Here is a 140,415-nt window from a genome sequence, read left to right on the forward strand (position 1 = left end):
TGCCAGCCAAGGGGACATTCAGATGCAGCTTAGATAACAAATTGAAGAACTAAACACTGTGGTGCACGATATGCGTATCCAGTAGCATCATAATAATCCATGATTTTCTTATTGAATAAAAATGGAATAATAATACTAAGTGAATAAATAAATAATCGTATATATTATTACGTTTTTCGTCGTATTATTAATTTTGTTCTTCTTTTGTATGAAATGCTTGCTAGAATTATTTATGTTGTGACTAACTAATTTTAACATGTGATTTTCAATGTCATTACAGGAGGGTTTATTTTCTTCCATACTCATTTATCCATCCAGTTGCCTTTCTCATTGCCCATTTCTTTACTTCATCCACCATTGCATCTTCATCAAACATTGCATCTTCATCAAACATGACACCTCCAAAACTCATTCCTGAGCAATCATTTCAGTCTATGATGGATTCCAATACTTATGGCCATCTCTTTCGTGACTACATCACTAACATTGGGTGGTCTTCCTTAGTTCTTCAACCTGACCAAACTTATTCTCCGGGTTTGGCTGCATACTTTTATGCTAATATGGAGGACACACCAGCATTCAATCATGCACATGGCTTCTACTTAGACGGGTTCACAATCCTAGTTGGTGACACACATCATATTTTTTCTGAACAACAGCTTGCCCTAACTTTGGATCTTCCATATCACGAACCAGCCGCATCATGGCATTACATCTATCATAATTCTTACCGTTCCTTTCAGTGGCAAATGTTTCACGACACTTACGGTGATGGTCTTGAGATTAAACGAGAAGGAGCTGGCCATGTACCATGGCGCGACATCATCATTCCCTTAGCAAGCATGACCATGAACATGGGGACTGCGATGTTGTTTGTACTTCTGAACATCATGGGAGATTGGCATTTTTCTACTGCCAATGAGGCTGCCTGCGTAGTATTTAGTGCACTGGCTCAAGGTCATACATTATTTAACATCTTAGGTTGTGTTATTTCCAACCTGAAATGAGCTCGCACTTTTCAGGATCAGTATATTCTTTTACCTGTAACCGCTTCCCGAATCATGAAGACACATTTCCCACAGTTTGCAGCTACTTTTCACGACTGGGTCAAGGTAGATTCTATGTGCCCAACAAATAGAATCATTTGTTCATTAAGGTTTAGGCAATGGAAGCGTCTCGCTCGGTACCTGAGGCATGTTCGTTGTTACCTGATGGATGAAAATATGAAAAACCATTTGAGGAAATCTAGAGACAAAGAATGGGCAGAAATTTGGCAGACTATTATCTTTTGGTGCGATGCTAAGGAAATGCATTTCCTTATTGAGGTTGTCAGACCTACACATCCCGCTGGATGGTAAATTTGAGCTTGTCATTGTACATATATCTAGCTAAAAATTATGTTTCGTGTGTGCTATTGAACATTTTATTGTTTCTTTTTGAATAATATATTATGTTCTCCAACCTTTATGTTCCAGCAATCTAGCCCTAATTTTGCTCACGGTTCTCAGGTAATTTCTCTCTTTATTTATTGATACTTCGAGGATTAAGCATCATTCAGTTTGGGGGTGCTTTTAAACATGTAGTAAAAATTAAGCATATTGTAAACTGTATATAGTTTTTATTTTTTTGTTAATAATTATACTTAGTGACAAAGTCTGGTTTCCTTTTCAATGATGAAAATTGTCTAGAAATCTCACATTAGTATCCGAATTAGGATTTGTTTTAAGAAACTTAAGATAATACGTATGCAATAGTTTATACATCTTTTCATGAACATTCATGCACTGAGTATTATCGATTGTACATAGCAGTAAGTTTCTGGAACCAATGGTTAGTTACTTAAACTATAAATCCTATGAGAATCTAACCAAAAGCCTTGACATGAGTGATTTGTGTGTGATGACACAGAGGAGTGGTTTTTCCGATTAGAGAAAATCACGCGTCTACTTACTTGATCACCACCCGAACCCTAGGCAAGAATTTAGGCCTTCTTTGGATCGACATAGCTAAAAATTCTTACCTGTTACAAATTTTACCGCTAGTCACTCCACTGAACCTTTCATCAAACCTTTCACTTCCACCAAAAATTCCTTGCCCATCTATTAAACCAAATAAAATAACCTACCTAAGTGATGAGTATGAGAAATAGGATGAAATGTGGAAAAATAAAGAGAAAGACTTGTCCCAAATAAAAGTCAGTTACTTGCTTCAGGAAAGAAAAATAGAATTATGTTCTTAAGCAATCGAAAAAAAAAAAAAAAAAAAAAAAATCCGGAGGCTTAAGAACAAGGTTGGAAAACTCAGTTAGAAGAAGGAAAGAAAACAAGGAATTCTCTACTATAAATATCTTAAAGACCCTATTCTCTCATACTCGTAAATTTTGATTATCCATTTCCATTTTCTTGTACACCATCACCTAAGCCCCACAATACCTAATAAAGACCTCTAGCTCAATTAGGAGTAGGGTGGTGTGATAATAAGTAGTAGACGTGATTGATCGACATCGGCTCCTCTGACTGTCATTGAGATGTGAGGAAACGTGTGCCCACTGTACACTGGAGTTAACAAAACCTGAGTGGTAAAATTTTGAGTGGAATTGTGTTTCGACACATACCTGTGAGAACCCATTTAGGTACGCTCTCCAAAGGATCCAGAAACGGCCATGCTAGTACATTTCATTGCAAAGTTCACTGTATGCATTATCATGTGTAGATGTTTTAATTATTGAATGCATATTAACTTGAGTTTCAAATAAATCAATCATCGTTCCCTGCTAAGGAGATGTATGGATATCTGAGATTAATTTAGGAAACGAGTTTTTTGTCACTGAATCGTTGTAGTATAAATGAAGTTTGTGAGTATCTTCTCTGGAAAACTCTCACGAGGCTATAACTCGTCCACTAGGGAATTCCTAGTGGTTTAAGGCCTTGTTGTATATGGTCAATGCAACCACACTCTACAAAACGAGAATTAGTTAGGACTACACATTTTGGCCACTTATTTGTTTTAATGTCTCTTCTTTGCTTGAGGACAAGCAAAGTGCTGTTTGGGGGTAGTGTGATAAGCACCCAAAACTGTAATATGAAACCCCATTGAGACATATAAATTTGGTTAATTATGTGTTTAATAATTATGAAATAAATATATTTTTGTACTTTTGCAGGTATTCGCAGTAAACATGAAAATATTGGTTAAACCTGCGTTAAAGCACGGGGAACGACGTATATATGAATTCTTCCAAATCAGCTATGTAAAGCCCAACAAATCCGTATAGAAGCATCAAACTTCCGAAGCTCTTACCTCTTGAACCAGGATTCCGAATGCAACAAGTGAGCTGCTCAGACAATCAGAGCGATGAACTCTACACATAGGCGGGAAGTTGTAAAATTGTCAAAAGCCGAACCGCCACTGGACTGCACGTGGACCCACTATACGGGCCGACAAGATTTGATGAGTCATCAATCATGAAGCATGTCAAGACAAAAATGCCAAATTATTGGTGCAAAGTTGACACCTTGCATGTAATTAATTAGATTAGGTGTTAATAGTGAAAAAAAATGCAAGGTGTCACTTTGTTTTAATGTGGTGGATAAAAAGGAAGTAAATGTGGTTTGATGTTTCACGTGGGAGGAAATGAAATTTCTCTCAAATGGAGAAGAAAACAAAACAAGGGGGGACACTCCATTTACTCCCTTGACTTATTTTCCTTTACCATGTATTATTTTAGTTCCTTAGTTTTTAGATAGTTTTAGTTTTTGGTTTTGAAAACAAAAGCTTGTAATAGTTTTAAGGAAGGAAACCTTGAGTTCCTCTTGAAAAATTCTCACTTCTTCATGCAAGTGAGTTTATAAATATATATTTTCTTCTTCTTTTAGTTCTCTCTCTTTTTACATTCCACACTTGTTTTAGTTTTAGCCTAAGGATCATGAGCTAAACCTTCCCTTTGTGGGGAGTTAATAACACTCATGTGAGGGAAAAGTCTTGTTATTTGGTTTAGTAAGTGTTAGGAAGAACAACTAGGCCTACATCCTATCCCAAAATAATAGTTAGTGTAGAGTCTAGTTAGGGATCAAGTGATGAGCTTAAAGATAAGTCATTGCTTGGTTCCACATGCTAGCATGTATGAGCTTAGAGATTAGTCATATTTGTTAGGGATCAAGTTTTCTTTTAGTAGAACTTGTCTATGAGTTCTAGGAAGATTTTAATGCACTTACTAAAATCAAATAACAAAAGTAATCTTCACATGATGAGAATTAACTCTCCACTTTTGTTTTATTAAAATTTTATTGTGTCTTAGTTGCATGATTTCGTAACTTAATGTTTTTAATTTTTGTGTAGTAAAGAAACCAAATATTTAGTATTAATATAATCATATTTAAACTTACTCACTAGTTCCCTAAAAGAGTAAAAACCAAGTTGTAAGTGGTCCTAGAATTTAGGTTGGTTCGAATCCTTACTCCAAACTATATGAACACGAAGATCGTGAGTAAGGAAAATCTTTGAATTCGCACTTTCGCCAAAGAAGAGATTCAAATCTCTAACAAAGCAAAAGGCAAAAAATTTAAATATCAGTAAGAACCCTAACTTCATATATATAGGATTCTAAAGTTTTGGTGTAAAACAAAATTCTGAATAATCTCGATTTATCCGCGAAAAACTGGAATTCTAACTGTGCACGGCATGGGGGCATGTGCCCCTCTCTCCAGGCATATTTGAAGGCATCCACCCTTTGTGAACAAATCTACCAGTACTTATGTCTTGGCGTACCCGCCTGATATCAAGGCATACTCACCTTATGAGGGCGTACACCCCTTGTGTAGACTTAACTAGATAGTACCGAATTCAATGTCACATGGTGAGGGACCACACCCAACAATCTCCCCTTCCCAAGCCATGAGGGGGGATACCTCCATACATTCCCAAATCAATAGGAGGAGTGTGCTACCATTCTGGCGGTAGCACAATAAACATCAAACTTGCCCCTCGGTAAAACTTTGGTTATCATATCCGACCTATTCTTGTCAGTATGGATCTTCTCAATGCATAATTGCTTCTCTTCGAGAACTTCTCTAATCCAATGATAACGCACATGTATGTGCTTGGATCTAGAATAAAAGCTCAGATTATTGCTCAAATGGATGCATGACACTCTGACTGTCACAAAGAACTACAAATTGTTTCTGCTTTAGCCCTAGTTCATTGAAGAACCTCTTTATCCATAACATCTCTTTGCAACACTCAGTGGCTGCAATATACTCGGCTTTTGTAGTAAAGAGGGCAACACACTTTTGCAAATTCGATTGCCAAGAAACTGCTCCCCCTACAAATATAAACAAATAACTGGAAGTGGACTTCATCGAGTCAACATCACCTGCCATGTATGCAGCTGTGTAGCCTTCAAGTAAAGTCTTACTCCCACCAAAACACAAACACGTCTTAGAAGTTCCATTGAGATATCTCAATATTCACTTAACACCTTCCGAATGCTCTTTACCCTGATTTGACAGAAATCGGCTTACAACACCAATGACGAAAGCAATATCCGCTCTTGTACACACCATTGCATACATCAAGCTGCCCACTGTAGATGCATAAGGAATCTTTTGCATTTTTTTCCTCTCATGCTCACCTTTCAGACACTTATCTTTGGTCATACGGAATTGGCCACCAAGTGGACAACTCACTGCTTCGCTTGATCCATGTTGAATCTTTTCAACACCTTCTCAATATAGCTTTCTTGAAAAAGCCACAACTTCCCACTCTTTCTGTCATGAGTGATCCACATACCAAATATCTGCTTTGCTTGACCCAAATCCTTCATCTCAAAGGACTTACTCAAGTCTTTCTTCAACTTGGATATCTTGTTGATATTTTGGCCAACAATCAACATATCGTCCATATATAACAAGAGCACTATGAAATCCCTATCTGGAAACTTCTGAACAAACACATAGTGATCGGATGCAGACTTCTTGTAGCCTTGCTTCACCATGAAGGACTCAAACTTTATGTACCACTGTCTCAGTGCCTACTTCAAACCATACAAACTCTTTTTTAGTTTGCATACCAAATGCTTTTTGCCTTTGACCTTAAAACCCTATGGTTGGTCCATGTAGACATCTTCCTCAAGATCACTGTAGGGGGGATTTTCTGTCACTGAATAGATGACACGTGTATGGGAAATAACCTAAGACTATAGATGTCCAGAATGAGACGAGGACCATCAAATCAGTTCTGTGAATAAGTGATCTCGTGCTTAGCACGAGTATTTAGTGGACATGTGCCAGGCACATGACTGACCGCCTTCAAACATAACAGTTATCTCGGTCGTTAGGAACTGATATAGATAGTTCCTGAACAGAAGGAAACTAAAGATGGTGATCTTTGATGATAAGGAAGGAATCATCATGACATATCTTATCTCTCATATTCTTAAAGCCGATTATCGATTTTCTTCTCTTTAAGCCAAGAGTCGGGTCAACTGGATCTGCGACTCCATGATTCTCTTCTCATTAGCCTCTTTCACCCAGATCAGCTTACCGGTAGCCATGGCATCAGTGGATGTATCGGCAGAGGCCGCAAAGTTGGGTTCTTTCATAGCCAAAAAGTTATTCACTTACTGAAGAAGAATATAGGATATGTAAGAAACACAATGAAAGAAACCGAACACTGAACAGAGAAGAAAGTCTTACCTTGGTAAGGTGAATAGCAGATCGGCAAAAGGACAGGTCCAAGGTCCCAGCTATGTTGGTTTCAGCCTTGTCAACAAGAAGTCGTACAACTTCCAGAATTCTAAGTGCGATATCAACATCTTTAACAGAGTGCTTGTTGGTAACAGGTAGTTCATTAGTTCATCTCTAACACCTCGTCTCCACAATCATCTCCCTCTCAGGGGAATCTAGAGATCTTGGCGAAAAGGGAATGTCGTCACTCACCCCCTCCTATCACTGAATCGAGGAGGAGGGAGAGTGACAATTACAGCAGTGGTTTCAGCAATACCCTTCCCTTTGCGATTATCAGGGAGGGAAGGGTCAACATTCAGAAGGACATTATCACCAGTTTGTTTAGAACCTGTAAAAGGATCTGGAACTGATGGGGATGAAACTACATTCTTACAAGGCTTAACATGTGGGGGAATACTAGCAGGAACCTTAAAAGGTGTTTCTTCATTCACGATAAGAGGACGAAATCTCATTTTCTTACTAGATGGGGCAATATCAGAAACAGAATCAGCTCTCTTCAATTTGGAACAGGTGGACGCACACATTTCCTTTTTAAAATTGCTGGCCACTAGAAGTTCATGAGGTAGTTCAGGGCCCTTCCCACCAGTGATCACACAATCATCACTGACCGCAGGCTCCTAAACTAAACCCGGTGCCACAGCATCACTAGAGGTGGCAACAGAGCTCTTCTCCTTGTGGTTTCCTCTTCTTCTGGTACTCAAATAGGATTCATCCTGAACTGGAGGAGGAAAAAGTCCAGCATCCTAATCCATAGAAGGAGGAAGTGTTATGCACCTAGAATTCACAGTATTTATCCCAAAAGGGGTAAAGTCATGGACAAGTTGCATCAATTCATCAGTACACATGTTGAAATATTCAAAAAGACGGGTGGGATAAGGAACTATCACCCAAGGCATCCTCTGTTCCTTGGGGATCTTCTTGATAATGTCCACCGTAGCAGCATCAGTTGCAGTTAGTTGATTCCAGGGGGAAAAGTCATCTAAGGAATAGTAGCAAAGAAGTTAAGGCGAAAGACTCTTATATCAAGTTATAAAGTACCTGAGTAAGAAGACTTACTGGTTAGAGCATGAGTTTATTTTCTGGGAACAGGAATTCCCATAGGCTCACTATCATCATCAGAGGGGCAAACGTCCCACACATCACCCAACACACGAAGGTAGTGATTAGCCTAGCCTTTGTCACTCTGCTTCCCCTTGAAAAAGACAATCGGTGAGTTCTTGTCTCTGGTCATGAGGTAATAGTATGATTGGTCTTAAATACGTCGGACCTCATAAAAGTAACCAAACACCCAACGGTTTAAAGCAAATCCATGTCTCTTGGCAAGAAGGGCAGAATACATGACAACTCTGTAAAACAGGGGTGCTGCCTGACCAAGAGCAAGATTGAAGTGAATCAGACACTCTCTTAGCAATGGGTGGAGGGGAAGAGTGAGTCCAGCTCTAAGCTAACCAATGGTGATGAGCGCCACCTCCTTGTGGGCTAACTCATCATATAACCTCCCCCACTCCAGGCCGATATCTTCAGGGATGTGAAATTTCTCGCGGATCAGTTCCAAGGAGGAAAGATCTCAGAAGTTTACAAGTGACCAGTTGGGATTCATGATTGAAAAAGAGGAAAAGTTTCAAGCTTTGGTTAAACCCTAACGGGAGATCAAAAGGTTCAATATGCAGAAAAAGGTAGCAGAAGAGATAATGAAACTTCTCTCACCAGATCCTTTATATACAAATAAGATGGACGGTTGGGATGACCCAAGCGGTGTGTCTTTTCGGGATGGAACTGCCATCATTACCTTTTTTGGGAAACGGCGTGTCTATTCGAGCCGTCTTTTTAGAAGCCTTAATTAGTTGGGTACGTCAGCAGTTCCAACAATAGTTTTGGAAAAGGATTCTCGCGCCAAAAACAGCGTCGCTTCAAGCGCCCACATGCTAGATGGCACGATAGGGGGCATCTGTAGGGGGATTTCCCGTCACTGAACAAATGACATTTGTATGGGAAATAACCTAAGACTATAAATGTCCAGAATAAGACGAGGACCATCAGATCCGTTTTGTGAATAAGTGATTTTGTGCTTAGCACGAGTATTTAGTGAACATGTGCCATGCACATGACTGACCGCCTTCAAACATAACAGTTACCCCAGTCGTTAAGAACTGATATAGACAGTTCCTGAACAGAAAGAAACTGAATATGGCGATCTTTGATGATAAGGAAGGAATCGTGATGACATATCTTAGGAGTTACATTTTAAATATAATCTTCCCATACACGATGGGACATTAAGATCAACAAGGGAACTTACCTCTCATAAGATATGGTATAGATTCAGACTTCCATAAGAAAAGGAATCCTAATAGGAAGGTAGAGTCCAAAGATGGAAGGGAACTCACAAGCGGTGAGGACATCCCTAATCCTAGGACTCTCATAGCCCTTCCTATATAAACCATAGGAATTCGCTCTTAGGAACTATGCAAAATAGGGTTTGATTCTCCAATTGAACAAAGGAGATATGTAGGCAGCCGTCAGACGGTTCAACCCTGAACTCACCATCATCTCATCCCTTCTCTATTCAGCAAAGGATTCCAGATCACAAGGCACAGAGGAAGATCAGGGGATACTCAGAATTTTCCTTACAATCACCATGAAGAAAAGTTGTCTTGACATCTAGTTGCTCAACCTCTAGGTTTATACTTGCAGCCAAATCCAATACCAACCTGATAGAAGTCATTTTAACTACATGAGAGAAAATTTCATCAAAGTTAATACCTTTCCTTTCACCAAATCCCTTCACAACAAGGCGAGTTTTGTACCTTAGGTGTGGATTATTCTCTTCATGCTTGACTTTGAAAATCCACTTATTCTTGAGAACTTTTCTTCCTTTTGGTTTCTCAACTAAGTGATAAGTGTGATTCTTATGCAAAGAACTCATCTCATCTTGCATGGCCTTCTGATGTTAGCACTTTGATGGTTTTATGTGTATGAATGTTTCAAAACCATAAGCATACTAATATTCAAAATTTACCTTACTCACGGATTTCGTGTGTATAATTCGAGTAAGGTGTTCATCCAACCTTAAAACTAGGCTGAGGTCACAACTGAAATATGTTTCAAGGGAACTAATGAGAAGGAATTTTATTTTGAACTTTTTATTTTTACTTCCTACGATAACTTAACATGCAAGACAAGGTAAAAAACGAAACTATAGTTGTTTAAATGAGAAAACTGGAGAGAGAGAAATGTAGAGGTTTAATCCTACTCATGCAAAAATCTAGCTACATGTCTTTTAGAAACATATCACTACCATCTCTAATCCGTTTTAGGTTCATAGATAAACCCAAAAAGGGACTTGAGGATCGATCCTTAGCAAGATGTACTCATCTTTGAGTCCATCTTACTAGCATGAGGAGTTGAACTGATATTTCATTTATGAAATATCATCTCAACTTCTGGATTCATTTTACTCCAGTCGGTCAAATTTAAGGGTATGAATTCACCAGAAGGTCGTGCACGCAAGTCATCCCATCGTCACTTGGGTTGCGCACGCAACCAGATCTGGAGCTCCAGGCTCTAAACTTGGTCGGTCACTGTCATTTTTTTGACAGGTTGCAAAATAACTCCTAATTACCTAAATAGTGACTTTGAACTGTAAAAACATAGCCTGGTCCTCATATGAGCATCATTAACCTTCCACCTTGGAGGGTTTTAGCTCATAATCATAGGAGTAAAATGATTATGCAAATGGGCTATGCTAAGTTAAGATAAAAATAGAAGAAGAGGAATGGAAGAATTGATTTTACTTAAAGAAAAGGTTGATTTTTATTTAGAAGAAAATAAGTGACTCCATTAACACTATTACAAAATAACTTAAGTTTTTTCTAAAAATGAAACATGCATGAATGGAATGAATGCTCTCAATTCCAAAAGCAATACATATGAGAGCATTCTCTCTTCTCCCACATGAAATCACCTCCCACTATTTACTCACATTTATTACAATCTTATCTCCAAATCAAATCATGCCAAAATTAAACACTATTTAGCATACAAGTCAAAACAATACATTTAATTACACGCAAGGTGTCAATTTGTGCCAATAATTTGGCACTTTTGTCTTGACTTGCTCCATGATTGATGACTCATCTCTTCTTGTTGGCACGCAGAGTGGGTTCACGTGCTGCATCAATTGGTGGGTCCGCAAGTCGATTTCTATAAAATCTGGCTTGAGGTAAAGCTTGTCGCACTGATCGTCTAGGCAACTTACTCGCCGAAATCGGAGTCCAGGTTCAAGAGATATGAGCTTCGAAAGTTTGATTTTTTTTTTTGCATGTAATCCCGTTCTGACTTGATTCTGTCCTGTTTGAGTCCCCGAGCTTTAGTCCGACTTTGTTGAGCTTCACATGAGCTGAATAGGAAGACTTCATATATATACACTATTCCCATGCTTTAATGCAAGTTTAACCATTATTTTCACGTTAACTGTGAAAACCTGCAAAAGTACAAAAATATAATTATTTTATGATTATTAAACACATAATTAACCAAATTGCTATGTCTCTAGGTTTAATCTTACAGTTTTAGGTGTTTATCACCTTCAACCACTTCTCTTTGTATATACTTTCAAGAGCCTCTTGATAGTACATATGTTATCCACCATCTGATAGTAAAACATACGTATGTGGTGGATACCTGGTTGAAGCTTGTCTTTCTCTCTCGGATCTTCTCACCTCATCTTTTTCTGCTCAGGAGGATGCACTTCTTCTTGCTCAGGTGGTGGTTCATGAACTTCATCTGCATCTTCTATCTCAATCGGTTTAATCTTATCATGAACAATGGAATCATCATCATGAGCCTCAAACCCATGATTCTCTGCATTCTCAATGTCTTCTACAACTCGTTCCACAGTAGGAACTTTTGGTTATAAATCAACAAGATCATCAACGAAAGCTTCTAGCTTCTCACCATTCTCAAAGTATGTTATTGTTTGGTCTTCTAAGAACACAACATCTCGACTTTGGATTATCTTCTTGTTGATCGGATCATAAAGTTTGTAACCAACCTTCTTATCCCCATAGCCCAAACAAATGCATTGCTTGGCTTTGTCATCAAGTTTTGATCTCTCATCCTTGGGAATATTAACAAATGTTCTGCACCTAAATACCCTAAAGTATCCATAATCAACATCTCTGCCTGACCATATTCTCTCTAGATAATCACTATTCAGAAGCTTCGAAGGCGATAGGTTGATCAGATGTACAGTTGTGCATAGTGTTTCTACCCAGTAACTCCTTGGTAACTTAGAGTGAGACAACATGTATCTCATCCTCTTTATAATGGTACGGTTCATCATCTCGGCTATACCATTGTGTTGCGGTGTCTTGGGAATTGTCTGCTCATGACGAATCCCATGACTCTTGCAATACTCTTCAAACAGCCCAATATACTATCCCTCATTATCTGAATGAATACACTTCACAAGCTTCCCTGTCTCTCTTTCCACCATGCTATAGAAATTCTTGAACACACCAAGAACTTCATCCTTGGTTTTCAAACTAAATGCACATATCTTTCTTGACGCATCGTCAATGAAAGTCAAGAAGTACAAAGCTCCCCCACGGGACTTCACTTTCATGGGACCACACAAGTCCGAGTGTACTAGCTCAAGGACATTCTCCTTTTGGTGAGAGGAGAATCTTAGGAAAGATACCCTATGTTGTTTTCCAACCAAACAATGAGTACATTTATTTAAATGTGTACCTTTGATGTTTGGCAAGAACTTCCATGTCTTTCTCTTCCATAAAACACAATCTCTTCTGCCATAGTTCAGTGGAAGCTTCTTCTTGTGCCGTATTTCACTCTGCTTTACACAAACTAGTTTGTGTCTTGTAAATCGAACAACACTTCTTCCTGCTAAATTGCCAATTTCTCCATAAAATCGAACTTATATGAATGGTCAACTCTATTAATATATTAGAGGCTCATATATGTTAGCACTCCCCCTCGGCGGGACACACTGGAAATACACAGATAGAAGGATTGGACATCTTCACCTGGTAAGAGTTGAACACGAGACCTCTCAGAAACCAGTAGCTCTGATATCATGTTAAATTACAAATTTCTCCATAAGCTCGAACTTATGTGAAGGGTCAATTCTATTAATATATTAGAGGCTCATATATGTCAACACTTTCCTTTGGCTACTACAATAGAATCTCTGCTCAATTTCCATACCTTGTTACCAAACGAGTTTTGAAAGCCTTCATCATCTAACTTCCCAACGAAAATTAGGCTTAGCCGAATGTCAGGTACATGTCTTACATCCTTGAGTGTCAAGGTGTAGCCAACATTAATTTCTACATGAACATCACTAATGCTTGTAATCTTCGAGAGTCGAGACTCCATTGTTACCCATCTTCACCTCACCAAAATCACCCGATTTGTAGGTAGTGAAGAAACTCTTGTGCAGTGTGATGTGATAAGACGCTCCGGTATCTATCACCCACTCTGTATCCTGACATGAGGTACTAACACAATACTCAGCACAATCTGACACAATTCTCACTAGTCCATCATCTACTAATACGGTAGTATCTTGGTTTGTGCTTCCATTCCTCTTTACCATGTCTTCATGTACATATACAATTATTCTTCTCATCCCTCTTCAGTGTTCTACACTCATATCTGAAGTGACCCTTGGTGGCATAATAGTAATATTGTCTCTCTTTCTAAATTCACCCCTAGGAGTTCTAAATTCACCCCTAGATTTGCTTTTGTCATCACCTCTAGAGTGAGGTGGTTTTCTACTCTTGTATCTCCTCCTTTTTTCTGTGACAAGGATCTCAGAGTAAAAGGAGCGCTACTTCGTGAACCGTTTCTTGTCTCCTCATTAAACAATGCACCGGTAACCATTTCATTGAAATGATTCCATCCTTAGCGGCTCTGCCAAGAGAAACTGCCAAAGTCTCCCAACTATCGGGTAGAGAGTTCAATAGTAACAAAGCCTCAACTTCATCACCCATATGAATCTTCATCAAATGCAACTAATTTGATGGTATTCTATATGTCATTAAGATGCTCAGACATTGAAGAACCTTCTTTGTACTTCGAGTTAGCAAAACTTCTTAATGAGTAACACTTTGTTTCCTGCAGACTTCCGATCCTCTCATAGAGGTCTTCCAATTTCTTCCACAGGTTAAACGCGGTAGTCTCTTAGGATACATGGTGGACTATACTATCGTCAATATACTGTTGAATGTACCCAATAGTTTTTTTGTCAAGCTTGCTCCATTCAGCCGCGACCACTACATCCGGTTTTTCTCCTTCATTCTCAATGGGTTGTGTTAAGTCCTTAAACTCAATGTCTCTCACATTACTTTTCCTACAAATGCATACCCCAACAATGAATTCTTCAATCTCTCTAAATTGGGATTCTTCTTGGCCCCCAACTCGCATTCCAAATTGTGTTTAGCCATATTCCTTGATAATCACACCTCCACTTGCTATCTTGACTCTTATCTCTTTAAAAAAACTATTCACCTTTGACCGATTTGACATGATGAATACCAGTAACAACTTGGATTTTGAGTTATCATTGACAGACTTTAATGCATTTGGACTGTACTTCCAGAATTGTCTTCTCTTGCCTAAGGGGGAGCCAAAGAAGCAGGGCCTTCAGGTTATAATGGATATTCGGTCTGCTATGTATAATCTTGATCCCATAACTGGTCGTCCTAACTACCAATCTACTGGAAATAATTTCTTTTTGACAATTTTTTCATATTTTGCACAGTATATCTTTCATTTACCGTGTTTTGGATTTACGTTTTGCATGATAGAAGATCCAAAGGACGTGTTCTTCTTCGTCCCCATTATGTTATACTATTTTTTACGGTATGTAAACTCTTGGGTTTTCTTCTGAAGTGGCTACGCCTATGTTACATCAAACGCATTGGTTACGCCATGGTAGGATTTGTTAGTTCACCTAGTGTGCACTCGCTGACTACTGGAGAACTCTTTAGTCTTTGATCTCTTTGGCCGACTCACTGTACCGCTCCTCACTCCTCAGAAGTCGAGGAAGATACAACAGTAGAAGGGGACTTCTCCAAATTACTTGTTACCAAATCAATCAGTCCCACCTCTCCATCCTCTCCTTGTTTCGCAGCAGATAAAGAAGTATTACCTTGAGTATTAATATCTTTAGTCCCTTGGATTGCGCTAGTTCCTCATCAACCGGATATCCACTTACATCCTAGTGCCTCATTAATACTTGCATTTCAGATTCAACAACGCTGACATTATGCTTGAGATCATCAAGAACACAGCCTGCGATGTACTCCCTAGCTGCTCCCCTTGTTCTTGTACATGTTGGAATATTTGTTACCTTAGTTAGGATTAGCAAGTATCTTGTAATCTTAGTAAGAGTATTATCTTCTCCTAGATATGTGGATCTAGGAGATCTCCTGTATTTTTGTATATATACCTACTATTTTATATCAATAAGATCATCAGAAATATTCAGTAAAACATCTTTGACATGGTATCAGAGCGAACAACCTTTATAGAGATTCCAAACTGTGTGAGCACCATCTGATGGAAAAGGGGAAAAACTGTACATACATCACTTTTATGTTTCAAAAAATATACCCAAGTCATCCAAGTGCAGTCATCGACAAAAGTAATAAACCATTTCATCCCGTTATGTGTAGGACGTGGGGCAAGACCCCAAACATCTGAATGAACTAAAGAAAAATGATCATCAACTCTATTATCACTAGAAGAGAAAACAGTACGATGGCTTTTCGCCATTACACAGGTTTCACAAACAAAATCAGAAAGACTACAACCATTAAATAAAGATGGAAATCATCTCCTAAGATAACTAAATGAGAGATGTCCTAGTCGTCTATGCCAAAGCCAAATCTAGCCTTTATTTTTATTAACTTTATCGTCACTCATAACATGAGCTTGGACTCTTTGATTGGACCGTTGAAAACCATCCTCCAGATAGTACAATCCTCCACTTTGTTTACTACTGCCAATCCTCTCCTTGGTAAGGGTGTTCTGAAAAATACAGTAAGTAGGAAAGAACAAGGCAACACAATTATGAGATTTGGTTAATTGGCTAACAGAGAGAAGGTTACATTTTATTGATGGAACAAATAAAACATCATGGATAGATAAAGAAGGGGACAGAGGTACAATGCCAACACCAACAACTGGAGATGACACACCATTAGCATTAGTAATTACTGATTTGGAACAACTAGAGGAGAAATGGTTAAATTTATAGCGATCGCAAGTCATAAGATCAGTAACACCAGTGTCAATTATCCAATCACTATTTCTAGTAAAAGCAATAAGAGCAGAGTTAGATATACCAGACCGGGCAACAAATCCGACAGCAGTGACTAAGTGACTCTTCGAGTTAGAAGACATGACAGCGGAATCGTTATTGGAACGCACAACAACGGAATCATTATTGGTAGGTAAGTCTGTCATTATGATATAGAACATAAATAATGAACTAGATCAATAGACAAGAATGATAAGGAAGAAGAGGGTAATAAATACAATCTGATATAGTGTAACAGATTGTATTATATGACCAGAAAAAAATCAAAACACCAAAAAAAAAAAGCTCTGATTCTTATAGTAATGGGGTAATGAAAAGGAAATCGGAGTTCGCTCTGATAATGGGGGTAAGTATTTCAAAAAGGAATTGACTGGCTTTATGCATTCGGCTGGTATTCTACATCTCTTATTCCCCTCAGCAAAATAGGGTTGCAGAACGAAAAAACAGACATCTTTTATAGGTCACTTGATCTTTATTAATTGGTGGTCATGTCTCATCTCACTTATGGGGCGAAGCTTTGACCTTTGCTGTTTACTTGATGAATCGTACACCTTCTAGTATTATCCAATTTTGGAGACCCTTAGATGTGCTTTCTGATCACTGTACGCTTCCGCCCATTGTTGAAACCCTATATCTTCGGGTGTGTGGTGTATGTTCACTTACATACACAACAACACACCAAACTTGATCCATGTGCATTGAAGTGTGTCTTTGTTGGGTATGGCTCAACTCAGAAGGGTTATAAGTGTTATCATCCATCTTCTAAAAAAAAATTTGTCTCAATGGATGTCATTTTCCATGAACACGACCTTTTGTATACAGAGATCACTGATTATTCACTTATGGGGGAGAATAGAAATGAAATAAAGAATCATGATAATATAATGGTCTTTGATTTATCAAGACCACAATCACCTAGTGATAAAAACTCAATAGAAGAAGTCGATGGAACCTCCATTGAGTGATCAAGTGAAGAGTGAAGGATGTGAAGATCAAGTCCATGATAGTACATTACCTCCTACAACGGATCTACTAATCCAATCTTTTCCAGAAGACCCATTAGAGGTATCGCCCGACTCTATTATTGTTGATTCCAATACTCATAATGTTGGTGATTCTAATATTCATGATGCTAATCTACCTAGTCTTAATTCTGAATTAGTTCAATATCATCTTCCACCTCGATCTAACCGTGGCCAACCACCAATTCAATATGAACCTGATCCTAAAGCTAAAGTGAAATATCCCATAAGCAACCATGTGTTATCTCACAAGTTGTCCAAGTCATATGCATCTTATGTATTCCAGTCAAATGCAGGAAGCTTTAGCAGATTCTAGATGGACCAAAGCTATGGCAGAAGAAATGGCAGCATTGAAAAAGAATGCCACTTGGGAACTTGTAATCTTATGAAAGGGAAAGAAGAGAGTGGGGTGCAGATGGGTATTTACAATCAACCTCAAAGCAGATGGGGCTATTGAGAGATACAAAGCTCGGCTGGTTGTGAAAGGGTATACACAATTTTATGGTGTTGATTATCAAGAAACTTTTGCACCGGTTGCTAAACTCAATACTGTGAGAGTACTTTGTCATTAGCAGCTAATAAAGATTGGCCTCTTCTTCAGTTTGATATTAAAAATGCTTTCTTGCATGGAGATCTTACTGAAGAAGTATATATGGATCCTCCCCCAGGTATACTAGAATACTCAGATACAACAATGGGTTAAAATAGTCCCCAAGAGCTTGGTTTGGCAGGTTCACCAAGTCTATGAAGAAGTTCGGCTACAAACAAAACAACTCGGATTACACTTTGTTTTTAAAACACAGAGAGGTAAAATCACTGCTTTTATTATCTATGTTGATGATATGGTGGTGACAGGTGATGATCATGAGGAGATTTCTAGCTTACAACAGTATCTGGCTTTTGAATTTGAAATGAAACAGCTCAGAGACCTTAAATATTTCCTTGGGATTGATGTGGAGATTGATAGATATTTTATCAAAGAGAAACTTGAAGCTGGAATTATTACTTTTCCATTTGTAAAGTCTGAAGACCAACTAGCGGATGTCCTTACTAAAGCAGTGGCTAGCAAGGCGTTTATTGACTCTCTTGTCAAGTTGGGCATGTGTAATATCTACACACCAACTTGAGAGAGGGTGTTGGAATATTTGTCACTTTAGTTAGGATTAGCAAGTATCTTGTAATCTTAGTAAGAGTATTATCTTCTCCTAGATATGTGGATCTAGAAGATCTTCTGTATTTTTGTATATATACCTACTGTTTTATATCAATAAGATCATTAGAAATATTCAGTAAAACATCTTTGGCAGGACAACAGTTTGGTTTGCCATCTCTGCCAGTACACATTTTGTCCCCATATCCACCAATCACATACTCACATTCAACACATTTTCACTCTTATCCTTGGCCTTGGAAACCCGAATCTTCTTTATAAACTCTTTTCATAATTACCTTGAGTAGTTGAATGCCCAAATTTTTACAAGCATTTGATATCCAAGAGTAATCAACAAAGATACTTCCGATTTCTCCTACTCCAAGTGCAAACTTCAATGCATATTCTTGCAAAATTTAGCATGCCCATTACTCCCCAACTGAAACCCTTCTTAATTAACAAAAACGATACAAAATAATTATTTGATCTTTATTTGAAAGCCATATTAAGTCAAAGTGGATGGTTACAATGAAGATTACCGACGAGTATTATGGTATTTTATTTTCCAAGAAATGGGGCTCAACCCCTTGGGTTGAATCCGGATGAGTGTAAACCCCTTCCTATTGGCCCATACCACATAACCTCCCTATTTATCGGCCCATATCACAAAAACTCCCTGCTTTCCAATATCAGCGAAATTCCAGTCCGATTTCTATTTCCTATTTTATTTTATTACCTTTTTTACCCTTTTTCCATATTCATCGTAATTTCTACCCAGAAGAACACCGATTCATCTGCTTGGACAACGATTTGACCTCTTTTGTTTCTCAATTGAGAAAAACACTGATTCATCTGCTTGACGAAAACACGATTCTCAATTGACGAAAGAAGGTTAGACGCTGAAAAGATTCACCTCTTTTCAATCTTCTTTGCGATGAATTTCTGAGTTAAATTGCTTGGATAACATGATTTGGCCATGAAAATTTAAAAGTTAAATTGCTGAACATACTGTTTTGGTGGTGATATTGACTATGTAAAAATACATTTACATATGTTCATCAATTTGATTTTGTTGTTTTTTGCAAATGAAGACATGGATGGGACTGATCTTTTTGCTATTATGTACGAGACGCAAATTATGAGTGTCCGTGTCGGGACTAATGGTATGATTTCTGATTTGAAGTGTACGATTTCTGAAAAGTGGCCAGACCTTACTCCATTGTCTATAGAACTGTCTTTTGTAAGGGATTCAAAGCGTATTGTGATAGATAATGACTCGGAGCTTCAATCCCTTGTTTGATTCAATTTGGTTAAAAGTCTTGATACATTTTTGATAACATGTACAGCATCGTCAAGAGGATTTTTTGCTTTGTGTGACGCTGGTTCTAGTTCCAAAGTCTCTCTTCAGGCTTCTTCTTGTACTTCTAGTTCTTCTATGTCTTCTGCTACATACGATGAAAAATATGTTAATGTCGCTTCTTTGCCTATTTTGACTGGTGTGGGACAGAAATTTCCTGGCGGTGCTGCCAATTTTCGTGTTGAGCTTTTACGCCATTGTCTTGTTAATAATTATAGAGTTCTTATTAAGAAGAATGATCCTGATAGAGTCACGGCTGAGTGTTATTTGAAGACTGAAACCGGATGTCTATGGAGAGTTCACACATCCAAGAAGTATAAGATGCCGAAATTCTTTGAAATAAAGACAATGGAAGCAAAGCACACATGTGGAGCTGGATTCGCTGACGTTAACAATCCTCCAGTGAATAGTAAACTTGTAAAGAGTATTGTTTTAGATATGGTGAGAGACAAGCCTTTGATTAAGCCAGGTGAAATCATTGATTATTTTCTAAGGGTATATGGTGTGAACTTGAATTATTACTTTGTGCATACCGGCATAGATCTTGCATTGAAGGAGATACATGGGGACTATGCTTTATCTTATCATCAGTTACATTAGTATGTTGGAAAGCTGAAAGAAACCAATCTAGGGAGTCATGTTGTTTTGGAAAAGGAATCAACAACAGGAAAGTTCAAGAGATTATTCGTTGCATTTGGTGCTTGTATTCACGGCTTTAACTTCTCAGCCCTATGCTTTGTTTGGATGGAACTTTCGTGAAAACAAAATACAAGGGGTGTGTCTTGTCGCCTACTTGCCAAAAATGCAAATGGGGGTATGTCTTTTGAGTTTGTGAATTTTTACATAGTAGTTCATAGTAGTTTGTAAAACTGAACAAGCATAAACTATAAAAATTTACGTTCACATCAGATGTTTAGCCTATGCATTTTAATATTTACATAATAATTTAGCATATGAAAATTTATTTTTATATATATGAGTTAAGTTTTCATAATGAGTATGGTGCGAAAACCAAATCAGTAATTGATGTTTATTTGTGTTCCAGGTATTTTTCCAGTAGCTATGGCGGTTGTACTTTCTGAAACTGATGATAATTGGGATTGGTTCTTGGAGCAACTTAGGTTGGTGGTCTCCAAAGATCGTAGGCTAACTTTTATATCTGACAGAAACCATGGTCTACTCGTGGGTGTCCCTCGCGTTTTTCCTGATTCTCATCATGGTTATTGTTTGTGGCACCTTAAAAAATAATCTTAATTCAGCTATGCCCAAAGAACCATTGCTTCCGCTTGCATACCCTTGATCTTTTTTCAGACCTTGCCTATGCTGGGACGCACCATGAGTTTGAGAAAGTGATGGCTGTTTTTCGAGATGTTTGCGGCAGTCAAGTGAAAACATTTTTGTCCACCATAGGTTATGAGCATTGGTGTAATGCTTATTTTCAAGGAAATAGATATGGCGATATGTGTTCCAATATTGCGGAAAGCTTCAACTCTTGGATCCTACTAGAACGGCACTTGCCTATCACTGCAATGGTGGACAAGATCCGTGGAAAAATTATGAAAATGATGTCTGATCGGCGGGAGTTAGCTAGGAGCTGGACTACTATCTTATGTCCATCTATGGAAACTTTATTGGCTGAGAGGATTGAGGTGGGGAGAAGTTGGGTGGTTCTCAAGTCAAGGGAGGGTATTTTTGAGGTGCATGCTACTCATACTCACTTGGTTGACTTGAATAGAAGTCACTGCTCTTGTAATTGGTGGAGAATCAAAGGATTCCCTTGTGCACACGCGACATAGCTGCCCATTTTGGCTGATGGATTGAATGTGTATACCTACTGTGATAAATTCTTCTATTCTCAGACATTCCGTGATAGTTATTCAAGAGTTATAGTACCTGTGGAGAACAGTAAATTGCCTGCTAAGATACCAAGTGTGCCTGATTTACTACCTCCGAATCTGAAAAAGAAGATGGGGAGACCAGACAAGAAACGGAAACACAGCACGGGTGCTACAAGAGGTAGGAAGAATAACAAGGGCCCTTGCTATGGCCATCGCAACCCAAGAGTGGGCTCCACTCCTACAACATGCTCTGCAATTTAGTAGATGTTTGAGATGAAATGGTGATCAGTTGGATTCATATATACTAAATCTGTCCACTCCAGGAGTTTAGTTTGTCGTCTTCCCAATTTGCACAACCTTGGACGACAACAAAAGAGCAAAACTTGTGCATGCATGATAACTCTTGGCTTTAACATAAAATGGACATATACGAAGGTAATAAATAATGAAATGGACAAGAGGCTGTTATATCGAAGGGAGGTTATAAACAAGAGCGAAGAGTGATTGAAGCTATACTACTCATTTTATCGAACCCAAGAGTGAATGAAGATATTCCTTTTGGGGTATGCCCAATGTCTAAGCAAAACTCCTCCGGTATGCAAATGTCAAGCATATAACATGAGAGAATTTACTGGTAATTAGATTTTCTTTGTTGGGTCAAAAACTGAAAAATGTTACATTGTAACAGTTGCCTGATCTGAATGAGTTTCATACAAGAACAAGCTTTCTATAAAAAACATCATTAACCTAAAGGCTCACCTGTCACCTACAATCCAAAATCACCTAACCAGTAATTTATAGCAAGCATGGTTCCAGAAACTTAATTTGCTGTTGTTAATGCTTTGTGCAGTTTGCTAAATGCATAACCTACTTTCAGTTGCACATTAAAAGATCAAGAAGCACATATTACATTTAAAAGAGCATAACGACCTAAAGAGTTGAAAAACAGATTAAACAGAATTGACAGTAAATATAAATGCATAAATAACCACATTATATATAAACGCAATCTGAAGCTAGTTGCAGAATATGAAGAACAATACTAAACAACTCCAACACATTAACAGTAACATTACATCATAATCGAACACTCCCGAGTTAGAATGGTTCTAATGTTTTAACACAAATAAACACAACGTAATCAACTAGAAATATGGAAAATCAGTTCTTCATTTCTTGCATTCTTCTTTTGGATCCCATTTTTCTTGTTAGCTTGATACGATCTCATATGTCAGGTTAACCCTCAATTGTTTCGCGGCTTCTAGCGTTATATCTTGGATAGCTTTTCCACATATTATAGCCTTCACAAACAAAATGACGAAGAAACCACAATCTGAACTGAAAATGCAAAAAAAGAAGTTTAAGATAAGAGATAAGAGATTAAAAAGACATTTAAGTTTGGGAAGTTAAGTTCTTACGATTCTCCTTGTTGTGGGTATGCTCCAACTGTGATATCTTTCATCAAATCCACATCTGGCAACCTTAGCTCCTGACGCCTACATCTAATAGCTTCCACCACCCTCTCTTGCTGCATTAAATTGAACAAAAAATTACCAAAACTATGTAAATATATATATGCAAATCTATATTTACATAGTAACTAACCTATGTAAACTTAAATTATCTATTGAACATTTGACGTAAAGCTAGACCAATATTTTCTCTCAAGCTTAGATTTTCTAAAATGAGTATCTACAGTTAAGGTACAAAATATGCCAGACAAGTAAAGTGTCTTTTCTGACATTTTTGTATTATTTCACCACTATAGAAAAATTGACATTGTGATTTGTGAGGGGTCGATTTCCCCCTTGTCGTGTTAAATATGTAAACAACTGCTTCTTCAGTCCGTTCCCTCCGGTGATTAGAGGCTCTTAAACTTGATCTTAATACTAGAAACTAGAAAGAGTCAACAACAACAACTTGCGGCATGCACCTAAGTCAAACATCATGCATGTATGCAGTGACTTTATATATGGAACGTACAGAGAACTCTGTCTGAAACAAACGAGACCACTACTAAAATTTCTAACAAAATTCCTAGGCCAGATAATCTCAAAACTACTCATTTTATCGAACCCAAGAGTGAGTGGCACTAGTGAGTGAAGTTATTCCTTTGTCTACCCAATGTCTATGCAAAACTCCTCCGGTATGCAAATGTCAAGCATATAACAGGAGAGAAATTACTGCTAATTAGATTTTATACAAGAACAAGCTTCCTGCAAAAAACATCATTAACCCAAAGGCTCACCTCTCACCGACAATCCAAAATCACCTAACCAGTAATTTATATCAAGCATGGTTCCAGAAACTTACTTTGCTGTTGTTAATGCTTCTGCAGATTGCTAAATGTATTACAATAGTCCCATTGTAAATATATTGTAAACTGACCTATGTAAATATAGATTTATATAGTAACTCGACCTATGTAAATATAGATTTACATAGTAACTTAAAATAAAATTTCACTTACCAACATTTCAAAGATCTTCTAATGAAATGTATTTCTTCTTCTCGTAGTTCCTTGGCCTTAAAGAGTCATAGTCGTCCATTCCCAATTCAAAGTATCAACATGAAGCAAAGTCCAGTTGATAACCATTTTTAATTTTCTTAACTTGGGACTATTTATGATGAAAAATAGATGAGCGACCTTGTTGTCCAACCTGTTTTAGGACATCGTGACATAGACTTTCATGCCTTGTTTCTGGTTATCTCTTAAAGCCAGCTACAACAAATAAGAACAACAACATCTTCATGCCTTGTATGCATATTCAGTTGAATTTACATATTCAACTTCAGTAATTAAATTACATGGAAGATGCTTACCCATGCAAATGATGAGAAATGGAGACACTTTGGTGGAGAAAATCTAATTAGCTTTTTTACTTCCTTAGAGAGTTGGAAGTGCACGTACCAATCAATGATCTACCATAAACAGTACGAAAAATTACTAAATTGCAATTTTTTTCATTTCAAAAGATTTGAGTAATCAAAAGATTTACCTTGTCACTGATAAAGAAGTTCAACATCAGGTGGTTCACGTGTTCCCCCTGTATTTTCAAGTGCATTTGAATGTCCATCCATGCAATTGTACTGCAATATGCATACACGATCAAAACAATTTGTGCAATTACATAGACGATAAGAAAAACTTACAAATATTTATGAAAAGTAAATTTTACTTCTGGTTTGCTTTTCTGAAAAAACTTTCCACCAACGGCAACTTCTTTTTATCAAGTAGACTCCACAGCTTGGTTGAATGTGGTTTTGACATATGCTTTCCTACGAAGGGGGGGTGGAGTCTCAAATCATCTCAGATCAATCAATCGGTTCATCATCCAATTCAAAGAACTTTAGTATTCCTTTTTTGCTTCTTAATATTTCCGAACTCATATATTGTTGATGTTTTCTTCATCCGCTCCCTTTCTTTCACTTTCTTAACCATCGAGTTAGGTTTTCCCTCACCTTTTTCCTCCTCCTCCTCATCTGACTTTGTCTCGCTGCTTTCCTCTTCTCCATCCAACTCGGATTCTTTCTTTTTAGCCAACTCAGCCAACTCTCCACATGTCTCTTTCTCAGACAACTCTTCCTTTTCAACCAACTCTTTCTCGGACAACTCGGATTCTTCCTTTTCAGCCAACTCTCCGCATGTCTCTTTCTCAAACAACTCTTCCTTTTCAGCCAACTCTTTCTCGGATTCTTCCTTTTCAGCCAAATCCACATCTCTGTTCTCTACCCCTTCAACCATATCTACATCTCTATGTTCATGATTTTCAAACATATCTTCTAGACTCTCTTCACAAACTATTCTCGTCAGTCTACCAATTTCACCTCTTAAATCTTTACTAAGTTTCCTCAACTCTTCATTCTCCCTCTTCAACTCAGCATTTTCCCTCCTCAAGCTTTCAGCTTCACTTTGGTGGTGTTTAGGGTATAATGTCTCTTTCTCTTCCTCGGCCAGTTCTAATTTTACTTTGATGTTGCAATTAGGAACATTTTCTAGCTTAAAAGTTTTTGGTACTTCATCCGCTAGTCGTTCCATCGACCACTTTGCAACCCGTGGGAAGCAAGTCTCGCGAACTGGCTCACAAAGTTTCACATGCTCACACAAAAAGTACTACACATAACATGTGAATTTGTATTAGCAACATTTTCATATAATTCTTTTTCCAACATATGACATATGACATCTGCATTGGATATGTAAATTTCAATTTTCATATGCAAATATAGATTTTCATATGTAAATTTCTATTTTCATATGTAAAATTGTAGTTTCATATATATATTTTCATACACCTGACATATGTAAATATATTTTCATACACCTGACATATGTAAAAATGTTTTCATATTTTCATACACCTAATTGCAACTAGTAATGTGGTCGGTCATCCCTAACTAACTCTCTAATTACCCGACTAACATGAATTCTGTCAAAAATAATGTTATGCTAAAAGTAAAACTAGATCTCCACCAAAAACACTGATTGACTGATCAATGATAAGTTTATAACTGGCGTTGTACAAACTAGATTTTCAGGAATACAGACCCAGTTAGGTGACAAAATTTTTAGATTTCATCTACAAATTTGAAGGACCAATCCAGAAAACATCCCTCTAAGGTTGTGATATAGACTATGAAAACATGACTATGCATATGTGAAAACAAAATTACATACGAAAACAGACATGTTATTATATTACCAACATATGACATCTGACATCTGACACATGCATATGCAAATACATATTCTCTTTTATCATGTGAGGTGATATATGCTATGAAAATATAACTAGGCATATGTCAGAAAACAAACTAAACTTACCAAAAGCTGAATAATGCATCCTAAAATTTTGAACGGACTACTGCTATCCCACTTTTGAATTTTTTCAATTAGTTATGAGTGAACTGAGGCAACCCATGACACACTCCACATAGCTTCCAAAGTCTCAACATGCTTTGGGAAGGACCAAGCTATTCCACTCGCACCACTACTTACAAATACTGTCATCACCAGAAAAATGACGAGTAGTCTCACCACATCTTCAATGTCCGTAGGGTCTGTTGAATCTATAATCTGCAGGTTCAAGATTTCTTTTACAACCGTTGTTGTTATCTTGTTAACTCCGGAGAAACGTCTCAACAGGAATGGTGATCCAGAAATAGCTTCGTCTATTCTCGTTCCTGACTGGAAAACAACAACTTTCCCCATCACCGGAAGCCCAAAAGTTACAGCCACATCAGATGGACATAAAGACACAAACTTACTTCCTATCTTAAACTTATGCCTCTCCTTGCACCAAGTCGCTAACAACTTTATAATGATGTGGCTTGGTTTCTCTAACATTCTACTATCGACCTTTCCATCGACAAAAACCATAAACAGATGACCAAAAGGAGTTTCTTTCATCTTGGTGATATGAATATCCCTAATTCTTCCCTTCAAATCTTGTACAAGCTTTAGCATTAGCAATGCAGAAGAACGAAATACCTTGTTAGAACCAGTAAATTTTACGTCCTGCTGCAATACAAATTTTGAATATGTAAATACAAATTTCGTATATAGTAAATATAAATTTCAAAAGATGACCAAAAGATGACCAAATACAAATTTCAAATATGCAAATACAAATTCACTTGTGAAAATACGAATTCATAATATATATATATATATATATATATATATATATATATATATATAAAAATGCATATTTATATCATAAATTAAGCATTTTCACCTTAGATTTCGTTTATTTACAAACAAAATTGAAAAAAAAAAATATGATTTTTACCTTCGATTTGGTCTTTTTTTTATTAGTAGTTGATTTCGATTTGGAAACTTTCGATTTTTTTGTTTTAGTGGGTGTTTCTCTCTTATTTTTCGGTTGTTTTTTCATTTTTGCAGGATAATTAGGGTTTATAGGAATAGAGAAAGCGGCGAGAAGAAAGAGAGAAGATAAGTTTGAGATCTAGGGTTTTATGTGTGGGGGGTATTTTAGTCAATTTGGGTATTTTAAAAAAATATGAAGTTTTTTTGGATTAGTACGTAATGAGAGGGTTTTTATGCTGGTCATGTATCAACTAGGGAGATTAAACCCAAAATCTATTTTATTTTCGTTGGAAAGAAACTTATTGTGTAACACTATCAGAAATGTGAACTTACTGGAGTGCCCCAGATTACCACCTACTTAATAAATTTATAAAAGATAAATGGCACATCGTAAGGAACCGGAAAGTAAAAAAGAAAGCATATATATAATTCCTTTAGAAGTCATCATTTGAACAAGGACATAATTTTTTTTTCAGTACACTTTATCAATGCATATTCTCTTGTAACAGTTAACAATGACGGTTTTGGTGCTGAGCTCTTAGAAACTTGGGTGAAAATGGCTACTGCCATGGAGAGAATTCCAAAACTATAGGGTGGAAAGCGTTTTCTGATGGAAGTGTTTGATATGTTGATGCAGCGCTATAAAGAACTAATTTCGGAGTAGTCCCGATCGAGCAATTTTAAGCGTATCAGGTGTAGGCCAGGCATGGTAGCATCTATAAGGGAGGCACTGTACAAGGTAGGCATTGTACAAGCCACACAGACAGGAGAACGAGTAAGTCAAACTGTTATATCGTTCTTGTTTGGGGACCAAGGTAGGTGGTGTTGGATATCTGTGATTTGAGTACTTACGGTCTGGTTAACACCATATGCGCTGTTCATATGGAAATAGGTAGTGTTATTTGTCATGGCAATAGAGTGCGCTGCTCATGACCATATGGAAGAGAGCATGTCAATGATTACAAGAAAGATAACATATCACAAACCTGGAGAGAGGCACACTCTAGAGATGATTCAATTGCCAGTTATATTTGTTTTTAATTAGTAGGAATACGCGGATAAAAATTTTATCGTCTAAGTTTGTATGCCCTGATTCTCTATTATTTCCCTGGTACTTGACATGGTTTGTAAATTGGTAGAGATGTATTGGAACTTGGAAGAGTGAATTTCCTCTAAACCGTTTAAAATTATATTTTCGTTTTGATCAATCCTAAAATTTTCAGTGAAGTCTGATAAATGAGAGAGAGAGATAGATTTGAGAGAATATTTACTTTATTGATTTCTAGGTCTCATACAATGATTTATATAGATATTACAAGTTCCTAAATCTTACTATACACGTGAACAAGAAAATAGAAACAAATAACAAAGATTTGTACAAACGGTGCGAGTACAGCTTAGAGCTGTCTACTGGAATGGAAGGCGCGGGCGCGCTCTAGTTGTACTAGAACAGAGGGTGTGCGCCCTCCGACTTCTATTACTCCCCCTCAAGTTGGAGAATGAATGTTAAGAACGCCTAACTTGCGAATTAACTTGAGGAAGGTGTCATTGCCGGAGGTTTAGTGAAGGTGTCAGCAACCTGAGCTGAGGAATGAACGAACGTAGGAGATAGTAACTTGGCATGTATCTTGTCGCGTAAGAAATGACAGTCCAATTCGATGTATTTCGTTCGCTCATGGAAAACTGGATTCTGAGAGATATGGAGGGCGGCTTGATTGTCGCAGAACATGGTCATCGGAGAGAGGTGAGATATGCCTTAGTCATGCAGAAGATACTTCAACCATTGAAGTTCACACGCAAGGGTAGCCATGGATCGATATTCGACTTTAGCATAAGAACGGGATACAGTGCTCTGTTTCTTTGTTTTCCAAGAGATAGGATTAGAACCAAGAAAAGTGCAATAACCACTAGCAGAACAACGAGTGACAGGGCAACCAGCCCAATCAGAGTCATAGAAGCTAGAAATGTGTAAAGAACTAGTAGTTGATAAGAGAATCCCTTTAATTTGTTGATCGAACATTAAGGTAACGGAGTATACGATGAGCAACATCTAGATGTGGAGTCCGTGGGGACTGCATGAAACGGCTGAGATAATGAACAGAATAAGTGATATCTGGTCGTGTAACTGTGAGATATAGGAGACGCCAAATCAAGCGATGATAGACAATAGGATCGATCCTGAAGTAACGTGCCATCATTGGTATTGAGGTTGATGTTTTGTTCTATAGGGAACTTAAAAATACGACCACCAGTGGTACCACAATCAGACAAAATGTCCAAAAGACATTTGCATTGTGTAAGAAATAATCCTTCTTTGGATCGAGCCACCTTAATACCCAAGAAATATTTAAGACGTCCCAAGTCCTTGATATAGAACTTGGCTTTTAAAAATTGCTTCAGGTTCTGAATGATAGATGGATTGTTGCCTGTGATCAGAATGTCGTCCATATAAACAAGAACAAATGTAGAATTAGAACCACGAATATTAGTGAACAGAGAGTAATCAGACTTAGACTGAGTGAAGCCAGCAGTGACAAGAGTGGTAGATAGTTTGGCAAACCATTGCCGAGAAGCCTGCTTGAGTCCATATAAGGACTTATTTAGGCGACATATCCTGTGCTCCCCCTGTTTGGCGAAGCCAGGAGGTAAGGTCATGTGGGCAGTTTCGTCTAAATCGCCTTGGAGAAAGGCATTGTGGACATCCAGCTGATGAAGGGACCAATGTCTGATAGCAGCAATGGAGAGAAGTAATCGAACAGTGACTAATTTAGCAACGGGTGCAAAAGTGTCATAATAGTCTCATCCTTCAATCAGATTATAACCCTTGGCAACAAGACAAGCTTTGTAACGCTCAATAGAGCCATCTGAATGATATTTAGTCTTGAAAATCCATTTACAACCAATAGGCTTATGATGAGGTGATAACGGAACAAGAGTCCATGTGTTATTCTGTTCTAAAGCTACAATTTCAACAGCCATAGTAGCTCGCCATTCTGGAATTTTGACAGCTTGAGAAAAAGATGTAGGAACAACTGAAGAAGACACTTTAGACAAAAAAGCTTTATGACAAGTAGAAAAATTAGTGTCAAAAACATAGAAAGTCATAGGATATGGAGTGGAAGACCGTGTTACCTTAGAGTCCGATTGGATGAGATTGGTCAAACGAGGGACTGTGGGTGCCTTGGTGAGAGTAGGGCAGTGATAATCTTTGATGAGAAGTGGTGGAGGGTTTCACACTCTAGTAGATCGAGGTGAGATAGGAGGGTTGAGTAGTGGTGGCTGAGGGGGTTCCAAAATTGCAGGTGATGGAGCTGCATGTGGGGAAAGATTGACTGGAGGGAAGGCGTACTCTAGTTGCACTGAATCTGAGGGCACACGCACTCTGATGTCAAGAGCCACTGAAGGGAAGGCAAGGGCGCGCTCTAGTTGTACTTGATCTGAGGGCGCACTCGCTCTGACTTCAGGAGAAGGTTGAATGTCGAAAGTTTCATTGTCTGGGATGGGTAAGGGATAAACAGGTAGGTCGGATGGTGTGGAAAATATGTGTTAATAAGGGAAAATATGTTCATGAAAAAGCACGTCATGAGATGTAATTTTTTTTTTTAAAGTAATATCGTAAACGCGATAGCCTTTTTGAGCATATGCATAACCAATGAAGATGTCAGGTTTACCTCTTTGATCAAATTTATTTTTAATGAAAGTGTTGTGAGTAAAACATAAACAACTAAAAACACGAAGATGTCCAATAGCAGGAGGTGTGGTAAACAAAATCTCATGAGAGGATTTGTCATGCAATAAAGGGCTAGGAAGTTTGTTAATGAGATAGCCTGCAGTGAGAATGCATTCACCCCAGAAAGATAATGGGAGATGAGCTTGAAAATGTAATGTTTGGGCAACATTGAGTAAGTGGCAGTGTTTTCTTTCAACAACAACGTTTTGTTGTGGGGTGGCAACGTAACTACGTTGGTGCAGTGGATAACCCCATGTTTGGAAAAAAATTGTTACATAGTGTGGGATATAAATTCGGATCCATTGTCGGATCGAAGGAATTGGATTTCATGAAAGTGGTCATCAATGTTCCCGTGGCCAAATATAAGCGACTGAATTTTATAATGGAATTGAGTATGGACCATAGAAAAAAAAAGATTGTAAATGCATTGCAGTTTCAAATTTGACAGTCATAAGATAAATCCATGTAGCACAACTAAAATTATCGACAATAGTTAAGAAAAAACGAGTATTGAAATAGGATGGTAAATGAAAATGACCCCAAATATCACAATGAATCATTTGAAAAGCTCTAATAGTTTTTATTGAACTATGGAAAAAAAAATAAACGTGTTTGCTTAGCTTGCGGACATACATGGCATGTAGCATTATTGGAACTAGAAATAAAAGGAAATTGCTTAGCTAAAATCTGCAAAGGAGTGGAAGAGAGATGTCTTAAGCGATAGGTGCCATAAATTATTGGTGGTGGAGTTGTAGGATGAGCAAACGGACGCTAGTTGAAGATGGTAGAGTCCCCATTAAGCCGTCCCAATCCAATCTTCTTCTTTGCTAACAAATCAGTCCCCAAATGTGCATTTTATTACCGTTACAATGCTTCAATTATGCCCTTCTTATGTTTAATAAACAGACAACTTATAGCTTTTGTTGCCTTTTGCAGGATACAGGCCATTTAGGACGTATATTCCTAAAACGTGCATTTTAGCGCAAAAAGGATTGCTATTGACGCTGCTTGGGAAGATTCCATCATAAGAGAAAAAGTGCCGAAAAGTCAACGGCCCAAGTCAATTGTCAAAGTCAACTCTCAAGGACTCAAAGCTAAAAGCTATGGACTCAAGGACTTAAAGCCAAATCAAGAATTCAAATATATGGGCTTAAGTCAAAAGCCCACAAAGCTTAATCTTATCCTCAAGGTGTTTCTAGATGAAGGGGCAAATATGTAATTGGTGTTCTATATAAACCAAATAGATGTAGAGAATTAACCATCCAATGTTTTAGGGTTCAAACCATTTGGTTTGATTAGGAGTAGTGTAACCTAAATTTATATTTAAGTCATTTAATTTCAAGTATTTTTATTTTCTTTTATTTGCTTTATTTCAATTTCCATTGTTGTCTTCAAGTTCAATCAAGTTTTCATTCTCTACAAGTTCTTTTCATCAAAGTTCTTTTTATTTAAGTTTTTTACAACGTATTCCAAGTTATTCAACCTTGTTTTCATTGTTAGTTCATTTCATTCACAACCTACATCCAAGTTGTGTTCATTTGACAAGTTCAAATAGAGACAACTTGGTGATTTAGATACATTTTCAAAAACCAATTTCATTCGAGTTTTAATCTATTCAATCAATAGTTTATTTGTGTTTCCACCATTTAAACATCAAGAACAAGAGTAAGAAAGACTAGAAAGTTTAGAAAGAGATTATCCAACCATCAAAACCATTCCTCCTAACAAATGATCTAAGATTAACAACAAAACCCAACTCTCCACTATATCTCAATCTTCAATAACTAGTTCTGAAAAAGGCAAGAATCATTAGTGAACGTGACAGAGATAGGGTGAGACTTGACTAGTTCACTAATGGAAAGCAAGTTAAAATGAAAGGTGGGAACAAAGAGAACGTTGTCAAGACGCAATAGAGAAGAGAGAATAACACTACCAACATGAGTGATTAAATAGTCTGTTCTATTCGGAAGTTTAAGAGTGGAATGTGTTAAACAAGTATGATAATGAGAAAACATATTTAACGATGAACATACATGATTGGTAGCACCAGAATCGATGATCCATATGGATTTTGAGAAACACGAGAGAGAAATACATGTTAGGTTGGCTTGTAAAGTGGTGCTACCTAAATCGAGCAAACTGAGAAGTTTGTTGTATTGTTCTGTGGAGAAAACAGGAGGATTGGAGTCTGTAGCAACCGAATTGGCTTGAGCAGGCTTGAGGGGATAAACGTTCAATTTATAACATGTACCAATATGATGTCCAACTCTATCACAATGAGTGTGAAACGGACGTGAGGAGAAGGGGTGTGCGCCCTCTGTTTTCCCTTAATCTGAGGGTGCGCGCCCTCTAGGCTGTTGTGAACCACTATTACTCTGCAGAGGTTTGAACGGGCTTGGTTTCGAAGAAGAATCCCAATTGGGCTTTTTAAAGTGGGCACTCAGGGCAGCAGCGTCTGGAGCAGAAGGAAGAGATAGTGCATGAATCTCTTGTTGTTTCTTTTCTTGTCAGATTAAAGAATAAATCTTGGACATATTAGGAAAAAGATCCATTAAGAAAATTTGACTGTGAGAATGGATGTAAAACGATCATTGAGGCCTTGCATGAATTTTATAGAATGACCATCTTCAATCTCTTTGGTAAAATAGATGCATGACCACAAGTACAAGCAAGCGTAGTAGACAAAGATTTAAGCAAAGTGAAGTAAACAGGTACTGGACGGTTGTCTTATTTGAGAAGAGTGACGGAATCCTTCAGTTGAAAGACCTTGGGTGCGTTAGTTTGTGAAAAATGGTCACCTAGATCTTTCCAGATTTCGGATGCAGAGTCGACATAGAGGATACTTCCACGAATATCTGGAGTAACAAAATTAAGAATCCATGAAGCAACGAGATCATCACATCATAACCACTTGGCTCTCTCTTTGGGAGTAGTGCGAGGTGTGACAGAGCCATCGACAAAACCAAACTTATTCTTTTCTTGAAGGGCTCTAGAGATAGACCGTAACCATATTAGATAATTGTCACCAGATAACAGAGGAGATACGAGAATAGCAATGGGGTTATCTGAGTGGTGTCCAAAGAAAGGATCATCGGCGCCTGGAGGAGAGTCATTATTGGTGTTTGAGGCGTCGGCCATTGAGAATTGAGAGGAGGCGGAAGCTTAAAGCGGCTAGGGTTAGGGTTTGAATCGAAATTAGACTGATACCATGATAAATTAGAGAGAGAGAGAGAGAGAGAGAGAGAGAGAGAGAGAGAGAGAGAGAGAGAGAGATTTGAGAGAATATTTACTTCATTGATTTCTAGGTCTCATACAATGGTTTTATAGAGATTACAAGTTCCTAAATCTTACTTTACACGTGAACATGAAAATAGAAACAAATAACAAAGATCTGTACAAATGGTGCGAGTACAGCTTAGAGCTGTCTACTGGAATGGAAGCGCGGGTGCTCTCTAGTTATACTAGAACAGAGGGTGTCACAGCCCGAATTTCTAAACAATTAAAAAAAATGACTATTTGAAATATAAATAGCTCAAACATCACTATATTCAATTGTCTAAAAACCCAGGCTATGACGGAGTGGATACTACACATGCCAAAACCGAAAACCCACATCATAAAGAATTTTAACAACAAAAATAATCTCCAAAAATTCTCTTTATTACTTTATAAAAAGTCTATCTTCCGTCCCAATAAAACATCCAACCACTCTAAGAATAACAGGTCTTCAACATCGTATTTTCATGTCATGCTAAAAAGTAAACCACGTTATTACATCATTCCAAAAGATCAGACCTACTAAAAGAACTAACGGACTGCTCCAGATCAAATCCAAATCAAACGCCGCGGTTCCACTGCCTTCCACCTATGTTCCCAAGAACACACCCACGTTGCCAAAACAAAGCAAACATGGGTCAGCAAAATGGAATTTGCTGGTATGAGTAGACTAACCACATATAACCATTATCATACTTTAATTATCCAAACAATCACGTTATATTTTCCCATAACTTAATCATTCTCAGCTTGGAAGATAGGTAGTTCCGTCATTTCAACCGGCATAGTTTCTTCCCAAGCAAAACTTTCATTATATTAACTCATTCTAATAACTCGTTTTAATATCTAAATCATTGAATTAAAACTTACCTATATCCACTGCTATATAAGGGTAGGACCACGTCCCTACACAAAATTTTATTAAGTCATACCCTCCTGCAAAAGAAAGTTAGAACTTCTATATAACATATATAGATATTATATTAGGTATTCAAAAGTAACCCAAACACTCGCATAATCAAATCAATTTCTCTTATCAATTAATCAGTTACTTTTCTTATACACATATTTCATAACCTATGTGCCTTAGGTCATTCCCGCCACATTCAAGGAATACCTAACTCTACATTCTCGTACACTCAAGGAATACAACTAACCCGCAAGGCGAATACCTTAGTTCCTCTCTAGGGCAGTCCAAAGAATCTGGTCATTCATGTCACATTCAATGAATACCCGAGTCATTCATGGCACAGTCAATGAATACCCAATTATAACGCTAACGGCCATTTATGACACATTCAATAAATGCCCACCTATCACATGACATCTACAGTCATAAAACTCAATTCCAAAACTTGAGACGTGGAGAGTTCTAAAAGAGTGTGGTAACTTTGTTTACGCATTATTGAACTTTATTGCATATATTATTTCAGAGAACGAAAGAGTATCTTAATTCATGTATTATTAGTTTATGCGTTATTAATTTCATGGATATATAAGTGTCATAACGTTGTGTATAAAACTGAAATATCACATAATAGTTAATACACATACACACGTATATATAAAGGTCTTAGCCTAAAGCCAAGCATGCTAATAGCCCTAGACCTATCTTAATAACCCAAATCATAATCCGAGTTAAAAAGTCAAAATGGGTCAACTGGTCAAAGTCAACCCTGGTCAAAAGTCAACTCTGGTCAAAGTCAAAGTCGACCTGCCAAGGGTCAACAGCAGTCAACCAGTCCTAAAGTCAATCCCTCCAAAGTCCCAAAGATTAAGGCCCAAAACCCTTGGCCTTTCCCAAGCCCAATCTAATTAAGCCCATGAGTGAATATCAAAAAAAACACTCAAGCCCACTAGCTTGTTTCGGCCCAAGCCCAAACAAAATTTATTGTTCATAAATTATAACCTGACCCACTTAGATTTATAAAACCAGCCCACTCAAAACTAAAACTTGGCCTAAAGCCCAAAACTGAAACCGGCCCAAACCAAATAGATTTCGGCCCAAGGCCCAACCGAAATAGAATTTGCACTGGTGAGATGGGGAGCACTGGATCCAAATCGCAGTCATCCCCTCCACCACACCAGTTCGGTTTCCGACCACCACCATCCTCCAAACCTAACCAAAAATACTCCCCATCAAAAACCAACAACATTTAATGAAAACAAAAACTTCAAATCATTAGATCAATTATCCTCATCCAAACTAGATATGGATTCGCCCTCCATTAAAGCTTGTTCAAAGCTTCAAGCTTTAACAGCTCCACCCAATTTAACATTCAACCCTTCCACTACAGCCAACATCAACCCAACAACTACAAAACAAAATCCAAACCAAACACTAATTCAAACAAAAAACGTATGACGATTTGGTTTTGTCTGGCCGCCATTACTGCTCCTCCGGAGCATCAACAGCCCATCCCGCGACACCAACGATCAAATACCAACTAACAGTACAACCATAATTTCTAGCAAAACAATCAGTCAAACAAAACAAATAATAGGACGTCCTGGGGTTCTAAGGATTGACGCCAGTAAAAAACCAGTTTCAAGGCTTCGACAACCTCCCGAACCCACACTCTCCATCCAACCAAAACAGAATACCTAAAACGTCCAGTTGGGTTATAACCAGCAATCAATTTACTACCCTCATTTTTTTTTATATATAGGTTTATTCAAAGGAATATACGCAGTTAACACTACACAGTATATCGTACTGACTAAACCAACATCATGCGAACAGTACCTCGTACCATGAAATCTACAGTAGACAAGAAATAAAACAAATGTAAAATATCTACTTACTGTTTTAAAACCGAACAGCTTCCCGAAAGCGAAACCCCGAAAGACCGACGTCGACTGTCGCGCGAAAAGACAATCTTCCTCGTTCAAAACATTTTCAGTAAAACTCTTTTTTTTTCTAAAACTCTCGCTGTGTTTTTCCCTCAAAAACTCTACATGAGAAAACTCACCGAAAAACAAGGGCAACACTTATCTATTACTTACGGGACTTTTATCCCTAAGTTGATAGTTATCCTATGTTATTTTATCTATTATCATTATTATTATTATTTATTATTATTATTATTATTCTTAGGAAAATAAAAGAATAAAAACACGGGGTGTTAAAGAGGGCGTGCGCCCTCTAACTTCTATTAAAGTGGCTTCTACTTTAGTTATCTTTTCATATACCCTGAGCATATGAGTGAAGAACCATGGTGTCAATTTCATAAAAGAAGAAAATACTAATTATTTTGCCCACTTATGTGAATTTGTAATGATGTCTATCAGTTGTGCATCATCTGTTCGGCTAGGTTTAGAGGGTATACACAGTGGAGTTCGAGCATTAGTTGATGAATTTGTACATTTGTGTGTTTTTAAGGATCTATATCTGAGACGGGGCGAAGGCAGATACGCACGTACTGTGGCTGTTGTTCAATTCAAAATATGGACACAGGAATAAACTCAGACCGATTAGATGATGGGGTCTCCTTCAAGGGATTCCATGCCCATCATGTTTCAGTTATGTATGATCCACATACTCAGATGGTGTAGACGACATTTTCTTCTGCAGGAACCTCAATCACACAATCATACTACTCTTTCTATTGATGCTCACCAAGCTAAGATAGTCTTCTGATGCTTACTATGACAGGGTCACAGGCCAGGGGGCGGCAGAAGCAACTTATTTGGATGATAATGCATTAATGCATGGTGTTGTACTAGGAGCGGCATACTGGAAATTTCGAGCTCGAGTTTCCAAGGAACCTGAATTAGTGGCTGCCGAGGTGGCATTGCTATTGGCGCAGAAATTTCAGCTTCATGATGTTAATGTGTGGGGAGAAAACAAGACAATCAACAGTAGGACGTAAGTGTCCGAACTCCGAAGTGAGGTTAATTCCACTGTACTTTTCATTCTGAGCATAGAGCACCTTAACTTTGTTTCCACTGCAAAATCAATCTCCAGGTAGTTAAGACTTGGGACTTGTTCTCTGAACGGTCTTATCCTATACATATTTTTCAGCCTATTGTTCAGTTGTGCATTTATCTAAGCTGGATATTCACTTGACCGCTACAACCATTTCTTGCGTTGTTTCCATGATTATATTGTTTGCTCCGACTCCACCTTGCTACTTTACAAGACGTTTTCGTTGAGGAAGAAACATTATTGATCAATATTGAACTACTACTGTACTTACTGTCTTGGTCAATATAAACTACATATGATCTCACATCCGATCAAATGAACAAACAAGATGCTTAGTGCGGGATGTGTCCGTGGATACAACTTTATTTTCTCGTCCCTGCAAATTCTTAGCGGTTTTCTTCTCCATTTTAATGTTTTTGCACGACAGGTGAGATGTATTATTTGTCTTGCACTTAAACGTAGGTTCATGGTTGTATTGAATTCTAGTATTAAAAAAATCTGGAAATAGTTCTTAGTTGACCGACAAAAGGTTAGCCAATGACTAATTCTGGCACCCCCGGTTGCGTGCTAAGGTAATGTGTGCCGTGAGATACGCTGTTAACAACTAGTACGTAATTAAACAAGTATGGGCATACTGTTGCACTTTAATGTGTGTGTTTCTAATTGTCAACCTTTGATTTGTACAAGCAATGCAACTATAAGCACAGAAAAACGAATTTAGAAAAAATAAATAAAAAACCAACAAGTGCAACACTGAAACAAATAGATATGGGATTCATTATATAAACCATCAATCACATGGAATTAAGCGCATTTGAATACCAAAATGAATCAGTGTGCAAAAATCACGTGGGCTTTCTAGCCCAAATGCAAAGCCTTCTCTCCAATTCATCTATGTTGTATCCTGGTGGCACATTCAGCTGAATTGTGTGTGCCACTTTAGTCTCGGTTCTGTACTGATTCTCAGACACTATATCAAGCTTTTCTTCTTCAAGTAGCGCAAAAAGAGCAGATGTTAAAGATACTTCCTTGAGAACAATAGTGCTGATCAATATAGAACCCTCCATCCTGTCTAATTTAATTGATGGAACAAAAGGCTTCAATGTCTCTTCCTCGTCTTCTTCGCTCTCAAAGAGTACAGTGTATCCACTAGTCTTATCATCTTCATTACTTCGCTTATTTTCCAACCTATCTATGTTAGTTAAAAAGCCATTCGAAGCATTTGGTGGATTAAAATATTCCTCATCATAGTCCCTCTCGGCGGGGATTTCATAAGGCTCAAGCTCCAACTCTGTCGCTGCCTCACTTGGTTTTACCTGTTGTATAAAGGAAAGCAATAATTATATACATACAATGCCATTTTAGAGACTAAACAATAATATACGAAAAATATATAAGATGTAGAAGATACGATAAACAAAGAGACCTAATTCTGTAAGTGTAGATCATATGTGTGTGATGTGTTAGTTAGTACCTCTTGTGATGGTATCAGAGATCTGAGTTTAGAGTAGAGTAGATCTTTTCTAAGACGGCTAAGTATGAGATGTTGTTGTAAGCTTTTCTTGTGCTGATCACGTACTACTCTCATCCCTATGTGTTTGAGGACTTTCGGGGACGTTGTTGAGGTACTTGGAACATGATCAGCAGTATTCTTTTTCTCTTTCATGTTGAATGTTTTAGATCAAGAAGATAGATGCGGTTGTCTAGGTATATATACCCATATAGAAATTAAGACAATAGGGCGAATGGGAAGTAGGAGGAGAGGGGACGTGTTTTGTATGTACTTGGAAATTTATGTGCGTGCTAGGTAAAGTGCATAGCAACAACCAACCCACGAGCTTCTTGAGAGAGAGGACCCCCACCGTATAGTTTGTCTCACTCTTTTCTTACGCGTATATTGAAATTGTTGTACTTTGGTGTGGCTTACGGTTTGGAATCTACTTACATTCGATTAATACAGTCCAAATTCATGAGGAAAAAATGTCTTTGAAATAATAGTACGGAGTTTGAAATAATACTTGAAAAAATGTTTTTTCAATAAATTATTTTTTCTTAAAAGGTATTTTTATAAAAAAAAATATTTATTCTAAAAACAGTTTTTGAATAAACTTGTTTAGTTGTGATTTTTCTTAAAAGCTATTTTATCAAATCATATTTCGCATTATATTTCTCACATATTTCAGCATATCTAGTATAAAGTATTAAAGTGTAAAACATCGACAGTTTATTTGTTTTGAAGGGTCCCAAAAACTAGTTTTATGATAATTAGATAAAACTTATTTTTCAAGTTAAAAAACGATTTTTCTTTGAGGGAAACACTTTGGGCGCTCAAGGCAAATGAATTGCGCCAATATTTTAGACTTTAGTACTTTAAGCTATGATATGCCGAAATATATCGAGAAATATAGTGCGAAATCTGATTTGATAAAATAGCATAAGAAAAATCACAATCAAACATGTTTATTCAAAAAATGTTTTTAGAATAAATATTTTTTCATAAAAATGCTTTTTAAGAAAAAATAATTTTTTGAAAAATGAAACCCAAACACCCACTTATCTACCAAAATCAGTAAAATGGTCAATTAATAACTTTTTTATGGCATTTTAAGTGTCCCGTGCCAAATTACAAAAGCCCAACTCGAGCCATTTGGAATTTTTTATTAAAAAAAACAAAAAAAAATCTAGACGGCTAAAGTAGTCCCATCCCACTCTTAGACGGGTCAAATTGTCCCGTGCGAGACATTTCTATTTTAGTTCCAGATTTGAATTTTGTATTAAAAAAAAACAAAAAAATGCTGGACGGCTAAAGTAGTCCCGTCCCACTCTTGGACGGGTCAAGTTGTCCCTTGCACACCATTTTTATATTCTTCACCAATTTGGCTCCAGTTTTGACAATTCTTAAAATCAAAACCATCATTTGACAACGCAACGAGCCAACGAGGTTTGATGATAGCCAGCCGGTCTAGGACTCTAGGCCTAGAGTAAGCTTCCTCGTTTTTCTTTTTCTTAGTCTACTTCCATTTTTATAAAAGTCCCTTCTTTTTGTTAGTTTTTGTCTAATCAAAAGTTATTAAGCACTTCGCTATTTCTCCAAGTTCATAGACTTTCTGTTATACACTACTATAAACGCAGAACGTAAGAATTTGATAGGGTTTGAGTTGACAGTTTGACAGGCAGACAAAACTACTACACCAAACAATCTCCAGTTGATTCATTTGTTTCCTTTCCGCCCAGCAAACTTCCCCTGTTCCGCATGCACTTCCAGAGTTACTTTTTATGTTTATCAAACGGGGATGCCATATAGTTCACAACCTTTAGAAAATCCAATTAACGCCTTTGCTCCACGATTATTTTTACGGCTGATTATGGTGTAGTCCCGCTAAAAATGAATATCAGAGTCCCGAGGACATCAGACTCAATTAATATTATTCCGAGAACATAAAATCAGTTTTAATTTGTTCAAGAAAAAGCTTTCTGTAATACGAAAAATTACAAAACAAATTTTTTGAGCTGATTAAAATTAAATGGGATTCATAGTTTATCTTCTGAGGCTAACCAATGCATCAAAAACAAATTGTGCAATGCATCACAATGGTACAAGCCAGCACAACCAGACAAACAGTGTTGTAATACTGTGACATGGCACATTGGCGTCATCAGACGAAAGTTCGCAGTGAGAATATTTGGTCCAGGGTCCAGCTATTCAAGAGACCAAGAGTACTTTGATCAATTTTTCTACAGCAAGTCAGCAACACACAAGTTGAACCGAAGATACCAAACACAATGACGGGGCAGGTCATCTACGTTTTCTTTATCATCTGTTTTTTTTTTTTTTTTTTTTTTGATAATCAAAATCTGTTTTATTAATATCAACAAGGGATTACATATGCATTGTCATGCTCTAGGCTTTGTTTCAACCATATTGGAACTATCTGACAAGGAATACTAGGAAAAATAAACTGATAGTCCACTTCGCTGTTTAGTGGGATGAGTGTCCTGTTTTTGTAATGTGGATTTGTAGAAGCATAAGCAGCCAGCTTTTGGGCAACTAAGTTACCACTTCTAGGTACATAAGTAATATCTACATAACCAAAAAGTTCAAAAAGTTTTGCTGCATCCGAAAGTATCATTTGTGTTGTCCAAGAAAGATTTGATGGTTTGTTTCCCAAATCAACTGCAGCTTTCGCATCCAACTCCACATGAAGCTTTATGGAGTGGTTGTTTGCGCATCAACTGAGGGCTCTGAGAAGTCCTCTACATTCCGACTCTTCTGCACTGGAAGACCAGCTTGTGCTTGTTCCTGCAGCCCCCAATTTGTCTTTGTCATCTCTCAACACATACCCATAACCTGCTTGTTTATTTGTTTTAAGAACACTAGCATTTACATTCAACTTTAGATGTTTAGGAGGTGGAAACCAATTAACATGGAGAGACAAAAGCAGATTGTTAGAGTTTGGACTAGGTATAATAAGTTGGTCAAAAAAAAATTATTATGACTTTTCTTATTCTGGTCAGAGAAAGTGTAGTCTTGTTATGGAGGATGTTACATCTGTCCACCCAGATGTTATAGTAAAGAAGAAGGCAGAATTTGGTCCACTGTTTATTCTCTATTGGCCAATCAGGGGGTGGCTTGAGCCAAATGTCAATCCACCTCTTAGAGGAGTATAGCTTGAACTCCTCTAGACGAAACAGCCAAGGTGTTTGAAACCACAAAGCTGTAGTGAAAGGGCAGACCAGGAGAAGATGGTGAACACTCTCTAGACCATTGCCACATAGAAGACAGGATTTATTAGGTATAAACATAATACATGATAAATGATCTCTAGTAGGGACAATATCATGATAGAATTTTCATGCCAGGAGAGTGTGTCTAGGCAAATTTGCATTGTTCCAGAAAGACATAGTGGTAGAATGGGTTACAAACATATTTACAGGCATGCTTAGTTTATTATACATAGATTTAACACTATATGTGCCTTGTTTTGTAAGGTTCTAGTGTACAGAGTCTACTAGATTTCTAGTGGAGAGATAAACATTATGAATATGCATGTCAGTGTCATGATCGAATATAGAATGTACAATAGAAGAATTCCATGTTCTACTATGTTGATTAATTAAATGTGAGACAGTAGTGACAGGATAAGATGGAGGGATTTTACCAAATGGTAGCCAAGAGCCTTCCCATATATTTATGCTTGTACCTATTCCAACATGCCATGTGGAATTGTCTCTAATAAGAGGTAGAATATACAACATATCTTGCCAGAACCAGGAGGATCCATTTTTTCTACAAGTCTGTAAGATGTTATTATTCAGAAAATACTTACTCTTGAGCTGTGAAGCTACTAAGGAAGTTGGATTAGTAAGAATTTGCTAGAAAATTCTAGTTAGGTGAGCCAAGTTATTAAGTTTGGAGTCTCTAATGCCAAGACCTTCGGCTTTTTTAGATTGACATATGAAAGACCAAGTTTTAAGATAGCAAGGATTGTTTTTTTCTGGATGTTTTCCCCACCAGAAATCTCTTTGAATCACATTTATTTTTTCCGTAATACCTATGGGTAAAAGGAAAGTGCTCATATGATAGACAGGCATAGCAGAGATTATGGACTTAATGAGAACTGTTCTAGGGGCTTGGGATAAAATTTTATTTTTCCAACCAGAAATCTTCTTGTTAACTTTAAGGATTAAATCATTGAAAATCTCAGATTTGGGCTGGCCAAGAAAGAGTTTTGTTCCCAAGTATTTTTCTCCCATTACAATTCTTTTCATGTTATGAGTTTTTTGTATATCCACAACTTTACAGCTGGGAATATTTTTACTAAAGTGAACTCCCGACTTTTCAAAATTTATCTCTTGTCCAGTGATATAACATAAATCATTGAGGATAGCAAGAACAGAGTTTGCTTCCATAATGTCAGCTCTACATAAGATAAATGCATCATCTGCAAATAGCAGATGCGCAATGGGAGAGTTGTTTTTAGCTATTTTAATCCCATGAATGTTATTAATAGAGACATGTTTATTTATGAGTCTAGAGAGGACTTCCATACACAAAATGAAAAGAAGGGGGGACAGCGGATCACCTTGTCTAAGTCCTCTTTTAGATTTGAAGTGACCATGAGGTGTACCATTAACAATAACAGAGAATTGTGGTGAGGAAATACAGTTATGGACAAGGGTATTTAAATGTGGGTCAATACCCAAGGAGTTCATGATCTCAGTTATTAATTCCAGTTTATTCTGTCAAAAGCCTTTGACATGTCCACTTTGATCGCCATAAGACCAGAGATACCTTTTTTATTTTTCATGGTGTGGAAAATCTCATGTGCAAGAATAACATTATCAGAGATTTGCCTACCAGTAACATAAACACTCTAATTATAAGGTGATATGCTAGGGAAGAGAATAGCTTTGAGCCTGTTAACTAGAGTCTTGGAAATGATTTTATAAGAGATGTTACATAAGCTAATGGGCCTAAAATCTTTACTGTTGGTGGGATTAACAAACTTTGGGATTAGAGCAATGTTAGAATGGTTAAGATTCTCAAGACTATGAGCAGAGGTGAAAAAAATTGAAACCATTTTGAAGATGTCTTCATGTAAAAGATCCCAAGATTTTTGGTATAATAAAGCAAGAAAACCATCTGGACCAGATGCCTTAAGAGCACCCATCCTAAAAAGAACAGACTTAACCTCCTCTTTGGTGATTGGAAGAAAAAGGGCATCATTTTCATCTTGTGTAATGATATGGCCATATGGGGGAAGAGAGAGGGGATGGTTGTAGAATTTACAGGTTTGCCTTCATTAAGGAAGTTTTTAAAGTGAGACACTAGAGTTTTACCAATGAGGGATGAGTTTGAGACCCATGATCCATCTTCAGTTTGCAAATGATCAATCCTAATGTATTTTCTGTGTCTCAGGGTCTTAAAGTGAAAGTACATCGTATTTCTGTCACCCTCTTTTATATCTACATCTCTAGACTTTTGTTTCCAAAAACTTTCCTCACATTCAAAAAGGTTATCAAGTTTATTAAGGGCAGTTTTTTCAAGAAAAATGTTTTCAGCAGTAGGTGCCTTACTTTGATAGGAAGCAATTTTTATACGTAAGTCTTTTATTTGCTCAAAAATATTTCCAAAAGTGGTATTATTCCAAAGTTTAAGAGCCTTTTTTTGTATAACCAAGATTTTTTGAGAAAAGGAGGTGTGGAGGATTAAGGGGTTCTTGATGATAAGATTTATAGCAAGCAGAGTTGACAGTATTGTGATAATCAGGGTGTTGTATCCACATGGACTAAAATTTAAAAGGTTTTGGGGTTGTTTTAGGGGATGGTTGAGTGTCCAGAAGGATAGGGCAATGATCAGATCCAATAGCAGCTTTATGTACAAGAGTTGCATTGGGGAAAAGGGTATACCAATCTATATTAACAAGAGCTCTATCTAGTCTTTTTTGGATGTTGTCAGGTGATGTTCTCTTATTAGACCAAGTGTAAGGGTAACCTTGAAAACCAATATCAATAAGAGCAAGATCATTTATAATAGTGTGAGCTGGTTCTCCATCCTGGTATTCATAAGGTTACCCACCTATGGATTCTTCATTTGAAGTGGTTACATTAAAATCTCCTATAATCAGGATAAGTTAGGGGAAAAAATCTAAATTTCTTATAGGGTCCCAGCTTCTGTTTCTAAGGGTTTTATAAGGGCTTTCATAGAAAAAACAATTAAGCAATCCAAGATTGATGGGATCCTTTATTAATTTCAGTAGTGATGGAGTTGGTAGAATTAGAGAGGACAGAGAGATTAATGCCAGATTTCCACAGAAGACAAAGTCCACCTGCAGTGTGGATAGATGGTACAGAAAAGTGGTGCGGGTAGTTGAGTTGGTTTATTAGAATAGATATGGATTGAGAAGAGGCTTTTGTTTCAGAAAGAAAAGGAATATCAGGGTTTTCAAGAGTGATCAAATGTTGCAAATGTCTAATGGTAGAAGAGCTACCACATCCTCGGCAATTCCAGCTGATCATCTTCATTAAGTTACTACTGGTGACTATTCTAGTACAGTCACAAACCCAAATAGGAACCAAGATTTATTGGCACACAGAGATTCGATGACATTACTAAGATGATAAGTGAAGAACTTACAGAGTAACATATAATAGACAGCATAGAAACTAAAGTTTTCAATAGAGTGATACAGGAGGTATAGACATAAGGTAAGAGAGGAATAAGATATGAAGTACAATATATATATATACCGAGTTCATAAACGCAATTAGGAGATAAGACTAAGATATTGAACAGATGGATGAAGTGGTAGCATGCTTGGCGACAGAAAAAGATATTGGAAAACATGTTATTGAAGATGTAGTAAAAGGGGGTGAGTATTTGCACCTGATGATGTGAAGACGAAGCTGAGCCAATTTCCCACATAGGCAATAGCGAAGGATCCTCTGAGATATGTAGCAGATTCAGGGGAGTTGGTTCGGCTTGAGGAATTTTGGTGGATTCGGCATGAGAAATTTGGGATCCGATGCTCATCTATACAGTCACTATTTCTGCCCATTGATTATTTTGATAGAGCTCAAAGTCATTGTTGCGCATATCATATTGCAGTTCCCCATATAAGTGTTGATTGGTAGGGATCCATTCTTGTTCAGTCCCTACCGATTTTATCATTAGTCCTTTCGAGTGAAGGAGTTGGCTAACCATTGGGCTGTGGATGATATCCCATACAGCTTCAGTGGAGAGTTCTGATATGCGCAGATTTTGGAATTGATTATTGACCAGGCCTTTCATCTTATTATTGGTGTTTGGCTCAAGAAATTCAATAGGGATTTGATCAAGTGATGGTATGGTTTGGGGTGGTGTAAGCAGAGTATAGAAATTTTCTTCCATATATTTTGGGGGGATATATTGGTTGGATTCATCTTTGAAAATGTTTGAACGTCTTTTCTTAGGTGGTCGGTTATCATCTTCTGTTGATAATTTTCCTTTGTTTTTGTGTCGGCTGCTTGAAGGTGGGAAAACAGCTTGTTTTTTTTTTTTTTTTTTTTTGGTTGTGAGGAAATGAGATTTTGGATATAATCAGTGAGAGTAATGTTGTCATCAATCAGTGTGGGTGTGGGTTAGATTTTGTAATTTTTCCTTCGGATGGGCTTTGGTTTGGAGATTATGATGGGCTTTGGTAGATGTAGATCGAAAGAGATATCCATACCAACAAGGTTTGGAATGGGGATTGTATAGTCTTGACATACCTATGGCCTTGGTTGTGTTGAGGTTTGGTCAGCAGCGTTTCTTATGAGTGCCTTTGCCACGTTATCTATAGCGGTAACGTGTTCAACTGTTGGTGTTGCATGTCTTTCCAGTGGTATGTGAACCACTGTTCCACTTAACAAGTTGTGCTATTGTATAGCATCTATTTCAGCTGTCGTAGTACCAATTGTTTCTAAGTGAGCAGATCTATAGATTTATGGTGTTGCTCTTGCTTGAAAGTGGATCGGTTCAACAGCTGGAGAGATTCCTATTATCATTAGAAGCTCAGTAACTGTGGGTGGTGCACCATCACAGTTGTTTGTGTCATGGGTGAAGCGGTGACATATTTTGCATGAGTGATAAGGAATTCCAGTGTAGACAAAATCGACCCATGTTGGCCCCATGTAAAGTGTTTCAGTCATGGTTCCTTGACGCATGGGTTTGTACAGATCAACTTCTACCCTTGCTCTATACCCAGTTGCATCCCTTGGGGTGGTATCCGGTGGATCAATTTCTTTCACTATTCCAGCAGCAGTAGCTATAAGTTTGATCACCGATTGTGATTGGTGCTCGAGTTGAAGACCGGTGAAATTGATCCAGAAGAGAGATGTCTTAAAAGTTACCTGATTTGGTTTGTTTTCTGGATTGAATTCCTTCAAAGCTAGGAGATAGCCCATTATTTGCCATGATTCATTTTTCATGATTTTTTCCTTATCAATTTCATTTTCAAAACTGAGAATGAATCGACCACCTTCAGCAGCGAGAATATGCAGTCGTTGTTTGAGATTCCATTTTCCCCTGATAGCTCTCATAACTTCATTTGGGTCAAGTTTTGTTTCAGTGAATATCTTCCCAATAAGTGATGAGTTCCATCGAGCACTGGTTTGTAGAAGTAGATTCCTGGGGATTTCCATAAAAAATAGTTCTTCTTTGGATCATGTGAGATGAGCTTGTGCTAGAACATGTGTTCTTCCATGAGATTAAACAGATGTGGCTGTTGGGCTATAAATAGGGGGAAATAATGGTGTTGTTTTAGTGGTAGTTTTGGAAGTGTGATGATGGGTGGTATTAGTAGTGTTGGTAGTTTTTTTGTTAGAGATGTCATCAGATTGGAGAGAGAATTGGAAGGATTTCTTGGACGAATGGTTTTCTAATTGTTGCTTGGTTATGGTGAGGATTTGTAGGTAGGCGTATAGGTTGTCAGGATTATGTATATCTGTAGAGAGATGTCCCTGAATCTGCCAAAAATCTACTTTTAGATCCTTTGCTCTTACACTTGAGTGAAACTGTGCCCAGATAAGAGAGAAAGTAGTTGTTAAAGTACAGGGAAAAATACAGAGACGGAAAAAGTGAGACATTTGGATCATTAAGAGCCTGAGATTCAAACTAGAAGAGAGTAAAAAGAAGCATGTAGAGGACACAGTACTGACAAACAAAGAGAAAGGAAAAAAGGTAACAAATTAGACTGAAATTTGTGATAATAACAAATGGTGGATACCAAATTTAACCAGAAAGTGGGTTTCAAAGATTTCCCTGATTGAGTCAATGACTACAATTGTCTCAAATGAAGGTTTGATTCCGCTGCCCGTCTTGGTTGCTGTCATTCTTTTGATATCTACTTCAGAGATCATCTTCACCAGAGAAAGAACAATCTTGTTTACTTCTGACGCCCTATTTGTGTTGTTTGAAACGGATGATTCATCTCCATAAACTTCGATCAACTTATCCCATCTTGTAGATCTCCGGCCTCTCTAGGATCATGGATCTCATTTTTGTGTTAACTCCAATCATATTTGTCAACTCCGATCATAAGGTCTTGAGTAAGAGAGCAATATAACACAGTCTTTTATATAATACAGTCTTTTATCATCATATTTATCATCTGTTAACTTATTATCTAACTTCTTTTATTCTGAATCTCCCAATGAAGTATACAATGAGAGATGATGGCGGAGTATGAATCGTAGTTAATAATAGAGAATTACATAAAACTCAAATAGAAATAAAATATAGTAAATCCTAATCTTTCTTAGTCTAGAATATATTTTCCATACTCCATATATTGCATATTATTTGACAATATATTAATTGATATTGTCAAAAAAATTATATTCTCCACCATTCTATTATTAATAATGATTTTATGCTCTGCATCTTATCGTATACTTCATTATCTCCTGTGTCTTTCTTTTCAATATCTTTTTATCCCATTATGAAATCTTTCATCAAAGATTCGAATGGATTTCGAGAGATTTGGTTTTTTATTTGATAACATGATTTATGTTCTTGTAAGCAAAGGAGAATTGGGTTCGTAATATACCTCTCCACCATTTTTCACGACAGTTGATATCAAAGAATTGGGGTATAATTATCGCTCGAGTTCTAAATCACAAGACAAATGACAATAATCGAACAAATTGTCGAAGGTCGAAATCACCAAACATAAAAAGCGAATTTTGTCTCTGAAGCTTTGTTAGCAATTCGCCGAATTATTCACGAATCGAATTTTTGAATGGCAAAACATATAATACGTCCGAATGTTTGAAAGATTCGCAATAATTCGCGATTTTTTGCCTTGAAACGAATAATACGGATTTTGCCGAATTTTCGACTCCAAAATTTGGCTAAAAAAAAAATGAATGAAAAATCGGTTGCGTTTTTGTTATTTTTTATGTATTTTAAGTCCCTCACTCTTACATTTTTAGTGATAAATTAATCTAAAAGCTTTGTTTTTATACTTTTTGGATAATATTTAAATTTTCATGTCATGGTGTGTGTGTGTGTGTGTGTGTGTGTATTTTAAAATTTGAATGTTAATTTCAATCCAAAAACAAATAAATGAATGTACTTATGTGGATCATTCAATTGGTTTCAATGTTTTTGTAGTTAAATTGTTTAGATATGTTTGTTATGTTGTAAATAATGACAACTATTATTAATACTAGCAAAATGCACGTGCTCTGCACATGAATGACAAACAAAACTTATTGAAGATAATGTGAATATAGTTATCAAGAGGAGAGCTATATGTCAGATTGTTACTAATTCATATTCAGAAAATCTAGCAACGTGTTACAAAGACTACAATTTTTTTTATTTGGGAAAAGGGATAGTAGCAATGGTGTGCTAGTAAACACAAAAGGTCAGTGTACATTACATTTAAAAAAAAAAGGAGATGAATGTATATGGTCCTCAAAGTCTTTGTGCCACATTTGAAGTATGTGCATTATAAAATTGTGTTAAAAAATCATTGGTTTACTGCCTCAAAATTCCTAAGATGAAGATCTGGTAAGGAGGTTAAGTTCTTGAAGAGAGCTAATTTTATGGGTTGCACACAGAGGAGTAAACAAACACGACTTCAACGCCTAAGAACTCCCTTCACTGTCATCGATTGCTCCAACTAAATTTGTACCATCAACCTTTGGCCCACATAAGTGCTGAAAAACACATGGCATAAATTCAAGAAGTGCTCTTAAATACTCCCTTTTCATATTACAGAAATGTGTGAGCATTTGCAAAAAAATAGAACTCGAGCTACCAAAAATATTAGCGCTTCTAGGGTGCGCAGGGTGCACCCTAGATTTTAGATAAAAATATAAGTGAAACATTAGTACATCTTATTTCTTATAACTGCGTAATTACATTTGGTCAAAACAACTAAAAACAAAGATGATTTCCTTTGTAATTATAGAAAAAACTAACACAAATAAACACATCATAAAAGTTGAAGCTACAAAGTTTTTTGGTGGGTATTGTTGCGCATTTCTTGCTATACTTAAATAACTGCTTGTTCTGAGAAAACTCAAGTCTTCTAGCATGTTCAACATTATTGTTGTTGGAAAAGGTCTTAACAATGACCAACAATCGCGTACAATCTTTCAAATGTAAATGAGGAAGAAGGCCAATTCAGGTGTCCCTAAACCAATCACACTACTAAAAAAAGAGGTTGTTATCTCGGTTCTAAAATTAGCCTTATCTCGGTTATGCTGATAAACGAGATAATATGTCCTATAAATGAGATAATATGTACCATAACTTAGGTACTAACTCTGAGTATAAATATGTTATCTCGCCTCTTACTTAACCGAGATAAAGTATATGGATTTTGCCACTGGTGCTGTGGAACTGATATAATAAGAAATCTCGTTTATCTCACTATTGTCGAACTGATATAATAGGAAATGTCATTTATCTCACCATTGTGGAACTGATATAATAGAAAATTTAATTTATCTCGCATTGAACTGATATAATTGATATTATACCAAATATCTTAGCAATCAAATGATATAATTGCTATTATATCAAATATCTCAGAATAAATTAGGCAAAGAAAACAGAAATCACAAAAAAAAAAAAAATAGGGACACGCGCGATAGATAAGGAAGTCCCGCTCTACAGGACTCTCTCATGAGTCATGACTAGCATGAACTCACGATGGCAACCTATCTCGCCTCTCCACTCTCTCTTCGTCTATATTGCCCCCTCTTCACCTCGCACCAACTCAGTAACGATTTCCACTACCCATTTCAACTCCACAGTAGTTCAACAACTCTTCTGGGTTTTTAGGTACCAAAATCTAATTTTTTTCCTTTACTTGTATTAGAAACCAATGGTTTTCTTCTTAATTTTGGTGAATATATATGTCAGAGCAACCATCGGTTTTTCAGAAATCGATGGTTTTCATCAGCTAGCTAAAAAGAACAAGAATCAGTTTTTTAGAAATAAAAATGTTCTAACACCTATCTGATGCAAGTTATATGTTTGTTGAATTGCGTCGTAGAATTACAATTTGGTAAAATAAATTTTCCATCAACAACAAATTTCAAAAATTAAACTGAAGTTATTTAATTTGTGTGGAATTTAACTGTAAATTGATTGGCTCGAATCAAAATTGAACTTTTCTTTTTCTTTTTGTTAAAATGAAGTTTCAATATTATACTTTGATTCTTATGGTTAAATTATTCCAGTTTGTAGGTTTCCATTCATGTATGACAGTAGAATACAATGTACTATGTGGCTTTTAATCCACAAAGTTATTCATCAAGAATAGTTTTCATGCAGGACACCAGTAGGTCATTTGTTTATGCTTACAAGCAAGAACATGCCCAAAATAGAGGAGGTGTATGAGGGAATGGATCGGAGATTTGAAAAGCTTAAAATGAACAGGATATTCAATTCTTTTCAGGATCGGATGAGCTAAGAGCATCTTTAGGAGAGCAACCAAAAAAACACCAAAATTTTGAACCAAAAAAATACCAAACCAAAAAAACATCGAGCAACTTTAGGAGCAACATCAAAAAAACACCAAGCAACTACGCGGTTTTGGCAAAACCGCGCCACTAAATCCCAACTAACAGGCCCAAGACCACGCGGTTTTGCCAAAACCGCGCGGTGTTCTCAAAGCCACGTGCTACTATTATATAATCAGGACCAAAGCTGCGCGGTTCAATCACTTTCAACTCTTTTCTCAATTATAAACCCTCTCCTTTTTTTTTTTTTTTTTTTTTTTTTTTTTAAAAAACCTACCTAAACTTTTGAAATTTTATATGGATCATTTTGAACCTTTCGACGGTGATGATTGGCAGTACACAAATAACATTGGCGATGAGGGAGAAGAATCCGAGAAAGTACAATACGGTGGGGGAGAAGAACCCGAGGATGTCGCGCCGACTGATAGACATCTCTATGTACTGGAGTATCAGATGAACGACTTCGATTAGCAATTTGCACCTGGAGAAGCACTTGATATGGAAGTTGTGTCTTCTACACGTGACCCAAAACACGTGTCGAGTGCAGTGACTAATACTCAGGTAATTAATTAGTTTTGATTAAATATTTTGAATATTAATTAGTTGAGTTGGACCAATTAATTATTTATCTTATACGCATTATTTTTTTTTATAATATCAGCATGTTATTGACTACCGAGTTAGATCGGCTTTACTTGGTGTTAGAGAGTGGTGGAAGGTTATTAAGAGTTTGGATGAGTTTGTACATATTAGAGATAGTATTTTGTATACACCTTTGGGTATTTTGATTGATGCGGATTATGAGAAGGCTGATTGGGCAGTGGTCATAGCTTTAGTAGAAAGATGGTGGAGTAGAACTCATACATTTCATTTCCCTTGTGCGGAGTTAGGGTTCACACCACTAGACTTCACTATGATTTCTGGGTTGAGTATCGGTATAGGCCAACCGATACCTTTTCATACAAATTATGAGAATATGGATAGTATGCTTATGAGTTTTCCTTGTTTGGGTGCCGATGCTTATGATTCTTCTAGGATTAAGCTATCTCGTATTAAGACTGCATATATGGAACCCCTCTTGCATCCTGATACACGAGCGGAGTTAGCTTTGACCGCTCTTCCGGGGGTAGTGAGGGGTCTTGTCGGTATGTTAGGGCTTTTTTGATGTTTTTTATTGGGCATGTTTTGTTTCCCAATGGTCATTCTACGGTACGACTGGGATATTATGCTTATGTATCTGATTTGCATACTATGAGAGATTATGACCTTGGTAGCTCAGTATATGCCATATTGATATCGGCGTTAGATAAAGCTTCACAGACATTCGGAAGTAGAAGTCCTCAAATTGCAGGATTCACAGGACTTTTAGAGATTTGGTTTTATGAGTATTTTTGATGTCTTTGTCCTAACATAGACATGATTGCTGATACTCGCCCTAGATTTTCTAGTTGGTCAGGGCCTCACTTGACTCGTAACAGAGGGCAGATTAGGAATAATATCTGTATGGCTCGTGCTCAGATTGATATTAGATCATTGTCATCTATTGAGTGGAGACTTTGGCGTTTGTCTACTGCCTTTGACGATCGGTTATGCAAAGATGCTTGTGTGTTGTCCGCGTCGCGAGTTGTTTTTGCCGCATACGACGGGTTTGGTGCTTGTGTGGCGGCGGATGTTGGAGGCAGATGACTGGACGTTATGGAGTTCCATGTGCTCCCATGCCAGATGTTAGTGATGTGAAGTCGTGGTAGAACTCATATTCATGAAGTTCATGCTAGTTGTGGTCCTTGGCCAGATGCATCTTCTTTTGTTGTTGAGCAGACTGCTGATCAGTATTATAGATGGTGGAACCGTGTCTCCATGGGTCCGTTGTTGCCTCCCGTTGGTCGGCTAGCAACTTCGAAGTTTGTGGGCTGGAAGGGATGAGGCGTGAGCTACGTATTCCTCATCCGCCACAGCCTGTTTACAACCCACAACCTCTGAATGCATATCATCCAGCTCTTGTGTCTGCCAGTAATCCTCAGATGTTTGCCGTGTGTGGACCTGATAGGGAGCCTACTTATATTTCCATTCCTGAGGTGCCTCATGCTCGTTTCTCTGAGTTAGAGCAGCATATTGATCAGTATACCATGGTGAGTTTAATTGTTTTATTTATCTTCTTCATTATATATATAATATGTACTCACACCGTATTTTCTTGGATTTTTAGGCCGAGGTTCTCTAGAAAGATATGAGAACCGTGTTCTTATGTTTGATGGGATGAGGACTGCCCCTGTCATTATAGCCAAGAAAGAGAGGAGGCATATTCTCGGACATATCGCAATCCTAGCGTCGATATGTGAGACTTCGAAAGCGATATGAGGATATCGCAAAGAATCGCATTACGCAACAACATCGGGATATGAGGAACTTCAGTGAAATAGTTAACCTCCGTCTGCGCAGGCAGAGAAAGATCATGATTCTCAGATTAGGAACTTAGAGGAGCAAAATGAGCGTCCAAATAGAGAGAGAGAGGGATCGAGTGGTAAAGGGCGTAAAGAGAGAGCTAAATAAATTTGATGTAATATGATAGGTTTTGGATTATTTTGGATATTATATGATTATATCATAATCATAGATTTTGACTGCATAATCATAATCATAGGGTTTTAATTTCTTTAATTTTTTTCGATTTTGAATTACAATTCTTAATTTCTTCAATTGCACAATTGTTAATTTCTTAACTTCTATGCACAACTCATAATTTTTCAAGTTCTATGCACCACAGTTCTAATTTTCAGAAAAAATGCACGCGGTTTTGGCAAAACCGCGCCCATTGAAGCCCAAGCCCACGCGGTTTTGCCAAAACCGCGCCATAGAAGCCCATTTAGCAGCCCAAGCCCACACGGTTTTGCCAAAACCGCACGGTGTTTCTCAAACCGCGTAAGTGATTTGATACAGCATCAAACCTGGAACCAAATATTGGTCGATTTGGTGTTTGGTTTGGTTTGTTTTGGTGTTTTCATCATCATGTAGTTCTCCTAAATTTGAGAATTTGGTGTTTGATGCTAGGTTGATATCACAGCTAAAGATGCTCTAAGTTGTAAGATGTCCTGACTTTTTATTAATTATTAATCCTCAAAGCTTAATTTACATTCCCTCTTCTGTACCTATAGCTATTCCATGGCTGCAATACGTATAATTGTTTTATATTGTGTATGTTTCATGCTTGTAAGCGTGTGCATGCACACACCAAAAGAAGGATCTGCATGAAAATTAAAAGCAACAGAGAAAGATAATAAGCTTAAAATGATCAAGATGTTCCTTTCGGCACTAGGTCGGACTAATTACCAAAAAAAAAAGCCGAGGTCGATCGCTTTCTTTACATCTATATTTATTCTTTCATGATTATTTGACCATGCTGCGCTCTAGCCATCTAGCTCGGCGAGCTAGTTGGTGAACATGCCAAAATTGCTAACATTAATTAAATTTTATTGACACCGCCAAAGAATATTTTACGCGTGTGATTGTGTTGACAGCAATTACAACATCTTTTCTAGCAGATCAAAAGAACGAATATAAGATTTTAAAAGGAGATAGGGAAGGGACATTAGATTTTATAGTAGATAAAATAAGTATGTATATGGGACCTGGATGCTCAAGTGGATTTAAACAAGTTCTTGCATTGGCTGATATAGGCCTATAGAAGACGCCTCCCAACATTGCTAGCATCAGACATCAGCAAAAACATAATGTTGAAAAAATGGGACGACGGTGCATATTCGGTCAGGCATCACTTAGTTGGCTGCCATTGAACTTTAACAATATGAGTCGACAAACGTGATGCTTCATTTGGTGTTGGTTCTATTGGTTTTTTATATTAGTTTGTTTTTTAGAAGCTCCATTTTGTGCCTTAGCTGATGTAATTAGTTGAACTTTGGTTGCAATGTAGATGTAAACGTTGTTGAGTGGGCATTGAATGTTGTTTGTGAAACCGCCATTTGAATATTTCTCTTTTGTCAAATCTATGAAAAATGAGAATTAGAAAACTTATAGATGAATATTCAATTAAAAGTTAATTCTATCTGAATTCATTAATCAAAATATTATATTGTTATATCACAAAAAGAAAAAGTTTATGTGTTTGTCATAGGGATGTCAGATTGAGCAAATGCATATAGCTGCATTGTTGAGAGCTGTCATTCTCAGATATGTCGTGGTTGCAAATATTTCCTTTTGCTTGATTATGTTCCAAAACTGCCTTTCATATGTGTACAACTTTTTCCATTTTATCCTCCCCTCCCCATTTGATGTTGATGTTCCTTTTATACATAAGTGATATACAAATTGAAGGTGTTTTCCAATTTCCTTATTTATATGGAGAAGCAGGGAAGTAACAAAGAGAAGTATGGTCCTTAGTAGTACCTAAATCCTTGCTAATATGAATGGCTAGTCATGAAATATAGGATAATATGCTTCTTATCTTGGTCTCCTCTGTTGTTTGAGATTTCAGTTGATCTTATATATGCTTCTTCTTAGTTTCAGTTTTATTAGGATTATTCTAAGTTTCTTCTAGTTTGTGCGCTTCACCTTGTTGATTGACTTATCTGGTGCTTGATTAATTGCTCATGTTTGTGACCATTTCACTTGTTTTCATATCTACCTTTTGAATGTAATTAATGTGAAATATAGTCTTTGTATCAATCATTATGAATAATTGAGAAATGTGGTAAGAGTGTTAGAATATATGTGGTTTTAGTGTTTAATATATGCTTTTGAATATTTCTATGTTACCTCATTCATTGAGCCCTTCACAACAATAATGGTTTTCATTCTGTCCTTGGAAAACCCCTTATCTAGTAGTGTAGTTTTGATATGGGACCAAAAGAATAATAAAATACTTGCAACCTTGTTATGCACAAGCCTTCTGGGTATAAGGAATGCCTAGGCCTAGCTTTGCAATTCCAGACACCCTATAAGGGTTGGCAACAACAAAATATAAAGCACAAAAAACTGTTTTTGATGGAAAATGTGAACTGAGTACACAAGTCAATTTAGTCCACAAGTATGACTATACCATTATATATACACCTCTGCGTCTCACAGTCACACTCGTTTACCCTCACACCTCTTTACGTAATGACACACCTTGTAGGTTTTGCTATTTTGCTAATACTTTTTTCAGGTTTCGACTTGTATATGACCTGTAGGTTTTCTCTCATTTCATAACAATGTTTTCCCTTCTTCTTTCCTAATGTTTTGAAAGAAAGAGCTCATGAAAGCACTGATGCAAACTATGGGACAATCCAGCAAAGACTTGACGAAAAGTGTAGGGCTAGGAAAAGCCTTGAGGAGGAAGTAGCTACTATTTAGCGACAGTCTTCTAGTATGGGTAGTACATCTCAGGTAATATTTTCGAGATATGTACTAAGCTTTCGTCATGCTTGCAGTTTTAACATTGCATTAGGATCCTTTTGTTCACGAGCTTCTTCAATACTCTGAGTTCCGTTTTAGGACACTGAGGGTTAGGAGTACTTCAAGTGTTGCCTTCATTTCCTGTATGCTTCTGATCAAGTGCTTGGTCTACTATGCATACTTCTTTCTTTTCATAAGTGCTGCTACATTTAATGAATATGTTTTGCACTATTCAGGGACCGGGGGGTGAGGGTGTTGGAATTTTCACATATAGGTATTTATGAGGTGATGATGGAACCAGAGTAAATCCCAAATGTTGTCTGCTTGACAATATAGTTATATGTTCATAGAATGTTGTGAGGATTTCAGTGTGAATATTCTATTGATGATATATTATACATACGAAGACGTGAAAAATGTCGGGAAATATGCTCATTGTATATCTGGCTCTTATTGTATATATAGATTATTCATGCTCATGTGGACATTTTATAGTTCATGTACTGTACAATCTAGGGTTGCTGTCAATTTTACATTTGTTTAACCACTTATTAATTATTATGTATTTTCTATACATACTGGTGCATATTTGAGAAGCAATCAGGTTCTCATAGTCACAAGGATCATACGAAGTCCCGTGTTTGCCTGATGGAACACTACAAAAGCAACTGAGGTGACGAGGATATACCTTTTGCTAAATCTAAAGATGTGAAAGGGTATGCTCTAAGTCACTAGTGTTCAATATACTTTTCATCTTTCTGTATCTAGCATGTGTTTCGTGTTGTGTGCCAGTATTAGAGTTTTGTCGCTTGCTTCACTGGTTATGTGCAATTAATCTGTGAAGGCTTTTACTCGTATATTTAACATGTTTGTTGATATTGAATATATATGAAATATCTCAGGTTCAAGGGGCATGATATGTTGGCACTGTTCACAGCAGGTTTGCAGAGTAGTGATACTTATCCCCAAGTAATCCATAGGTCTGAGGTAATTACCTTGTCTGTTCCACTTGTCTACCATCATAATCACTTCAAAATAGAAAGTGGCACAAGAACTTCAACTAGTGAATGAACACAGAGAAGTTGTCATCACGCCGTGTAGTTGCATAGCTTATCTGTATGACATTAATAATGTTGAACTTAGATCAGTAGTATCAAGATTAAATTTCCGTAGCATATAAGTCCTTATACGTATGTTTTATTCTTCTTTTCATCAGTTTATTCTAAATTTCTTTTAAATTATTTTTCATAGCTTTATATACATGGTCTGAAAATTTTGTTTAGGTTCGAATCTAGAGTCTTGACATATTTGACCGAACGAAATTGTCGCTTCAGAATGTGGCCTAGGCTACTAGAGTTTGATCAGTGTCAATTTCCAGAATAAATTGACCAATAACTATCTTAGTTTCTTATTAACCCCATCAGCTAGCAAGACAGAGTGAAGCTGATGATCAAAGAATCAATCTCTCGCAGATGGATGAGCTGTAGGAGGAGGAAAAGATCCTTCACACAGACAGATAAGACCGATAGAGATGGTTCGCAGAACTTTCTCCATTACAGTAGAGCTAACTGAAGGATATACCCCCTTTTCTTATGCTTCTTCCTACAGATTCCACTCTTCAATTGATTGAAAGCAGATCGAAAGAAAGATATGAACCATTCCTACCCACTCATTTCAAGGCCCAACCATGCTTGCACGGCGAGAAGGCGACGGATTGAAGAGGAAGTTGTTTCTTTATGGCTATGAACCTTTGAATGTCATGTGTACACCCCTAGTGATCATCAGAATCTGGAATTTCAAGAAGTACAGAATCGGATTAAGCTCAGGTAGTGAGTGGAGTGGTTGCACTTGCTAGATCAATTGTGTTGCTTCTAATATTACTTTGGGGAACATGTGTTGTTGTTGCCAAGGTTGATCTCTCAATGGAGCTCGATTAGTTCATCGGACAAAGCTGCAAACCCATTGGACGTTATTGGTCCGTCCATCTGTCTCCTTTCTTGAATATATAATATATAGAGAAAAGTTAAAAAAATGTCTTATTATAGTTCGAAGATTAATTGATACAATATTTGAGTTTCTATAAATGACTGATTACTAGTACTCTTTGAAAGTTAAGTTCATGTTCGACATTATTCGTTCTTATCTTAATGAATTCAGATTCTTCAAAGAATTTACTTATGTTGGGTTTGCTTTTGTTAATTGGTGTTGATATTTATGAATATGAAAGAGAATGTGGTGGTTTGGGACAGGTTTTTATTTGCTGGTTAATTGTCATAAGCAATACCGACAAAAAATGACAAAGGGTGAGATAAAAAGTTGTCCAACAATCTCCCTTTCCAAAAGAATTTATCACGGTTATTTTTTTATATTATCTCGGTTTTAATAAAAAAAAATCTCTCAGAGTTTTCTTCTATACTAATTGGCTTCAATCAACAATTCATCTCGGTTTTATTCTATATAATATCAGTTTCATTTAGAAAATTGAGAGAATATATTTAGATAAGATGTCAGACTTATGAGATAATTTAGTAGCTTATTATCTCGATTTTATAGAAATCTATTATCTCAGTGGATTTTACCTCAGTTGTTTTTTCCTAGAAAATCGAGGTAAAAACTCTAACATCTCACCTTTTAGCTGATCTTATAAACCCTTTTTTTAGTAGTGTAAGCCAATTAATAATTATCATCAAATAAATATACCATTGAATGTAGCTTCATAAACATACATTTTTTAATCATCTTATATGTTCATTTGTCAAATGGTAAAATGTAAAGCGTAATAATCTCAAAAAAAAATACCTCATATTGGAACTCTTCTAACTTGCTAGTTGCTACCTTTAGCATTCAAATTGTAGATAAGCTCGTTGAAGAATTGCAAATTGTAGATTAGCAACACTCAGCACTGCACCCAACAAAGAAAATAAAATAAAAGGGTACCCAAAATAAAACCGCTTTCAACAAACTTCAACCATGGTTTCATAGGAATGGTCCAGCTCATTCTAAACCATCCAAAACTGGGTACTATGCACAGCAATCATGATGAAAAGCAAAGGCCTCAATATGTAAACCTCTTCATCATACTTCACATTGCAAGGTGTACTAGTTTTCATTATTGAAACCTCAACCCCTTCAATCAGTACCCATGAACCAGCAGGAGCTTTGGCCACAGGAACGCGGTAATAGGCTTTGTTACTTCTTTTACAGTCATGTCTTCTTCGTCTTCCTGTGAATAACCTTCACCCAGTACACGCACAGTTTGTCCAATCTTAATCTCACCTCTATAAACTCTACCAAAAGCTTCAAATCACTACACTCAGACTTGGGATGAAGTTTGGTTATATTAACCATGCGACGGCCAAAAGGATCACAATCCATTCCTTAAAAACTGAAGAGTCTTGCTGAAGTCCTGTGTATTTACACTTAACCTCCTTAGACGCAACTTCCTTGGTAGAAAGGATATATATGTTGAACTAGCATATCAGTGAAGCCTGTGGCAAACCCAAAAAGAGAGCTGCAAGCCAACCCTAGCAGAGGCTACTGGACATTCAACCTATATGCTACATTACTAAGAGTGACACCAAGTTTTGCAAGAGTCGCCTCCACACTCTTCTTATGGTCTCCAAATACTTGGTTATATAACTTGTAAAGAGGTTCAAGGACAAACTGCACAAATGATATTTCCCCTCCATTCAGGCTAACTTTTGGCTATTATACTCCAAAATGTATTCCATAGTTCCTGAACAATATTACCCTGATTTCTTTTTTCTTTTTTACATCATTATTTTCTACATTTTCAATCTTTCTGAATTAAGTTGGACTAAACAAAATTAGATGGTCATCTAGGGAAAAAAAAAAACATTATTGTTCAAATTAGACAGACATAAACAAACAAAATTATCAATATTCCCAAAAGTTGTTCCACAACCCAAGATGAATGCATGTAAGTTCATCAGTTCAACCACTAAAAAGAAAGTCTTCTAAGTGGAGCTTAATTAGCAAAACTTACAACCAAATAGAAAATAATTACAAAATATATAGGCTCATATCCCACTCAAATGTGAATATGAAATGCACGGTATAGTTATTTAAGATGGTATAGCATAAACCAGGAGTTGTAGGTATAATAAAGAAGTTGTATGACATTTTATCATAGAGGATATGCGAGAATTATCACTTCGTCTTCTTTTTCAAGCAGACGCGTCACTTTTATTGTAGTGAACTAAAAACTGATAAACTGTAGCTTCTTTTGCTTTTATCTTGGCAAATAACCTTTAAAAGAGCAACTATACCTAAATATTATATTAACAATATATGAAGTGTTGAATTTGTGCATACCTTTTGCACGAGGGGAGGGAAAAAACACTCAAAATATTTAAATTGAGTTTCTGACCCTACATCCTGGGGTAGAGTGCACATGACAGTCAATTCCATACTTTACCTGGAAGCAAATCACTAATCAGTTTCTTACCAAAATTAAGTTCTGGCTTGAGTAGACACCAAGATCTTATCATATACAATCTCCAACAATACTAATAAATACGAATTGTCCACATTGCCAAACAAAAAATTAAGCTTACTCACATAGAGTAGTCATTGAATTCTTGCCCAACCATATTCGTCAAGTGGAGCTTCATCATAGTATCGAGTTGTTACAAATGAGGCACCAGTTCTCCCATAATTTGTCCCACCATAGTACTATGATTAAGAATGTAAAGAGAAATTCTATAAGGATATGAGAATATCTAGCCGTGTTCCAACAGTTAATTACTTGGGAAGAATTAGAGAATATGGTTGACAAATTCTTTAGCATACCATGTAGTAGTTTGCAAGAGTACCATTCCTAGAGAAGAAGCGAGCAACTGAGAATGCAAGATCTTCAGCTGATCTCTAAGATGGAGGGTCTCCAAATACACGGTACCTATAGTCAAAAGTCAAACTTATTGAGATAATTGCTAACAAAGTAAACTGCTTAACAATTCATGAGCATGACAATTATTGAGTTGGATAACACTGGACTGTTGATTCAAAATGACTATCAGCGATAATACTTACTGTGCAGTCCAGTTCTTGGTCCAAAGAACAGGTTTGTTAGCTCTGTTTGGACCAACAAAAGTATCTCCACAGTTCCTCCCATTGCATGTATTGATCTGTAATCCATAATTGTAATCCATAATGCAGAATCAAGGCACTATTCAGTTTTCTAAAGGTTTTACCATCAGTATTCAGTTATTCACAGTTTTAAATTGAAAAATTGATGTGCAAGTTGGGAGCACACACTAGCACTGGATCAGGAGCATCCTTTTGCTTGCACATAACCCATGGAACTCCTGTTTTGAGCCTCACAGCCATGTTTCCAGCCCATTGCACGTATTTCATTCCATTCTCCTTGTACACACGTTGAATATTGTTGTACTCATTTTCTAGCTGCGCAGACCACATGCAAATAGGAGTTAAAACAATACAATATGACCGAGAATAAGAGTAGTTATGGTGGAAGTCATACTTGTGCTAAAATAATGGGGCCTCCTTAAGAAGCAAACAACTTTTCAGACTTCATCTTATTTATAATCATCTTGATGAATTTCTTCATATGGTACTGCAGACAAGAAGCGTTTCAGTTGTATCAGCAAGGTGCATTTCCATGTTAGACTATATTAACTCTTGGTAGAATTAAGTAGTCGAAACGAATTAGACTCTGGTAAGGGAATAAACTACATATGATTATGATGATAATGACAAAGATTATGATACAGAACATGTATCAGTTCATAATAGTTTAATGAAATTACCTTGAAGGGTGGATTGTCCGTTCTAAAAGTAATGTTGCTGACCTCTCTAAGCCAATATGGAAAACCTCTATATCATGCAAAATAAAATAATTAGAACAGTGGAAGGATTGAAAGATATATTGACATAAAAATGTTATATATGTTCTAATCTTAAGTTAGAAGTTTAAAATGGAGAAGTGGATGCATACCCATGATTCCATTATGCTTGGATGAAGGGTCCAACCCTTAGGTTCACATACATTCCTTTTTCTTGGCATATCCTGATGAATTTAACTAAATCATAGTCTCCTAACTTCAAAATTGTACTGCAAACGCAAAATGGCACAAGAATGAGGGACACTTTTACTGTGATTATTATGTCGATATTTTGGCTATTATTGCGTACGAACTTAACCCTGAACTTGATTGCTTCCATTCCATGTTTGATGTATCTAAACCCGGACCCCTTAAGTCACTCCCAGAAGGAAGAAGCAGTGATGTAGATCTCATGATAGGAATGTCCAAGCAAAGCACAAAGATATATCTTTCAAGTATGAGGTCTTCCACTGCTCTAGCTTTTTTACCTCTCCACAACCAGAATCAATGAAAACAATGCATATATATCATCCCAGCTTAAACATAAAGACTCCAAAGCCTTGCGATCAGTGCAAACTGAACCACACATAGTAGAAGTAACAATCAATTGATGCAACAAATTATTAATGACAGGCTCTTCCTTGATCCATTCACCCATTAAATTCTCTATTGCAACAGACATCCAAGATAAAAGATGACCATTTACATCTATAGGATGATATGACCTGGTAAATGGGCCTTGCCTCAACCTAACAGTACAACCTTGTCAGCAACATAAGGGTATTCACATCTTCATCTTAAAACAAAACAAAAAAAAAATTACATAGAGAAAACCATCTGAACTGTTGAAAAGGTAAGCAGAAAACTGGAATATGAAACCACCTGAAAACGGAGAGCCAAACCATATGAACTGCATTACGCAACCTGACCTAAATTATAGTATCAGTCGAGACAAACAACGATGGTAATTAGACAATGACCAAATTAATTTATGACAATCAATATCAGAGTAATAATTTTAAATATATGTTAAGTGTTGTTCTATAAGAAATTACCATTCTTGAGTATGTGAGACTCAATTTGCCAACCATTTCTAAATTATCAAAAAGAAATATGACATTAATGCATCCTACTCCTTGCTTATCCATTCTCTACACCACATATATGAACCCTTTCTTACCTTCAACGTTTAGCGCTCAAAGTACGTGTTGTGAATAATTAACTGCGGAAACAACGTTACCCACAACAAACGGATCAAACCCTATACAAAGATCGATCCTTCACACTAGACAAGACTTCAACACCCTCCAAGTAATATCCCAACGCTTCTCATTAACAATTTAATAAGCATATAAAGTAAATATAATAATGCAAAAGAGAACCAACCACAAGACAAGGATATATCGTGGTTCGGCAATTTGCCTACATCCACACTGGCGAGATCCAAGCTTTACTAGAAGTCCAGAGTAACAGATTACAAGAGCTCTCAATTCACTCACAAAGAATGAACACTCAACTCACTAAGAATTTCTCTCTTACAATCTCTCTCTTTCTTTCTTTTTGGAAAAGTTAGGTTTTCCAAAAAACTGATTTTGTTTTTATACCAAAACCAAAATCGCGATTCTTCTAAAGCGAGGCCCGCAAAAGACTGAAAAAGGCCGAAGCGCCGCTTCTACTCTCCGAAGGCTGGCGCTACTGTATTAAAAAGCCATGAGCGCTGGCGCTTTTTTGAGCGCTGGGCGCTTAAATCATCGGAGTCATGAGCGCTGAAGTCGCGCTTTACTCGCAGCGCGGCGCTCGACCGCGGAAAAGCGAAAAAACGCCCTTTTCTCTACATTCTCCACCTCGGTGAGGTTTTAACACATAAAACCGAGCCGAACACATCCAGCAATAACACATCCATCCAGAACTCGCAGTCAACCGCCCCGAAGGGGCCATACCCACAAAGGGCCACCCACAAAGATTGTCATGCTCACAAAGAGCCACCCACAAAGAGTGTCTTGCTCACAAAGAGCCACTCACAAAGAGTGTCATGCTCACAAAGAGCCACCCACAAAGAGTGTCTTGCTCACAAAGAGCCACCCACAAAGAGTGTCATGCTCACAAAGAGCCACCCACAAAGAGTGTCTTGCTCACAAAGAGCCACCCACAAAGAGTGTCATGCTCACCAAGAGCCACCCACAAAGAGTGTCATGCTCACCAAGAGCCACCCACAAAGAGTGTCATGCTCACAAAGAGCACGTCATGCCCACAAAGGGCCATGCCTACGAAAGGCATCAATCAACAATGCATGAGCCTCCACCATTTGTGGAGTACCCCCAACCAATGTTGAAATTCAACTCCATAGAGAACCTTCTACAACCCAAAACCCTTTTGCCCTTAGGCAATGAAACAAATTCCCAAGTACAAAACTTGTCACGAGCCTCCACCATTTTCTGCATATCCACCGACTAATCTCTGTAATGAGCATCTCTAACAGCTTCCTTGAAGCTATCTGGCTCATCATCTTCAATATTCAAATAGGCAACCGGCAACCGGTCCGATGACCATAATGCTTCACTGGCTTATCATGCCCGTACTTCATAACTTGTTTCACACTTCTCTTTGGCTTTGATCTAGCCAAAATTTGCTGCTCAGGTTGTTGTAACTCTTCTTCTTGTTGAATAGTTCTCTTAAATGTCTCGAAAATTTCATCTTTGAACTTCAAGCTATATACCCACACATAGCGTGTATAATCATCGATGAAAGAGACATAATACCGGTTACCTCCCTTAGAAGCCACTCTAGAAGGTCCCCAAACATCCGTATGCACATAATCTAGGATGCCTCTCAGACCGCTTGCTTGTCTCGAACTTGACTCTGCCTTTGCTTGCCATAGACCTGATGCTCGCGAGAATTCCATACTTGGTTTCTCCAAGTCTTTCAAGAGCCCTCGCCACACAACTCAGACAATCCCTTGTGGCTCATATGCCCAAGGCGCATATGCCACAATTTTGTGCACTCCGAATCATCACTACATGTACCCACTGCTACATCACCTATCACTGTACTACCCAACAAAGTATACAAGTTTCCATGTCTTTGACCCTTTATAATGACTAAAGAACCACTAAGGATCTTTAGGACTCCACCATTTCCCACAAAATTGTGGCCTTTGGAATCCAAGGTACCAAGAGAAATAAAGTTCTTCTTTAACTCAGGAACATGCCTCACATCGGTTAAAGTCCTCACTACACCATCATGCATCTTGACCCGTATAATTCCAATCCCAACCGTCTTAAAAGCAACGTCATTGCCCATCAAAACGGAACCTCCACTCAAGTTCTCATAGGTAGCAAACCACTTCCTATTTGGACACATGTGGTAGGAACACCCGGAATCAAGAATCCATGTATCGGTCATGTGGTCGTCTTGTGTAGACACCGAAAGACTTACATCATCCCCATCGAAGCCGGAAGCAAGACTTGCTTCACTAACATCCTCATTCTCAAACTTACCACTCATCTTGTTACTCTTTTTTTTGCTAGAGCAATCACATAGATAATGCCCATTTTCTTTGCAATTGTAGCATCAGTACATGTTTTAAAAGGCTTCTTCGAACTACCCTTCCACTTGCTTGTGGAAGTCATATCATTCGACATCACCCTCGCCATCTTTTCTTTTGCTTCTTTATCAAACTTCTCTACTTTAAATCTAGCATTTGACATCTTGGGAGCCCCTTTTTTTCAAGTCACACACAATAACCCAAAAAATTATTTCACTCAGAAATTTTATCGAACACCTTGTCTACATAAATTTCGAGCACTATGGTTCTTTACCAAAACTCAAAATCCTAGGTCGTATACCTCGCTCTGATACCAATTGTTGTGAATAATTAACTGCGGAAACAACGTTACCCACAACAAACGGATCAAACCCTATACAAAGATCGATCCTTCACACTAGACAAGACTTCAACACCCTCCAAGTAATATCCCAACGCTTCTCATTAACAATTTAATAAGCATATAAAGTAAATATAATAATGCAAAAGAGAACCAACCACAAGACAAGGATATATCGTGGTTCGGCAATTTGCCTACATCCACACTGGCGAGATCCAAGCTTTACTAGAAGTCCAGAGTAACAGATTACAAGAGCTCTCAATTCACTCACAAAGAATGAACACTCAACTCACTAAGAATTTCTCTCTTACAATCTCTCTCTTTCTTTCTTTTTGGAAAAGTTAGGTTTTCCAAAAAACTGATTTTGTTTTTATACCAAAAAACCAAAATCGCGGTTACTGTAGCGAGGCCCGCAAAAAAAGACTGGAAGCGAAGGGCTTCTACTCGAAGCCGCTGGCGCCATTATTAAAACCATGAGCTGGCGCCGCTTTTTTTGAGCTGCTGCGCTAAATCATCGAGTCATGAGCTGAAGTCGCCACTTTCCTCCGCAAAGCGGGCGCCGGCCTCGACCGCCGTGAGCGTAAAACGTCCTTTTTCTCTACAGTACGCAAGTAAGCATTCTAATTTTCTTTGATGGTCAAATAACAAACACCAACAATGCATATAAAAAGAAAAAACCATCAATCTCCCCATTAAAATCAAACGAAGCACTCCAAAATTTTATTCATTTTGGAAAATTGAAAAGCTTACCTTTGTGACGATTTCGCAAAGCTATACCTGTGTTTTGTTTGCAAAAATTTATTAGTTGGATGAGTGGGCAGATGTTGGGTATAGATGAGAGAAGGGAGACAGAGAGATTGGAAAGAGGAAGGGATTGCATAACAGCTAATTAAAGTCAGTATTAATGGCTAATTAAAGTTGGTATTAATTAATGGTGGCGTACAATTCGAATGATGTGTGGAGTTTGTTTTTTTATTCACCAACACATGAAATGACCAATTACTCCTCTTTAAAGTGCCCTAACCAATACTTTAATTTAAGGACATAAATTCACAAAAGCTAAAAAGACCAAATAGTCCTTCTAATTATTATTTGGGTGTTTTGAGTTAATTATTCATCCAGGGGTATTATGCATAAGAAAAATACTCGGATGAATTTAAGAGGCCAGGATCATTATAGGATATATGCTACTAGTAGAGATTTACTAACATAATATCACGAATTTTTGACTTCCGAATTTTTGCAACCAAACGTTTAAAACGCGTATTAATTAAACACTGCATAATTACCGTATTGCGAATTTTTTACCGAATATTTGACTGTACCGTTTTTTTTAATCACCGAATAATTCTCGAATTATTTCCGTACCGAATTATTGCCGTATCCTGTATTGCTAACAAGTCTATGAAGACAACCCAAGTGCTGCCAAAAAGGCAAATGAATAATAAATAAATGTAAATGAATAATAAATGGTGATCTTGGGCACACCCATAAAACCACTCTCATACCACATAACTAACTAAAATTTTTGCCCTACCCCAATAACCGTTTCAATCCAATAATATCTCCCAAATTCATTTGGGGTATTTGGGAGGAAAAAAAAACAATAACAACACATGGCCTTGTAATCTTGCACTTCAAAATTCAAAATAATTAGTTGTTGATTTGTAATCATGTTTATTGATGAGAGAAATGTTGTTAGAGAGCGAGGTAAATTATTAAAGAAGAATTCAAGAATATTTTTTATTTTTTTAACAAAAAAGAAGAATAAGTAAATGAATTGTTTTGTCTTGGGTACGCCTGATAAAAAAAGGAGTAATTTAGAAACCTAAATATGTTTTAAATAATTTTATTTATTTATTTTAAAGTTGGGATACGGGAGTGTTTTTATAGGTGTGTGCAAAATTACCCATAATAAAATATAAAAAGAAAAATAAATCACGTGTTACGGCTGCCACGTCAGTTTGTTTGTTGTGGTTCCGTTCAATTTGTGTGTTGCTTTAGAACTTTTGTACTTTGATTTCAGGCCCTACAAATCCCAGGCAATACTCCGTACAACACTTTCCAACGGAGTCTATTTTTGCTACAATTTTGGTATTTGCTTCTGGCCTATGAGAATGTGTCACGTGGGTAACTAAAATAGACTCCGTTCCACACAATCTATTCAAGCGTTAAACACAACCTATTAAAGTTACCAAAACCCCTCCCCCACCCCAGCTAATTTCTTCCTTTGGGTTTTTTTCATTTAACCAACCCCCCCCCCCCCCCCCAAAACTTTGTACCCCTTTTTGAAAATCATTCATTTTCGAAATCATTAGTAATTGTTTCTCACTATGTCAATTTTTTGTGCAATAGATATTGGTATTTTGTATATTGGTAAATGTGTCCCTAATTCATATTTATAAAGGGCCACGATATTGGCACCCCTATAAATAGGACTAGCACCCATTTGACCAATTCAATGGTACTAGCACCCTTTCATTAAATACACAAAAAACACTAACGGCAAACACCTGCCGCGGGATCACACAATCCACGGCATCGGATTGCCGCGAGATCCCATATCCCACGGAAAGTGGCTGCCGTAAAAAAAACTTAATAGCCACTATAAAAAAAAGTTAGTTGCCGCGAGATGATTTTGTTTACTAAAATTGAGTCTTTGCTTGTGTTAATTATTAAAATTCTTCTTCATTAATTTGATCACAAAATTTTCTTATAGCATATGAAAATATTTGCCACGAGATAGCAAAATTATGACTCGATTGTATATTTTTTTTGTCATGGTTTTGGTGTTGTTCTTGGAGTGTATAAAGAAACTTTAAAGAAGAAAATGAGGTATCCATATGTCGGTGTGTTTCAATACGCAAAATTTGAAGTGAAAAAAAACCAAAAAACACAAAAAAAATATGCCGCGGCAACTGCCTGCCGTGGGATATGCGATCTCGCGGTAACCCGATGTCGTGGATTGTGCGATCTCGCGGCAGTTGCCTGCCGTAGAATATGAGATCTCGCGGTAACTGCCTGCCGTAGAACTATGGGCATGTGGGATGTAAAAGAACATATAAGGAATAACCATTATTGTTTTACTTTTTGTCATAGGGGTGCTAGTCCCATTTATCGGGATGCCAATACCGCACCCCTTTGTAAAAGCCCTCCATTTTTAACATTCAAATTTGTAAAAAAAAAACCATTCGAATTTTCCCCATTTTTTAATCTCCTTTCAATTCACCACCTCTAGTTCACTCACCTCCACCACCAGTACATTCCCCTCCACCTCCAGGCTACTCACCGCCACCCCCAGTATATTCCCCTCCACCACCAGTACATTCCCCTCCACCTCCAGTCTACTCACCGCCACCCCCAGTATATTCACATCCACCTCCAGTCCACTCACTACCACCACCACTAGTATATTCTCCTCCACCTCTAGTTCATTCATCTCCACCACCAGTACACTCTCCTCCGCCATCAATACAGTCACCACCACATCCAGTTGTTAACTCACCTCCACCGCCAGTACACTCTCTGCCACCACCAGTACACTTTACACTCTTCCGCCTACAGTTAACTCTATCACCCCCCACCACCAATACACTCACCGCCACTAACATTCAATCTTTCAGGATCCAAATTGTCAACCTTTTCAGCCACAGGAAAGAACCCAAATGAAAAACCTAACGTCTCTGTGCAATCAAACAATCGCTTCTCAGTAGCTTCCAATGCTTCAATATTCGTCCCAAGCCCAGTTAATCGAACAAAAGGCCAACCCACTAGGCCGCAACGCGAGAATGTGAAACAGTCCCAGTCATTATAGTACTTGTATTATATCAAAGCCAATATACAAAATACCAACGTCTATTACACAGAAAATTAGCGGAGCGGGAGGCAATCAATAATGATTTCGAAAATTGGGAGTGGAAGGGGAAAAAGGTACAAACTTTGGGGGTTAAGGCAAAAAAACCCCATTTCTTTCGGTAATTCTTCGACTACAACCCCTCAAGTGTACAATATTCCACTCCATGGAACATTTATTAGGATCAAAATTAAAATATACTTTTATTATTGAGCAAATTTGAAAATTTATAATTGGGATTTTAGTTTGAGGTTCGAACAAACTTAAATAGTACTTGATTAATAGAAATGGGTTTTGAATAACCGTTTTTCAATTCATTGGCGATCAATCAACTGTTAATATAACTCTTGCTTGGAACCAATTTCGTTTTAAAAATCAAGTTATCTTGAACTTTGATAATTGGACTATTGAAGAGAGAGAGAAAATGGGTGGTGGTGGACCGTTGGGTTTTGAGGTTGAGATAAAGGTAGAAGGGGAGGGCAAAATTGGAAACCATGGTAGTTCAAAACAATACCCGTTTTTCCTACCTACTTTTTGTTTCTGTTTGTTGTACACACTGATTGGACAAGGATGAAACTAAGCATTAGAAAATTTGCAGCAACACGCCAACACCTCACTTTGTCAATAACTACGAGTCAAGAACAACAAAGGAAAAAACCCACTTTGTGAAGAAAATTCGCATCTTATTCTTAAAAAATAATGCCGCATAGGAGAAGAAAAAATATGAAAAATGTATGCCAAGATGGAAATTTAGTTGAATCCGTCGATGGAACTTGGAAACGTCTATTTCGTAGTTGATGGAAGCTTCTTATAAGAAAAATTAAAATATCCATAAATCAAAATAGACTAAAGAAGAGTTTAGTCACACGTCTCAAAAAAAAAATCCATTAATAAAATGCGCAAAGATGTGGAAAGAGTTACGTCTCAAAAAAGTTCCATTAATAAAACGCGCAGAGATGAGGAGCATGTTCAAATGTTCAATATTGTCATGTTGAAAAAGTGTAACCTTATAGTTCAAAGTTCAAACAACTCGCACTAGTCTGCATCAAGTCGGTGGAAGCAAACTTCATCAATTGTGACTTGTGAGTGTGATGGAGCTATTGATTAACCTTTTGTTATTTGTTTTCCTTCAATATCGTATACAATCAAAAGTAGAGCGCAAATTTGGTGGAGATACGTAAGATACACAAACATGCTCTCTATCAGTATTTTTTGTTTTATAAGAATTTGCTCTCAATCTAATTCTATATAGAGTTGAACATAAAATTGCTATGTTTAGGGCATTACTATTGGGACTTTTATATGGTCCTCTATCTTCATATTTAAGGGAACAATAGTAAAATAGGCTTTCAATGCAGTCTTTATATGGCCCCTATATTTAGCATCTTTTAAAACTGTCTCTATTTCTATCACATTTATAGAGAACCCGGTCTCTTTCGTGAGCTAAATAGAAATACATCCACAAACGTTTCAATAGCCAAAAACCCAGCGTATTTGGTGTAAGATTCTCTTAGAATGGAACTTCTAGTGTTCGAGTCCCCCGCCCAGCTATTGAATATGTTTAAACTGTTTAAGTTACAAAAGGCATAAAAAACGCGTTTGTTTACTTACTCAGAGTCGAACCTCGCCAGCCCTATTTTAGTCCCAAACTTTGATTATAAGGCTCGCGTTGTAGAACACATGATTTAGAGATCCTTTATACCAGGCTTTTCCTTCAAACTAACCTTTTAAAATATGGTGACGTGACCCTGCATTGGTGATGCTCTTAGTGTATGATTCGGCTTGGAGGTTTATGGGCTTATTAGTTATTTTCACATGGGTTTGATTGTCCCTCTATGTCATGACTCATGATTCATGAACTTGAGACGTGTCTTGACTTTTGAGTCTTTTAACAGAAGTTCCAAAAGTTCATTGCCAGAAAATGTCCTTGTGAAATGATAATGGCTGAGAGAAAAATGGTTCCAAGACTTTACTGAGAATTTATTTGTCCACACAACGAAAGGCATGTATAGATTCACTAGCCCCCAAATGTGAATCACCCGCATTGCCCAGGCGCTTCTAAACTTGCTGTTACTGCCTCCTTTTACGTGATCCAGTAATTTAAAAAGTTATTATCAAGCTTTTTGGGGTGTGAATCCAAATAAGCTTTTGGGAGTACACACATACGCTCCAAATCTGTGTCATTGACATTTGACGGGACCGCATGACCACAATTGCAGTACTGACAACATTTTGAGACAAATACTGAATAGGCAACAAGATTAGTTCCATCTATTTTGCCGATCAACCTTGATCTAATTGTTTGCGTGACTCCAATAGAAGGCACATCTATGAATAAGGTCCAGTACAACCGTATTAGATAATCGGTATCCTTCATAACTACCCTAAAAGTTACATGAGTGGATTTTGTGAAGCCTTCTTGCAGAAAAAGCCAATGAAGACTTGCAACCAAAATCAGTCTTCTGAATAAAAAAAATCTCTATAAAATGAGCTCTAAAATGCAGTCTAACTCCAAATGGCCGACGTGTTTACCTCTCTTACTCCTGATAGGAACATATTTTCACAAGAAGCAGCTTTGTCTCAAGCAGCATATACATATTACATGTTAAAAGAATGGACGGGAAATTAGATTTGAACTGGCCTAGTTTAAACTGCTTGAAATAGCAAATATATACCTCATCTTCCTAATTGAAAAGAAGATCTTGACAGTCTTAAATGATCGGAAAATTGCAATAAACACTCATTGAAGTCCACGAGTTGCTAAGAATTTGGAGGAAAGACCTTCTGAATGAATTCCAAGAAGCGTCTCGAGTAGAAAACTGGATCAACAGCTGATATGGACAATGAATCAAATTGAAGAGATTTATATGCATGTTCAATTTTCTTGCCCATGTTGTAGTCCTGCAATATATCAATGATACCAAGGTATAGAACAACATCATAAACTTCATGGAACCACTGTGCTTCTTCTCCCGGTAAAAGCTCTGCTCTTGCAGGCATGTTCACTCCAAGCTGGATTTGTAGCCGGCTGAGGAATATGTGAACATCAAATTATTTCAAGGTAGAAAGAAGCTTAATGATACCCATATACAATGCTTCTTAAGCCACTTTCAAGTATTGAGGGGTTATACCTTGCTGTACCGGGAAGTAGAAGGTCTACTTCCTCGTCACCAACAGCTGATGCTCGTAATCGACTACCTCTGATGTGTGGACCAACAACGACACTCTCATTATCAGTTTCACGTGGTACCAAAACAAGACCTTGCGGATAATTAGAGATCTCTTCTTCTTGGGCATCTGGAATTAAATCAACATTAACATCAAAGTGGATTTCCATGTTCTTATGTGCATATTATGTCAAATAGTTAAACTAATAAATAGTATTGACATTACAAACCACAGTAATACGTGTACATCGACATGTTTCCAACAAAAGTAACAATTGACATGTTTCCAACTCTTGTGTGCAACAGCAATAATTTACCATTTAATTTCTCATTTGCTCCCTCAGTGGTGAAATGTAAATCCAAATGGTTTTCCAGTATAAAAGGACTACATAACTAAAGGAAATTTTGACTATGTTTGGTATATGATGAATAATTTAGAAAAAATAAAAAGTCACTGGAGAACTGTAATTATTTTCATTATTCAAGAATATTCTGCATTTGTAACTGCATAAACTGAAAATTTGGTTACATCTGCCGTGGTTCCAAATATCTAACAATAATGGCACAAAGCAAGATACTAACCCACGGTAGCTGTAAAGCAGAACCCATATCAACCTCCAGAATAAGGAAAATAAGACTCGTATCCTCTTTTTTTTTTACCAGTTTTAATATGTTAGTACAAATCACAGCATCATACGTATTAAAAATGGCTACACATGATTCTTCTTTTGCATATGACCTTTATAATTTTTCAATATAAATGTTGTTATACTTGCTTTTCGTTTAATATTACAAAAACTGCTTGGTAATAAAATCTTATCCGTACTTTCCCCCTTTTGCGCATGTATTTCATGTTACTAACATTATTGTAAGAACTGATGCCATAAGAAACTTCCATACCTGAACTGTTAACATGCAAGAAAATAGATGTGGAGTTACCTTCAACAAGAACTGCCAGTCTATCTGCTGTCAAAGTTCGTTGATAAGATGTGAGTGATCGCAAATGCTGGGGGGCTCGATAATGGACACCCAATAGAAGGCTGTAATCCATTATATGCTGTGTTTCCAAAAATCTGCTATCAATCTCAATTTGCCTGCAATTTATGGACGAATTAAGTACACCCAATTACTGTAATTCTTAAAAAAAAAGGTCGGACATGATTAAGATTAATAACTCCATAAATAAAGCATGCCTCCAGGCATGTCAAATAAGATTTTTAGTTTCCAGCGTGGTTTCAATTAGTAAGAGACTACCAGGTTCAACATTTTAGCATGTAACCTACACATTCAAGCATAGGGCTAAGCTCAACTCTAAACAAACTCTACTCCTAAAATCAACAGTTCAAGACACATGACATCTGTGTTAGGAATTTCAAGTGATGATTTTGTCATTAGATGATGCACATGATATTCCAATTTCTTCATTAGTTCTTACTATATGCCAATATGGTACTAATCAAAGTGCTAAGAACTTTCTCTACTCTTATTCGCGCACATCTGAACATTGCCCATAGGTCAATTTCCAATAGCACCAAGCAACATGAGGAATGGGTCCTCCATCTGCCAAACCCAAAAAAGAAAAGAAGAGACTAGCATGAAACAATCAAAGACAATTTACTTGCTCAAAGACCTAAACTCTAACCCATTAAACTTCAGACATACTAAAACATATGCCAAGTCATAGGTCTCTCAAGTTTTCGAATTACTTCTGCATGATTCTCTACTGGAGAAAAAGCTCATTTCCCCACCTTTCGGCAGGCCCACTCAGGTTTGCTCTGTTGTTTCCGTATCCCGTCCTATCCCCTGCCAATTTTTTGAATACTATGCTTTGGTGGCACAGTTAGTCTATGTTTGGCATTCAAATCCAAGGTCTCCTTGGTGCCATTTGGCGGAGTTGGAGTACAATTGGGCTCATGTCCTGATTGGCAGAATCTGGCTATATTTGGTTTTTATAAACTATGAATGACATTTAGTTGTTTCTGGTCTGAGTGGCTTTGTTTGGATTACATCAAGCGTAGAACCTTGGTGGCAAAATGTGGGCTACACTTAGCTTTCAAACCCAAAGAGATGGTAACAAACTGTCCTTTGGTCTCCATCAGGGATCGTCTTGGGGAGAGTTTTCGTAGTAGGACTACACTTGGTCGCCAAGTGACATAGTTCCATTGGTAAGAAATTTTTAACCGCTTTTCAATGTTTTTCGATCCAGAAAAGTATTGGGAGCGTCATACATATTAACCACACCTTAGCAAGATAGTTGCCTGAGATTATGAGTCACAATTTTCTAAATGGCAACTTGCCATTTTTAGTGAAAATCTAAGTGTCTAAAAGGATGCACCCCACTTGGGGGCGACCAATGGAATAATGTGACACTTTTTTTTTCTGATTGGCAAGCAGGGTTGTTATTGAGGTCCCTTACCCCATTTCATTAGATAAAAAAAACTTGATTACATTCTCACATATACTTTCCCCCTCATCATCATATATAATTTTCATAATTTGACACTTTAATTCTATAATGGTTGAAAATGCTCTCATATGAAGCTTAGTTTAGGCGTTCGGCATTGGGAGCGACTAGGTCAACAATGGGTAGAACAAAGTTGTCGGTTGGCTTTGTGCTCGAAAAGCACTTGCCCTTATAAAAAGTTAGCCTGACAAAACACCCTCCATTGCATAGATCTTGCTGAAACAAATGTCATTGGTGGATGAACCTTGGCCCGTGGCACAACTCTATATATTTGTTCTGATCAAGGAAGGCAACAATGAGCAATGGATCAAATGGTCAGATCTTGCAAAAGCATTTTGCGAGTTATGAGTTCAAATCCCACCCAATGACAGATATGGACCACCAACAGCAGGGAACCTCCAACAACAATTCAGGTTCACCGGCTGTAGAACCTCCGGGCAGATCAGGAGGGAATACCAGCGGACTGGCAACAGTTCCGGCGCAACCACCGACAATGCCACCAGCAGGACCTCTGCCGGAAATTCCAGTGATCATTGATGACATCATCATCTGATAGAATTGATGTCATCATCTTACCAGGTGATGTCAGCAATAAAGAAAAATAAAAATCAACAGTCTGGGATGGCCATGGACCCATGGTGCCGCCCAGGTGCAAACCAGCAGACCGGTTGAGGAAATTTTTAGAACGGTTTAGGGATTTTGACCGGTTTTGGTCACAGTAAGATTGGTATTAGCTGAACCAGCTCGTTTTCCTGCTAAACCGGTTCACTTTGTCATTGAACCACTTTATTTTCTTCTGAATCTGTTTGTTTTGTAACTGAACCGGTTCGATACTTTCGTTTCAGTAACCATTTTGATATTCATTTCACTTATTCTTCAACACATCAACTTCACATGCATATGTTAATGTGTTGAAGTGGGGGCAATATGTGTACCCATGTATTGAAAGAAGTCAAGACACTTCGTTGACCTTTTTAGTATGCACCTATGTTACATGGACACACCATATTTCAAAAATAATCTGTGTCGGATACGTATCCACGTGTCCGTATCGGACACACCCGGACACATATTGTGTGTGATATACCTTAGTTTTTAATATTCCGCCGTGTCAGACACTCCGTATCCGTGTCGGATATGGACACTCGTGTCCGTGTCAATGTAACTTAGGTATGCACGTGGTTCATATATGTTGTGAAAGACATTTTTAATCAGAACCATACAATGAACTTAGATGACCATGCCCGACCCACGTGGACCACTTTTCAGGCTTAGTCCTAAGATTGCCAGGATTATTCCCGAGATGATTTGGGCCCCATCCGGGTAATCTCGCCAAGATCATTCTTGTGATGGTTTTGGGTTTGTTTATGGATCCATATTAGTCATTCCTTGACTAGATGCTCTGTGTAGCAGGATTATTTTGGCATGTTTTATTTGGCGAGTTCAGTTAAGGTCCAGGTAACACCGAACTGGAAACCCTAAACCTTATATATAAATAAGATCTCGTATAGGAGAAGACAGGGATATTTCTGGTGAATCTTTGGAGGATAGAAGGGAATCATGTTGGAATGGAAGGTTATCCCACCTTAGAAGTAGAATCAGACGAGGATTCTACTGGGTAGAAATATTCCATAACCGCTTTCTTGGCTTCCAAGGTATCTAAATTCTAAAATATATAAATATGGAGGTCTCTGCAACCTCCAGAACTACGTTTTGAAACTTGATCCTGGACTCCTCTGCGTACGTAAGCAACCAGTACGTTGGTGTAGTCTCATCTCTTCCCTTGAAACCCTAGTTCTCTTCTATCTTTTCCTTTCAGCGCATACTCACCTTGAGAGTGCTGGGGTAACTTTTTGCCTCGACAATTGTGATACTAAGAAAAGAATTGTTACTTTCTCTCAAGCTCCATCATGTACTGTTTCCTTTAAGTCTTTAACCCACACCCTAATCATATTGGTTATATAGCGGAACTGAACAAACTAAGTCGAGTCCTTTAAGTTGCACGTGAAACCCTACCATGTTGTTTTAAACGATTTTTTATCACAATATTACTCTAACTTGGAACCAGTATGGCATTGAATCAATGCTCCATCCTATAGAATTTATTTATGTATATATTATTCAAATTAATCCAGAGATAGCATCATATGCATAAACTGGTAGGCTTTGCAATGACTCCACAATTGGGGAAAGGGCTTCGACGTATGCCCTCAGCACGGCCATATAAGGCATATAGAACACACATGGAAACAGCGCTTATTTTGAGAGAATGGTAGCTAACTGATGGAAAAAGAGGGTAAATTGGCAACATGGAAATGACCATTTGGGAAGGTCTGTTTGATATCCAAAAACTGCTCAAGAAATGTTCGAAAAATGGTTTTGGTCTAGCCAAAAAGTTTGAGTTGAGAAATCAGAATAGTTTGATTAGGGTCGGATCTAAATCTTGCTTACGTAAGCACCTTATAGTAAGAGTAGAAGTTGTGAAGTTTGTAGATCAGGTCAGTGAAGAGAGGGAACTAAGTGGTGAAGAAAAAAGTCAGCGCCCTTGGCATTATCCTCTGCTCACACTTGTAGCTCATTTTCACCCTCCCCTGCTCCTTCACTATCATATCATGGGGCACAAAAACTTGCACTAGGAAAACCTTGGAACCTTAAAAAGCAAAGTCTTACTTTCCCTACAATGGCTCTATTGCGCATTCCTTAAATTGTCAAATTGAAAAGGTATTACATGTACATTCATAAAAGTACACAAACACTGTAATACCAGACCCAAAGCTATACAACGTGGACAACAGGGCATGCAAAGTATTTGAAAGCAGAAGCTCGTTTTGCACTACAATATTCAACGACTTTATGGTAAAAAATGAAACCGCAATAAGTATCCTTACTTTAGTAGAGACTCCCGCCAAGAAGGTTCCAAATAGAAGCAGTAGTTCAAATCCAAATCCTTAAGTATAGTATTCTCATCAATTTCAACTTTGTCTGCAGAGCGGCCCAGTGATGAACCTTTCAGATCAAATCTTCGATGAATTCTTAACTCTGTGCAGAACATGTTGCCCATTACAACAAAACGGAACTGCAAAACCCAGAAAAATTAAAATATGTTAAAACAACAGGAAACATAAGATATATAGTTGTAAAACGCATGTGAGTTGATTGGTTCAGCTTTCAATAGACATCACAGATATGCCCCATTACAGTTGTAATTTACTCTGTCATGTACCTTTTGACCACTTGTGGGTTTAATCCTGTGAAGACCAAAAAATTTGGTTATGAGTGTGTTCTCATATGTACGCACATGATGGTGATAGTCCGGAAGCATCCGCAGAAGAACCTATGCATTTAAAACCACCAATCCATTATTAAAAGAACTACCATTGTACATTCTTAAATATGCTAGTGCATGATAATATTTCATGGCTTCATGCCCAACACATAATTATTTAGAAAGGATTTTAACAGAAGAAGAACGAATACAAAAAGAAAACAAAAACGCACACTATCCAGAGTGTACAAAATATGGTTAGAAATTCAAAATTAAACCAGCTAACTAATATGAACATGAAGTAACATACCAAATAGTTTCCCATACTGTTCAACTCAAAATGATGTTCTCTAATCTTTGTAATAGTTGGGTTGCAGAGAATCTAAAGTCATAAACGAAAAAATAATATGAAAATATCAAGTCCCAACTTAAGACTATACTGACCTTAACTTCAGATTTGCGGAGAGTCTTAATCATAAACCGGTCGTCCTGAGACAGAAAAAATACGCTACCACTCTTCCCCGGAGATGAGAGCTCCCTAAGAGCATCATTTCCGCAAATCGACATCATGTAATCTGCAGCATCAATCTTGAACATCTCCCTCAGATTTCTGAAGGATAAACATCGTAAACTAAATATAATGCTGCATTAACTGGAATGAAAGAGTGCAACAGGTAAATGTCTCTCAAGTCACAATTCACCGACAAATTTTAAGGAAAGTCATGCAACATGCAAACACAAAATATAGTCAAAGGCTTTTATCGTTTGGAATCGGTAAAAGTTTGGCAAACAGTTTTTAGAAAACGTAAGAAATATATATAAAGCAGATACGAAATGTAATATGTTGTCGTGAGACATGAAAAATAGAGCATGGGATAACCAGCGTTGGTCATATGTGCAAACGGAATGGATGGCCAAGATAATGTTTCGTGTGGAAACTCGTACAACCATTTTGACCGTCCATTTACTGCACCGAAACAGTCAATATGTCGTGTTTCTAAGATTTCTACTCCATGTGTTATGCTATCATGCCTCTGAAAACATATGAAGCCATATCATAACTGGTGCAAACTTGAAAGTAATTTAGTCATCAATGGAAAACATTAAAAAAAAAAAAAAAATCCTTTCCCCCAAAACACCTACTTTATAAGCCCAAAACCGAAAAAGTCTTTATCAGATAAATTTGGGGACTGCTAGTAGAGTGGTGGGCGTTAAATACTCATGGTGTATTGCGAAAATCCGGAAGCAGCGATGCAGGGATCAATACCTATTATTTACTATAAAGTGGTCAAGCTGCACTGATTGTTGAGCAGGATTCTGTTTCCCATTGTTCATGACTTCTTTCAATATTAAAATGTCACAACTTTCTGCTATCTACCCAACTACCCTAGAACAATTGGGCTCTCATACCACTTTAATGTATCAAGTAGATGCCATTAACAATAATCAAGCGATCAAACTAACTAAGGGAAAATTAATTTAAGCCCAAGAGGGATGAAACCCTGAAAACGCCAATGGCTGCTCTTTACTTCTTCCGCGGCAATTTAAAATCTTACACACAACCAGAATAAACCCAATTGTTCTGAAGATCGGTTCAAAGATGTTTATGAAAATTTCCATATACGCTGGAGCATGTTTTGAAAGAATGGAAACAAATAGAAATTGTACCATAACCATGAAGCATGGCTTACAACATTAGCATTCATGACAAATAGTAATAGCTTTTAAAATACTAGTTCAGTTAGGCCCAGAGAATGCACTAGAAGCAAAGTAAGACTATGTTTCCAACAGTCAAACACTTCTAATCAAAGTCACTTGAGTGCAATTTTAATACCAACCTAAAAACCATCGGGCAGTAGTCCTTCCACTTGAAGTCTTCAGATTGATGAGTGGGTGTCAACTGCGAGCCTGCTTTAGGAAAGTGCATCCAAAAGCTAGCTCGAGGACCAAAATCTGACGCTCGAACTTCTCTCCTTTGTATTGGTGTAATTTTACCAACAGTATACCTGATCAGATATATACATGCTGTATAAGTTAACTTCGTACAAAATATACAAATATACGACCACATTACCATGTATACAAATACCACATTATCATGTATACAAATATACAAATATATGACCTTAGCAGATATTCTTTACAAGAATAATGACAACGGTAACTGAAATTATTTCACAATAAAATAATAATACTACTAAAATTATTGCTCATCGATCTTTGGGTTTCCCCCCTCACACACACACCACACACACAGCCCCACCGAACAAGAAAAAAGTATATTGCTTCCATCAACTGTCTTGGTTTCATCACCCGACTCACTCCAAGATATGCCAGCAACAAACCACTAAGGTTGTGTCAAAATCATTTTAACAATTTTCAAACAGAAAAAGGACTTAGGAGAGGCTAGGTTAACTAATCCTCCTCACAATAATTTTTCGAGTTTTTAATCACAATGTAGTCAGTATTCTAATTTGAAAATTACCACGTGATGTATATAGACGTGTTTATTTCTTTATGGTTTTTTCAAATGCTCTTTCACATTTTCAGTCAAATTCCAGGTCACACACTTTAATACTACAAAGCACATATTATAACAAGAGATACTGGAAAATTGCAAACTACTCGAGATCAAAAAATCACTAGTTATTATAACAAGAGGTAAAGTATACCTGATGCCAAGTTGCAAACTGAGCATTAGATCATAGCTCCTGTGACCTTTAATGATTGCTTCACCTGGCCTTTTTATCTCCTTTGCAAGTTTTCTCGTCCTCCTCAATGCTCTTTTTGATGATGAAGAAAAACTGCTGTTTAAAACAAGCTCACTGATCAAGACACCTTGCATATATTCTCGTTCCAGTATTGGAGCATTTTCGTAGTCATCCCTTTTGCTACCTTCTAATACAGAGTCCCCCGAATTCAATGACATATCATTTCCAATTACTTTTTCAATAGCTACCTCAAGACTCCAGCGTCTTTCCAAGGCGACATTTCTGGATTGAGATTGCTCCAAATTAAGGAGATTTCCTTCGCGCAACTTATCAGATGAACCAGGACGAGAACCATAATTCTCAACAATCTTCACATTGCCAAAGTCCACCGAAGAAGCATGGCGGATGTTGGACCCATGGGATTGCTTTCTCATATCTGGCAACAGTCCTCTCTTTCTTAAAGCATTTAGGTACAGTTCTTGGGCAGCAGGAAGCTTGCTTCCACTAGGATAAAAAGCTCCTTTACCATCCTTCAAACCCCTGGTCCAAGTTCCAACATAACGGCCACCATCGCACCATTCATACACTCCAAAGCCATGCATAATGCCATCCAACCAGCTTCCTTCAAATGAGTCCCCAGTTATCCATGTAAGAGTACCTTTTCCAGACATTTTCCCTCCTTTCATGCTGCCCATATAAACATTTCCATTAGCCCAGATATATTTTCCAGGTCCTTCTGTTGTTCCCTGAATCCAAGATCCTTCAAAGACATCTCCATTAGGATAGGTTTGGTATCCCAGCCCATGTTTGAGATTCAATCGAAAACGTCCTCTATAACTGATTTTATCATGCCCAATATATGTACCACTTCCATGCATGTAATCACTTGAAAATTCACCCTCATAGACAGCGCCAGAAGGCCACTGCGTCTTCCCAACTCCATGCCTCATCCCCCTTCTCCATTCACCCTCATATATGCATCCATCTGACCAAATGTACTTCCCCAAACCTTCTGGCATGTTCCCAAGCAATGACCCAGAGTAAGAATCCCCATGGGGAAGTAAAATCTCACCAACTCTAAAACCAGCAGTTTCAGATAAATGTGGAAACTGTCCATTAGCTACTACAAGATCTTTGTCATCGAAAGAAGTGATCTCAAGTGATCTAGTTCTTTCTGTATGAGAAAGTCCTTCCACTTTACCAACAAGGGCCACAGGGCCAGACATGCATAATGTCTAAAACGAATCAACCCTTTTTATATGATCAATGGTGGCAGTTCAAAACAGCTAAAACAGGAAACAAGATTCCAAGAATACATTTGGAAGGAAACAGCATTCCAAAAAAATTCCCATTTTTTTATCTGATCAAACAAAAAATTAGTAAGACACGGAAATAAAACCAGCGATCCATGCTATTAAAACTTAATTGAGCAAAGTAAAAAAAAATTGAATAAGAAACATAGAGAAAATGAAAGAAAAAGTCGACAAGAAACGATTAGCACATCATCGAAAAGTTAATAACAGAAAAATATTCAAGCAGATATCAAATACAATAATAAAAGCTCCACTCTCTGCAGTCTGCGCAGTTAGCACCCTACATTGCTACATTTATAAGGTGCAACGCAAAAGTGAATAAGAAAATCGGCCATGCTATTATCTCTCATCTCATTGATGTCCATAATGAAAACAAGAGCAATTTTCAGACTTCATATGAGACTGCTTTGTTAAGCGGCATCACTCTCAACAGCACAAACAACTTGGGAGTAGATAAAAGACTAAAACGGATAGGTGCGAAATTTATGGATGGAGATTATCATCTAACAAAGGTGGTATTGCTTGTGACAGCAAACGACTATACTTGTTCACTCTCTGCTCCTATACTCCCCTTTTTCTACTTGCTGGCAACACTAAAGAGAAAATCTCACATTCAAGTCGAGCCAATCACATTCAATCGTATAAACAAAAAGCAAATAAATCCAAGTCTGGTCCCTGGTACTACTGTACATTCTAATCAACACCAGTAGAGTCACAAAACCTACCGACCGAACAAAGAGCAAATGATTCCTCTGACCAGAATTGGCACATTGACAAGTATAATCTTGTTTACCGTCAACTTCTAGTCGAGAAAATTAAGACTATAACAACGTAAAGACCAAAATTAAAATACAAACATAAACCAGATGCCCAACTTGATATGTCAAGTTAAGAAACTGCAAATATCCGGACGTAAATTATTCATGACCACTCCATAGTGTTGTATGATCTACAGTCTCTAGAATTCACTTAAAACGCTGATGATCACAAAATTACTATTTTGTAAACTAACTAAACAAAATGCAAAACGCTTTAGATTCAACTAGGAGTTGTAGAAAATAACTTGATAATTAGACCCTCCTTTTCATTAAGATTATTCATCTTAGATCCTTGTTCTTTCTTCTCTCTTCTTCTTTTAACTTTAAGTAATGACCAAAATATATATATATATATCTATAATTCATCATAGACTAAAAAAACATACAGCAGTAAGTGGAATCATATTAAAGTACGTACTTGAGCTAGCTAGCTATCTATCTATATCTAGATGTTGTCAAAGACTGCTTGTGTGGTGGTGGTGTAAACTGTAAACTTTAAAGTGGAAGTTGGTGGTGGTGGTGGTTTTAACTTTTAAGTGATGTATTTTGGGAGGCGGCAAAAAGGAAAATGTGTAAAGGAGAATCTACCAGAGGTCCATTCTTTTTTTTCTCACTGCCTGCACCAGACAACTACGTCGCACCACTTCTCTAACTCACATAAATAATAATATATACAATATAAACTTTTGTGATCTACTGTCCCCTGCCGTTTCTTTATACTGTTGACTGTCTCCATTACCTTTGCAACTTGATTGAGAAAAATGTCAATTGTTGTACATGTGTTATTGATTGCTATAGAGTGTTCAATCATTTCAATGCCTATAATTAATTGATTAATGAGACTGCACTTGATTGTTGATACGATAAGGTTGAATTATTTCGTTTTTTATTTTTGGTATTAAACACTTGGCTTTGTGTTGTTATAATCAGTATTTCAATGATTCAAAATTTATATTTTTTTGGGATCGACGTATTTTTTTGTATTTATTGTGGATTACAATTTAGTCTATATCAGGTGCACGGGATCCTGTCCGACGTGTCTCACATGCCAGATATTGCTATCTATCTATACGTAGTAATAATTTTATAGTTATCTAGACACCCCAAGTCAAGAAGACGAAAGGGGTAAACAGAGTCGCTTACCAAATACATCCCCTTGTTTCTCACCTACAACACCATCGTTTGACTGCGGGGTAGTTATCGACTTATTATCGTTGCTCTATTCGTGGGCCCACAGACCCATAGCTTACAAAGAAAATTTTCGTCCGAGTGCTATCGACGCTACACTTCAAAACTAACTAATTACCTCTGCCATTTTACAGAACACGTTCCATCTCAATTTTTTTTAGGTGTCAGCTGTTTTACAGTTGTGGCATGTCCAAAGTAAAAGGTAACATGAAGTGACAAGCTGAATCCATGATAAGCAAAAAGAAGAAAAACAGGAAATAGCTAGATTGCCTAGACATGCTGCTGCAACTTTTACACTGCCCTAGACTCCTAGTCCCTAGTTGTCTGATGGGGTATTCCGTGACTGAATCTCAAATTCTCAATATATTATATCTCTTAAGAAAATCTAGTGTGCGTAAAAGAGAGAGTGGTGTAGTCAATCGAGACCACTCATCACACTAAAAGGTGCGTATGTATTTCATCACGAAGTACTGTATAAGAGCCCAAATTTATACGTACCGGTGCAGCAGGCGTACTTTAGAACTGCTAATATCTTAATGAATGTAATATGAATTGTGAAGTAGTAAACTAATTACGAGTTTCTGACGTATTGTATGCCTTTCATGCATTTTCAAAAAGTAATTTGGTCGGCCATGTTCATCAGCTTTATAAAAAATATGACGTAGTAAAATATGCAAATTAGCACTTTCCGACGAGATGAAGAGATCAACCAGTTCATGTTGGGATGATGGGCCTAATGGGCCTTTGGTAGTCATATGCCGAAATGAGCTAAAATTTTATATTTTTTTGAAATTTCAACTACACTAAAAAAACAAAGTTAGAGCTTTAACCAAAGACTGATGAGAGATTTGTGAGTTCTTCTAAAAAGGGACTTTGGGTGTTCTATTAAACAAGATTAGTGTATAATACTATTTGATTCTCTCAATTTGAAACTTCTCATTTGATTGTGGATTAGGCGTAAGCCAAACCACTTAAATATTTGTGTCTCTACTACTTGGTTGGTTATTTATTGCATAGTTGATACTTTGTTTGTTTTGGTTGGTTGTGATTTACCACTCCTCTCAAGTTGTTGTTGTTGTTGTTGTTGTTATCGCCATTTGTAGTTATTATCGTTTTCGTTGCACAACAGTTCACTCCAGAAAGCCAATTCTTCCAAATTTTGCAAAGTTGTTCATTATTTTCTTCCATTAGATATTATAATCCAAGACTTAAATAATCAAGTAATACAAAAAACAATCTTATGATCTCTTTCTACTCTATTTTATGGACTGTGTTTGAAACTTTATCAACCAGACTTTCTCAGGAAATATTTCAAATAAAGTCGAACATATAATTATCAAATTGAATCCGAAGGACCTCCACATGTTGTTCGGTTGTTCCAAATTCCAATATAGTATGCCATGAAATGCTACAACTAACTTAACCACACCAATTTCACATATTCAGTATTTACATGGACGTCAATTACGTATTTTTGGATATAATTTTTTTTTTTTTATCAATTGAGATACTTTCTTTCTTAAGCTTTCTTTCTCTTCTTTTTCTGCTAGGTGATCTCTACGCTCTTATTTTTAACCATAGTATAAAATATCAGGATATAGATATTTATCGATATTCAATTTCTAGATATGTATCGTGGATATATCTCCTTTTTTGGAGATATTTGATATTGTTTCACATACAAATATCGTGAATATATCCAAAATATCGACAAATATCATGGATATCGTGAATATTTCTTGATATATCATGACACATTATTTATATTTATTTGAAATATAATGGTAAATATTAAATAAAATTGTTATATATACAAAATATCGCCAAATATCTCAAAACATTCGTATATATCTCTAAACATATCGTGATATTTATATATTTTTCTCTGAAATCTGAATAGATATCTCCAAATATCACGATATATCGGAATATTTTGTACTATGCCATTAACTAACCAAGTTGGATTAGTAATATGTTATATACTTGATATCATTTGACGGAACATCGCTTACAAGCATATATGTTTCTTTGAAAATTCAATTTTGTATTATTTGTTGTAGTGAAACTCACAACTCACTCCTAAATTCAAAGAGTTAAAGATGGCGATTCAATCCCAAAAGCAAGATACAATTAAATGTAAAAGCCAATACATACATATAATAAATAGAAACAAACCTGACCGATCTATGTGTTATGTTCATGGCGAAGATATAAAAATAAAAATTTTGGGTATGTTCTCATAAAGAAAAAAATGGGTTGCACCAATTAGAAAGATTTGACAAATACTAATCCCTTTTGAGTTTATTTGGGGCTAGTTAAGGGTGGAATTTGAGCCGAGTGCTCGGAGCTCGGCTTGGGCTTGGCTCGTTTAAGCTCGGCTCGAGCTCGCTCGTTTACTATATGAGCCGAGCTTGAGCTCAAATAAAAGCTCGTGTAACAAATGAGCTTGATGAAGCTCGGCTCGTTTAGTTCAAATAGCATATTTATAGTGTAAAATAACCGAGCTGAGGCTTTGGCTTAAACTCTTTAAAATTAAGGCTTTCGAGCTCACTCGTTTAACTATATGAGTCGAGCTCGAGCTCAATTTAAAGCTCGTGTAATTAGCGAGCCGAGCTTGAGCATGGTAAAACTCGGCTTGTTTAGCTTGAATTCCACTCTTAGGGCTAGTAGTATAGACAATAATAATATTGTTTTGAGATTTCATCAGACTATAAGATTTAATTTCATGGTTGAAAAAGAATGTCAATTTTGGCATGAGCTAAGATATTAGCTTGGATGGGGTTAACTCAAATAATTTTAAAAATAGAGAGTTAAATCAAAACGCTACATACTTTGCGGGATTAAGTAAAAAAAACACCCGTAAATTCAAATTAAAAACTGTGAAAGCGTTTCCCACCTATTCATTTGCATTTTTTTCTTTGACATGTCCACACCCATTTCTAATTGTGTGGTCCTTTACCATTGTTCACCATGTCATCTCACAAACAAAAGTACAATTATTAACAGAGCACACCACTAGAATTAATCTATAACAGTTGATCAATAACCCTTTTATTGTTGTAGACCCAATGTCCCAATGGCTATTGCTTTTGTCGGCTAGCTACAACAGATAATTCTTGTAATTTGATAAATATAAATATATGGATAGTGATGACAGGCCACTAGATCAACCAGTCAACTCCTTACTATATATATATATACTATATATATATATATATATATATATATATATATATTAAAAATCGTGGTGTGCTTGGGGTGCCATTGCCGACCAAACAACAAAGATAAAAGTAAACTATAGGAAACATGTACGTGCACAGGTTGGACTCTGTACATTGTGGTCTTTGAACTTTTGAAGCGACTGTGTTTCTGCATGTGGAAGTTTTTGGATTCAATATTTGTGGTATGGCAAACAAGTGTATCTTTCAGGCTTTCACTACTTATAATGTCTTAATCTATCTGCTAACTAATAGTAAACGTGATGTGGATGATCATTCCACAAATATATGGTGGCTGAATAAGTAAAAAGCCATTTAGAGTTTGCACGAGTTGGTAGTTATCGGACATTTCAGCTGAAAGTTGTTGACGAGTTGCTCCTTTTTTCCACGGTTGTATTCTTAGTATACTCGATACCAACATTACACACGAACAATATTTTCAAACCACTGCGCTAATAAATGCTTCTCTCTTTTTTTCCATGAAGTAAAATAGTGATCTTCTTAATTCTTAAGGTAAATGTCTTCTCATTATCGAAAAAAAAAAGGTTAAATGTCTCACCAATGTGTTCATATATATAATATTGTTTGCTAATGAAAATAATAGTACAGCACTTCTTTTTTTTTCGCTAATATAGTACAGCGTTTCTGTATCGATCTGTTAGTTATTCGCCAACAGTACATACAGTCACTTTCCAATTGCCTTGCGACTACATATTGTCTTGTGACGGCAACCGACCACAGTAGTAAAATACGTTTCTTTGGTTTACTCTATTATATTATTGCTCTTGAATCTGCTGATGGATGTCTTGATCACTCGATATCATATGTAAGGTTAAAAATATCAGACATACCCCCCCCCCACACACACACACACATTTATAATTGGGAATTAGACATAACCTCCTAGTCTAATTTTCTTTAGACATGCCCCCCCTCTCTCCCTCCACTTTGACCCTTGATGTCGGTCAATTAGATTTGACTTTCATTAACCGATAGTCCAGGTTTCTATTTTTCTAATAAAATAATAATAATAATAATAATCTAAAACTCCTATGATGAAATATCAAATATGTTCTCAGTGGCCATCAAATACATGAATTAAAATTTTAAACACTTGTTGAGTGCGTTCATCGGTTCATGTTTGTTAAATAATAGAATAGAAAAACTTGATTTTAAATAGCAAATTGCATACGAAATAGAAATTATTAAGGGCATATTCAGCATTTCATCATGGGAGTTTTATATTATTATTATTATTATTTTATTGGAAGAAAATGAGAAACATGTACTAACGGTCAATAAGAGTCAAATCTAGTTGACCGGCATCAAACGTTAAAGTGTGTTGAAGTGTATGTCTAAAACCCTTAAACAATCAGTATCTGCCATCAAATTGGATGTGTTAATACATGAGCTTAATTTATTTTTATTTTTTTGTAAAGATTTTTTTTTTATTGCCTAATCAATCTTTCAAAGCATACTCCTCTAATATCATAGCTTATACATTTTATATTTAAATATTCTAATCTGACGCAATTTGAATTATTGCAGATCAAAAAACCTAAATACTAATATGGAGGGAAAATAAGTCAAACAGGTCAAAGAAAATTTATTTGGAGTTACAGCTAAAAGCCAAGGCAAAAACGTCGTATTTATATCCAAAAGTACCAATCCTAATGTGACTCTAAAAGAGGATAATTATTGAGTTAGAAGAGTCTTAAATCTGATCTCTTAGCTTTAATTTCGAAATCATAAAAAAAAAGAGTCCAAAAAAAAAAGAATCCCAAGTTTCACAAGAATTATGAAACTGAAGTTATGTATAGAAGCTACAGCGTGGAAAATAGCCTGCAAAGCGAATCCGGTTTTTATCCAACTGAATCCAAATTCTCCAGGATTGGTTCTAGAATTGTTCCAGAGAGTTTGACACTGAACAAATCTATTAAGTGCATCCATATCTAAGATCGAATGTGTAAGTCTCCATATAAAGACAAAAATCCTAGATCTAACTCTCTCTCTCCTCCCTCTCCTCTCTACAGTATCTATAATCTTCTCCATTTCTCCATTAGCTTAAAAACTCTATTATAGAATTGAGATGTAGTTTAATTTGAAGGCCGGTATGCTTATGTAATTCATGATTTTGTTCATTGATAAAGTGTAATGTTCTATAATAGTGTTCGTCGGCTTTGGGCAATTCCATTCTCTTTCGGTTTTGCAAGTAAAGATTAAACATTTTCACTCATTGTACTTATAATTTGATATATTATGCTTAGTTAATATCTTGTTAGTGTATGCTTACCGTTTGACAATTAGTAGTTAAGTAATAATATCTTCTTTTCAAAGAGGAAAGAACACTAGTGGCTAAAGATTTATATATAAAAAATAATAACTAATTAAATTGTTTTATCATCTGGAATTGAAGTTGAAGCAGCTAGCGGTGTTCAATTTTGAGTTATATGAAAAATGAACTAAATTTATAAATTATATTAGTATATTGGATTATTAGATGAATATTAATTCTAGATATCTTTCACAATCATTCAATTTTCTTATTTTAACTGCTATTTAATTAGTTTAGTGCATTAATTCTAATCCAATTTTTTTTTTATTCTAGTTGGTAGATTAATTAATTAGATTAGAAAATCACAAAAACATAATCTTGGTCATGGAGGCTTGCTTTACTATACTATTGCATGATTCGTATACTTGTGAGTTTGATTTATAAATATTGAAAATTTGAGATTTGATACATTAAAAAGTGACCAACATATATATTTGAAAACAGTTTCCTAATTCTTTTAGGAAACCCATTGTGCACTTAGGGTTTATAAATGGGTTATTTAGGGATTGGTCCTACTTATTTAGGGATAGGTCCTAAAATTATCGATTATTAGGCTTTAGTCCTACTTCTATCGATTGACCTTGAGTCGTCTCAGTTGACCGTGGTCAACCCATTTTATAATATTATATTTTTTTATTTTTTATGAAAATGGTCGAACTACCCTTGAGCGGGCTTGACCAGACTATCTCTTAAATGGAAAGTCCATGAGTTTTATTCCAAATTTTGAGATTATTCTGATATATATCGGTCAATTTAATTTGTTTTTTAGATTTCCAAAATTGAAGAAACTTGTCCAAATTTCTCACTTTCCACAAACCCTTCTCACAGACAATTCATCAAACACCTACTTTAAACCAACATGTCTCGATCTGTTTCTCCTAAGCCGCCACTAGTTTTTCTCTCTATTTCCAACTCCAAATCAAACAAATTTTCTATCCAAATAAAACGACTCCAAATCAAACCCCCTTTTAACAATTTTCTCATAAACCAAACAAGAGCAACATATAGAAGAACTCAAAGAAGAAGAAAATAAAGATGTGTAGATCGACTGATAATAACGGGTTTTCCTACCAACAAGATCGTTTAAAGATCAAAGTGTTTTATCTCCGCTTTTCGATCTCAAACGATGAGAGGCATATCACTACAACAGAAGGGGTTTTCTGCAGTGCCATATACCGTTGCTAAAAGTCCTAAAAAGCGTTGCAATAGACCAATTTAACGCCAAACGAACATACGCAAAGACGCTGCTAAAAAGTGGGTCACAAAAGATAAATTGCGACGCAATGTATGGCGTTGCAAAAGCTCCCAGTCTTTTGCAACACCATTGGTCGTTGCTACTATTTTATCCTCGTTGCTAATTCTATTTTTCAAATTTAATTGATATTAAAAATATTTCAACTTTTTAGCAATGCCTGGCGTTGCAAAAGATAACCTGTAACAACACTATCAAGCGTGGCAAAAGGTGTACCTTTACCTACGCTTTGAGGGTCAGTAAATAGCAACCTTTAGCTACACTTTGTTCGTTGCAAAAGGTTTAAGTCATCAGCTGCATCTAGAGCGTTGCAAAAAGGGTGTTTATAGCGACCCAAGCTTGTCATGGCAAAAGAGTGTTTTTGGCTGCATTAAATGTCTCCCTATTTTTTGCATGATTTTGAATCTTTTTCATTTGTGGATTGTACCTAATGCAACTTACATAAATAAACATAACAACCCCAAATTCACAATGATCATAACAAAATATATTGATTTCATTAAATAAAATCATACATACACTGCAAAAATATTTCATACGACCACACATGAAGGTCTTTGCCACTACACCGTCTTACAAAATTTCCATAAATATTAACCTATTTAGGCAAATTTCTTAAAAACTAACTAACTTAGCAAAATCAACAAAAGTCCATAAACTTCTAATTTGAAGAGTATCCACCCAAGTATTCTTCATTAATCATAATAGTGTCTGATCGCCCATCTGGTACAAAAAATTTAAAAAAGAGACACAAGTAAGTAAATGAATAAAGACAATAAAGCTAAAATGCACTCAAATAGCATTCTAAATGCTAATGCTCCAAACTTAGCTGCTACCAAATTATCTAAAATAAATTATTTTTATTTTTTATTTGCTTTTTAAGATAATAATTGGATCTAGATCGAGTGATTCGAGCCATCAACCCCCAATTTAACGAGTGCTCCTTCCATTTAGAGCTTATGGAACCACGCATTGCAAAACCATACATACTAAATACTTTAGACTAACTAAACAAAAACAAAGAATCTAAATAACAAATTCATGCAATAAAGGAGTTGACAAAATTCTGCAGTAGATAATAATCACATAATGCTTTTGAACATGTAAAATTGATATTCTAAACTAGTTCTTAGTATATCTAAGTACCTCAAATATCTTGTATCCAATCACATACCTGCTTGAGGCCCCATTGTATGAAACCATCAAGTTACCAATATGTTGTAAAGCCAACCATGTAAGAACAAACAAATCATGACTTGGGTGAAATTTTCATATACTTCAGCTAAGAAAATACTTGTATTCTGATTCACAAAGACTTAGAAGTCCTTTAATTTCAACTTTCAATAATACAACATAAATGTATATTCTCAATGGCCCAACAAAGGCTTTAATCAGAATGAAAAATCTACTGCCATGCACTTTTAGGTTACGTTCTCTCAAAACAACAAGAAGAACCAATTATCCAAATTCATTCCTCTCAAATAGATAACAAGCTACACCAACTAAAAATAGAAGAAAAAAAAATTAAATAAATACGACATGTCATAGAAAAAAGCTTCATACAAACTTGTTCCACACCTTTCTCCTCCCTCGAAGTCTTAGCACCATGGTACTCAACAACATAGTTTGATGATTTGCACAATTGGCACCTTAAATGGTAAAGGAATTTTTACTTACAAAGACTAGGAATGTTCTTTGTTACTTACAAAGATTAGAATTTTTACCTAATTCAAATTGCTAGTGTTTATCTTTGTTCCTAATGGCCAACAACCAATAGTGGAAACCAACTTGAAACTAAGGAGAGACAACTTGATTGCATAACATGTAGAAAGATAAAAGGGTGGTGACTACCTTCCAATAGGGCCATGATATCTAGTAAAGAATATGCAAACGAAAATATATCCAACTCAAATGAATGTTAAATGATGGCTCCTGAAATGAGTAGGGAGCGGAAACAAATCCAAATTCCAGCCACTAAAATCTACAAAGACATCCTTGACAAGCAGCATAGCAAAAGAGAATATGCAACCATAAAAGAAAGTTTTAATATACTGATAATATGCAAATAGTAGCAAGGTGTTCATGTACCGAGACCGAGTAGCTTCACTAGTTGATCCAAGTCCAGTCATTGGTCCCGTTGGAGTAGAAGCAAGGGTACCTAGAGCAGCTATTCCCTCCAGATTGTGATCGATACCCATACCCAGCATCAGCACTTGCAACTTGCCCCGGCATCTCTTACAACTAGAGATAGAGATCCAGATTAAGACCTTTTGTGTTTGAAATCCATACGCAAATCCATATCCATACATAGGAGCAGAGTAAGTATCTCGTTTAACTTCTCATATCAGACCAACCCATTGAAATTCAAATAGGGATTAGAAATGTGGCACTACAACATAACAAGTTTTTAGCAACGCCATACCCCAACGCCATATAGAAAGAAGATTAGTTCTTAGAAGTAGACCACTCGCAGCCTAAAACATAAACTAACATAGTTCCAAGTCTAAAACAACGTAAAATGAAAGATTAATTAATAAAGGTAAAACCCTGGTCCATAAATCATTCAAACACGAGAGAAATCTCTTTCATCAAATCCACTCAAACCCATTACAAAAAAAAATTAGGGCTTCTGTAGCCTAGAAGAAGAAGAAGAAGACAGTTTTTTCAGTACCCTGGAGGACATTACATCTATGTCTGATTCAACCTCATATGGCCCGAATAATGTGGAATTAGGTTCTAGCTCGCGGATTGTTGAAAGTATGATTTGTGGATAAAGACTCCTGATAGTGTAAACGAGTATCGCAGCAAGTTTTTTAAGTGCTTGGGTATGAGTTTTTATGAAGGGAAACTCTGGTGAACAATCTGGGATTAAGTTTTCAGTGGAGGTTGACATAATGAGAGAAGGCATTGGGGCTGGTGCTAGCGAACTCTGATTGTATGTGAAATAATAGATTCTTTTAATTGAAAAAAAAAATCGAAACTTTCAACAAACCCAAAATCAAAACTAACGTTTTTCTCTGGTTGTGGGAGATTACCTTAAAATCAAAACACCAATCTTAATCCTAGAACCGAAAACAAAGTTTTGAAATTTAATATGTAATATGAAAAAATTAAAATAAAAATAGATTGCAAGAAATCTGGAAAGCTTATCTGAATTATCTTAAATGTAGAAGAAGACTAACCTTAATTCGGGGGGTGGAAGATTGAAGCCACCTAGCAATAGCAATATTTGCTGAAGAAACTAAAGAGGGGAGATAACGGTTGGAGAGAAGAAGTGATTTTAGGGGTTTTTTTTTTTTATTTCTATTTTCAGTATTTTGTTATTTTGTTCGAGCCAAAACCCAAAAGCAAGCCCACGAAGAAGGCTGTGAAAATTGAAAGAGTCAAATTGTGACGCCATATTTGCCGCAACAAATGTATACCAAATATTGAGAAACGTAAATATTAAATCGACTAAAGCTTATAGCAATGAATACCGCATTGCAAATAATTCCATGTATTGTTGCAGCGACAACTGCGTTGCCAATGTTAAAATTCCTAAAAAAAATGTTTGTTATTTGTTTCTTAAAAATAATAAAAGCAAACATTTGTCATGGTCTAGGCGTTGCAATATGTGAATGCAAGTAAGCCAGACCTTATGGAACGAAAGACATTTAGCAGCGCCAGCTGGCGTTGCAATAGATGTGTTTTAGCAACAAATTTTTGGCGTGGCAAAAGGGTGCGCTGCAAAAGAGCCCCTCTGTTGTAGTGATATCCGGTGACTATTTCCTGAGAAGGACCAGGTCAGGCGGGTTTCATTCCATGTAGGCAGTCTTATTTATGGCCAACGAATCCCTTGCTTGTTTGGTGGTTGCAATTGTCTGGGATTTCAACATCAAGCGCACATAGCAACAGGAAAGCAAGAAGAACTGATCGAGATAATCTATTCAAATCTTTCTTAGCTATGAGCTGTATGGGGTATGGTTGTAGTTCCCAATTCCAATGCCTTTGTCAATCTCACAAAGATGTTTTTCGAAAACCTCTCCTTGAAACAATCACTCTTCGTTATCTCCCTCGTATTAGTGAAAATCCTTTGGAAATCAATGATGCCAAGACTCGATCAGATGCAGACGCTTACATAACTCTTCACCGAGTCAGGTCGGCTGAGAAGAACAAATAAGCAGTTTTCGCGAGTCACGAATGCGTTTAAGTGTTGGGATTAAAGTGAAATTTGGACAAAAACTCATGGGCTTTCTATTTTAGAGATAGTCTGGTCAAGCCCACTCAAGGGTAGTTTGGCCATTTTTATAAAAAAATGAAAATTATATTATTTGACCACGGTCAACTGAGATGACTCAAGGTCAATCGATAGAAGTAGGACTAAAGCCTAATAATCGATAATTTTAGGACCTATCCCTAAATACCACTAAATAAGTAGGACCAATCCCTAAATAACCCTTTATAAATACTTCATTACACTGGAAATTTGTAATCAAGAGAGGAGAGCTAAAATTGTAGAAAATTGGTGAGAGCCAAAATTGTTGTGAGGAGAAATTGGTGAGAGAGAATTTGTGAGTTACATTAGGACTCTTGGGTATTGGTGAGTGTTTGTAATTTGTTATTTCTATTGGTAATTGATTTTCCTTTTGTTGGTGGACGTACGCATTGCCAAACCACGTAAAAACCTTTGGTGTGTTCTTCTCTTCTTCTTGTTGGCTATTACCTTGGTAAGTAATTTAATTTTATTTGTTATTTATGGTTAAGAGTTTGGTTGTTTGTCGATTCATACACCGCTACTGTTAGTAATACACTTCCACCACACTTGTTGTTAGTTTATCATTTCTGTTGCTTTGGAATTTGGGGTACCTCACTCTCGTCATGGGGCACAATAATTGGTATCAGAGCTCTGTGTTCTATCTAGGATTTCGTTTGATGATTGGTTGACTCGGGTGGAAACTTTTGCTGAAAATCTGATCTAAGGTTTTATATTGAAAGAAATCTATTATTTAGGTTTCATTGGTTGTTTGAATAGTGGTAGTATTTTATTGTTTTTGTTGGGTGTTATGAAAATTGATAATATGACTACTATATCAAGTTCTTTTGTTGAGACTCCTTTTATTTTTGAAAGTTTTGATAGAAACATCAATTTTGAAATGTGGAAAAGTGACGTAATCAATTTGTTGACTGTAAATGGCTTAGATGACGCTCTTGACGATAAGCCAAGAGATATAAAAGAAGTCGTTTTTGAGATATTGAATAGGAAAGCTTGTAATGTTGTCCGGTATTATCTCTCAGATGATTGGAAATACTTTGTCGCTTTCAGAGCCTTCACAAAAGATATGTTGATGAAATTGGAAAACAAGTACATGGAAAATAATGTACAGGACCGGCTCTATTCGAACACTGGTAGATTGGTAAATTCTCAATCTGAGTTGAGAAGTGGAAAAACTCTTGGAAAGAATGAATGCACCTATGCAAAAAGTCGATAACGCATTTTAGAGCTAATAAAAGGTCATTCCTCTTATTTCCTCTACACATGTAAAAGCCACACCATATAACCATCTTATTAACAAGAAACCACACTAGTGCGCTGAAACCTAGAACCACAATAGGATAAGGGTCCTGTTACTGACGGACCCCATATTTTGTTGGGCAGACCTAAAAAAAAACAATTATTACAAGTGTGTCATTGGTCCTAAAAAGCCCAAAAAAAACAATTATTATAAGTGTGCCATTGGTCCCAAAAAATTGTTTTGTGTTGGGCACCTCCCAAACCAACGTGAGTTTCCCCTTTTCAGCCCTTCTCTTCTATTATCTTCTCTTCTCTTTCACCATCCTAAATCTTAAACCATGAAAACTATATCCTAACACTAACATTAAACACTAGGGCTGAATATGCATGTGTATAGTGGCTGAATGAGAAAATTCGAAAACCCAAAGCTTAAACGACCCGGCTAGGTCGTTCGTTGTGCACACCAAACGGTCTGGTCACACCGTCTGGACTGAGTCCAAAATGATGTGGCCATGTCGTTTGGGATTTAGACTTAGAAAAATCTCCAACGATATGGTTACGTCGTTTGGACTAAGTCTCCAACGATATGGTCACACCGTTTGGACTAAGTCCCCAACGATATGACCACATCGTTTGGGATTTGAACTTTGAAAAAATATAAAATTTTGTTTTTTGGCCTCTTGACCGGTATGGGCACATCGTTTGGACTAAGTCCCAAACGGTGTGGCTAAGTCGTTTGGGACTTAGTCCAAACGATATGACCATACCGGTAAGTTTTTTTTTAAGTCCAAATCCCAAACGACATGGCAACATCGTTTTGGACTCAATCCAGACGGTGTGACCAGACCGTTTGGTGTGCACAACGAACGACCTAGCCGGGTTGTTTAAGCTTGGGGTTTTCGAATTCAACTTTTTGGGACCAATAACATACTTGTAATAATTTTTTTTTTTTTTTTTTTTTTTGACCAATGACACACTTGTAATAATTTTTTTTTTTTTCTGTCCAACACAATATGGGATCCGTCAGTAACAAATACCAAGGATAATTGATCTCAAAACCTAGCATTATATATTTGTGCTCCGAATATTTTTTGATGACAAGGTATACCTCCATCAAACTCGCAAAACATATTGTAGCACATGTCCAGAAGAACCTTCCAATCCTAGCAGACCATATTCTATACCTCATGCATTTTAATGAAAGAAATTAAAATTAAATACTAAGTTTGTGATAAGGTACCAAATGAGAAACGCACAATAATCCAAACTGTGGTGAATGTCGCAAGCTAAACCAATAACTGCAATTGAATTGGAAAAGTGATCTCAAAACCAATCCTTGTAACTTTGTGCTCCCATATATTTTTCTTTTGATGAAAGGATAAAGGTCCATAAAACCCGTGAAACATACTGTAGCAACAAGAAAATTAATTGTAGCTATTGTGGCACAGGCCCAAAAGAATCGTGCAATCTTAGCAAACCATTATGTATGTACCTCACATGACAATTAAATTAAAGAAAGTTAAATATATCCAACCTGACAACAATCTACATATAGCACACAAATATATACACAACAAAGATTACAAAGGAAAGTTTAAATTTTTAGGGACACCTCACAACTTTACATATAATTCATCATTACACATTTCTTTACTCACAAATCTTACCTTATGTAACTTTACAAGTTTACATCCCTACCGTATGGCGTGTGCAACATAATGGGTTTACAAAAAATATTAAAGAAAAAAAAGGACATGCATGATCTACTGAGATTGTGAGAAATACACAATCAAACCTTACGAATGTAAAGAGAATAAACAAGTGAACACACAAATGTGAGGATGATTGAGAATTACAAAATACAGTTGTAGAGTTTTTACAAATACACAAATGTAAATATATATTATTTTTTTTATCAGACACAAAAGTAAAGATTTGGGGAGCCAAATCTATATAACAAATTAGGGAAGGGTCTCCATCTATCCGACGGTCGCAAACACCTTCTCACAGTTTCACCCTGCTTATGACATGGCGGGATCTAAGGCTATTCAGTGGTATGTCTCTTTACTTGCCGCAGACCGGCCCATAGTATCGCGATTTTCTCCCCCTTTTCTTTTCTCCAAACAAACTCTGTTTTTTGTGTTTGTGGAACACTCCAAATTACTGAGATTACTGAGATTGAAAGCAAAGTGCGCCTTCACTGAGATCAAATTACTGAGATCATTCACCTTTTTCAAAAGAGCACTGCCTAGCTCTGAAGTTCAACTTGAAAAGAAGGTCCATCAAAGCAAGGTATTTTTCGCAGCTTTAATAGACTTTTGAATGAAGTAAACATATTTGTGTAATTGAAACAATATTAGTCCAGGAAAACACAGAAAAAATAGTTAAGTTTTGTGTAAGCTCTGTTGAAACTCAAACATTTATAGCCAATGCTCCTATAAGATTACAGTTGGATCCTTGGTTCTCTTTGGAAATTTTTGGCATTATTTGGAATAGAAAAAAAAAAAAAACAATCTTATTTATATTCCAGTGAAAGAATCAGTGCAATACATTGAGTTTCCGAGGACTAACCAAAACTCAAGTTATCCGAGGACTGACCAAAACTCAAGTTAACTATTAGAAATGATTTCATATTAATTCTTACACAGCTTTTGGCACTAGATTTCAGCTTTTGGCACCAGATTTCTTTCAATTATTTCGAGTAGTACTTACGCTTATAATACTAAGGAGTTTGGAAAGACGGTGTCTGCGAGGAATCAGTTTCAGATATGTTTTTTATTTTATGTGGATTAGTATTTACTTGATTTGATGGTAATGAGTTTCACGTTTATGCAAATTGGGCGTTCAATATGTTCTTACTAATCTATATTGTCGTGTTTTATGATATGGGTTCGAGTAGTACTTACGCTTATAATACTAAGGAGTTTGGAAAGACGGTGTCTGCGAGGAATCAGTTTCAGGTATGTTTTTTATTTTATAAATGTGGATTAGTATTTACTTGATTTGATGGTAATGAGTTTCACGTTTATAACACTTGCCTATGCAATTGTTATTGTTAGAAGCATAATAGTTTAATGCCCAACCAATCCTATATTTCTGTTAAGGATGATTTTGATTGATATTGTATATCGTAGTATAAACGCTGTTCCCAATTTTTTTTTCCAAGTATGTTCCATACATTGGTGAAAGACTCACGAGCTTAATATGTTCTTATTGATAATAGACCGTCCTATGAGTCCATTATCTCAACTTAGAGGGTAAAAGTTTGGATATACTCTTTTATTAGTAAATAAAAATCTTACTGCTACCTCTTTTATATTTAGAGATATTAGCCACAAAAGCTTTGTTTAGGCTTTACTTAACAAAGTTGTGTGCGCAAATCTCCCTGATAATCTTGACGGAATCTCATCGTCTCCTATAAATTTTTTGGGATAATTATCACAGTCCATGGTCAATCCATCACTTCTTGATTGCAAATGGTGGAAAAGACCTATCCGACACTGATGTTTACTCTATTCCTCCTCTTGCAATTGACTCTGAAGATGCTCCATATATTCGCGTAAGGCCTGTATGCTCCATATAAGTGGAAAAGACCTACCCGACACTGATGTTTACTCTATTCCTCCTCTTGCAATTGACTCTGAAGATGCTCCATATATTCGCGTAAGACCTGTATGCTCCATATAAAAGTATAGATGGTTCTCTGGTTTTTCGCGGTTAGGATTATCAGTCATGCTCCTATAACTTCTCTTTTCATAATCGGCAACGACCCCTTTTCTCCTTTCTCTCTACCGATGGACCCTTTTCCTCTTTTATATAATGCCTTATTCCTTAGGCAACGTGTATTTGTAGTTTCTATAGTAAATAACATAAGAACGTTCTATGTTGAGGGCTTTAGGCAACGTGTATTTGTAGTTTCTATAGTAGATAACATAAGAACGTTCTATGTTGAGGACTTTAGGCAACGTGTATTTGTAGTTTCTATAGTAAATAACAAAAATAATAACCGAAAATCACAATGGCGTACATTTATTATTCAATGTATTTGTAGTTTCTATAGTAAATAACAAAAATAATAACCGAAAATCACAATGGCGTACATTTATTATTCAATGTATTTGTAGTTTCAATCGTATATAACCAAATTAATAACAAAAAAACACAACAACATACATTTATTATTCAATTTTTTTTATACTCATGCATTATATGAAAATTATTCATTTTTTTTTTTATACTCATGCATTATATGAAAAATTATCCTCATTCTAGCTTTCACATAATGTAATTATAGCTATGTTACGTAGACATGTATCCTTGCTGGACATGTATTCTTTCTGTGGCATCTTACTGCATCTTCTAAGGATTGCACTATCAAAAATAAATGTTTCTTATAGTTTCTTATAGCTAATAACCATTCCTTCTCTTTTCTCCGTTTTTTAATGTTGAGTGTACAATTTCTATGAAGGATTGAACTTCATGGTGGACAAGGGAAAATGGCCAATGGACCCATTTAAGGATCCTTCGAACAAAAAAATTAAATATTCGATTCCTGCAACAGATAGGTTGAACCTTCAACCACCTCCTGGCTTCCAGGTATTCTTGTTGTTTCTATTACATTGGTTCGTTAATCCACATGGTACTTATTTCTTACTGGTCTCATGATTTATATGTTTGCTGGGTTATGTATATAGCATCCAAACCGACCAACCCTAGACAAGGGAAAACGCCCAATGGACCCTTCTCTTGATCCTTCAAACCGGCCGAAAAACACTTTTATCCCTCTCCAAGATAGACTCAACCTTCAACCACCTCGTGGCTTTCAGGTAATTGAATTGCGGTCTTATGTAATTTATTATACTTACTGTTGACATTACACATCAAGTTTGCTTTATATTTTCTCCTTCTCTAACTTTTTTTTCGTTCTTTATATAGCGGCCAGACCGACCAAACCTACAAAACAGAAAGCACCCACTGGACCATTCTCTTGATCCTCTTAACAAGAAAAAACGTGTCTCTGTCCCTCCACAAGATAGGCTTACCTTCCACCAACCTCATAGTTTTCAGGTACTAATACTCCTACAATGTTTCCCTCTCATTATCTACCAAATTATCCTCTTTTCCTATTTTCTTATCCTTTACCTATTTGCTATGTCACTTGTATACCTTATCTTCGGGTCTTTCTTTACATATGGGACTTCACCGATACAAATATTGCCATATCTTTATCTTCGTTTCTTTGCATATTGAAATTGAAATAGAGATAAGTTTCCTAATTTGTTATATAGAATATAGATTTTATCTTTGGAAATTTGGTTTATGTTTATGTTTATCTCTATTTCTATTTCGTATCCTCTATGCTCTTATCCAATTACACCAACTTATCTCAATTCGCCAATTCTTGGACAATTTGCCCAATCAGTACAACCATCCCCTTCTCCTATCAAAGACGTTAAGCCTAACAAATAGAATTATTGCACAGCGTGCTCGAAGGGAAAGGGAAAAATTGAATAAACAGAATGGGCATCAAGCAATGGCCCATCGATTGTCTGGTTTTGTAGTGTATGTCCACCCTCCAATTCCAGGAACTCCACCTCAAACTGTCAGACTTCCACCTCAGCATAGTCCAATCACACCTCATACCACATCAACTAAACGACTCAATTCTACGGAATCTCTTCGAACGTCTCTCTCTGCTCTTAATCCTATTAGGTTATTTACACTGCCAGCAGAATGTACTCATGTTGATTCAACAACTGTAAGCAAAAGGGTGAGTCTCGTATGCCACTTTATTGGTTTTCCTTCCAATCCAATTCACACCTCACCCTTATTATCCGCCTACAAAGACATGTATTCTTAACTCTGGTGTTGCGTTACCAAATAATGCAATTCCAACTTTCAGAAATGAGTCATTTGCATCAACGTCGTCTTACCAAAATGCAAGGTATAGCACCACAAAGCTCTTTACAAATTTCTCTTCATATTTTCTACTTTTCAGTACCAAACTTTCAATATTTTCTTACCCATATAAGCTCCCTTGCAATGCGTGTAACCTCATTTCGTCTACATCAAGCTTTATTGACGCAATACCACATTTACCAAGTCTGGGTTTTGAGTCAATATCAGCTGACCAAAATTCTAGGTAATTTCTTCACATAAATGTTTGCAATAATAACAAATTGTTTACACCTCAGTCTAAATCCTTTTAATACTTCATTCTTGCGTAGACCGCAGTCATTCCAGCATACTGCACAACCGTTCTCTGAACGTGCTGATACCATGAGTGAAGATGACGATGAAGAGGCACTCGACTACAATGGGGATGTGCACATGACTCTTAATCCTAACCGCCCAGTTGAACAAGGAAGACACTACTTGGGGAAAATGGACGTTCAATGTCCATTTTGTAAGGCACTTCATTGGATGGATGAACGATTATCAAAGTCATCATTTATCACGTCCTCTTTTTTTGGGAGATGTTGTTTACAAGGAAAGATAAAGCGTCCTCCTTTGCAACCATCGCCTCCGCCCTTAAAGCCTTATAATGATGGGAATGATCGGAAGTCAAAGTCATTTCGAGATATATGCGACAATATAATCAAGCTTTTGCATTTACAAGTCTTGGAGTACAAGAGCACTTATTTGCTGGACGGGGTCCAAGGCCTTTCACTATTCACGGTGAACTGCGACATCGCACAGGAGCTTTAATTCCTGACGTGGGATATCAAGCTACTTATTCTCAACTTTATATCTATGATCCCAGTTTGCACTAGTCATCCGTCAACTTCGTAATCCTAAGCTCAACACGGATGTCTTGAAAATCATTCAAGTTACTATGCTCCAATATAACCGCTTCTCTGATACATATCGCCACGCATATGATGTTCTTAGATCGGCTTCTTCTGAGCATGGTGAGGACTTCAATGTACCTGCTTATTTACATTATACTGCTTCACGAGACAGTCGTCGGTACAACTTACCAACAGCAGATGAGGTTGCTATCATTTTACCAGGTGATGGCAGTGAGCGAGCAAGTATGAGAGACATTGTTATTTATCTTAAAGGAGGGCAAGAATTCATGCAAATTAGTGAGTGTCATCCAACTTACTTACCATTGCATTATGTCCTATTGTTTCCCCATGGGGAGCTTGGATGGACACCTGAATTGCGGCGTTGGGACTCTTCAACTGCTACCACCACTAATGATCGCTTAACACAGATGAATTTTTATTCTTATCTATCGCTTTTGCCAAGCACCACCGAGTACTTTCGGCTATTTTGGCGAGGGAGAAAGTTGTTTGAGGAGTTTCGGTGGACGGATGGGCATCAACCGAAAGCAAAACAAAATGCGCTACTATAGGCAACAACAAGACAAGCTTCGTGCGTAACTATATCAAGGTATCATCGATGTGTCGGTGATCTTTGTCGATCCAAATCAGATTGAAGGCGAAGTCGTACTACCATCATCCTCAGACGGCAGCCCTAGGCATATGTTTGAAATTTTTCAAGACTCCATGGCAATTACATCGCTACAACCACCATCCGGACATATTCCTCACAATGACCGCAAACCCGATGGGACGGAAATTCTTGAAGCATTGTTTACAAACCAAATCGCCTATGATCGCCTCGGAGGTGGTTGCCCGCATTTTGAATTGAAACGAAGAGCTTTGATGGAAGTAATCAAGAAGCGTGGTGTCCTTGGTGTGGCAGTTGCTCATGTTTACACCATTGAGTTCCAGAAACGTGGTCTGCCACATATGCATGCACTTATATATCTTCGACATTCAGACAAGATCCGAGTGCCTGCACAAGTCGACCGCATTGTATCTGCGGAATTTCCTGATCCTGACACTGAGCCTGAATTATTTCGTACTGTACTAAGATGTATGGTTCATGGCCCATGTGGGCTTAACAATCCAAACTCTCCTTGCATGGTTAATCGTCAATGTAAATATCACTATCCCCGAGCTTTCACAGATTGTACAACTATGGATACAAATGGATATGCTCTCTACCGTCGCCGTGACAATGGGAAGTCTTATTTTGTTAGAGAGCATTCAGTTGATAATAGAAATGTTGTTCCTTACAATCCTTACCTTTCTAAGATGTTTGACTGCCATATTAATGTTGAAGTTTGTGCAGGGCTTACTTGTGTGAAATACATTCACAAGTACATATTTAAAGGTAATGACAGGACAACAATTGTGTTGAATGAATTGGATGAGATCAAGCAATATTTGGATGCGAGATATATTGGGCCACACGAAAGGCTCGTGAGATTGTTAGGAATTTCTCTGCGAGGAAATTCCAACGGTTGTGAGATTAGCCCTTCATCTCCTCGAATGCATCGTGTTGTGTATAATGCTAATGAGTCCATGCATGATATAATGGGGCGAGAGAGAGGCAACGGTCAACTCTTCTTGCATTTTTTATTGTTGTGCTTTTCGATTCGCGTGCAAGGGGGCTCACATATCAACAAGTGCCGAACACTACGTTTGGATAAAGCAACACCAAATTTGGAAATTTAGGGCACAGGGGTTTGCTATTGGTAGAATGTATTTCGTGAGTCCTAATTCTGGTGAAAGATTTTACTTACGCTTGCTTCTAACCGTCGTGAAAGGGCCACAGTCCTTTAATGATCTGAAAAGGACTGGTAATCGATTTACATCCAACTTTCAAAGAAGCATGTATTGCACGCGGACTTCTTGAGGATGATAGTGAATGGGTGCGATTAATCCGCAAAGAGGCCTCAACCATGCAAACGGTTTATCATCTTCGGCCGACTATTACGTGTTATTCTCGCGAGAATGCAATCCTCTATATCCCCAAACATTGTGGCATGATTTTTGGGAGAGTATCCGCGTGACGACCTCTCACACAAACTTCGCACCATCTTCAACATTCCGAACCTACCGGCTCGGTCCAAGATTATGGTTTATTTCTTCTAAATGAGATTCTCATAGAGTCAGGTAAACTACTCATTAATTTTCCTCCTATGCCACTATCAACCACCAATTGGAACTCAGTTGTTGGTAACCGACTTATATGGGACCAACGACAATTTCAATATGATCCACAAACTGAAAAAGCACATGGCAACAGAGTTCATTTAAATGTTGAGCAACACTCGACATATAAAGCAGTCCTGGATTCTGTTTACCGAAATCAAGGGACACTTTTCTTTTTGAATGGGGCAGCAGGGACAGGCAAGACTTTTGTCTATAACACCATTGCTGCTACGTGTTGGATTGAGGGACATATTGTTATTATGGTGGCTTCATCCGAATAGTGCGTTGCTATTGGGTGGGCGGTCGGATCGCTTCATTCAACCTTTTGCATCCCAATCGGACATTCTTGATACCTCGGTTTGTGGGTTCAATAAGAATTCACCGCATGCCCACTTATTCAGGGAAACTAAACTTATTATTTGGGATGAGGTCCCAATGCAAAACAAGTTCTGTGTTGAGGCAGTTGATCGGACGCTTCGGGATACTTGCAACAATAATAAGCCTTTCGGTGGAATTACAGTTGTTCTTGGTGGTGACTTTCGCCAATGCCTTCCAGTTATACCCAAAGGGGTGCGTGAACAAATTGTGCGTGCTTCTTTGCGGTGTTCTTTCCTCTGGAATCATATTCGGGTTCTAACTTTGGTACAAAACATGAGATTAGAACATGGGAACTCTGCAAATATGGGTTTCGCAAATTTCTTGATGGAGGTAACCACTTATGTATTCTGCTTTCTCCTCCTTTGTTTCAAACTTATATCCATTAATCTTTTTCTGTCTTCCTTCGTTTAGATTGGAAGTGATCCAAGTGAGACGGTGGAACTGCCATCGACAATTCGTCAATGTGCAGATCTTCAAGAACTAATTTCTGCTACATACCCTCATCTGAATCATCTTTGCCACGGTCACCCCGTGATATTTAATCAACGCATAAATTCTTTCGACGCGCATGATGATGTCAATGAAATTAATGCAACAGCTTTGAATATGTTCCCGGAGAAACTACTCTCTTTCTAGGCTGCCGACAAGATGGAGGATGCAGAAGCAAATAATCCAACCAATATTAATCAATACCCAAATGAGTACCTAAACACACTTGATCCAACTGTGCGCCACCATTTCGCTTTGAACCTGAAAGTTGGTAGTCCTATAATGTTGTTGCGAAATATTGCTCCCAGAGATGGACTATGCAATGGAACCCGATTGGTAGTGGTACAATGCAAACCACACGTTCTTTTTTCCAGAATTTTAACTGGTGAAAAACAGGGCAATGAAGCTTTTATTCCAAGGATATCTTTGTCACCGTCGTCTTCCGATTTTCCTTTCCATATGACGAGAAGACAATTTCCAGTTCGATTGGCCTATTCAATGATTATTAATAAGTCTCAAGGACAATCAGTGAAGTATGTTGGTATTGACCTCCGCACGGAAGTTTTCAGTCATGGTCAATTGTATGTGGCCCTCTCAAGATGCACTTCGGCGGACAGGATCAACATTCTTCTGCCTCCAAATGCAGAAAGTCAAACCGCGAATGTCGTATACCCAGAAGTTTTGCTATAAACATCTTCAACGACAAATGTGTAATATCCCTTTTCCCAACCTTCGCCATATATTGAAATTTATCAAAGAAGACTTATCATGTCGCAATGTGTGCTCTTGATTTTACAGGATCACTACTGGGACATCCAAAGATTGTTTCTTGTTGATGGAGTGTCCTCAATATGTGCTCTTGATTTCGTTATGGATGAATGGAGAATTGATGTAGCTTTAACAGGGCTCTCAAAAGGCTCTTTCTCTTCCCCTACTGGAATGGGGATTGTGTGTGCTAGCCCCAAAGCACTAGAAGCAACCAAGACTGCCAAATCAGTAAGAGTTTTCTTTGACTGGAATGACTACTTGAAGTTCTATAAGATGGGAACATATTGGCCATACACTCCTTCCATTCAACTTCTTTATGGACTGAGAGTAGCTCTTGATCTCTTATTCGAGGAAGGACTTGATAATGTGATTGCAAGGCACACTCATTTAGGCAAAGCAACAAGGTCATGACCAAAAGTCTCTCATAGATTAGCTTGTGCTACTTTCTTTTTTTTTTTCATTTTTTTTTTTTACAAGTGATGGTATATTAATAGAACTATGGCATCTGCGAGGCTTGATGTTGAGGCATGGGGATTAAAAATTGTACACAAAAAAGGAGGAATGGGTGAGTAACACCGTCATCTGCAGATGGTTGTTCCACCTTACATTGATAGTTCAGAAATTGTTAGAAGGGGATGGAAGAGGTACAATTTAAGCTTGGGTCCGGGATTAAATAAAGTAGCGGGGAAGGGTGTTGAAATAGGGCATCTTGGCAACGTTAATGAGGTATGGGATATTGTTCTCATCTTCTACTCCTTAAATTAAGTTGAACTTCTAAATACAGAATTTGTTACTGAATTGGATCCTAATATATGTGATTAAACCCAATCTATGTTCAATTTGAAACTCTCATTGAGCTGAAGCCGTTTATTTCCATAGGCTTTTCTATCATTTTCACTTCTATCACACACTTACTCATTGTGAAATGGAGCTTGCTTCACACTTTGTTTACAGATCACTGTTTCCATCACCCATGAGTTGTACTTATGCTAAACAGGAACTTGATTGGATTTGATTTTTTTTAAATATATTTGATGTGATTCCATTTATGAGTTGTACATATGTTTTCAGATTGGAACCATTTATTTGTGGTCTTATGTCTACAAGATTGTACGTATATCTTCAACTAAGAAAATGCTGGAAGTTGAAGTAAATGGTTCTATAAATGGCGTCCCTGAGGAACCCTTAAACATATCAAGGAACAGCTGCAGTGATGCGCCAATTCCGTCCAATGATTGTTTGATGTCTGGGGATGAAGTTGATCGATTTGCATTGCCTTATAGTCTAGATGACGAAAATGTTGTGGTAATTTTCTTCTTTTCATTTTTTCATTGACAGAAGTTCTATATTTGATTGTGGTTACTTTTGTACTTGCTGATAAAATTAGATAATGGCATTGACGTATAACTGTACATGTGTTAGTGGGTTATTGTTCTTTTGAAGAAAACATTATACACCCTTCCTGCCCCATAGATGTACTTTGCAACCTAAGAATTCGGATTCTGGCTGACATAGAAGCTACCCCTCCAGTGAAATTATAATCCCAACTGTTGCACTCTTTTGCTTTTCAGTAGATGGAAAGTATTTGAAACATGGACCATGAAAAGGTACTTCTAAGATTTTCTTTTTCACAATTGATTGGGTTAACCTATGTCTGAATCCTATTTGTTGTGTACTTGTGTACACAACTTATTAATGGCTTCGTTAGTTCCTTAGTCCACTCTAGGGCACAACCGCACATGCATAGAAACTTGTCCAATGTTTCTTCTTCTCGTGAACTGTTTTACACCGCCGATCCTAAAAGTTAACATCCTTATATTTTCGGTATATCTTAGTCTTTGTTACTGCGTCTTTGGCATGTGCAGCTTGGTCATATGATGAGTTAGAGTTTAAAGATTCTAGGGATGTCGATAGTTATTTTGTGAATGTATTTAAACTTGACATCACATGCACTTCTGTTTTTGATTGATTGAGGGAGATAATAAGTATATCTAACTATAAATTTTCTGATTGTATGACAGGGTCCACTTTCAGTTAAGTTTAATCAACAACTGAAGATGCTTGCGGGGAAGATCAACTTGAAAAGAGTAAAAGACTGCTTGCACCTTCAATTTAAATCCTTTATTCCATGTGCCCTTTCTGTACACACATGATTCCATGTATATGAAGCTTAGCGGTCACACCTCACTGGGTGCACCTATTCACCTGGCCCACAAAATGCAACATATATTGGCAATTTCTGAATTTCAGTAAATCACTAGATCATATATTGGCCTAAGTTTAAGCCCACTGGGAAATTGAAGAGATCGATTTTGTTGATTAGTTCCACATAGCGTATCATTTTCAGATCAAAATCACAAGTTTTTAGATAATTGAAGTTAGACATCTGAAGTGGAGTTATCCTGATCTTACGTGAGAATTCCTTGAGTGATATCTTGACTAAACTGCTATCTTCTTGTATAGATTGTTGGGTTTATTGTTGGAGTTGTAGCTCCATTCAGAAGGTTAATGATTGGTGAAAGTGCTCCTCTTCATGTGATCCAAGACTTTGCTTCTTTGCTAGGGTATGATACAAACAAAGACATTTAACGATGGAAAGCATGTTCATTCATACTTTATCTTAGAAAGTAAAATTTTGAGCATAACTATCATACATATTGAAACACTATGTATTTGTGGCTTTTAGCTTTTAGACCTGATTGGCTGATTGCACTGTTTTTTTTTATGGAACTGACAGATTATTAACATGTGTTATATGCTGCTTTGAATAGCTTAGTCTTTAAAGCTATGTGGTAGTTGAAGAAACCTGATTTCTTTGTTAGTATTGTTTGATGTCTGCTGATACCATTTTCCTTGCTAACTTTGAACATTTTACCGAAATATTCCTTCTTCAATACTGGATCCTTGAATATTATCTGAAGTGTTTGTCTCAGTAAATTTGTGTTTTCATAGTTTCCATCTTTGTCGTATTTTAATTTCCACATAAAACCTATCTAAGCAAATTAATGAATACACATATGGTTGTTTGTGGATGACAGTAGGGTTTCCTTATTGTTGGGGATGAAATATATAGCAGCAAAAGTGGATGAATATACGCGAGGGATGATCAGTGGTTCAGGCTCATCACTGTTTGAAGAACTTGGTCTGTATTACATTGGCCTGGTGGACGGTCACAACATAGATGATCTTGTGACTATACTGAAAAAGGTGAAGAGTACTTATATAACAGGCCTCGCCATATATTGAAATTTATCAAAGAAGACTTATCATGTTGCAATGTGTGCTCTTGATTTTACAGATCACTACAGACATCCAGCATTGTTTCTTGTTGATGGAGTGTCCTCAATATGTGCTCTTGATTTCCGTATGGATGAATGGGGAATTGATGTAGCTTTAACAGGCTCTCAAAAGGCTCTTTCTCTTCCTACTGGAATGGGGATTGTGTGTGCTAGCCCCAAAGCACTAGAAGCAACCAAGACTGCCAAATCAAGAAAGAGTTTTCTTTGACCGAATGACTACTTGAAGTTCTATAAGATGGGAACATATTGGCCATACACTCCTTCCATTCAACTTCTTTATGGACTGAGAGCAGCTCTTGATCTCTTATTCGAGGAAGGACTTGATAATGTGATTGCAAGGCACACTCGTTTAGGCAAAGCAACAAGGTCATGACCAAAAGTCTCTCATAGATTAGCTTGTGCTACTTTCTTTTTTTCATTTTTTCTTTACAAGTGATGGTATATTAATAGAACTATGGCATGCAGGCTTGCTGTTGAGGCATGGGGATTAAAAAATTGTACACAAAAGGAGGAATGGGTGAGTAACACCGTCACTGCAGTGGTTGTTCCACCTTACATTGATAGTTCAGAAATTGTTAGAAGGGGATGGAAGAGGTACAATTTAAGCTTGGGTCTGGGATTAAATAAAGTAGCAGGAAGGGTGTTCATAATAGGGCATCTTGGCAACGTTAATGAGGTATGGGATATTGTTCTCATCTTCTACTCCTTAAATTAAGTTGAACTTCTAAATACAGAATTTGTTATTGAATTGGATCCTAATATATGTGATTAAACCCAATCTATGTTCAATTTGAAACTCTCATTGAGCTGAAGCCGTTTATTTCCATAGGCTTTTCTATCATTTTCACTTCTATCACACACTTACTCATTGTGAAATGGAGCTTGCTTCACACTTTGTTTGATCAAGAAATGTTTTGCTTTGCTTTGTTCTGCACAATGCAACCGGGTTGTCCGGCTGGTGTGGAAATGATACTCAAGGATGTAGGATACCCTGTTAAGCTGGGAAGTGGTGTCGCGGCAGCTTGCGCATACCTGCAGAACAACGTTCCTATGATCCCGTCGAGGGTCTAGAATTGGTCTATGTAACTAAAATTCTTCTTCTTTTCATTTGCTTTGAACACTTGTGTAAAAAGTATAATCTCCTCTTTCTTTGCACTCTTGTGTGTGAAGCTTAGATACTCCGAACTCAAACTGCTTCATGCATATCCCTGTATTTAGACCTTCTTCTCATATCAACTCTTGGTGTTCACACCAGATTCCGCTTTTTTTTTAGGAGAACATAATCTTTCATGACATCAAGTTGGATGATGAAATCGGTTAGAAGTTGAAATTGTTGTTGTTCTTTGCTAGGATTTTGAGATTCCGATTCTATTGCTCGTTGATAATTTCCAAAGCAATTTGGTTTCCCTATATCTTTATCTCGATTCTATTATCAATCTTCTTGCTTTAACCAGGAAATTATGGAAAGGAGGAGGCAGATGCCTTACCACATGCACATAAATCTTGAGCTCTTGGATCTTTGTCCCATCCGATATGTGCTATGCTTACGGAAGTTCCTAATATGGCGGTGGATTGGTGATGCCAAAGGGAAAGTTATAAGCAAGACATTCCGTAAAGGCTGCTTGAGGAGAGTCGAGACGGAATTTTACGCCCTCCCGTGAAAATGTTCGTTGATTGCATAATGGTTGCCTCTTCGCCCTTAGCAAGGGAGATTTCGGACATCCTTCAATGTCATCCAGTCTTTCGGTTTCAGAAGTTTCCTCGGGGATCGAGATAATGATGTCCTTGAGATGCTGAAGTCCAAGATCAAAGAAGAGGCTATGAGAATATGCATGTTCACTTATTCTCTGTGTTATAGTTCAGCGAGCGTGGACCATCCGACAACCACACTCAACTTATCCAAATACTATAGAGCATGGCATGGTGAGCAAGATGATGATCATATTGAGGAGCCTTGTGCAAACTGGGACCAGCATACCCGTCACACTTCCACAAAGCTACCGGCTTTGTTACATAGTTGACTAAACAGTTACCAGTACTTGATGAAAGTAATTGTAAAGTCTTTGAAGCCAAGACGTGGAGAATTGGATGCAATGCCCCCATGTCTTGGGGATGGTTGACACGTAATTTTTGTCGTTATAATCAGTATATATATTGTGCGTTCTCTTTCTTTTGTATCTTTTTGAGTTTTATGCATGATGCACTGATGCATGGGTAGTGTTTCTTTTTTGGGAGAATGATTTCATGAAAGATACCATTCTGAGTTTTTTGTAATCCAAAATTGTGTTTGTTACAGTGCTTATGCTCTACTGCACTAAAATTTGAAATTACTTGCCATGATAATTTTCTATTTTGAAAGTAGAAATCCCTTTTCTCGCATTTAAATAGTTGTACAAAATACTTTTGATTTATATGTCAAGCAGTGAAGCCAATCTAGGTCATTGTAAATTCATTAGATCTTCGTCTTTTTTATGACTACTCTGTCTCCATTTTTGCCTTGGCAAATCAGTAAATCTTTGTTTTCGGGTGATTCTGTACTCCGTCAAAATTGCCAAGAGCCTCAGCAACTAAAGTTAAATACTTACATAGTTACATGGATGAAAACCTGCCAACCGTGTTCAACCCCGACTCGCATATCAAAGGAAGTAATTGAAAATATAGGTTATTATGGAATTGGCAAACTATGTAAAGATGATGTGATTCTTTTTCTTCTGCGTTTTTTTTTGTTCTCCAGGTTTACGAAAGGATTCAATATTCAAGAAAAACAGGTTGCCTATGCCCAAGTACAAAAAACACCAACATACATTTATTTTTGTCAACGTCAAATTCTATATGATTTTTTTTTCATGATCTGACCGCAACTAAATATAATTTCCATTGTTTTTGAACGTTGCCTTTAGCTTGGTGTTGATATGTTTTTTTACTTAAAGACACCTTCGCGCCGAAGGCGCCCGTATCTGTGTCGTACGGCACGGGCAAACCCTAGTTACATAACAAATTGTTTCACATATAGTGTGCAATAGAAGTAATAGAGAAATTAGAATAGCAAAAGTGAACCATCACATCACTTGGCAAGAACTCCTTCCTAAGCCTCTCCTGCGGGCGAAAGCAGTGGTCTCTTCAGTGGTTCTCCTCCTCGTACCAACCAAGATCTTTTCTCAAACTCTAGCCTCTCACACTCAAATCGTACCTCCTCCACAACCCAAACCTCTTAGATTACTTTAGATCTCTCAACTGGAAGTGATGAAGAAGAAGAAAAAGAAAAAAAGCTTCTCTTTTTTCGTCTTCTTTGTTTGTATGTAGGGGTTTCTCTAACCCTTTAGAAGATCGGCACTGGTCTTGCTGTTCAGTTTCTTGAGATCTGGGTTCTCTGTTTTTTGCAGATCTTATTTTGTATGAAGACCATAAATAAGCCAGATCTAGGTTTTTGTGGGTGTTGTGTTGGTGGTGTTTGGTTCAAGCTGATTCTTCTAGGTCTAGCATCTCTCAATCGGCGTCAATGTCATGAGTTCAGCCCCTTGAGTCCAAATTTCTGGTTTGGCTTTAAATTTTGTTTGTCCAAAGCCATGGCTCTCTCCCTAAATCTACCCCTCTCCGGATTGCTGGTTTGGGTACCTTGGTCAGGCCACCGCTTATTTATTGGGCTTATGGTGGGGCGTTCTTTTTTGGAATTGCCAATCTGCCGCCTTTGTCGTGGAGTTTTATACTGTGCGATTTGAATTTGAAGACTTTCGAGTCTTTACTCTGGGAGATCCAACACGGTGGATGTAATGAGCAAGTTTGAAGTCGGTCCGAGAAGAGGATGGGGTTTCCAATGTGGTTTTGTTGCCGCTATTGGGTGCTTGGATTTGGTGGAGCTTATGTTGAGAAGACAGGATTTTTAGTGCTCTTGTTTGTTACAGTTATACTGATTACATCCTTGTTTTTCTTGCTTTCAGCTTGTTGTCCTGAATGTAATGTTTTTATCTGTGAATGAATACAATCAAGCAATTATCGAAAAAAAAATTGAAGTAATTGTCGTTTTGGGTACCGAACTTGAGTGTATTTTACGTTTTGGGTACCACCATACAAATCTTATTGCAAAATAGGTACCGTATATTACCGTATATGCTCACTACAAGAAAAAAGACTATCACTGTTAAAAACAGTGACAAAAAGTCTTTTATCACCGTTTTATTTTTTTTCAAAACTGTGACGGAGTGGGTAATTTATTTTTTTCCCAAAACCGTCACAAATATTTGTTCCAGACTAGCCTGTATCCACTACATAAAATAGTAACAAAAATTTTAAAATGTCACAAAAAATCAAATCATTTGTGACGCTTTTGACAAAATAGTAATGTAATTAACTTGGAACAGTCACATAAAAGACAGCTAGTCATGACGGTTTGCTTAAAACTGTGATAAATATACCTTTTAAAAAAAAAAAAAAAAAAAAATACATGTGAAGCAAAAATTGCATTCCACGTACATTGAATTAGACCCGCACGTATAATTTTTTTTTTTTTTTTTTCTAAACAAACATAATCCATTAAGTTTCAAAATAGTATTCATAAACACTTATTCCGTTGAAACTTTACAAACCAAGATAGACTTGGATAACCAATGAGACCATATTTCACATAGTCGATACACAAAAGATTTCAGCAATACGCCATCTGTTTCTATCAACAACTCCTCCTCCACCAGTCATATGATGATAAACACCTTCTTCTTCTTCTTCTTTTTCTTCTTCTTCTTCATTATTATTCAAAGACATTATTAATCCACACAGGAGTTTGCACCACACAGACAATCCCTAACAAAGAAAATCAAAATGGAAAAGAGTGAATGAAGTAAAAGAAACATGTCTATTTCTCATGGCATTAAGTCACAAGATGCACTAGCTGAGCCACAACGTTGATCTACTCGCATTGTGTCTCGTGTAATGCAAATGAAAGAAAGTCAGCTGTTAGCCTGTTATAAATTTTTAGGGAGGTAATCTCTCATTTGATTGACTAGGGCCCATGGTGAGTCAACCTGGTCAACTCACGGTCAGGAGGACCAAAACCTAATAAACAATCATTTTTGGACCAAAGCCTAATTATGATATTATTAGCCAAACACCAACTTCTTGAAAATTTGGTGTATTTCATCTCTAATAGTGACCTCTTGAATACCAAACTAAAAAAACACTAAACCAAACACCAAATCGGCTGGAATTTGGTGTTTGCTTTGGTGCTGAACCAAATGTACGACACAGTGCTTCAAACACCGCGCGGTTTTCCCAACACCGCGTGGGCAAAAACACTTTCTCATTTTTGGACAAAAACAAGCCTCTAATTGTGGGTTTTTCTCTCGCAGTGTTCCGAAAGCAGCGGCTGTGTTGGGCTTTATTTAGTGCGGTTTTGAAAACATCGCGACGTACATTTGGTGCTCACTCTTTGATGTTTCTACTGAAATTATTTGGTGTTTATTTGGTTTGGTGTTGGTTTGCTCAAAAAAATTTAGTGTTTTTCAGGTTTCACCATTAAAGATGCTCTTAGAAACACACAAGTCTACATATTATTTGTTAATTAAACGTAACCCAACAGATGACGCACAACCGATAGACATCCATTATGAATCCATCGATTTGTCAAACGGTCCATACTGTTGCTTTTAAGGAGGAAAGTAAAAAAGCAAACACAATTTACTTGCCACTGCATTTCTATAAACCATTGCTATTGTAGCAGTGGAAATAGTAATTTCTCATTATAGACTTAGAGCATCTTTAGGAGTGATGTCAACTTAACATCAAACACCAAACGTTTAGAGCATCTTTGGTGTTTTTTCAACTTCAGGAGAGTGACATGTTGATGAAAACACCAAAAAATAACCAAAGCTAGCACCAAATCGGCCAATATTTGGTGCTAGCTTTGGTGCTGTATCAAATCTCTCACGCGGTTTTGGAAAAACCGCACCGTTTTTCTAACACCGCATGGGCTTGGGCTTCTAAATGGGCTTCTATGGCGCGGTTTTGCCAAAACCGCGTGAGAGATTAGGAAAGAAAATAAAAAATAAAGTTGATGTGCGAGACATTGCGCGGTTTTCTCAAAACCGCGTGGGCTTGGGCTTTTAGGATGGGCTTCATTAGCGCGGTTTTGGGAAAACCGCGTGGGCTATATGGCGCGGTTTATCCAAAACCGCGTCATTTGATGTCGAGAATTTGATGTTGTTCCTAAAGTTATTTGGTGTTTTTTTGGTTCAAAATTTTGGTGTTTTTTTTAGTAGCTCTCCTAAAGATGGTCTTAGTAGACTTCGAAATAGCAATATTTCTAACAATTGCTAGATTCCGCAACAACATTAGTTTAAATTAAATTGAAAGTCTCGTGTGTCATGTAGAAACACTTTTTTTGAACCAATATGTGATATTTCTCGACTCCAAGATGAATGCTCTGTCATCATTTCTGTGTAGACATTTTGGACCAATACATCCCTCCAACTTTCGATCCATTACAATGTTAATGCTTCCTAGTTCCTTCTAGAGTAACAATACCATTCTCTACAGAATTGTTTTCCTTCGGAGATTAGCTTTAAGCCACATTACTTTATCCAACTAAGTAAGCTCTTAGCATAAAAAAATATTTGAATGAAGAAATTTTTTAAAGCTAGAATCAAATAACATGAATCAACTCTCCGTAGCACTCTCGGTAGCATAAGCCACTTTCTGCATGATCATGTTCTCGGCTGTACAGCTTGTGACCCTGTGCTTAATTATCACTTCTCTGCCAATTTAATTACCAAGTAAAAAATATGAATTAGATATCCCAACCAACAAATAAAACGCTAGACCAACCAAAAAATAAAAAATAAAACGCTATCAAATTAAAGACATTAAGATTTAAGAGTGTCTTCTTTACCTTTCAGATGTCCCAGAGATGAAATCCCCTCGGTCTGATATCTTTATCCTGGCCCCACTAGTCTGTTGAATGGAGTTAATAGTACTGATTAAACTGAAATAACATGCACTATACCAAGTTACCAACAGAAGAGACTACGCATATTCCATGTGGATTATTGTTCCCAAAAAGGAAAAAACAATTTCTATTTTAACCCAAATTAAAAGATTCTCTTCGACATACCTGATTAATATCCATAAGATTCCGTCCACCACGACCAACTACTAGTCCAACATGCACATCTGCAGCCCCATTCCAATTGTCACTGAGTTGCTTCTATCTTCCTGAGGTCCACCAAATTAGATAATATTAACCACCTCAATATAAGATCTGAATAGAAAACTCGTGATCAGACCACATCACCATGATCTGGAAACAGTAAACTGAGTGAAGCTATCTCAAGAACTGAACAGAGCTAATAAAACATAACTACTCAGACAGCATTAAATCCAAGAAGGTCAGATGTGGGTCCTGGACTCCTCATTCTAGTATGAAAAGAAACCATCTGAGTTCCAATTTGGTCAGGTGTTAATCCTAAAGGAACCTCTTCACAGTCCAAAATGGATTTTTCTTCAGACAACCAAAATGAGTAAATTTCCATTCAAGTCAAATGTTTACAAAAAGAAACAGGCTTTAACCAAAATTTGACGGAGCTCTTCATGATTCAATGCGAGAAAAATATAAAGCTAACAAGAAACAGAGGTGGAGCAAACCTTGTTATTCTGAAATCCTCCAGACCCGTTTCGCCCATTACGTGCTAATATTCCAACAGAAGGAGCCATATATCCATAAGAACTGGAAAAATTAACACCTGAAAGTCCAAATATGGTACCATCAGGCTGCTTGATACTTGCCAAGATATTACAATAACAGTAACAATATTTCAAAAAGTGCAATGCACGAGTGTTTTCTCCTCAAACGTTTATCAACAATAAAAAGAGGAAAGAGAACTGCTCTTGTGAGTTATTTCCTTTAGCATTCCCATGAAATTGTCAATGACTGCATGCATAACATATTAGAAACGTCAAAAATCAGCATAAACGAGAGATTAGAAACAATGTTCCACAGCAAGATCCACTGGCCGGCTGGTCAAGCCTTGGGAGGTTGGGCCAAAGATCTTGAGGTTCAATTCCCACCTTCATCCCAGAAAAGGGATTTAGAGGGGCTGTGGAAAAAAGTTCTAACCATCAAAGGAAAAAGAATGTTTCACAGCAAGATATTCACAAACACCCCTCTCTCTAAAATAAATGAAACGCTCGAAAATGAGAATTCACTTATTTTCATTTTTTGTGTACATACAAAACCTCGTTTTGATTAATAACTTGTGGAGTTGCGTGTATGATTTATGAAACTAGGTGTACAACATGTATCATGGTCAAAGCTCAAAGAAGGGCTTCAGACTACATCTTTCCCCTTTCTGGCTCAAAAACTCATTGCTTGCAACCATTGATTTTGTTGGAACGTGTAAAAATAATGTAACAACTAACAGAAAATAAATGTATAACAGATTTATTTGGGAAAGCTATGCCAAGAGTTTTCCTATTAAATCATTGACAAAATACTACGTGCGAGCGAAACGAAATTAGACGAATAATTGAACAATAGATTAAGAAGAAGATGAAAATTAAGATTAGAATACATAAAATACGAAGGACAACTCAACTAAGAATAATTTTTGAAAATAAATCAAATCATAATACTGATAATGGTTCATTCTACAAAACATAGAGACTCCATATTTACCGATATAGTCCCTTAACTTGGACTCCAAGCATATGCCAATAGAAACTACTACTAATTCTAACTCTCGACACAAATTTAAAAATAACTTGACTCCTAATCATATTCTTCTAGAACCAGCTATAGTATAGGTATCTTGTTGTGAGGAACTAATATACACAACCAATGAATATCATACACGTGTCCAGCACAACTCATCAAGAGAACATTCCCCCCTCATGACAGCTCACTTCATAGCAAACCTAACTGTCTCTCCATCACGAATTGACACCATCAGAAGACACCTCCCCCGACGAACTCATGACAAATCACTTCACAACGAACCAGCGTAATCACTTCGCCTAACGACCTCATACACTCACCCTACGACCTCACTCCAGAGTGACTCAAGTCGAATGGATGACCTCGTCCTAGAGCGACCTCCATAGTGCTCGCTCACCCTATTCCATAACGGCTAGTAACGTACGCCTTCACTGATGCATTCAAGGCCGCAACTTCAGTCGCCCACCTCATCAATCGCTATAACTCGCCATCATTACTTGATGACCAGGATCTGACCTAACGCTAAAGAAGAGGAAAGACCGCCAAGGTTTTCTATATAAAAGGGACAGGAATTACATCTAACCTGATTCAAGTTTTCCCCCAGAGAGAGAACTTGATACGTAGGCAATTTGTCCATACGAACTCGGTCAAATCCAACCCCAAACTCTATCTCCCCAATAAACTGCCTACATTTGTAAGGTTACACAAACTTAACATTTACACTTGTCCTACATCAAATTTCCTTCTATACTTGCTCAACCACTCTTGTATTCCGCTCCTTCCATAAGTTCCATGCAATAGCTCTTGGAAGATGCTCCGTCATCCACGATGCGTTGCTAAAAACCGATACTAGTATTAGTCTACTAGTTAGTGCCTCCTTTAAGTTGATAGGTGGCATCCAAGGTTTATGGAATGAGGAAATGAAGAGCTCCCAAATATGCTATATATGAGAAGAAGATGATCCACGCTCTCCTTTCATAGTGAACAAATATTGTGAAGATCCATGCCTATTCAATTCAAGATATCAATAATTTTGAATCTTCCCAAGAAGACAAACCCACAAAAGAATGTTATTCCAAAAGGAATACAGTTCTTTCATACTTTCCTATGAAGAAAATTATGAATTATCTCCTCAACTTCTAGATGGCGCAAAGCAAACTCCTTAGCCAATTCTTGATAAAAAAGACCGTAACGAAAACTTTTTGTTGTCCCACACCCATTCCTTCTATCCACCTTCCCAAATTTCTCCATCTCTTGATAAATGGTGGTTAAGAAAGACATATATGACTCTGCTTCCCAATCATTTAGGCCCCTTTTTAAGGTCACATTCCACGCTACTCTTTGCTCCATTCTCTCCATATATCCAATACTCTTGCTTTTCTATTAGTTGCCAACAATATCAAAAATTGCTCTCTTAATGGTGCTTTCCCCATCCATATATCCTCCAAAAGGAAATAGACTCGCCAATGCATGGTGAGAATGCAACTCCTTTTACAAAATCATTCTTCAAAGAGTAATCTCATAAGGATGTTTGGGTTCCTTCACAAGCCACTAACTCTCCCTTTTGCAGGGGCGATCCAGGATTTCCAATCTAGGTGGGCTACTACTACTAATTTACACAATTTTTTTTTTTTGGAATCAATATACTCTTATTACTACTATTTTTTTTTTCTTCGCAAATTTGGGGTGGGTTGCACCCCTCCCCCCTGGATCCGCCCCTTCGTCATACTCCTCCACCACCACCCTCCACTACAAATGATCTTTTTCCTCACTTACACTAGTGGTTCTCCTCAATCTTCCCTTACTATCAAGGTTTTTTCATTGTCCTTCTCTATTGGGTAGTCGTACATGCTTCACATTCCACAGGTCAAATGAATGTGTTTCATAGTGCTTTTTCTAAAGAAATCTAAATGTGTTTAAACCCCCAACTTCCACCAAAACTTTGTATGGTGTCAAGGATCACAATTATACCAGCTTCTGTAAACATAACAAACTTGTGGAAGAGGAATCATTTAGTCAACCATACATAAAGTGTTGGGAACAATTATCTGCAACAAGAACAAAATATGAATACAAGAAGGCTGAGGCACGGATCGGTACGCTCTCTTTAAGGTTGTTTCGTGTTGTTCTTCCTTGTGCAGACAGACCACGCCAACCTCCAAGATACAACAACCACAATAGATCAATCTTCAATGCTAACTGCACTTAAACAAAGAAGAAAAGAAGACGAACGTGAAACTGATTTGATTGCCCACAAATAGTATAGAAAATAGAGTTTTTTCTAACTTTTCATATTAGATTTTGGCTGCTCAAAGAGGGGTTTTTATAGAGTTCAAAACTTGGAGAACAAGAGTCTTACTCAAACTCTAGTGGATCCTATTTTACTGGGTTAACTGATACAGTTACCCATTTAGAAGGGAGCCCACAAGGTTTGGTAGTTTCCAATTTCAAAACGGAATCTATTATGTTAAGAGAGGGTTTTCTAAAACCATTTTTTATTCAAATAACATAGCAATCCCCCACTTATTTTAATAAAAATAATGTAACAATCCCCCACTTATTTTCATAAAAATAAGATATATTATATAGGCAATCAATATCATTTCAATGTGTAATGCATAAATAAAGGTGTCAAATACTTAAACCTTTACGTAGTGAAGAGTACTCAAAGTATAAGAACCATAAGTGGCAAAGTCTTAAATTTAGGTCTTGTGTATACGATAAGTTATCAACACACATAACACATCCAACGTTCTCCTCTCAAGCCCGCACATTAAAGGCCATGTGCTTTCATCCTGGATTCGTGAATGATCTAAAGAATCAGCCCTCATTCTCATAGAAAGCGACCTGTACTTTGACATTCACTAGGTGAGTCTATCAAGAGTGCTCCTGTAGCTATACACTCCGCCCATAAGAACCATAGAACATCATTAAGAGTTTTCCCACAGAACTCAACCTATGTAATCACTTCAAGATATTATGTATTTTATTAATCAAGCATGGAATGATTAATAAACAACAATGCATGACTCATTACCAACATTATGTGACTTGTTCTTCCTTTTGAACCTAGTTCTTGGGATCTCCAGTCCCTAGGTTGCGTTACCATCACATATGTTCATATTTCAAACGGGCTTCAATCCCATGATAGTAGAGCAGTCCACACTGTATCTCTAGCCAGAGCTTTGGCATGTGAATCTGCAAGGTTATTTTCAGATTTCACAAAATCAAAATAATATGAACTCTCTCAGTAATAGCTGTAATGCTATCAACAAAGTAACATTGTAACTAATATTGTCTATCTCATACTAGTATATGAGTAAGAAGGCCTTGTATTCAACTAGCTTCTTCACTCAGACTAGCCAAAATAATAATCTCAGACTTCATAGCAAACTGTGCTATTATGGTCTGTTTCTTGGACTTCCAAGATATAACACCTCCACCAATGCTAAACACAGAGCCACTGGTGACCCCGGAGTCTTCTGAAAGGATGTTCCAATCTGAATCTTTTATGCTTGCTAGTGTACTTGCAAAGAATACCTACTACATAGGCAATGTTAGGTCTTATATAATATGTAGCATATCTCAAAACTATGAATGATACTTGCATTTTTCTTCTGATTCACAGGTTCACCATTATTAACAAAATAATTTAACACTAGAATAAAAAAAAAAGAACAAACAGGCATGCAATCGAAGTGGTTATACTTCTTCAACATTTTCTCAATAAAGTGTGACTGATCTAACATATGTCAATCGATGATCTTGTAATCAACTTCACCTAAGTCATTCATATCAAATTAGAAGATAACATGTTATTGGTCTCCTTCTCACCATGTGGATTAGACCCAAAAAATAGTAGATCATCAACATATAAGCATATGATAACACATATATCCCATCAGAGTACTTATAATATATACAATTGTCCCTTTCACGTACTTATCTTGAAACCATTGGCAATAACAAAGTGATTAAACTTTTTATGTCATTGTTTCGGTGCCTGTTTCAAACATAAAGTGACTGAAGTAATCTACATACATTTTCACTTTTCCATAAAACCTGCTAGCTGATCCATGTAAATCTCCTCTTCTAAATCCCCTTTTAGAAATGCAGTTTTAACATCCAGTGGATGAACAATAAGATTTATGAACATCAATAACAGATGATAATACTCTAACAGATGTTATCCTAATAACATGTGAATATGCGTCAAAGAATCAAAGTTTTCACTCTGTTTAAAGCCTTTGACTACAAGTCAGGCTTTAAAATTTGTATATTGAACCATCGGTTTTAAATTTCCTTTTTATTTTTAAAACCTATTTGATTCCTATAATTCTACAACCAATAGGCAAATCAACAAGTTTCCAAGTTTTGTTTCCATGAGAGAATCAATCTCACTTGAATGACTTCTCTCTAAAACTCGAAATCAAAAGATGTGAAAGCTTCTTCAATGGAGGAGGGATCTCCTTCCAAAGTACAGTGACAAAGTCGGGTCTCAAGACCTTAGTGACCCTAAGCTCTTTTATATCCTCTAGGTTCATCTTCTGTGTCCATGATTATATCATGCAATCTAGATATGTCAGTGTCAGAAATATCAAAATTAGGGATTTTGGAGGATAATACCCCCACCACTAGCACCCCCACTATTTCTAGATAAATATAGAAATCTATCTTCAAGAAACTCAACATAAGATGATCAACAAAAACATTACTCTTCATATCTAAAAAAATGTAGGCATTGCTATCCATAGTATTGCCTAAAAAGACACACTCAAAGACCTTATTCTCAAGCTTTGAGATTTTAGGATCATGCTTTCTTACAAAAGCCAGACATCCCCATATTCTGTAGTAACTCAAATTAGGTTTTCTATTCTTCCATAGCTCATAAGGTGTAACCTTTGTCTTAGAATTAGCAATTCTATTCAGCACATATATAGCATACAGTCAAAATAGCTTCACCCACAAATTTGAGGGTGCTCCAGATCAAACTAAGCAACATAGCAACAATTAATTCCTAAAGTGTCATGTTCTTACGCACAGCTACTCCATTCATTTCAAGTGAATTAAGAGTTGTCGTCTCATGAATAATGTCATGTGATTGCAAGAAAAGATTAAAAATAGTGAAACCATATTCAGTACCTCAATCACTTTGAATTACTTTAATGTTTCTATTATGCTGATTTTGAACCTCAAGTACATAAGCTTTAAAAGCATAAAAAACATCACTTTTATTCTTCAACAAATAAACATATGTAAATTTCGAGTTGAGCAATCATCAATGAAAGTAATAAAATATCTTTTACCACCTCTAGTCAGAACACCTTCAAGCTCACAAGTATCAGTGTATACCAAGTCTAGCAGATTTGTATTCTTTTCAACTGACTTGTGATGCTTTTTTGTGATTTTGGCCTTAGTGCAAGATTCACCGTGTACAAAATTATCATCATTCAAATTAAGAAGTAAACCAAGTATGCTCGTGTTCTTAACATATTTCGTGTTAATATGACATAATCTATCATGCCAAACATTAACAGAACAAGAAATCATGTAAGTATAGTAGACGTATAAGATTATTAAGATCAACAACATCCAATTCGGTCCATACACCTAACAATCTCCACCTTGGACCGAAACTGGTCTAATTGAACCATCAACTTTGTCTCACTAGTCAGGCCTGACCAGGGCCAAGCCTAGGGACCATACATGGTACCCTCACAGATCTCTCACCCAAGCCTAATACTGTCCCCAACTTTAGCCATCACTTAGCCCAAACCTCAGTTGGACTTCATCTAAGGCGTGGGGTTCGCTCCATTACTACTTGATTGAGATTATCTATCTTCAATATCTCCTTACATGTATATCCCTTACCAACAAAAACACCAAATTTGGTAATCATATATGTACAAAAGATAAATTAATCTCAAACAATTATATCTAGTCAATACAAAAAAATTATTCGATGCATGTTAATCAACACCTAGTGCCACAACTAACATATTGACAAGATAAATAACTAGAACATACAGTCTTAGGTTTTAAACTTCCTTAAATTAAAAATTCTAAGTTTCAAATCATTTCACAATATAAAACAAAGAACTACATGTATTTAGTCAAGAGTACGATACCTATCCGATTGAAAAATCGGATTATCAAGTTTCACTTTTTTAGAGAAAATTGGTTAAAAAAGAATTATAAAACTGAACCAGCTCAGGACAAACTATGTTTCTAGCCTTACACCGTTGAAAACATCTCTGAATTAGCTTTCTAACGCAAAAAACGGATTGTTAATCCGATCATTAATCAAAAAATTATAGCCGTTTTTGTCAGAACTGTCCTATCATTCCGAATTTTAAATTATTTTTTCTTTTTCGATAATCTCCAACATGCCTGCCGTGAAAACAAGTAAGAGAGTTTCACAATGATCATACCATCATAAGATGGAACATATCTTGAGCATGTGATTCTAAACAGATACACATACAGTGATACAGAAGTTGTTTTTCTCAACTCATGGCCATCGCCTACCATGTGCTTGTAAGGACCGAGACGAATTAGTCCTTATAAACTCTTACTGAACAATAAGTTTGGTCATAGAGAAGTGGAAACAAAACGGGAAGAATACCCTTTATAATTTTTGGCTTCTTGTGTGCAGCTGTACTCAAAGCCAAGACAACAAAACAAGTGCGCGCATGTCTAACATGCAGATCCTGGTCCTCGATTAGCATCAAGAACGAAGAGATCTCAGAGAAAATAATATCTCTATCTTCTCTTGCCACTCAACCATAAAAAATTTAATTAGACAGTTCTACTGCTGCCCTGGTTTAAAGAGATACAAAACCGAGAGCCTACACAATCCATTAATAGTCTAACACATTTTCAACCCGTGGCCTACTTTAAGTGTGAACAACAATAAAATATTTTAATCTAGAACCAAAACGTATTAATTCCAAAATAAGAAAACTATTGTTTCCACGCCAATAATTATGATTAACATTAGTCTAATTGAAGCTCAATTTATTGTCACCTTGGGTTCCACATACTAACTATTAGTGTGTGCAATCTAGACAATAATATATTACATAATGATAATGTAATAACGTAGGGATGTCCATCTTGTCCGAAACCGCCTAAAACCCGAATAAAAAATCCACATCTAATCCTGTTTGAAACCGACAAAATTTGAACCCGAACTAAGACCAAAATACATAGGGTAGGGTCTGGTCACACTTTCTAAACCTGAACCGACTCAAGCCTAACCTGATAATTTAGCCCTAAACCCGTTAAAAGAGCTAAAAAAACCCGAAACCGAACCTAGACCGAAATCGAACCCCAAATCCGGTTTCAATTACATACTACTAATCTCATATGAAAGAATGAGTTAGAAAAATATTTGGATTATGATCTCATTCATGTTTACAATGATGAGTTATTTAATATATTGGATTATGGAAAAATTTATGTCGGGATTTCCAATATTTTCAGTAATTGCACGTGATCATGTGTCTATAGTTTCTTTCGAGTCCACCTATTTTTAAATCATATGAAAAAATTATGTCTGAGTATAGGTGATAATTAATTCCAAATTCATTAGAAGTTTTATTTTGTTTGAAGGATTGGTGGATAGCCGAAGAACGAATAAAATGTAGATATATATTTCAAATAAATTTTTTTATTGTCTTCTTTCTTCATTTATACCGGGTTTTATCCTACCTGAAATCTGAACCCGAGCCCGATGGGTACCCGAAATATAGGGTTAGGGTAGAATTTTGTCACACTTCTCAACAAAATACCCGACTCCAAACCCGACCCGCTGAAAATCTGTTCGGGTTTAGGTAACCCGATACCCGTTTAAAACCCAAAAAGTCGAGTTCGAGCCAGGTCGAGTAACCATTTGGACATCCCTAAATAACGTACCTCTTAATCACTTAACCCATAAACGAAAACTGATAAACAAACCTTAAACTTTCTTCGTATTCATTGTTAAACAACCTTAAAATTGTTAGGAACAATTATCTGCAACAAGAACAAATTATGAATACCAGCTAGAAGGCTGAGGCATGGATCAGTACACTCTCTTTAAGGTTGTTTCACGTTTGTTCTTCATTGCGTAGACAGACCACGCCAACCTCCAGGATACAACAACCACAATAGATCAATTTTCGATGCTAACTACACTTAAACAAAGAAGAAAAGAAGACGAACGTTAAACTGATTTGATTGCAAACTCTAGTGGATCCTATTTTATTAGGTTAACTGATACAATTACCCGTTTAGAAAGGAGCTCACAAGGTTTTGTAGTTTCCAATTCCAAAACGGAATCTATTATGTTAAGAGAAGGTTTTCCAAACCCGTTTTTTTATTCAAATAACATAACATCTATATAAACTTATCTAGAATTTATGAAACTTATCTAAATAACTTATCTAAGTTATTTAAATTCTAACTTATCTAAATTTATCTAAAATTATCTAAATTCTAACGTACTGATGATATTAATCCTCATAGCTTTCTTATTGACAAATTCTTTATAGCCAATCACTTTCTTCCTTCTTCGCAAACTTTCTATAGAGTATTAGTGCGATTGGGAAACTCCCAAACACTTACTATAAACTCATACAACTAAACACGAAGGATTTTGGAATTATTACTAACTTATCTAAGAACTCTTCGTTATCAACGCTAACTTAGCTTATCTAAGAATTCTTTGTTATCAACGCTTATTAGGGAAAATTTATGTATTACATTGGCTTTTCATAATTCCAGTTATCTACATTAGGTGGCTTATTTGACTAAGCAAACACCAAGCAATTGATTTTTCCCTTTGCACACATAGAATTTGTGTCGTTGAGCGGCATTGTACACCTGTATAAACATGGGATCTCCAATACAACATACTGGTAAGACCCTATACGATAACATTTCACAGGGGGTACAACAAATAGCTCGCTTCAATTTCACTATTACTGTGTTTTCATATTGTGTTTTTTACCTTTTGTCAGAATGGCTCAAGAATGGGCTAAACAAACAATCCCCAATGTCTCATGAGTCAAGTTTCCATGTACTTTGTTTTTTGTTCTTTAATCATATTGCCTATTGTCTAACCTTTTCAGGTTTTTTCTCTATCAATCATATATGATTCCTGCTAATTAATAGAGAAAAGTAATAGGTTTTTTCTCTAATAGGTTTTTTCTTCAAACACTGCTAATAGGGTTTTTCTACATTCTCTCTCACTCCTCCAAGTACGTCTTCTACAGTAAGCTTTTTCAAACAGTGGTCAGGTACCATCTATTCTCTAATTATTCTCTAAACAGGGGAGAGAAACTCAACCACATTGTTGATTGAGCATAACACGTTATTTAATAAGTGAATAACAAAGCAGCTTGGTTTTTTATGTTGTTATATCAAGCGGTTAGAAAGAAAGCAGTTTTGGGAGATCCTACGGTGAACAATCGCTTTCTTCTAAGAGTCCTAATAAAAACCACCAAATAAAGTCCTATATACTTACTATAAAAAATATATAATAAAGCAGCTTGGTTTTTATGTTATATGTTATATCAAGCGGTCACGGAGAAAGCAGTTTTGAGAGATCCTACGGTAAATAAACAATCGCTTTCTTCTAAGAGTCCTACTAAAAATTAACCACCAAATAGAATCCTATATACTTACTATAAAAAAAACACTTGCCAAATACAAATAAAAGAAAAATTACAAATTAAAGTTCGTTTGATCGCCTATTCACCCATGTTCCTTCTCTTCACGCAAGTAAAAAAAACCCCTTTTTCCCCTTTTCTTCACACCAAAAAAAAAGTAGTCACTCCCAAGTAAGCCACTTCCAGTTCAGCTTTTCTTCAATAACAAGTGTTTCATTAATTAACCATGGTGTTTCATTAGGTGTTGATGTCACTTTGACAAGCTGTTTCATTGTTGTTGATGTCATTCTGACTATTTGTTGGTCGGAACCCCATAGTATTTGCCGATGTTTCTTGCTTTCTAGATATAACACCGTCTCTTTGTAAAGGAGCTCGCTTAAATTGTATGATGAGAATCACTTGCTCCATCTATAATTTATCTATGATTATTTTCATAACGAGTTTTTTCAACGTTTTGTCAAAATTTTGTGTTCTGAAAGCACATATGTACTACCTCCAATGAGATCAATCATCAATGTCTACAAATTATGAAGAAAGTGAAATATCCGTCAAGCTTCTTTTCAAACAACTCAACAACTAGATTTTATGTTAATTCCATTCCATTAATGCCAAAATAATTTTCATTTTCATGGGAAATTGTCAAAAAAAATCTTATTCTCCTTTTTGATTCTTCGATTGAAAAAAGCACAAAAATGGCAAATACTTAGGAACACAATTACATCTCAAACTTTTTGTGGGACAAATTTTTTAAAAATGTAAATATGGCTTGAGTGGCGTAGCCACGGGATAAATTCTAGTAACATAACATAAAGCATTTTTTTTTTCTCGATAATCACATAAAGCATTTCTAATAAACGTTCAAGAAATTTATACTCTTTCCATACCAGTAACACTAACATTAACTACAGAAAGTTCAAATATATCTCAACATATTTGAGATTGGCTTCGACAATTAAAGAGCTGACATGCAATTTCATACCTTCTTTGAAAGAAGCGAATGGGAGAAAGTTGTAGAAAGTATGTGCGTGTGCAATGTTAAAAAACACATACGAACCTCGAGGCGCCAAACCTCATGTGCAATGTTAAGACACATAAGAACCTTGAGGTGCCAAGCCTGTTATAGCCTTATAGGTATATCAACTCACGCACAATGCTTAAAAAAGGCATTGTTACATTTGAAAGCCTCACACCCAGTGAGTATCGCACTGAAGCTATAGCCTCATAGGCTCATAGGTAGTGCAAGAGCTTTCTCCAACTGTGTTATGAAATTCACATCTTGAGGCTACGATACTGAGACATATTGGGCTATATCCTCACTGTCAGCAACTTAACTCCTTTTTGTTTTGTCTGTTATCCCACATTAGCCCTCCACGCCGGTCTCCAATCACTCTCTGTGTAGCTTGATAGTGTACCCACAAGGGAAATTCTATAGCTCAGTTGCTTTTACGTTTGTTTCAATTCTTTTAATCACAAGACATGTTGTATCTCCTATTTTATTTTATGCATTTGTATGTTATGGATTTTAAAGTATGCTATGGATTTCAATTCTTTTAACGCAGTGGCTTACGCCGTTACGCCTCGATGCCTTTGAGGGAGCCTTAAGGGTAATGTACTACCCCAGATTTTGTTGGAGTTATCCCTCACATGAGGAGAGAATTTGGAGCCGACGAAACGGGACGGGCAAATTCAGCGTCGCGAGAAGTCGAGGCCAGCCAGATGAGGGGCGGCGCCAGCTCGAGCTCGGTAACATAGGGCGACCAGCTCAAAGTGAAGCGCGCCAGCCGCCGACCTCCAGTCTTCAGCGACTTCGGCTCAAAAGCGGCGCCCGCATAAATTTTTGGGCTTTGCTTACGATTACCGCGAAATTTGGTTTTTGGAGATAAAACCAAAAATCAAGGTTTTGGAAAACCTAACCAAAACAAGTCAGAAGGATTGGAATCCGGACTAAAACAAAGAGAGAAAACCCAATCTTGAAAGCTATCAAGATTGAGAGAAACTTTTTACGAGATACAACCCTCAGAAAGAGATAAGAGTGATCTAGTAAGGTGAGAGACCGAAAGGAGATTGTAATCTTCCTTCCCACTTTAATAAGAACCGGCTCTTGTGGAAGTAGGCATCATTGGCGAACCACGGTAAATCTTTGTGTTGTGGTTTTGCTTTTACCTTTGCTTTACATTATTATCCATTGTTAATAGTTGGTTAGCGAGTTGGGCATGTTAGTATAAGTAGTTTGTGATATTTAGAATTCATCCGAGTTGAAGTGTGTTCATACAAGTTATCCGTGTGTAGTGGGGGACCGATTGGTATTGGTGTAATCCCCAACAAGTTGTATCGAGCCTTGGTTGGAATAGCCTGGGGTGTTATCCGAATCTTGGTCGGGCGTGTTTGACGAAAATTCCCGAGAGAAGATTTGAGGTTAAATAACTTGTAGAGATGGACCATTCCGTGAACACTTTCGTATGATGAGTCCGAATAGGAAGAACTACACCATCCGAAAGCCAAGATGGAAGACTTGCTATCTTGCAAGGACTTGGCACTTCCCATTGAGAATGAGGGGAGTAAAACCGAAAAAAATGAAAGGCCGAGTGGAAAAAGCTTGACGTAAAAAGCGATTGGATACATTCGACAAAGTGGATTGACGACGGTGTCTTTCACCATGTGGCTCGAGAGACTACGACCTTCCGATCTATGGAAGAAACTTCGAAGACCTTTATGAGAGGAAGTCGGGTGGAAACAAAGTACTAGTTGTTAAGAAGTTTGCGCAACCACGAAGTACCAAGAAGGTTCTTCAATGTCCGAGCATCTTAATGAAGTACGTAAATATCATCAATCGATGCATTTGATGAAGATCAATTTGGGAGACGGTTGAGGCTTTGTTCCTATTAGGCTCTCTACCCGAAAGTTGGGAGACATTAGCGGTTTCTACATGGAGCGACCAAGGATGGAATTGTTACCATGGAGATGGCTACCACGCCTCTGTTGAATGAGGAGACTAGAAGGAGTGCAAGAAGCAGCTCTTCTCACTCGAGAGATCCTTTTCACGAGAAACGGGGAGAGGCGAAATAGAAAACCATCTCGCTCTAGAGGTGATGACGTAAGTAAATCTAGGGGTGAAGCGAGAACTCCTAAAGGCGAGGCAATGTTACTATTGTGCCACAAAAAGGCCACTTCAGATATGAGTCACGAACAACGAAGAGGGATGAGAAGAATAACCGTGTACATGAAGACATGGTGCGGAGGAACGGAAACACAGCGGAGATACTACCGCACTAGTCGGCGACCTAGTGGGAATTGTGTCGGATTGTGGTGTGTCTTTGTCTTAGTACCTCATGTCGGGATACTGAGTGGGGTGATAGATCTGAGGAGCATCCTATCACGTCCACACCGCGACGAGGGATTCTTCACTACCTACAGTATGGGTGAATATGGTGAAGTAAGGATGGGTAAATGTGGAGTCTCAAGATTATAGGCATTGGAGATGTTCATATAGAAACCAATGTCGGCTACACCTTGACACTCAAGGATGTAAGACATGTCCCCGACATACGGTTAAGCCCAATTTGGGGGAAATTAGATGACGATGGCTTTGTAAACTCGTTTGGTAACGGGGTATGGAAACCCGACCGCAGGTTCCATTGTAGCGGCCGTGAGGAAAGAAAACTTGCTCTCTTTACAAAACACGCTAGTTTGTGTAAAGCGTAAGCAAATCTGCGTAAAGAAGAAGCTTCATCCGAACCGCGTGGCACAAGAGACGCGGTCACATGGGCATAAAAGGGATGGAAGTTCTTGCTAAGCAAAAGGTCATGCCGGACATCAAAGGTACACATTTAAATACATGTACTCACTGTTTGGTAGGAAAGCAACACAGGTGTCTTTCCAAAGATTCCCGCCTCACGAAAGGACACCGTCCCTTGAACTAGTGCACACGCACTTATGTGGTCCTATGAGAGTGAAGTCCCACCGGGGAGCCGTTTTGACATTCATTGATGATCGTCAAGAAAGATATGGGCCTATAGTCCGAAGACCAAGGATGAAGTACTTGGGCGTGTTTGAGAAATTCCACAAAGATGGTGGAAAGAGAGACCGGAAGTTGTTGAAGTGTATTCGCCGATAATGGGGGTGAGTACATTGGGCCATTTGAAGAGTATTGCCGAGTCATGGGATTAAATCATGAGCGGACCGTTCCCAAGACACCGCAAATGAATGGAATAGCGAGAGAATGAACCGCACCATTGTAGAGGGATGAGATGCATGCTATCTCACTCTAAGCTACCTAGAAGCTACCGGGTAGAAGCAATGCGCATCTGTGCGTGCATGTGATCAACCCGTCGCCGAAAAGCCTCCGAATAGTGATTATCCGCAGAGTATGGTCAGCGAGATGTTGATTATGGATACTTGAGGGTATTTGGGTGCAGGGCATTTGTGCATATTCCGAAGGATGAGAGATCCAAGCTTGATGACAAAGCCAAGCAGTGCATTTTTCTGGGTTATGGAGATGAAAAGTTTGGTTACAAACTCTATGATCCGATTAACAAGAAGGTAATCCGAAGTCGAGATGTTGTGTTCTTAGAAGACCAAACCATAGCAGACTTTGAGGAGGGTGAGAAGCTACAGGCTTTCACCAATGATCTTGTTGATTGAAACCGAAGTTCCCTACCGTGGAACGCGTCACGTAAGGCATTGAGAATGCAGAGAACCATGAGTTTGAAGCTCATGATGAGAATCTTATTGCTCATGATGGGATAGAACCTATTGGTATAGAAGATGCAGATGAGATGCATGAACCACCACCAGAGCAAGCAGAAGTGCATCCTCCTGAGGCACCAGCAGATGGGGCAAGGAGGTCTGACAGAGAGAGACTAGCTTCAACCAGGTATCCACCACATACGTACGTGCTACTATCGGATGGTGGAGAACCTATGTACTATCAAGAGGCACTTGAAGGTACATACAAAGAAAAGTGGTTGAAGGCCATGCATGACGAGATGGATTCTTTGCATAAGAATCACACTTATGAGTTAGTTGAGAAACCCACAGGGAGAAAAGTTCTCAAGAATAAGTGGATATACAAAGTCAAGCATGAGGAGAACAATCCTCACCCAAGGCACAAAGCTCGCCTTGTTGTGAAGGGATTCGGTCAAAGGAAAGGAATTGACTTTGATGAGATTTTCTCTCCTGTAGTGAAGATGACTTCTATCCGGGTGGTATTGGGTATGGCCGCAAGTATGAACCTAGAGGTTGAGCAGCTAGATGTTAAGACAGCTTTTCTTCATGGAGACCTTGAAGAAGATGTCTACATGGACCAGCCAGAGGGGTTTGAGGTCAAAGGCAAGGAGCACCTAGTATGCAAGCTGATAAAGAGCTTGTATGGGTTGAAGCAAGCACCGAGACAGTGGTACATAAAGTTTGATTCCTTTATGGTGAAGCAAGGATACAAGAAGTCTGCTTCCGATCATTGTGCGTTTGTTCAGAGATTTCCAGATGGGGATTTCATAGTGCTATTGCTGTATGTGGATGATATGTTGATAGTTGGCCCAAACATCAACAAGATATCCAAGCTGAAGAAAGACTTGAGTAAGTCCTTTGAGATGAAGGATTTGGGTCAAGCAAAGCAGATACTTGGGATGCGGATCACTCGTGACAGAAAGAGTGGGAAGTTGTGGCTTTCTCAAGAAAGCTACATTGAGAAGGTGTTGAAGAGATTCAACATGGATCAAAGCCGAAACCCGGTCGGTTATCCGCTTGGTGGCGGTTCCGCATGACCAAAGAGATGTGTCCTAAGGGTGAGCATGAGCAGAGTCAGATGGAAAAGATTCCTTATGCATCCCCAGTGGGCAGTTTGATGTATGCATGGTGTGTACTAGACCGGATATTGCTTTTCGCCGTTGGGGTTGTAAGCAGATTTCATCAAATCCGGGTAAAGAGCATTGGGAAGGTGTTAAGTGGATATTGAGATATCTCAAAGGCACTTCCAAATCATGTTTGTGCTTTGGGGAAGTAAGCCCTTACTTGAAGGCTACAATCGATGCGCACATGGCGGTGATGTTGACTCGATGAAGTCCACCTCCGGTTATCCGGTTACTTTTGCGGGGGAGCAGTTTCTTGGCAATCTAAGTTGCAAAAGTGTGTTGCCCTCTCCACTACGTAAGTTTGTGTATATTGCAGCCACCGAAAGTGTTGCAAAAGAGTTGCTATGGATGAAGAGGTTCTTCGACGAACTAGGGCTAAAAGCGAAAAACAGTTTGTAGCTCTATGTGATACCGAGGCGCCATCCACTTGAGCAAGAATCCGAAGTTTTCATTCTAGATCCAAGCACATACATGTGCGTTATCACCGGATTAGAGAAGTACTTTCGAAGACAAGCATTTGTGTATAGAAGATCCATACCGACAAGAACGGGTCGGATATAATGACCAAAGTCTTACCGAAGGTAAGTTTGATGTTTGTTGTGCTATTGCGGAATGGCGCACACTCCTCCCCGCTTGATTTGGCAATTGCATGGAGGTATCCCCTCACCGCTCGAGGGGGGAGATTGTTGGAGTTATCCCTCACATGAGGAGAGAATTTGGAGCTGGACAGAAACGGGCAAATTCAGCGTCGCAGAAGTCGAGGCGCCAGCCGGATGAGAAGCGCCAGCCTGAGCTCCAAGAACATAGGGGCGACCAGCCAAAGTGGCGCCAGCAAAATTTCCAGTGCTTCAGTAGCGACTTCGCTCAAAGGGAGCGCGCCCGGCATAAATTTTGTGGGCTTTGCTACAGTACCCGCGAAATTTGGTTTTTGGAGATAAAACCAAAAATCAAGGTTTTGGAAAACCTAACCAAAACAAGTCAGAAGGATTGGAATCCAGACTAAAACAAAGAGAGAGAAACCCAATCTTGAAAGCTATCAAGATTGAGAGAGAACCTTTACAGAGATACAACCCTGTAAAGAGATAAGAGTGATCTAGTAAGGTGAGAGACTGAAAGGAGAGATTGTAATCTTCCTTCCCACTTTAATAAGAACTGGCTCTTGTGGAAGTAGGCATCATTGGCCGAACCACGGTAAATCTTTGTGTTGTGGTTTGCTTTTACTGCTTTACATTATTATCTGTTGTTAATAGTTGGTTAGCGAGTTGGGCATGTTAGTATAAGTAGTTTGTGATATTTAGAATTCATCTGGAGTTGAAGTGTGTTCATACAAGTTATCTGTGTAGTGGGGGAACCGATTGGTATTGGTGTAATCCCCAACAGATTTGAGGATAATGTTACAACTACAGAAATGAACATCTCCATGATATACGCTATTTTGAAGTTTGATCTTTTTAAAAATTAGCCACGTACTGTTTTAGTTAATCTTATTAAGGATATGGCTCTTGCTCCGGAACTTGGCTACGAAGATTCGAGAACCAATGTATAAGGGCTGTCATATTATGAACAATATGAAGATCATTCCTACTTGAACGGAACATTTTGGCAAAGAATTTTCTGCTAGCTTTGCCAAGATAAAAAAGATTGCACGCACTTGTTGTTGGGTTGTGGAACTGTCGAGCTTTACTCTGGTGTCCGATGCCGCATTATCGACTTTCTGTTTGGAGAAAGAGGCGCACCCTGCGCTCCACTTGGCTTTGTAGGAGGCGCACCCGCGCTCATGCATTGAGAAATTCACTGGAAGTCAGCAAAGAAGAGGGTGCGACCCGCGCTCGCCCATGCTTTGGTCGAGGCACACCCCGCGCTTATGCCTTGCGAAAGTTCTTGGAAGTCGAAAAAAGAAGGGCTGCGCCTCAAGGCCGCCCATGCCTTGGTCGTATGCACCACTGCTAAATGCCTACCGAAATTTTGACAGTGTTTTGATATTTCGGCCCAAAGCCCATTTTCTCACATTTTTCTATGTGTACCTATATAAATGAAATATAATAGGGTTTTGAGACAACTTTAAGAGATTCATTTCATGGGAATTGTGGGAGCTATATTGAGCTTGGGTTTGAGTGAGGCCTCTTGTTCTTGATTCTAGTTACCTTTTGTAAATTCTCCAATCTTTACTATAAAATAAACTCGACTCTTGTGTGGACGTAGGTAACATTTACCGAACCACTTTAAATCTTTGTGTCTCTTTGCATTTACTTCCTTAATTTATTATTTGCTATGAATTGTGATATGATAAATTAGTGGTTTTGTTTTGTTGAGTTTGTTGTGATAACTACTAAAGTCTTGGGTGGGTGATTTTCTTGGTGTGATATCCAAGTTGAAGTCATTTGGGATTGAAAATAACTAGGTTGAGGTGTGACTTCCTAGTGAAATCTCCCAACAAATGGTATCAGAGCTTCAGGATTGAATAATACAGGGTGTGTGAGGAAAAGACTCCACCTTTAGCAGAGAAGGCTAGGTGTTTGTAGAAATTCCTCTGAGAAGTTCTCCACCGTTGTTTTAGTTCAGTAAAAGTCATGACGACCGACAAAAAAAGATACAAGATAGAGAAGTTTGATGGAACAAACTTCGGCTATTGGAATATGCAAATTGAGGACGTACTCTATCAAAAGGATTTGATGGAAACGTTGATAAGTGAGAAGCCCGAGGAGATTCCGCAAGGCATATGGGATTTGCAAGATAGAAAGGCATTGGCCACAATCCGATTGAGTCTCTCGAAGTCGGTAGCCTTCAATATTAAAACCGAGAAGACGACGAAATCTCTCATGGAGGCACTTACTACGATGTATGAACAACCCTCGGCCGCGAACAAAGTCTATTTGATCACCAAGTTATTTAGTATAAGACTGTCGGAGGGGACCTCTTTCAAGGATCACCTAAATAAATTCAACCAAACTAAGGACCAATTGGAGTCAGTTGAGATTACATTTAGTGATGAGGTGCTAGCTTTGGCGATACTTGGACAATTGCCTCCAAGTTGGAAGGTGATGATGGCGGCTATTAGTGGCTCTGCGGGAATGACCAAGTTGAAGTTTGAGCACGTTGTTAGTATGGTACTAACCGAGGAAATCCGGAGACAGGATTGTCCTTCATTTTCGGGGTCAACTTTAGGGTCGACATTGAGCACTGAAAGTAGGGGAAGAAATTCAAACAGGAGTCGTGGTAAGAAAAAGTGGAGGGGGAGATCGAAATCTCAAGCCCCCCGATTGTAAAGCGTTGAACACAAACCTCGAGACATAAGTGAAGTTGTATGCTACAACTGTGGTAGGCCTGGCCACTA

The 140,415-nt window shown here is 37.3% G+C and overlaps 5 protein-coding genes, 3 long non-coding RNA genes and 3 pseudogenes across 13 annotated transcripts; 6 read left to right on the plus strand and 5 right to left on the minus strand.

Annotated features, from left to right (window-relative positions):
* Positions 1–38,974: 38,974 nt before the first annotated feature.
* On the minus strand, positions 38,975–39,997 carry LOC147482468 (uncharacterized). Its single transcript, XM_086580960.1, has 2 exons — positions 39,695–39,997; positions 38,975–39,536 (listed from the first exon to the last, which is right to left on the minus strand). Exons 1-2 carry the CDS (start codon positions 39,884–39,886, stop codon positions 39,066–39,068), a joined length of 663 nt encoding a protein of 220 aa, XP_086437086.1. The 5' UTR covers positions 39,887–39,997; the 3' UTR covers positions 38,975–39,065.
* A 7,685-nt stretch (positions 39,998–47,682) lies between these two features.
* Positions 47,683–48,381, minus strand: LOC147482469 (uncharacterized). The gene has a single exon (XM_086579324.1). The coding sequence runs from the start codon at positions 48,379–48,381 to the stop codon at positions 47,683–47,685; it is 699 nt and encodes a 232-aa protein (XP_086435450.1).
* A 2,156-nt stretch (positions 48,382–50,537) lies between these two features.
* LOC147482470 (beta-galactosidase 11-like) lies at positions 50,538–68,792 on the minus strand (annotated as a pseudogene). Its single transcript, XR_015204625.1, has 11 exons — positions 68,609–68,792; positions 64,088–64,903; positions 63,900–63,966; positions 63,614–63,706; positions 63,388–63,534; positions 63,163–63,257; positions 62,923–63,028; positions 62,692–62,805; positions 62,446–62,548; positions 60,910–61,012; positions 50,538–50,904 (listed from the first exon to the last, which is right to left on the minus strand). The product of XR_015204625.1 is annotated as a beta-galactosidase 11-like (transcript).
* A 5,425-nt stretch (positions 68,793–74,217) lies between these two features.
* On the minus strand, positions 74,218–86,343 carry PIP5K9 (phosphatidyl inositol monophosphate 5 kinase). Of its 3 annotated transcripts, none has more exons than XM_086575427.1 (9): positions 86,189–86,343; positions 83,280–84,678; positions 82,446–82,613; positions 81,052–81,217; positions 80,566–80,676; positions 80,231–80,418; positions 75,818–75,972; positions 74,843–75,008; positions 74,218–74,739 (listed from the first exon to the last, which is right to left on the minus strand). In XM_086575427.1, exons 2-9 carry the CDS (start codon positions 84,542–84,544, stop codon positions 74,472–74,474), a joined length of 2,487 nt encoding a protein of 828 aa, XP_086431553.1. In that variant the 5' UTR covers positions 84,545–84,678; positions 86,189–86,343; the 3' UTR covers positions 74,218–74,471. The 3 variants fall into 3 exon arrangements, with proteins under 3 accessions (XP_086431553.1, XP_086431551.1, XP_086431550.1); XM_086575425.1 differs by having other exon boundaries at positions 86,038–86,245; XM_086575424.1 differs by lacking the exon at positions 86,189–86,343 and adding an exon at positions 85,868–86,099.
* A 17,056-nt stretch (positions 86,344–103,399) lies between these two features.
* LOC147482472 (uncharacterized) lies at positions 103,400–103,983 on the plus strand. The gene is made up of 3 exons (XR_015204890.1): positions 103,400–103,529; positions 103,628–103,759; positions 103,869–103,983. It is a non-coding gene; the product is annotated as an uncharacterized LOC147482472 (long non-coding RNA).
* A 2,464-nt stretch (positions 103,984–106,447) lies between these two features.
* LOC147482473 (uncharacterized) lies at positions 106,448–108,225 on the plus strand. Its single transcript, XM_086579325.1, has 2 exons — positions 106,448–107,120; positions 108,080–108,225. Exons 1-2 carry the CDS (start codon positions 106,448–106,450, stop codon positions 108,223–108,225), a joined length of 819 nt encoding a protein of 272 aa, XP_086435451.1.
* Positions 108,226–108,970: 745 nt separating this feature from the next.
* Positions 108,971–109,501, plus strand: LOC147482474 (uncharacterized). Its single transcript, XM_086579326.1, has one exon. The coding sequence runs from the start codon at positions 108,971–108,973 to the stop codon at positions 109,499–109,501; it is 531 nt and encodes a 176-aa protein (XP_086435452.1).
* Positions 109,502–109,579: 78 nt separating this feature from the next.
* Positions 109,580–110,914, plus strand: LOC147482475 (serine--glyoxylate aminotransferase pseudogene; annotated as a pseudogene).
* A 95-nt stretch (positions 110,915–111,009) lies between these two features.
* Positions 111,010–112,311, plus strand: LOC147482476 (uncharacterized). The gene is made up of 3 exons (XR_015206596.1): positions 111,010–111,186; positions 111,601–111,666; positions 112,043–112,311. It is a non-coding gene; the product is annotated as an uncharacterized LOC147482476 (long non-coding RNA).
* Positions 112,312–112,853: 542 nt separating this feature from the next.
* Positions 112,854–114,132, plus strand: LOC147482477 (serine--glyoxylate aminotransferase-like; annotated as a pseudogene). The gene is made up of 3 exons (XR_015206283.1): positions 112,854–113,244; positions 113,344–113,556; positions 113,814–114,132. The product of XR_015206283.1 is annotated as a serine--glyoxylate aminotransferase-like (transcript).
* A 5,177-nt stretch (positions 114,133–119,309) lies between these two features.
* On the minus strand, positions 119,310–120,925 carry LOC147482478 (uncharacterized). 2 transcript variants are annotated; one of them, XR_015206411.1, is made up of 4 exons: positions 120,511–120,925; positions 119,981–120,081; positions 119,759–119,820; positions 119,310–119,623 (listed from the first exon to the last, which is right to left on the minus strand). It is a non-coding gene; the product is annotated as an uncharacterized LOC147482478 (long non-coding RNA). The 2 variants fall into 2 exon arrangements; XR_015206410.1 differs by having other exon boundaries at positions 119,759–119,851.
* Between the last annotated feature and the right edge of the window lie 19,490 nt (positions 120,926–140,415).

The sequence above is a fragment of the Coptis chinensis genome, chromosome 8, assembly GCF_015680905.1.
Source record: "Coptis chinensis isolate HL-2020 chromosome 8, ASM1568090v1, whole genome shotgun sequence".
Lineage (NCBI taxonomy): Eukaryota > Viridiplantae > Streptophyta > Magnoliopsida > Ranunculales > Ranunculaceae > Coptis > Coptis chinensis.

Bases quoted from the DNA above. Each gene is read 5' to 3' on its own strand.
- LOC147482468 (XM_086580960.1), bottom strand. From the start codon at position 39,886: ATGAAAGAGAAAAAGAATACTGCTGATCATGTTCCAAGTACCTCAACA. The intron at 39,537-39,694 runs GTACTAACTAAC...TTTATACAACAG, and splicing joins CTCTGATACCATCACAAGAG to GTAAAACCAAGTGAGGCAGC.
- LOC147482469 (XM_086579324.1), bottom strand. From the start codon at position 48,381: ATGGAAATCCCCAGGAATCTACTTCTACAAACCAGTGCTCGATGGAAC.
- LOC147482474 (XM_086579326.1), top strand. From the start codon at position 108,971: ATGGAGGATGCAGAAGCAAATAATCCAACCAATATTAATCAATACCCA.
- LOC147482473 (XM_086579325.1), top strand. From the start codon at position 106,448: ATGGCAATTACATCGCTACAACCACCATCCGGACATATTCCTCACAAT. The intron at 107,121-108,079 runs GTAATGACAGGA...CATATAAAGCAG, and splicing joins TCACAAGTACATATTTAAAG to TCCTGGATTCTGTTTACCGA.
- PIP5K9 (XM_086575427.1), bottom strand. From the start codon at position 84,544: ATGTCTGGCCCTGTGGCCCTTGTTGGTAAAGTGGAAGGACTTTCTCAT. The intron at 82,614-83,279 runs GTATACTTTACC...ATATCTGATCAG, and splicing joins AGTTTGCAACTTGGCATCAG to GTATACTGTTGGTAAAATTA. The intron at 81,218-82,445 runs GTTGGTATTAAA...TTTATCCTTCAG, and splicing joins TACTGCCCGATGGTTTTTAG to AAATCTGAGGGAGATGTTCA.